This window comes from Capricornis sumatraensis, chromosome 2, assembly GCF_032405125.1.
Source record: "Capricornis sumatraensis isolate serow.1 chromosome 2, serow.2, whole genome shotgun sequence".
NCBI classification, from domain to species: Eukaryota; Metazoa; Chordata; class Mammalia; order Artiodactyla; family Bovidae; genus Capricornis; species Capricornis sumatraensis.
The window spans coordinates 186272090-186416268 of record NC_091070.1 but is presented as its reverse complement, the minus strand read 5'-3'; the positions used below and the strand labels follow the sequence as shown (position 1 = coordinate 186416268).

Sequence of the window (144179 nt, the reverse complement as noted above, 5' to 3'; positions counted from 1 at the left end):
TTTTGATTTATTTGTCCCATTTTTTTTCAAGACTTGGGAGAAGCTGCTTATCTCTGACAACCTTTCCAGTTCATGAGAGGAGTTAAAAAAGTGTTTGTGGAGTGATGTGTATAGACTTAAAGAAATATCCAAAACCTAAAGTTTGAAAGTTAGGTGTTATTCAGTGGGAATTTTTAGGACTTAAAGCCCAGGAGACAGCATCTAAAATAGCTCTGTGAGAACTGTTCCCAGGAGGCAAGGGGCGGAGCCAGGTTATGTAGAATTTTTGCAACAAGGGACAGGTAGTCTGAACATCAAAAAGATTATTGTTAAAGACAGTTAGATCCCAAGTTAAGGAATTTAGCACTTTTCTGTATGTGCAGAAATGCAAGAGTCCTGGCTCTCTGAAATCATTCCTTTGATATGCACCTTAGCTATTTGGTGGCTCAGATGGTAAAGAATCTGCCTGCAGTGCAGGAAACCTGTCCCTGGGTTGGGAAGATTCCATGGAGAAGGGAATGGCTATCCACTCCAGTATTTTTGCCTGGAGAATCCCATAGACAGAGGAGCCTGGTGGACTACAGTCCATAGGTGGCAAAGAGTCAGACATAACTGTGGGACTAACAGTTTCACTTCCGTTATCTGAGGCAGTATCCTCTGTTTCCTTAGTGTTTACCATAGGGAGTGGCTGCAGTCTGATGTCTACTTGACGGCAGGTATTCTTTCCTTCCTGAGTTCCCTCAGGACTCACCACCAGCTCACCATCTGTGGTGGCTGCAATTGCTGATGACTGTCAGATCCTTTACTTACTGATATGGCAGGAAATATTTCATTTCTCAAGTGAATGCCAATAACTACCAATAAGTCCGTACATGTCTCCCAGACGAGTCAGTCATGAATAAACTCCAGTCACCTCCAGTTACTAGATGGCAGGTCCTAATCTCTGCAGTGAGACACCTTGATCTCCTGTGGCTAGAAGCCTTTGTTACTTCTCCTTAGTAGGAGACTTCTTCTCATAATGGCCCCAGTCATTCTCCAGATTATTTGAGATTATTCTCCAGATTACCTTGAATTGTTGCTAGTATGTGTGCTACCACTCAGCAGAGAAAGAGGGGAATATTCCATGGATGTTCTTGGATATCTAGGTTTCTTAAAATGTTGTTCTTTATAATCTGACCTGACTAAATTTTGGGGGTAGGTACAGAGCAGGAGACATGATCTGATTCAAGAAACCAAATGGGAGAATCAAGATTTTCTAAAAAAGAATGAAATGCTCCTTGGGCTGCATTGTCAATTTGACAATGCAGTTCTGTTGTGAACTTGACTTCACTAGCACTCCGTCTAAGGACTGCAAGAATCCATGGGTTTCATTTACTAGAATTCCCTTCCTGTGGGGTTTCAACTGGCTGCTGAGCATCATCAGTAGGAGATTTGGAAGGTGAGAGGGAGGGAAAAGCAAGTGTCTAGCTGAAGTCATGAGTGAAGGCAGGTAAAGGGTTCTCAGGTTTTCCAAAAGCTCTTGAGACCCTTTGATTTTCTGCTATAGACTGACAAAATTGGTGGGGACTTTTCAGAGATCTTCATCAACTTTCTGACAAGTTCTATTGAACTACCCGTTTCAGTTCTTTCGGCTGAGTCTGACATTTGCTCCCTCAGCTATTCCAATGATGTGTAGGTCCTCAACTCCTATATCCAGCTCCTAGCCCTTGGAATTTGTGAAGCTGTTTCTCATTTGCTCTGTGAGGTATACACAGAATGAGTTAGATAGTTGGGCTGTTGACCAGTTGTGTGTGTGTGTGTGTGTGTGTGTGTGTGCATGCTCTCAGTCACTCTGTTGTGTCTGATTCTTTGTGAACCCATGGAGTGTTGCCCACCAGGCTTCTCTGTCCAGCTGTAGCAGGTATCTAAATCATCCTCCAACATAGGGGTTTAGAACAATAGCCTATTCATTGTTCTCAATGTTATGGGTCAGGACTTTGGACTTTCAGAGCTCAGCAAGAATGTTTGTCCTGGTTCTCTGTGGTGTTGCCTGCAGGGGGCTTAATTGAGACTAGGAGATCCGAGGTCGTTTCTCACAACCTCTGAAGCCTTATGGTGGCTGTCTACTGAGGAAGCTTGATCCTCCACTACATGGCCTCTTTCTCCACGTGGTCTGCAGCCTCTCAATAGTCTGGCTTGAGTTTCTTTCCATGGTGGCTGGCTTCCAAGAGGGTAAAAGCAAGCACTGCAAGGCTTCTTAAGGTGCAAGGCTTGAGTGGGAAAGCTTTGCCTTTGCGACATTCTGTTGGCCAAAACAGGTAACCAGCCCAAATTGAAGGAAGGCAGCAGAATCCTCCTTTTAAGGGAAGAGTGGCAAAGTCACTTTATAAAGAGTATGGGAGGGAATGCTACAGCCACTTTTGCAAATAATTTCCACTCCAGCTGAGGAAATAGAAGCATAGGGAGGTTAAATAACTTGCCCAACGTATACTCTTAGAAAACCATAATTTAAAAAGACACATGTATCTCACTGTTCATTACAGCACTATTTACAATAGCCAGGACATGGAAGCAACCTAGATGTCCACTGACAGATGAATCGATGAAGATGTGCTACATATATACAATGGAATATTACTCAGCCATAAAAAGGAACAAAATTGGGTCATTTCTTTGATGTGAATGAACCTAGAGTCTGTCATGCAGAGTGAAGTAAGTCAGAAAGAAAAACAAATATCATCTATCAGAAAAAAAAAATATAATCTAGAAAAATAGTACCCTGGAACCTATTTGCAGTGCAGAAATAGAGATAGAGACCTCGAATATGGACTTGTGGACGCAGAAGGGTAGGAACGGGTGAGACGAATTGAGAGAGTAGCACTGACATGTATACACTAGCATGTGTGAAACAGAGAGCTAATGGGAAGTTGCTGTATAGCGCAGGGAGCTCAGCTCAGTGCTCTGTGATGACCTAGAGGGGTGGGCAGGAGGGAGGCTCATGAGGGAGACACATGTGTGCTTATAGCTAATTTACATTTTTGTACTGCAGAAACTAACACAACATTGTAAAGCAACTTTATTCCAATTAAAAAAAAAAAATGACTTGCCCCAGGTCACTCAGCAGCTAAGTGTCAGGGCCAAGATTACACTGCCGTGTTCATGTTCTTTCCCACCATACTACACTGCTTTATGATTTCTTATTAATTTATCTCTAAAGGTTTTCCTGACTCATGTTTGGTATGTCCAATTTCCTCATGGCTTTAAGGCCCAGAAAACAATGCTACCTTTTTTATTTTCCTAAGCTTGAAATAAACAGTTCTCCAACTTATCCTATAGCATTTTTCTGAAGGTCTTTCACATCAAAAAATAAAACATTGTCTCTATTTCAGATAACTAAAGCAGAAGTTTCCCTTAGTGTCTTCCTATTTCAGTTAGTGTATAGTGCTTTTATCTTTCACATAACCCTGCTGGAATCCTGTACCAGGGCGTGGGTCTTATGTATCTCACAATTTACACAATTACCTCTTAGATCATGTGACATACAGTCTAGTGCATTGTAGTTAATGAGCAAATGCTGAATAAATGAACATGTGAATGAGCCCCAGCCTGTTCCTTGAGAACCATTCTGGCCTCTCTGTGTACCAGGAAATGCATAGCCATTAAAAGTAAACTGGAAGAGCCTCATCATTTGGGACCCTCCTGGAGAAGGAAATGGCAACCTACTCCAATATTCTTGCCTGGAAAATCCCATGGATGGAGTCTGGTGGGCTACAGTTTATGGGGTCGCAAAGAGTCAGACACAACTGAGCAACTTGACTTTCACTTTCACTGGCCTCTCTCCTGACTTTGATCTTTCCATGCCATGTCCAGCTAACATGTCTGGCCCTTGGCTTAGCATCACGGCTTTGGCTCAGCTTTTAAGTGTTGGTTTTGACATTCTTGGTTTCGATCCTTATAAACTTCTGAGAACAACATTGGACTGATCTTATACCTTGTGTCCCATCCTTGTCACACAGACCATGCCTTTAAATCTCCATTATAATCTTCACAACTGAGTGACTAACACACACACACACAATTTTCATGAGAACAGGTACAAGATTCTGCTCATTGACTGACTCTTTCAATACAAAGTTCAAAAAGTACTCTATAGATTGAACAAACTGGTGCCCTTAACGAGGCCCACCCTAGTCCCTAATGAGACTGTGGTTCAGACAGAATGAATGACAGATGTGTTATAATGAAGTGCTATGGGGCTGCTTTTGCATTAGGCAGGAGGATGAGGGCAGGCTGCATCAGAAGAGCTTCCCGTGAACCAATAAGCTGAGCCATCTTGAGTGAAGCATGCTTAACATAGCCATAACGAACCTGGTGTCAGAGGGGCCAACTGGTTGCCAATTCTCTATGCATATGTTGATCTATTTTTGTTGAACTTCCCTGGAGCTCCTTTGCTTATTTAACTTTCCTTAATAACCAGCAGATGGCTTCTGTCTGGGCAATCATCAGCTGGTGCTTAGCAGTGGCAGATTCAAGAGGAGGCATGGGACTTGTTAGGGGTGGGGGAATCCAGATGCCAACATGTAGGATGCCAGGTGAAGTTATCAGGCGTTGTTTAATTGGTGTTGGAGACAGTGAGGCCAGCTGAGAGGGGTATTAGGAAGAACCCTTTCTGGGAGGGGGGAGACTGCTGCTCAGAGAGCCAGGCACAACCAGAGAGAACAATGGCAATGGAAACCAGGAGCAACTCCAGAAGACGGACTAGTTCTTTTCTGAGTACTCTTTATGTAGCAGCCTGTATTATGCATACAGGTATGCAAGCAATGTATAGGGAATATACACTGGGACCCACCATTTATTCACATGTTTATTCATCCAACAAATAAATGTTGAGGTCCTAAGGGTCCATTAGGCCCCATCTAGTGCCCCCAGGCTCTAGAGTTAAAGCAGTGAACCAGATATGGTCCCTCTTGTATCTGTCCTTGGTTTGCGTGAAAATGATTATGTGCATTCAGGTGATACAGTAAGAAAACATATGGTTCACTTTGCTTTAAAGGAAGAGGTTCAGGTAGCAGAACCATGACAGGGAAAGTGGATTCAGCAACTGGAGAAGACTCAACTTGTGTGTAGTCAGAGAAGTGAGAGGAATAAGCAAGGTCATCCAGTTGGAGAAAAAACCTAGGGACGTCCAGGAAGAGCTCTCCACTGATTGGCCCTAGTTGCTCTTCCTGGATGTGAGAGTACAAATGATGAATAGGTCATACGTGAACAAACCAAACTATGTATTTACAACAGTGGGTGGCTGGCTGTCCTCTGTGTCAGAGTCCAGGCACCTTCGCTACCTGATGCTCACTAAGCATGCCCACTGATTGCTCTATGTATGTACTGTCTTTATTCTTCTGAAGGCTTGAAATTATTTCCAAATTAAAAGCATAAAAGAAAATAAAAATAGAAAAACTCCCAAATTCCTTCAGAGTCATTGTATGGGTCAGCACTGGACATGGTCATATGCAATTTTATATTGAATGTCCCACATGAATCTGAAGTTATTGTGTGTTCCTGAGCTCAATAATGCAGACATGTTTTTCACCTATGTTACATTTGAATTTACACAGATGAGTTTAGTATTTAAGAAAAAGAGTAGGGAACTATTAAAAAATTTTTTTTGCTTCAAAATTTTGGCTATGCTTTTGTCTTTTTATTTAAACTAATTTTAATAGGTGATAAAATTTTCAAGGAACAACATGCATTTCCTTTGCATTGGTGTGACACTCTGCACAGGTTTTCTAAATGCTAATTAATTCCAATTTCACATTACCTGCTGTTTCAAAAGCTGGCAGCTTGTTGTCACTGTCTGAATGACAGCTGTTTCTGATCTCCTCTATTTTGAAAAGAAATAAGAAAATAAAGACACTTTTCAAAGGAATGTAGCAGTTCTGTGAATTCTCTAATCTTTCTCCATTAAGGGGTTCAGTTCAGTCCAGTCACTCAGCTGTGTCCAACTCTTTGTGACCCCGTGGACTGCAGCATGCCAGGCTTCCCTGTCCATCACCAACCCACTACTTTCCCTTATTTTATTTTCTCCCAGCGTTTTTAAGGGCCAAGCATGCTGAAAGCACCCAGGTTAGGGTCTCTCTATTTCCCTTCTTGGATCTGGTAACTGGTGGAACCATAGAGGAAACTGAAGTAGCCCTTGGTGACTTCTGAAGCCGGGTTGTGAGAGGCAATGCAGCTTCTGCTTGGCTCTCAGGACATTTGTCCTTCAGCACTGAGCCACCAGGTAGGAAGTCCTATCACATTCAGGCCACCAAAGTGACCCATGTAGAGAGACCAGAGGGAAAAGTCCTAAGACTATTTGTGGAGAGATGCCTGGACTACCCACAGCTGCTCCAGACCCTCATCATTCTTATTCAAACACTGTTCGACTCATTGCATGAGCGAACCCAAGCCAGAAGACCCTAACTCAGGTGCTTTCAGCATGCTTGGCCCTTAAAAATTCTGGGAGAAAATAAAATAAGGGAAAATAGTGGGTTAAATCCAAAAGAATTATTTAAAATTCTTTCTTAGGGCCAAGCATGCTGAAAGCACGCAGGTTAGGGGCTCTGGCTTTCCAGGTGCTTCAGTGAGTAAAGAATCCTGCCTGCAGTGGAGGAGATGCAGAAGACACGTGTTCATTCCCTGGGTTGGGAAGATCCCCTGGTGGAGGGCGCAGCAACCCACTATAGTATTCTTGCCTGGAGAATCCCATGGACAGAGAAGCAAAGCAGGCTATAGTCCATAGCGTCACAAAGAGTCGAACTTGACTGAAATGCCTGAGCGCACAAACAACCCACTAAGGGAAAGAACATGGAGGTATTAGCAGAGGGAAGAGAGCAGAACACCAGGGAAATGACAGCAAAAAGCAAATTCAACTCACATCGCAGAATCTTGGAAAGCTCTAAAATGGAATGACCAGGAACCAAGAAAGGTGAGGGTGGTGCATGGAGTTAGAAGGAATTTTGTATTCTTTCTATTTGTATATTGTAATAAAATCCTATTATCCTTTGCATGTAGGCATTTATTTCAGTTCAATTCAGTTCAGTCACTTAGTCATGTCCAACTCTTTGCGACCCCATGAATTGCAGCACGCCAGGCCTCCCTGTCCATCACCAAATCCCAGAGTTCACTCAGACTCACGTCCATCGAGTCAGTGATGCCATCTAGCCATCTCATCCTCTGTCATCCCCTTCTCCTCCTGCCCCCAATCCCTCCCAGCATCAGAGTCTTTTCCAATGAGTCAACTCTTCGCATGAGGTGGCCAAAGTACTGGAGTTTCAGCTTTAGCATCATTCCTTCCAAAGAAATCCCAGGGCTGATCTCCTTCAGAATGGACTGGTTGGATCTCCTTGCAGTCCAAGGGACTCAAGAGTCTTCTCCAACACCACAGTTCAAAAGCATCAATTCTTCGGTGCTCAGCCTTCTTCACAGTCCAACTCTCACATCCATACATGACCACAGGAAAAACCATAGCCTTGACTAGACGGACCTTAGTCGGTAAAGTAATGTCTCTGCTTTTGAATATGCTATCTAGGTTGGTCATAACTTTTCTTCCAAGGAGTAAGCGTCTTTTAATTTCATGGCTGCAATCACCATCTGCAGTGATTTTGGAGCCCCCCAAAATAAAGTCTGACACTGTTTCCACTGTTTCCCCATCTAATTCCCATGAAGTGATGGGACCAGATGCCATGATCTTCGTTTTGTGAATGTTGAGCTTTAAGCCAACTTTTTCACTCTTCTTTCACTTTCATCAAGAGGCTTTTTAGTTCCTCTTCACTTTCTGCCATAAGGGTGGTGTCATCTGCATATCTGAGGTTATTGATATTTCTCCCAGCACTCTTGATTCCAGCTTGTGTTTCTTCCAGTCCAGTGTTTCTCATGATGTACTCTGCATATAAGTTAAATAAGCAGGGTGACAATATACAGCCTGGACGCACTACCCTGGAAGGTTTCAGGATGTTTGCTCTGTGGAGAAACTGAACCAGAAAACTCCCAAACTTGACAACATCAGGCATTAACAGACCATGAAAGAGAGGCTTGATACTGAAACTGGAGGATTTAATAGAAGTCTACAGAGAAATCTAGAGTTCTCTTCCATTCTTGCACACAGATCAGACTATAGGACATTAGTCTCCAGACCAAAGACTTACTGAGTATCCAACACAACACATGGAAAAAAGCCATATGATTCTATGCGATCTTAAAATTTCAGATTACCAAGTAAAGAAGTGACCCTAAAACATTTCACAGAATGAAAATTAAGTACCACTCAGAGAATCAACTTCCCTGGTGGCTCAGATGGTAAAGCGTCTGCCTGCAATGTGGGATACCCAGGTTTGATCCCTGGGTTGTGAAGATCTCCTGGAGAAGGAAACGGCAACCCACTCCAGTACTCTTGCCTGGAGAATCCCACGGGTGGAGGAGCCTGGTAGGCTACAGTCCATGGGGTCACAAAGAGTTGGACACGACTGAGCAACTTCACTTTCACTTTCAGAGAATCAAACAGAATAATGGCAATTGGACTTCAACCAAATTAAAAATTTTTTGTTTCAAATGATGCAGTCAAGAAAGTGATATGACAATCTACAGGATAGGAGGAAATATTTATCCCTATACCTGATAAAGGATTCCAATTCATAAAGGATTCATTGTTCAATCATAAAAAGGCAAATAATCCAATTAGAAATACATACCTAGGAGTGGAATTGCTGGGTTATGTGACCACTTTGTGTTTAAGACTTTGAGGAACTTCCAGATTGTTTACCAAAATTGCTGCAGCATTATTCATTCCCACCAGCAATGTATGAGGACTTCATTTTGTCCACGTTTTCAGCAATACTTCAATTGTGTGTCTTTTTAAAATTACAGCTATTCTAGTAGATGTATAGTAATCTCACTGTGGTTTTGATCTCTATTTCCCTAATGACGTTGAAGAGACCCTGATGCTGGGAAAGATTGAAGGCAGGAGGAGAAGGGACGACTGAGGATGAGATGGTTGGATGGCATCACCGACTCAAAGGACATGAGTTTGGGTGGGCTCCGGGAGTTGGTGTTGGACAGGGAGGCCTGGTGTGCTGCAGCTCTTGGGGTCACAGAGAGTCAGACAGGGCTGAGCAACTGAACTGAACTGAATGACATTGAATGGGCTTTCATGTGCTTATCAGCCATTCATGTATCTTCTTTGGAGAAATAACTATTTAAACCATTACATATGGGCTTCCCTGGTGGTCAGATGGTAAAGAATCTGCCTGCATGCAGGAGACCTGGGTTTGATCCCTGGGCTGGAAAAGATCCTCTGGAGAAGGGAATGGCTACCCACTCCAGTATTCTTGCCTGGAGAATTCCATGAACAGAGGAGCCTGGCGGGCTAAAGTTCATGGGGCCACACAGAGTCGGACATGACTGAGTGAATAACACGTTTTACACTTTCATATATATATATATATATATCTCCCTGAGAAATGAAAACATAGGTCTGCACAAAACCCAGTACATGAATGTTTCTAGGGGCATTATTCATAATGATCAAAAAGTGGAAATGAAGTACTGATACAGGCTACAAAATGGATAAATCTCAAAAATGCTATGCTTTCTGAAGGAACCTAGAGAAAAGATCACATAGCATATGACCATTTTACATGAAATGTCCAATATACTAAAATTCTTAGAAACTGGGCAGGATGAGGTGGAGAATAGGAAGTGATGCTAATGGGTATGAGGTTTCTTTTTGCAGCACTGTATTTCACAAGTTAAAGAGTGAATTTGGTTTTACTTTGGGGTGTTTAAACAGACCAATTATCCCATCAATCTCTGAGAAAAGCCCATTTCAGCTCTTTGCAACTATTCAGCTTTTGAAGACTTTGTTTTTCCCAATGAACTCAAAAGTGGCTCTAATAAGGGAGATCTTATGAGACACTATCTTTTTATTAAAATGTTTCAATAATTTAAAAATTGTTCTATTTTATCCAGGACATTTTAAAACAGCTTTGTTGAGATATAATTAACTTACCTATGTATGTATGGGCTTCCCTGGTGGCTTAGATGGTAAACAATTTGCCTGCAATGCAGGAGACCCAAGTTTAATCCCTGAGTCAGAAAGATCCCCTGAGAAGGGAATGGCTACCCACTCTAGTATTCTTGCCTGAGAAATCCTATGGACAGATGAAGCTGGTGGGCTACAGTCCACGGGATCGTAAAGAGTTGGACACGACTGCACAACTAATGCACACACACACATATGTATAATCTCACACTGAGATATAAATCCCCTATTTAAAGCATACAATTCAATGGTTTTTGTTATTATGTTATCATACTTTTAAAGTTGTAGGTTATATATAAAACATAAAACTTGCCATTTAACTATTAAGTATACAATTCAGTGGCATTAGCAAACAGAAACTCTGTTGACAGTGATTTGGCCTACATTTTAAAAGAATCACTCTTTATGGTATATGAAAAAAAGATTTATACCTGGAGGGGGCTCAGTTGAAATATGGGACCTGTTAAGAGTCTATTGCAACAATCTAGGTGAGAGATGGTGGGAGTTTTGGCCAGAATAATATCTGAAAGCTCAGAGGAATAGGTCAGATTGAGGATATATTTTGAAATCAGAGATTGTAGGATTTGCTGATAGTATGAGTATGGAGTACCTTAAAAATGGAGGCATTAAGAATGTTTCTAAGGTTTTGGCTTGATCAGTTGAGTTGCCATTTTCTGAAAGAGGACAGAGCAGGTTTGGAGTTGTGATGGTGGTGAGGAGGTAGGAGTTCATCTTTGGAACTGTTCAATTTGAGATAACTTAGATATCCAAATAAAGATATGTATAGTAAGTTAGATGTCTGTAGTCCAGAGGAGAGGGTCAGGCTGGAAATATACGTTAGAAATATTGAATGTGGGTGGTATACTAAGCTGTGGGTTGGATGAAATCATCTAGAGTGTGTATATAGATAGAGAAGAGCAGAGTTCAGAGGACTGAGAGGGGCTACTCCAATTCTGTGCCTCCAACACAAGAAGTGATTTATTTCATTTCCAAGAAAGGACAGAATGTAAGAGAAACTATGAGTGGTGACCCACTGTCAGAACGGTCCAGTTCCTGTGTGCCCTGTGGTTGTCGTGACAGCACCTCAGTGGGATGATGGCAGTGAGCTCTGGTGAACGGGTATTACAGCGTTACTCTGATGGTCACAAGGTATTAAGATTTTGTGTTGGTTGGGATAAGCTGTAAAATCATGGGTAATCACCCATGCCTTGGGGGTGTGGTAGGGTTGTTTTGGAAGAGTTGTAATGTTCTGATGCTACTCTCTGACACGTATTGTGGATCCTTAGTTGTCCTGTCATTAGTGGCCCAGAAGCAAGATGGTAGCAGATAGAAATAATATTGATTAAGCTTGACTCTCAAGCATGCAGTCAGGTAAGCTCAGTCCAGTCTTCTTATTATGACGCCTCAACCTTTCACAACAGCACGTCTTCTTCCTCATCTTTACCTGCGTCTAGAGCCTTCCCGCGTAGTCTTTATTTACAGTCCTTCATGCATACACTTATGAAAGGCGTGCTACATCCAGAACACCTTAAAGATATTTATTGTTTCATTTAATTGAGTCAGTACAGCAGCCCTATGATATGGATTTTTTTTTTATCCCTACCATCCCATTACAGATGAGGAAACTGAGGCTCAGGTAGGTCACGTAGATGGTGAATCGCAAGACTGAGAACCAGACACAGGCCTGTTGGACTCCCAAGGCCATGTTCTTCTTGCTTTACGCACTAATGACGTATCTCATGCATGATGCACAAACACAGAACTCATGGTTGCTGGTGAGGACTAAGCAGATTTTCCTGGGAAAACATGCAGGTGAGGCTGATAAAAAAATAACATAAAACAACAGCTGGATTTCTTCAGTAGAAGCATCTTTGCCAAAGGGTGCGTGGCAATGACAGCAGACCAAGGCTTCAGCTGTGACTGTCTCCACATACCATTAAGTTGGCTGAATTTACTTTGGAGTAAATTTGGAAGGAAGTAGATATTAGTGTACATTTTCATCCATATCAGCAAAGCTAACACTTTTGATTGAATGTTTTACTTTCTGGGTGGTTGTTTACTTGTTGTAAAGTCATGGTATTTATGTCTCAGATAGTGTTGGTGGTGGGTGGTGGAAAGGGACAAGGTATTTAAATCAGAGAAATCTAAGTGCTTCAGGCAACACTACTGAAGGTTTGTTGAGACAAACCATCATTTTGCATTTACAATGTATATCTGAGCTTCCCCTTTTGTTCCTCCCGTTGAAATGTGACCTTGGCCTCAGTCTCTGAACCAACCAGCCTTTGAGAGGATGTAGTTTTATGGTTTAGGTTGAAAACTCCAGATACAAAAGCTTACATGAATGAGCTGATATAACTGAGAGAGAAAGCTTTTGCTGGAGGAGCTAACAGAGCCAGGAACAAATCTCCAGGCCATGTAATCACAAGGGGTTTATGCAAACCTCTTAAAGGAGGTTTATACAAATATACATCCAATTTCCTCTTTAGAAAGGGCCGTTCCTTTCCAATGAGTCAGTGTTTAACAGAGCTTGGCAAAGCATGAGCCTGTCGGCTGGAAGAAGACGCAGCTTTAAAACTCGACCTATTCTTTAAAGAAGAAAATAACCCTTAAGCTGCATTAACGTGGCCTACCATGAGCAGCAGGCATGGGGATTCTGTTATCAAGGCGTCCTCTGGGCTGGCGTTTCCTTTCCAGGCTTCAGCAGCTCCTACTTGCCTGCCACCTGCCTTGTTATCTGCCTCCTGCAGACGAGACTTGCCTTTGTGTGTGCCATCTCTGAGCGTGTATCTGTGAGCAAGCCTCAGCTTTCTGAGCCTTTAATTTTGAATGAGATGGAAAACACACTCGGCATAGCCTCTGCTTCCTGTGTCTAAGTCTTGGGGCAAAGTTCATTTCTTCTTCCTATTGCATGGGAAGAACTGGACTGCGTTGGGTGCAGACATGGTGGGATTATGCTGTAACATGCTGTTTCTAAGGACTGACCTACTGGCCCCATTTTGGGTAGTATAATAACTGTTTTCCTAGTATTTTTATGAATCTGAAATCAGAATCATTGTGTCTGGATCTCAAGGTCAAAGACCCAACTTTTTAATGCATGCCGAAAGACAAACTTCTGGGTAGTCCTCCAGCCTGGCCAGGGCTATGGGTCTCACGTTCTCAGTTAAGTCCTCATTTCATGTGTATGCTTAGTTGCTTAGTCGTGTCTGACTCTATGTGACCCCAAGGACTATATTGCACCAGGCTCCTCTGTCCATGGGAGTCTCCAGGCAAAAATACTGGAGTGGGTTGCCATTCCCTTCTCCAGGGGATCTTCCCAACCTAGGGATCGAACCCGAGTCTCCTGCATTGCAGGCAGATTCTTTACCATCTGAACCACCAGGGAAACCCAAGTACCCAGTTCACAGGACTTCTATTACTAGAATAATTCTTCTCTGCTCTCTTTAAGGTGGAGAAGGAAATGGCAACCCACTCCGGTACTCTTTCCTGGAGAATCCCATGGACCGAGGAGCCTGGTAGGCTGCAGTCCATGGGGTCGCGAAGGGTCGGGCATGACTAAGTGACTTCACTTTCACGTTTCACTTTCATGCATTGGAGGAGGAAATGGCAACCCACCCCATTGTTCTTGCCTGGAGAATCCCAGGGACAGAGGAGACTTTGGGCTGCTATCTATGGGGTTGCACAGAGTCAGACACGACTGAAGTGACTTAGCAGCAGCAGCAGCTCTCTTTAAGGAGTGGAATGTGACCTGAAAGTGATGCAGATAACTCCTTCCTTGCTGGGATCTCTATCTGTAGAAGATAATGTTAAAGGAAACAGATGAGTCAGAAGTGGTGTATTTGAAATCAATATTATAGCTCTCTATTAAAACCTTGCAGTACCTGCTTCTCCTTCCTCCCACCCCTTGCCCCCTGCAAATGTATATTTGGAAAAGATCTCCATTACTAAGCAAGACATGGGATTATTTAAGGTGGGGGGGTCAGATGAAAATATTTGGAATTTGTTTTATAACACTGTTTCATTATTCTTCCTTTTCCATGTTACTTCTCTCTCTCCCTTGTCTTTTTTTTTTTTTTTTTGGTCTTGCCACCCATACTTTACTCGTTTCCCTTGTTGGTTCCAATTGGCACCTCCCCCACCCCCCCCAACACACACACAAATAAGTGATAGGACCCTCCTAGCAGAGGATAGCTGCTGGGGTTCTAGGAGAGACCAGAATCCCAGGGAGGAGAGATGCAGGGAGGGGACCCAGCTACAACAGGCAGCTGGTGGCTGGCTCTCACTCCAGAGGTCTTCTCAGGCAGACGTCATGACCTCCAGCAGAGCCAGAGGGTGCCCTGGTTTTGTTCATCGCCTCTGGCTTCATGGCCAAGGACAGTGTGTGTGATTCCAGGAACAGTGATAACACCAAAGGATGAAGCTGTGGGGCCGGTGCACTGGGGGGACCAGAGCATGCAGATGGCTAAAGCAGCAGGTCTGAGTCATCTTTCTGATGGGCTTGCGCCTCTCCCAGCTGCTCTGTTCAAAGTTGTCACTCAGTGGTTCACACTATGTTCATAAAGGTTTGAAATCACTGAAGAGTTTTAATCAGAAAGAGTTGATGTTCTTTAACATTCAGTTCAGTTCAGTTCAGTCACTCAGTCGTGTCCGACTCTTCGTGACCCCATGAATCGCAGCATGCCATGCCTCCCTGTCCATCTCCCGGAGTTCACTCAAACTCACATTGTATGACAGATAAGACAACTGTAATCGCTGTTTGATTTCTGCACATAAGCAATAAAAAAAAACCTTAATTTTTAAAAAAAAATTCTCAGCTTTTTGGAGACTGACCTGTTACTGTGAAGGAAGAAAAAAAATCATGGCTTCAACACTTTATCTATTGAGTACTTTTGATGCTCTACAAAGATTTGATGATAGTTCTTGTTCCATGGAAATGTGTTCTGTATAAGCCCAGCAATCTTGGGGCCCAATTCTTTCGTAGTCTGCTAGTTGGCTGAAATGGATTGGATCTAGGGATGACCCTATGTTCCAGCTCATTGATTATGACAGTGAAAGGAACCTCTGACACCACCCTGCCCAGAGGATGAGAGGCGACTTGCCCAACAACCCCCAAGTGAATTTTTGGTAGAGAAAAGAATGGTTGCTTGCTTTACTGGACAAACCCTCCCCGATAATATTTTCACAAAGCTGGAAAGTGGGACCAGCAGTGAATATTTCAGCAGCCCTGAGAGCCAACCCAAGAGGCCCTCTGACCTCAGGTTGATCTCGGCGCGGCAGCAGTGAGAGAGGTGGTGTGAAGTGAGATCTTAATTCCCTGCCCAGGAATGGAACCTGGATAGCCTGGATGAAAACCAGGAATCCGAGTCACTAGATCAGCAAGGGTTAGGGGCTAGCAGCTATTTTTCCCTGGATCTTTGCCCCCAGAGAAATATGCATTTATCACGTGGCAGAAACTGCAAATTCAGGTACAAAATTTATTATTAGAGAGAGAGCACAGCAACGAATGGAAGAACACACAGAGAAACAGTTTGTTTAGATGAGATAGAAGCAAGGCAGAGGTGCACGCCTGGAGAGAGGGTGGGGGGAGTGGGCATCCTTCCTGGTGAGGAGGAGTGCAGTAAAGAAGTGGTTAAGTCTTTTCTATAGCTCAGTTCTTCTGGGTCTTTGTCTACCTTTAGCCAATGATCTGGTTTCTTTTTCCACACCTGACCTACCCTGGGACACTCCCCTGGGTATGTACACATCCTTTAGCCAAAATGGATATCGAAATGAAGGCTTCTGGGAGGAACAAACTCATTATGGCCTGGCATTATCCCTTGACTTTTGACCCACAGGAGCCTTTCTGCACATATATAGTGTCTCCCTTGTCCCAAAAGAGGAAGGAGTGGAGATCCCTTAATCCTTTACTCAAATAGAGCTTTGCCCCTCTTTGTCCTTGCCCTGACTCTTATCTTGACTATTGTCCTGACTATTACCTTGATGTATTTCAAGAGATAGACACTGGATATTTACCCTGTTTCTATTGTTACTTCCATTTCAGAGGGCAAACAGGAGGCTGATTGTAAATGCCTGAACTAGAGCCCATCTGTCTCTTGTCTCAAGAAATGCTAACAGTTTTAAGTATCCAGCCGGAAGCCCACTTCTTCGTGTTGCATGAAATGTAATCGGAGGCTAGTTGTAAATGTCTAATCTGGAGCTCACCTATATCCTACATCAAGATATGTCTTAGTTATCCTCCAGTTACTGCTTTGGATCTATCCTTCTTTGTTCCCAGACCCCTTACTCTGTCACCTTCCTGGCCCTCTAGGGCAAAGGTGGGAGGTTCTCTCCACTTCAGATGCTTGTGCCCAGGTGTGGCTTCATGCCCTTCTCCTTGTGTCTTTAGCAAAGCCGAAAAAACACTGGGAGTGGGGGCTCGAATGAGATATTACTAAAGGTGAAGGTGTGGGGACACCCTTGCCTCTTTCCTGATAAACTGACATCATCAGAGGAGCCAGGCTTGCCTGCAGGGTCACCCCCCCCAACCAAGCCAGTGTGCACGCTCAGCCATGTCTGACTGTGACCCTATGAAACGTGGTGTGCCAGGCTCCTCTATCCACGGGGTTTTCCATGGGATGTTTTCCTCTATCCATGGAATGAGTTGCTGTTTCCTTCTCCAGGGGATCTTCCCCACGTAGGGATTGATCTCCTGCATCTGCTGCGTAGTACGCAGATTCTTTACCTGCTGAACCATCAGGGAATACCCAGGGTTATCTCACAACACGTGGTGGAACAATCAAGCCAGAGATGCAGACTTACAGCAGCTTCAGGTGAGGGCTGGATGGGCTTCATTTTCTTAAAAAAAAAAAAAAAAAAAAAGGAGAGAGATGATCACCTTTCTCCTCAGGTGGATCTTCCACTCCGCTCCTGCGTTTGTGTCCTGCAAACGTCTCTTCCTTAACACAAGAGGGCGCTGGAGCCCACGATTCCGTACTCTAGGTTGGAGAAGATCCAGGGAAAGGCAGAAAAGCCTTCTTGAGAGTGTTCCAGGGGGTGACACTACGCACTGTCGGCTGGAGGTTCAGGTACTGTGCATGTACCGCGAGATGCAGTGACTCTCAGCGCTGGGAGGGACAGCGAAAACCTCACCCAGGCATCCAAGAGCAAGGGCTCTGGGCACTCCTCTGAGAGAGGCTTTGGCTGTCTTGGAGGGTATCCTGCAGAAAGTGACTGTATGTAAATCAGGCTTAGGACCTTTTAGTTCAGAGAAAGGAAGATTGGTGGCGGGGGTGGGGAATGGGAGCTGGCTCTGCATTCCTAAAAAGCTTATGTTTGGAAGCGAGACCAGGCTTATTTTCTGTGGCTCTAGCCACAGAACTGGGACTTACGAATAATCTTTATCAAGCAACAGATTTCAGCTCAACATCTGAAGAATTTTGTTCATGTGGAAGGCAGCATGGTTTAAGCAGGGAGAGAGTGGCTGGAGAGGAAGTCTGAGTTCACCTTCTGACCTGCCATGACCAGTTCTCTGACTTGTCACCTAACCTCCCTTAGCCTGAGTTTCCTGTCTGTAAACTGGGTTTCATGTTGTCTACCTTACAGGCTGGTTGTGGGGAGTCAATAATTTGAATAAAAGTGCACAGCATTTTTTTAAAGAGAGGCTTCCCTGGTGAAGAGAGGCTTTTGGGGGAGCAGGGAGGAAAGGCTCAGCGGTAAAGATTCTGCCTGCAATGCAGGAGATGCTGGAGACACTCGTTCGACCCCTGGGTTGGGAACCCCTGGAGCAGGGCATGGCAACTCACTCCAGTGTTCTTGCTGGAGAATCCCATGGACAGAGGAGCTTGGCAGGCTCTGGGGTAGGACATGACTGAAGCTTCTGAGCACACAGCACAGTTGAAAAAAAAGATCATAGTAGCTAAGCTTGAATTCTTATTCTGTGAAAGTCACTGTACCATCTCCCAAGCATTGTCTTTTAGCCCACAAACAACCCTATGCTGTAAGCAGTCCTACTTGGATTTTACAAAAGAGGCAGGTGGGTTCAGAGAGGGTAAGAGATTTGCCCAAGGTCTCAAGCCTGTGAACTTGCATGTTGAAATCCTAAGCTGGGTCTTTCTGTAGCACAGCGCTCCTGCCAGGACACCATGCTGCCTGCCTGTGTCAGTGTGGGGTCTTCACCCAGAGGGCCCCTGGGTCTGGGAGCTCTTGGCGGATTTATCTATCACACACAATGATGCAGGGGCACATATGTTGTTCTGGCAAAGGCAAAGCACATTTTCCAGTGTCAGTTGAAGCAGTGGATGAATAATACAGGGAGAGGGATCAACAGAAGGGGCGAGAGCAGGCCAGAGCCGCATCAGTTCCCCTGCCTCCAACAGGGGCAGCAGAAGGTGCAGCTGGCGGGGCCTCAGAGCGGAGCCGCCAGCCCAACCATCCCACCGCTGGGTTTTGCACAGCTTTCCTTCTCCATTCTTTCTCGTTTTTGACACTTGTGATTATTACCAATCCTGGTGGTGCTGACGCACGGGAGTGCAATGGTTACCATGGCATGCTTAATAGCGAGAGCAGATGTTTGGCAGGCTAGCTCCTTGCATTCTAAATACACGAGGCGAAAGTCGGTGGAGGGCGTAATTGATTTGCTGACTGCGATGGGAAGCCAGCCCGTGCTCGCGCTGGGCCCGGGTGCCTTCCCACCTCCTCTCTTACACAGCACGCGGCCTCATCCTGAGCTGACCTCTCGTGGGCCCCTCTGGCCTCACGTGTTACCAATTCCCACCTGCTCTCCTCGCTTCTGCTCAACACCTGTAGCCTCCCAAACAGGCTAGGATCTGTCTCCTGCCTGGGTCTCAGCAGCTGGTGCCTCCATCTAGACTCCCAAGTCATCGTGTGGGCAACGCCCACCCCTGCCTCAGCGCTAGGCTTGGCCCTCACTCTCCAGCACACCCTCCTGAAGGCTGAGTTGGCAGGGTCACCCTGTGCCTACCCTATCCTAGGACCACTGCTGTGCCTTAATTGCTTGTTTAATTGTTTATCTTCCCAATAGAAGGCAAGGTTTTTGACTGCAGGCACCGTGATGTTGACAGGAGTAATTTTGACTATATATAAAAATCTCATGAAATAAAATTTCTATCCTTTACCACTAGTATCCCATTTCTTGCAAGACCAGCTCACAATTGGTCATGACAGCAAGTGCCCATGTCTTTTTTCTAAGCAGGATTATTAGTATTATCTGCATATGAGATATACTTTCCTGCCTCTGAACCTGTTTGCAGCATTGTTTCCATCTAGGAATCTGATTTTTTACTTAGTCATCTTGCCCCTCAATCAAGACTGCTTTCAACTGCCATGTAATCTTCTCTGATTTACCACTTTCCTAAGAAAATATGATCACTTCTCAACCACAGACCACCTTCCCCATCACCCTGCTTCCACTGCATTCTTCACCCCACAGCATTCTGTTTGTGTTTCTTTTGGTACCCTTGACTTTCCAAAATGGACTCAACCGCAGTGGAGAGCCCAGACTTTGGTCTCAGGCCCAAGTTCACGTCCTGAGTCTGTCATTTTCTTGTAATGCATAACTTTGGACATATTAAATGACCTCCCAGTGGCATGCCACCCCCTTTATTGGAATGGGGATAATCATACCCACTCCACTGGGGAGCCATGAGGATTGAATGAAATACTGAAGAGGAAATATGTAGCTCAGTGCATGAAGACAGTAAGAGGTCACTGAATGGTTGCTTTTATTAAGCTACTGTTTACATATTTGGCTGATGCCCCCGAGGAGACTATGCTCTTATTATGGTCAAGTGCCATGACAGCTGCCATCTAAAATGGTTTGATGTAGACTGTTGGCAAAAGTGAACATTAGTGAAGGGTGGGTGAGTGGAGGTACACTTGCCCACCCTGCTGAGCTCCACTTTCTGGGTCTGTAAGTTGTGGTTACAAGACAGTCAAGGGCATTATATGCATGAGTTGCTTTTAAACTGTGAGCTCCAAAACATCCTAGGTCAACTTAAAAGGGCCAGGATGTGAGGAAATGCAGGGAGCAAAGGCACATAATTTCTGCTTCGCTTGAAGACACTGAGGCTGGGGCTGGTTTGCTCTGGTGACACACATGATTTCTCTTCACCTCACCCACAAATTCTGAACCAGGTAAAGGAAGAGGCAGAGAAGAGAGTGCGTGTGTGTGTGTGTGTGTGTGTGTGTGTGTGTGTGTGTGCAGGGAAGAGAGTGCTGTGTGTGTGTGCAGGGAAGAGAGTGCTGTGTGTGTGTGTGTGCGCGCGTGCAGGGAAGAGAGTGGTGTATGTGTGTGTTGGGGAGGGAAATGGAGGACAGAGGATTTCCCTGTGTGTGCGTGCACATGTGTGTGTTGGTGAGGTAGAGAGTGCTCTGTGTGTGTGTGTGTTGGGGAGGGACATGAAGGATGGAGAGAGGGTTTTCCAGAGACAGAACCTCAGAGAATTTGCCTGGGGAAGAAAGAGATACTTTGGTTTGATTTTATTTTCTAATCATCACAACTAAGAGTAAAGAAACATGAGGTGATTGTGACCAAGATCTTAAATTTGTGAAGAAGAAAAAGAAAGCTTTTACCAAAATGGTTTGATGTAGACTGTTGGCGAAAGTGGACATTAGTGAAGGTCACTGAGCTGAGCTCCAGCTGCGTGGTAGCATTGAGGCGTCTTGTCATTTCAGTTACACCAATGAGTTCATAGCCTTTCCCCCCATCTTCATGAACATTCTGTGATTTTTTTAAAAGACCTTATTTCAAAAGAGCTATAGCTGTGGCTCATATTTCTCAAATTGTGAAGTGGATTTATATATATATATATATATATATATATATATATATATATCATGTTTTCAACAGTTGCAAATTCCACTTCACTGGGAAAGTTACCGGAAGTGCATAATCTTTCCCCACCAATTCAATGCTCCCTTGATTCTAATGCTTATGAACTAGAACTCAGGTATTTTCTAGCATGGAATGGGCTGGAGTTAGCTTGTTCTCACTCTCTTGCTTCAGCTGTGTGTGAGAGCTGAGTCTCTGGGTTATTGCCTCTCTATACTTCAAAGACTTCTCTGGCCCCCAGCATCGGATGACAAATTCACACAGTTCTCAGGTCTGAAGAGCTAGATTTTAAATCTGGATTTGTCAGTAATTTGTGACACTGAGAATACATTTCCTCCATTCTGGGACTCAAGCTTCTCACCTGGGAAACACCAGGATTAGACACCATCATTTTCTGTGTCTATTCAGGTGATCATATGGTTTTTCTTTGGTCTGTTGATAAGGTGAACTGCATTGATTGGTTTTTGATTATTCAACCTTGCATCTTTAAGGAACATCCTGGTGGCTCAGATGGTAAAGAATCTGCCTGCAGTGCAGGAGACCTGGCTTTGATCCCTGGGTCAGGAAGATTCCTGGGAGAAGGAAATGGCTACCCACTCCAATATTCTTGCCTGGAGAATTTCACAGACAAAGGAACCTGGTGAGCTACGGTCCTTGGGGTTACAAAGAGTCTGACACAACTGAGTGATTACCACTTAACACACTTTCACTTGGTACGTAACTTTTCATGTATTGTTGGATTTGACTGGCCAGTATTTTGTTAAGTATTTTTGAGTCCATGCTCAAGAGAGAGATGGATCCACAGATTTCTTTGCTTGCAACGTCTTTGGTTTTGATATCTGAGTATCCCAAATGAACTGGATGATGTTCCCTCCTCTTCTATATTTCAGAAGAGTTTGTGTAGAATTCATATTATTTATTTCTTAAATGTTTGGTAGAATTTTCCAGTAGAATCCATCATTTGAAAGGATTTTCATATTCTGGGCAGCTCCAGGGTAACTAAGGGTCCTCCCTGAAGAAGGTTTAGAGGGGTGTCCCAACTCAGGCCCATGAGAGGAATAGGGGAATCCCTTTCTCCAAATTGCACATGGACGGTTCCTTTCCCTGGTCACTTCTGGTGTTATCTCACCAATTTGCAGGCCAGTTTCCCCAAAATTACTTGGAGCCTTTGGGAGACAGTACGAATAGCAGTAGATAAAGCTCAGACCCTTGGCTCTGGTACTGACTGGTCATGCAGTCTTGCAACCACATTCCTGAACCTCTCAGAGCCTTGGGTCCTGCGTTTAAAATTAGGCAAGGTAAAATTTAGCTTCCAAGACTGTTATGAAGATTGAAGGAAATAATACTAAACCTTTCTGGCATAGTAGGCTTTTGTGAGCACTAGCCTTCTTCCCGGGAAATGGGAATACTCTGTCCTATTTCACTCAGGCCGTGGGACCTATCTGGGTATAAAGCCTGTTTGCTCACCTCTGAATCTGGGATAGAGTCTTTCTGAAGGGAGTCAGAAATGCAAAGACAGAGCACATATTTTTTTTTTTTTCCATCTGTTCAACAAGACAAATGAGTTTATGTTGAAAACAGTCACATTACAAAGTGATTGCTGGATGGGAACAATTTGTTATAATGCTCCAATTCTGCTGCTGCTTTCCCACTGGGGAGAGTGCCCTCTTCAGTTACCAAGGCTCCTGAGCATCGCTTCCTAATGGAAACTGGAGAACAGGCAGCTATTCACATTCTAACTAGAGCCTAGAAAGATGGTTCCTTTTGATGGAAAAAAAAAATCATGAGTCAGCTGTTTAGGAAAGTGCCTCACTGATGATATTAGTATATAGAAGCAATTTCATCAGTCTGGGAAGCGCGTTTTCAAGATTGGCAGGGCAGAGAGGACAGAATATTAATGAAGCTGTCAGAGAGGATAGTGCTGTTTCAGTTCTGGGCAGCAGAGGGAGCTCTTGTCTCCTAGTCCTGAAAGATTTGGCAGCGATGGCACGCCACTCCAGTACTCTTGCCTGGAAAATCCATGGACGGAGGAGCCTGGTTGGCTGCAGTCCATGGGGTCGCTAAGAGTCGGACACGACTGAGCGACTTCACTTTCACTTTTCACTTGCATGTATTGGAGAAGGCAATGGCAACCCACTCCAGTGTTCTTGCCTGGAGAATCCCAGGGACGGGGAAGCCTGGTGGGCTGCCGTCTATGGGGTCGCACAGAGTCGGCCACGACTGACGTGACTTAGCAGCAGCAGCAATAGCAGGACCCCCTTGATGGGCTTCTCTGGTAGCTCAGACGATCAATGATCTGCCTGCAATGCAGGAACCTCAGTTCCATCTGTGGGTTGGGAGTTTGGGGAAAGTCTGGCCTCTTCTCGGTGGCCGTTGCAGAGTTCCCTGAGTTACTTAGTCTATTGCTCTTAGACTTCACTAGGAGCAATCAGACGGGCAAAGGATGGTCATTTACAATATTATCTAACACTCTGCATGAAACTTGTTATGAGCCAAACACTGTTCTAAGTACTTGATGTGTATTAACTCAGTAAGTCCTCACAACAGCAGTATGGGGTAGGCAACAATATTAATATGCCCATTTTGGAGATGAGGAAGCTGAGGCAGTGTGAAGTTAAGTGACTTTTCTAAAGTCGCACAGTTGATCTGTCCTCTTAACCATTAATAACAACTTGCATTTGCACTGTTGATGCCACTGAATCTGACAAACAGCTCTTTGTGGTAAGTACATTCTATTATAATACATCATTTTACTAGTGGAGAATGGGGGGGAGAGAAAGAAAGAGGGAGAAGAGAGAGAATGAATGAGGGAAGATGGATTTTGAAAATTTTAGACCTAAAGTGTTCAAAAGATACTTTTAGTGCTAATGGCTAGGCTTTATATGGTTGACCAATTACAGAGAAAATGTTGGAGCAGAAGTCAGTCTCAAGTCCAAGTCCAGTGCTTTGTACTACTATTCTATTTCCTGCCCATCTCTACTTTCTGGACCAGGCTTTCTCGGGGTGATGGTCAAGAGATACAGGAACCTAGTCTCTGAGCTGGAGAAGGAAATGGCAGCCCACTCCAGTGTTCTTGCCTGGAGAATCCCAGGGACGGGGGAGCCTGGTGGGCTGCCATCTATGGGGTCGCACAGAGTCGGACATGACTGAAGCGACTTAGCAGCAGCAGAAGCAGCAGCAGTCTCTGAGCTACAGGTGCCCTGGGCTGCACTAACCTCTCCCCTACTTGAGCTTCTCAGTCACTGGATCTGGAAACACGGGGTGCAATTTTAACTCTCTTGCTTGGTAGCCTGACGACATTGACCTTGGGTCTCTCTCATCAGTCTGGGGACGTACACTTTTAGGAGGCAAGACTGAAGGACAGGGTAAACAGAAATATCATTTTCACCACTAGATGAGAGAGGAAGATGGCAAGTCCTTGCCCCTCTGAGGTTTGCTTTCAATAAAACAGATAGTTGGACCACACAGTGGTGCATTTTAGGGTCAAAGATCTCTTTCAAGGCTGGCATTCCATGAAAGCACATGCTTAGATAAAGCTTCAGCTTTATTATTAGATCTTTATTGGATAACAGGAGACCTCAACTCAGAGGAGTGTCTCCACTGCAAGAATCTCAACTTCAGCACTACTGACTGTGTGTGTTGAATGATTTCTTGTTGTGGGCGGCTGCCCTGTGCATTGTAGGATGTTTAGTAGAATCCCTGGCCTCTGCTCACTAGATGCTCACTGGTAGCATCACAAACTCCCTGAGTTGTAACAACCAAGCTACAACCCCTAATGCTGGGAACAGTCACACTGTGGTAGACCAGGAGGACAGATGCTTTGGGTTGTTGATGATGATGGTAATAAATATAACATTTATTTATTTTTTTTTTACTATGTCCAAGGTCCTGTTCTACCCAGTCATGTGTATTCTCATCCCATCTTCACGACTATGCTGAGTTTGGTAGTAACCCCGCTTTACAGAAGAGTAAACTGAAGTACAGAGAGATTAAACAAACTGATCAAGGTGAGCTTGTAAGCAGGGAGCTGAGACTGTATACTTCAGTGTTTATACTATCTGCTTCCCTCAAGGTAGTTCAGAGAGCAAGATTCAACGTGCAGGCCACAGTCTGATGTCTCTCCATAGTCTGTGATGAAGGAAATCGACTGTCACCAAGCACACCATTTTATTCCCAATATTTTTTTGTAGACAGAGTTTTTCAATGAAGAAAGCATTGCATAGATTTATACACTGGCACAAACTCCTCATCTTGTTGCAGGCAAGCATTTTGTTGCAAGCAGACATAGAAATGGAAATGGCATCTAATATTTGCTCAGAACTTTTCAGTATTCTTACCTGGAGAATTCCAAGGACAGAGGAGTCTGGTGAGCTATAGTCCATGGGATTGTAAAGAGCCAGGCACGACTGAGTGACCAATACTTTCACTTTTCTTTCACTTTCCCATTGACAAATTGTGCTCCCATCTACATTCTTACATGCTCCCTATAGACATGCTGTCCAGATGCTGTGAGGTTACTGAAGAGGCAGTATAAGATAGACCGTCACTGTCCAGTTGAAGAGATCAAGGCTCAGGCAATTAAGTGATTTGTCCTTAAGAAAATAAGCGGGGGATCCAAAATAAGTCCAAGTTTTCTAACTTACAGCCTACTGTTCTTTCTAAGACAGGACTATATTCTGATCATATCAAAAAGTGGCTCTCTCCTTCTGTACAGTTGCATGTCATTTTAAGGACTCAAAAATGAATTACCTTTACTTTATAGGATGCTCTTCTATTAGAACATGACCTGGTTATTGAAAGAAAAGTGAAAGTGAAGTCGCTCAGTCGTGTCCGACTCTTTGCGACCCCATGGACTGTAGCCTACCAGGCTCCTCAGTTGGTGGAATTTTTCAGGCAAGAATACTGGAATGGGTTGCCATTTCCTTCTCCAGGGGATCTTCCCAACCCAGGGATTAAACCCAGGTCTCCCACACTGCAGGCAGACGCTTTACTGTCTGAGCCACCAGGAGGCCTGGTATTGAAAGAAACAGAAGCACAATTCTTTGATCAACATATACATTCTTTGGTCCATTCAAAAAGCACAGTGCTCTTTTGAACCTCTGGTGTTATAGAGAAAGCCTGAGTTTTGGAATCAGTTCTAGCTCCCTTAATTACAAATTATGTGATTTTAGGCAAGCTTTTAAGGCCATTTGATCCTCCATTCCCTCATCTATCAGATGGTCATAATCACATCTATGTGATTTAATCACATAAACCCATTGGGTTGTTATAATGGTCAGATTACCTGTATATGGTGTGTGTAGTACCTAGAAGAATGTCAAGTATATGATGGGAGCTAAGTCAGTGTGACTTTTCTCTCCTTCCTCCTGCCTAGCATATACTTTTTGATCCACTTCCAGATCTCTAAAGCTGTCTTTTAACATAGTAACTAATAACAGTGGAAACTAATCTTTATCACTAATGTACAATCCATCTGGGAGAAAGACATTTCTTCTTAAATCAGGACTAATCAAACGGGCCTGAAGACCCAGATCCATCCTACTATGAGCTTGTAGGAACAGATGGAAAATGAGCTGTGCAGATGGGAAAACTCCATTTTCCAACAGGAATTATTTATTTGTGAAGTTGGAACCACTTGGAATGAATATTTTGAATCAGGATGATGAAATATTGTAAGATTCAAAACAGGGCCATGAAATTAACTAATGCACTGCGACGACGTACAGCATCACTGTGAGGCAGGGAGTAGGAATAATAATGGGGCTTTTAAAAAATGGTCCAAACACATAAATTATTTACTTGTGTGTGCATCAGTGTCAATGACTCCCTGAAGCTGTTCTGCTGATAGCATTATCCCTCATGCCCTTCCCAAGAAAGGCTGTTCTCATTGCAAGGTCCTTTGTTTTTGCGATCAGGTCATTATAGAACATGAACGTTATAAATACATAGCTGCCATTTGATGAGACCTGTGTAGTGTTAGGCACTGTATGTCATGTGCTTTTCATACCAAATGTCTAGCCCTTTTGATGGTCCTGCAAGCTAGGGACTTAAAAACTTTGCAGATGAAGAAACTGAAATTTAATGATGTTAAGTGACATGACATGACCCAAGTCACTCAATAATATGGAAGAGGTTTTTCCTGCTTCTGTTCTTATGTGTTAGAGCTTTCCTCCAAATGACCCCCTGAGGAAGCAAAACACTCACCTGGTCTCATCATACCCCGTACCCTCTGTCTGGAGTCTTAGCTGGGCACCAAGGGTCTTCAGGATCTGATCCTACCGTCTCCAGCTTTGCCTCCTTCACTTTCACTGGGGCATGATGCTTCAAGTGTATGTAACCAGTTTCCAGTTCCAAGAACAGAGGGTACATATCTCAAGTGTGTATGTGTGTGTGCATGTGTGTGTGTGTGTGTGCTTGTGCGTGCTCAGTCACTCAGTTGTGTCTGACTCTTTTGCAACATTATGGACTATAGCTTGCCCAGCTCCTCTGTCCATGGGATTATCTCGGCAACAATGCTGGAGTGGGTTGCCATTTTAGGGTCTTTGCTCATTTTATTTGGCCTACCTGGGAAAACTTCTCCTTGCCACCCAAGTGTCCCACTTCTGTCCATATTTTGGCAATTGCTTCTCCTCTGCCAGGACCTGGCTCACTTAGAAATGTTCTCAGAGGCCTTTCCTGATGACAGTGACACTCCTATCACTGGGCTGAGCTGAATGGCCCTCTTTTGTGGTGGGGGACTCCTGGCTTTCCTTTCACCCAGCACTTCAACACTCCACTGTACTTACAGTTCTAATGTCTGCACTGACACATAATGAATCCTGCCTTACTCATCACTGTATGCCTGGTACCCAGCACCGCTCAAGTATGGTGGGGTGTTTGTTGAACTGATGAGTAAATAAATGAATGGATGGATGGATAAGAATGGGAAAACTGAAAGTGAAAGTCGCTCAGTCATGTCCGACTCTTTGCGACCCCATGGACTATACGGTCCATAGAATTCTCTAGGCCAGAATACTGGAGTGGGTAGCCTTTCCCTTCTCCAGGGAATCTTCCCAACCCAGGGATCAAACCCAGGTCTTCCGCATTGCAGGTGGATTCTTTACCAGCTGAGCCACCAGGGAAGCCCAAGAATAGTGGTGTGGGTAGCCTATCCCTTCTCCAGTGGATCTTCCCGATCCAGGAATTGAACTGGGGTCTCCTGCATTGCAGGCGGATTCTTTACCAACTGAGATATGGGGGAGAAAGAAATATCCCTGCTAATTCATCCATATAGTATGTCTGTGGTATTCATAATGGCCTTGGATCAACAAATAATTAAGTTATCCATAAAGGAATAAGTCACCAGTGCCTCATTTTCCTTCAGAGGGGGCTGAAGAAAATCACAGTATCACCTAAGTGCTATTCTCTGAGTGGGAAGGATTGAGCTGGGAGACAGGTAGATGAGGGTAGACGTGCATTTCCTGACCTGCTAAGCGCCAGGAAGAGATGCTCCCAATAGACCAATTTCAGACAAAAGTGAGTATCGGAAGGAAGGAGACCCAAGTTAGTCAGTGGTATCTGGGCATCTCTCAGGTGCTTCATCACCCAACTATTCTGTCATTCATAGAATAGGGAGGAACCATTCATCTTTCCCTTTACTGACAGGTTTCTATCCTTCTTGAAAGCTTCTGGAGGACAGGAAAAATACCTACGTTATAGAGCAGTCTGCTTCGCTTTCCACCAGTTCTGATTGTTAGTATGTCTCTTCTCTCAGGTTGAACCAAAATCTCTTTAATAACTTTCTTAATTTCTCATCCCACTCTTGGAACTGAAAGGAAACAATACTTCTCCAACCTGCCTTTCTGTTTCTTTGCTCTCTCTCCCACAAGCTGACTGTGCGGGTAGGTGGTGCCATGGTTAAGTAGGGAGTAGGAAGTATCCTTAACCAAGGTCAGCCCTGGTGGAAGTATTCTCAGCTTGAGATGGCTTATTTGGGATGGACTGTATACTCACACGTGTATACATATGGAGGTTAAAAGTGGAGGATGTAAGTCGGGGTTTGAGTTTTGGCAAGTTTTACACAGTGAAGGACATACGATTTTGATCTTACAGGATAAAAAGGCACTCAGCAATTTAAAGTAGGGACTTCCCTGGTGGTCTAGTAGTTAAGACTCTGCCTTCCAATGCAGGTGGTGAGGGTTCAATCCTTGGACAGGGAACTAAGATCCCGCATGTCTGGCAGCTAAAGAAAACCGAAACATAAAACAGACAATTTTGTAAGAAATTCAATGAAGACCTAAAAAAGAATTAAAAGAAAGTTTGAAAAGGATATTGCAGGAGTAGAAAATTGTATATGCAGAGGCAAGAAATCACTAATATGCATAATGGTTTTGGGAATGAATGGTTTAGCAGTGAATGATTCATGTTGCTGAAACAAAAACGGGGAACGAGTGGTAAATGAGACAGGAGAGATAGGCAGTGGTGAGACAGGAATGCAGTGAAATATTTCTTTCTAGCAATATTCTAGCCAAGCTATAGTTGGTCTTATTTGGTAGATAATCAACAGGTTTATGGTTAATATGCGGTTTTGTGACCATTTTTGTTTATTATTTATTTGATAGCCTTTATCAGCCAGACCATGTTCAGGGCCCTGAAACATTGGCAGTGCAATGTCTCGGATATAATATGTGGTTTATATGTATTTTCTGAATAAATGTAGCAGCTAGAACTTCACTTAGAACAGAATTTCTTGGTGTCTTGCATAGAACACTAGTTCTAAGGAATCTTAAAATATTAATTGAAAATAAAAAGTTCTTTGGTCAAATGAGTTTAGATTAAATAAAGGTGAGATAATTTGTCTTGTTTTGTTTTGCTTCAACTGCCTGCGCAGTAGGCATTTAGATTCACCAAGGGGGAAGAGAGATAGTCTAGAGTACTTCTTGAACTTGAACACAGAATTCCTGTTTGGAGGGGCACTGCTTGGTCTTAGTGTTCCAGGAAACATATAGTCTGATAAACTAAACACAGACTGATAGGTATCAGAAAGTAAGTACAGAAGAAGAATATTAATTTTTTTTTATTCCTGAAGTATAGTGGATTACATTATCTTGTTAGTTTCAGGTGTACAGCAAAGTGATTCACACACACACACACACACACACATATATTTCAGATTATTTTCCATTATAGGTTTTTATGAAATATTGAATATAGTTCCCTGTGCAATATAGTAAATCCTTGTTGCTTATCTATTATATGGATAGTAGTTTGTGTCTGTTTAATCTCGGACTCCTAATTTATCCCTCCCCCCAATCCTTTCCCTTTTGGTAACCATTAGTTTGTTTTGTGTACGTCCGTTTCTGTTTCGGACATAGATTTATTTGTATTTTTTTTTAAGATTTCACGTATGAATGACATCATATAACGTTGTCTTTTTTCTGTCTGCCTTACTTCATTTAGTATGATATCTTTAGGTCCACCCTTTTTCCTGCAAATGGAAAGATTTCATACTTTTTTATGACTGCGTAGTATTCCATCTTTTTTTTCCCCACAAAAAAGCCCTCTTGTTTATTTGATTAAGCAAAAAAGAAAATAAGCTGCAGAGGAACTATTTTAAAGTCATAAAGAGACCAACTTTATTTCAGGCTGCAGTAGCTGATACCGTGTCCCCTTACTACCTTGCCTAGCCTCCTCTGCGAACCACAGTGATATGTTCAGAAGTCTGTTAGCTAATACAGGGGTGCTTAGATACTTTTCCATTGGTTCTTTACCCGTTCATTGACTGTCACACCTGAGGCCTGGAATATCATTTAAAATTTACAAGTCAAAATCCAGAAGTGGGGAGGTCATCTTAAATCAATAGCCTGTTGATGGACGCTTGGGTGGTTTCCATATCTTGACTATTGTAGATAGTACTGCTATGAACATTGGAGGGCATGTATCTTTTTGAATTAGAATTTTCACCTTTTGGGGGATATGAGCCCAGGAGTGGAATTGCTGGATCCTGTAGTAACTCTAGTTTTATTTTTTTAAGGACCCCCCAGTACTATTTTTCTGTAGTGGCTGGATCAATTTACATCCCTACCAACCGTATAGAAGGCGACCCTTTTCTCTATACCCTCGCCAGCATTTATTATTTGTAGACATTTTGATGATGACCATTCTGACCAGTGTGAGGTGATGCCTCACTGTGATTTTGATTAAGAAGTAGAATGGTTTTAATCATTAAGAGCATATGGTGGAAGGACAAACTGGAGAAGGCCAGCTGTTTCTTAAAATACTTTGCTGAGAAGGATCACATATGACATCAGTTCACATTCCATGAGGTCATGCCTCAATGCCAGGCATGCTGGGAAATGTAATCTCTGCTGGACGGCTACTTTTTTTTTTTTTTTTTTTAAACCTTCAAATCCCCATTACAGAAGAGGGAGTAAAATTTTGGGTGGACAGCTAGCTGTCTCCACCATAGTGTCTGAGAAAGACTCCATGACTGATTTAGAGAAACCTGAGTCTGAATGTACAGCTTTACATGCAGAGTTCCAGGACTACTGATGGGATCATGTCCCCTTTTCTTTGACTGTCAAAGGCGTTGTTGTTGTTCAGTCACTCAGTTGTGTCCGACTCTTTGGGAGCCCATGGACTGCAGCATGCCAGGTTTCTCTGTCCTTCACCATCTCCCAGAGTTTGCTCAAATAAAGGCGTATCAGCAAGCTTGACCAAGTTTTGCCTTGATAACAGACAGCCCTCAGTTTGTAGTGGCTGAATTCCTTTCCCTCTCCCCCTCTTCTCCTCCCTGCTTCCTTTCCCCTCCTGCTCCACTCCCTCTTCTTCCCCTTCTTTTCCTTCCTCTTTCGGCTCCTCTTCCTCCTCCTCTTCCTTTGGCCCCAAGGGAGGGTAGAAAAGGGATTGCAAGGGTAACCAATTTTAGAAGAACAAATTGGAGTTGTCTGGAGAGAAAAATATGACAAGTAGTGAGATCCACATCTCTGAAGGTATTCAGACACAGGGAGGCTGAAGGAAATCCATCTCGCTTTATCAGCATGCTGAGAAATAGCTCTGCTGCTTGGAGGCTCTCAGGGATTCGTCTATTGATCAATATTTTGGAATTCTTGTGAGACAGAACCTCACGGAACTGTCAAAGATTGTATAGGAGAGCGGGATTGGTATAAGGCGCCAATTGCTCTCCACCAGATAAGTCTTTGTCGGAGCTCAGTCTGCTTGTGAATTTGTCTGGAATCCATTCCCAGCAGCACCATCTGTTCGTGATTGTCCTACCATCTGACCATGTACCCTCTGTCAAGCCCCCTCCCCTGGGCACTCCCACCACCAGTTAGAGCCCACCCATTGTTCGACCTGGATAGACTGAGTCTGAGGGGAGACCTGTCAGCACAGAGCGGGAGGAGGAAGGAGACCTTCCAACGCGCTGGTGCTCAGGGCCAGAATGTGTCTGGGGAGGACCCACCATGTCTGCACACAGAACTTGGGGGAGAGCGTGTGGCTGAGCCAGAGCCATATTGTGCCCCAGGCAGGCTGATGGCTCCACAAATAATATTGATGCCTTTTGTTTGGAAACTCTTTGTAGAGGCTTCCCATGTCCCAATGAGCTATGCTAAATGCTGGGCCTCCCCCAAGCTGCTCTGCCTTTTACACAGCCCCCTGGCCAACTGTGCAGGCAGATGAGGGGCCCTGAATGCTAATGAGGGGAACGGCTGGCATTCCAGAGGCACTGGCTCGGGAACCCTCCCCCCTCCCCCCAACCTTTGTTGCTAAAGAGCCTTGGAAATGGAGTTGAAAGGCTCTTAGGAGAGGGAGGTGGGGAGGAAATGGGGAGCAGAAAGGCAGACGGTTTTTTTTCGAGTGACACAGTTCTCCAATCAGCTCCAACGCTGTCCAGTTTGTGGTCTCAATTAGAATATCAAACCCTGTTATTGTTTCTCTTAATGATCTTGGGAAATTCCTCTGAAGAGTCAGTGGGCACTTAGCAAACTCTGTGGATGGCATGATCTGCCCAGTCATACTTCTGCTTGTGTGAACCTGTCACACCTGGAGTCCTGAAAACACCCTTTATTCCTGTCCCCAGAAGGTGGTGATGAGCTGGGGGAACTAGAAAAGGGCAAAAGGCTGCTGGGTTTGCCAGATGCTCATGTGGAGGTGCCATTCCATCCCGAGTAGCTCAGTGGTAAAGAATCTGCCAATGCAGGAGATGTGGGTTTGATCCCTGGGTCAAGAAGATCCCCTGGAGAAGTATATGGCAACCCACTCCAGTATTCTTGCCTGGAGAATCTCATGGAGAGAGGAGCCTGGTGGGCTACAGTCCATGAGGTTGTAAAAAGCTCAACATGAATGAGTGACTGAGCGTGCATCCATGCCATTCTACAGACGTGTTCCAGGTGCCTGCTCTGTGCTGGAGACGAAGACCAGGAAGACCTTGGCTCTGGCTTGGCATGTCTGCTGGACTTTCTGGGGAGCCAGGCCACTCACACTAGAGTTCTGTGGGTTATTTGCTCTGTGACCTGTAGGGGCACTGTTGGCCTTGAAGTTATGTTTTGCATTCTGGTCCTGACTCAGTCACTCCCTAGCTTTTAGTCTTTAGGTAGGTCCTCAGTGTCTCATCTGTACAATAGGCATAGGGATGTCAACCTGGTTGGGTTACAATGAGGAGTAAGGATAGGCGAGAGAACGAAGAATAGAAAGTTGGAGGATATGGTCTGTCTTCTCTGGGACCACACTATCAGTGAGCCAAATGTTCACTTATCAGGTGTCGGTATTTGGAAAGGGCACATTGTGGCATGGCCCATTGAATGGGGTAAAAGGGAACACTGTTTAAGAATAAAATAGAAAGCTGGTCCCCTCTTATCAAGCACATCTGTGTGCCAAGTAGGCAATGTGCACACACTATCCGATTCAATATGAATGGGGGCCTAGTGGATTGCTGAAGGTCACACATCTGGGAAAGAGTCTGCCCAGACCATGAGATCCAGCCTCAGCTATGTCTTCAGTCCATGTGTAGAGGCTGTGGTTTTTGGACAGTCAGGGCAGGTGCAGTTGACACCAAGTCTCTCTGGGGTATCCTGGAGGTGCACCTGTTCACTGCACACAGACACCCAGAAAGATCCTGCTAGAGAAAGTGGTCAGGATCACAGACACCAGACTCCCTCTGCACGTGTGCCGTTTCTTCAGTCGTGTCCAACTCTTTGCGACCCCACAGACTATATAGTCTGCCAGGCTCCTCTGTCCATGGGACTTCCTGGGCAAGAATACTGGAGCGGGTTGCGATGCCCTCCTCCAGGGATCAGACTGGTGTCTCTTATTTCTCCTGTATTGGCAGGTGGGTTCTTTACCACTAGTGCCACTTGGGAAGCCCAGATTCCCTCTCAATGTTTATTAGAAGTTCACAATGACACAGTCATTGTGTGTATGAAATACCTCTGATCTGAAAAAGAAAAGAAGAGAGAAGGGTAACAGATTTTCTGTAAGCAAACTATGGAGAAGTCCTAGCATAGAGGTCATTAAAAATATTTCAAAGCATAATGACCTCGTGACATTTTGCTATTTGTGTCCAGTGTGGTTTGCTCCACAGCCTGGCCTCATTTAACCTCTGCTGTCACTGTGTCACCTGGATATCTAAGCTGTTTCTGTGACTTAGGTTGAATTTCTGTTTTCTAATGCTTACTCAGAGAAAATCTAATGAGTATTCACTTTTGCAAGTGCCAGTCTTGTAAATATCACCCCCTGACACACACATATCACACATACCCAGGGGTAGAGCAGTGGAGAGTTCCAGTCAGGAAATGACCCAAGAGCAACTGGCACTGGGCTCTAGAGGGCAGATGTATCTTCAAATTTGTTTGCGATGCAACAGTAGCCTTACTGCTCTGTGTCATTTCACACAGACTGTTGTTCAAACTTCCTGAGGGTCAGCAGCTAAGGGGAGAGACTTAAGAAAGTTCCATCTCCACTACATGTCTAAATGGTATGGCTTTCAGCATTTAAAAAACTTCCCCCTAAAGTACAATTATTGCCATTTTACACATGAAGGAACTGAAGTTCAGGGATATTTTAGCATTTGCCAAGACCGCCACCTACTAAGTGCTAGAGTGGGATTTGGCTGTTTTGTTTTTTTTTTCAAGGTAGCCTTTTACTTTATTTATTTGGCTGCACCGGGTTTTAGTTGTAGCACGTAGCATCTTCCATCTTTGCTGTGGCACGCAGGATCTTTAGTTGTGGCATGAGAATTCTTAGTTGCAGTGTGTGAGATCTAGTTCCCTGACTAGGGATTGAACCTGGCCCCCTGTGTTAAGAGTGCAGAGTCTTAGCCAATGGAACATTAGGGAAATCTTCTTGGCTGGTTTTAAAGTTTATTCTTTTTTTTTTCTCTCCTGAAGGGTGGGTAGTGGTGGTTAGGAGGTGCCTGTGGATCCAGATCTGGCTGTGGCTACCCGGCTTCTAGAAGCACTCACCCGGCCACTGCTGCAGGGGATGCATGACCTGTGTCACACGGCTGTGGGGGCGCTCTCAGGCTTCATTCTGTGTCCGTGGAGTCCCCTCCAGCTGTGTAAGCTGGGTGCTGAGGCTGTTTGTCAGGTGTTGGACAACATGTTGGATGCAGAGAATTGGGCAAGGTGAAATCATTGCCCTTCAGGACCTTATGACTAAGTCTAACAACTCCAGCTTCATGTATAGGGCCTCCCTTCACCCTAAAGACCTCTCCAGGCCCCTTTCCCACAGAGATGTAGGATATACCAGGGCATTCTTATAAGCACAAGAGTTTTCATCAAAAATTTGTTCAGTTCAGTTCATTCTGGACTTTTGAGAATCTACATTAAAGCAAGTGGCAAGGCCTAGTGGTATATCTGGTATAGGCAGAAATTCCTTTTATCTTTACTTTTAAAACTCATCTATTTTTAATTGGAGAATAATTGATTTACAATATTGTGTTGGTTTCTGTCATACATCAACATGAATTAGCCATAGGTATACATAGTCTCCCTCCCTTCTGAACTTCCCTCCCACCTTCCTTTTATCTTTATATATATTTTACTTACAGGCATTACCAGGGCATTCTAAAGTATCATGTGCCCAGTGCTTTCCAGAAGATCCCATCCCTCCAGTCAGTTATCCATGGGTACAACTCAATAGCTTTCTTCTGCTTCACTTCTCTGAGCCTGTTTCCTAATCTGTAAAATGGAGCCATGAAACTTTCCACATCTATTTGTCACAGTTGGATGCAACAAAATATGTCAAGTTCTTGGCAAACAGTAGTTGCCCAATGCATAATGAATGTCTGATCTAATATTCTAATTTTCCTCATTTGGCACTTTGGTAACATGTGAAAGCCATGCTTGTCTGCTTTCTTCTTTGCCCTTAAAGGAGAAAAGGAAAGATATACCCATCTGAATGCAGAGTTCCAAAGAGTAGCAAGGAGAGATAAGAAAGCCTTCCTCAGTGATCAGTGCAAAGAAAGAGAGGAAAACAACAGAATGGGAAAGACTAGAGATCTCTTCAAGAAAATTAGAGATACCAAGGGAACATTTCATACAGAGATGAGAAAAATAAAGGACAGAAATGCTATGGACCTAACAGAAGCAGAAGATATTAAAAAGAGATGGCAAGAATACACAGAAGAACTATATAAAAAAGATCTTCATGACCCAGATAACCATGATGGTGTGATCACTCACTTAGAGCCAGACATCCTGGAATGTGAAGACAAGTGGCCTTTAGGAAGCATCACTATGAACAAAGCTAGTGGAAATGCTGGAATTCCAGTTGTGCTATTTCAAATCCTCAAAGATGATGCTGTGAAAGTGCTGAACTCAATATGCCAGGAAATCTGGAAAACTCAGCAGTGGCCACAGGGCTGGAAAAGGTCAGTTTTCATTCCAATCCCTAAGAAAGGCAATGCCAAAGAATGTTCAAACTATTGTACAATTGCACTCATCTCACATGCTAGCAAACTAATGCTCAAAATCCTCCAAGCCAGGCTTCAACAGTATGTGAACTGTGAACTTCCAGATGTTCAAGCTGGATTTAAAAAGGTAGAGGAACCAGAGATCAAATTGCCAGCATCTGTTGGATAATTGAAAAAACAAGAGAGTTCCAGAAAAAACATCTACTTCTGCTTTATTGACTATGCCAAAGCCTTTGACTGTGTGGATCACAACAAATTGTGGAAAATTCTTAAAGATATGGGAATACCAGGTCACCTGACTTGCCTCCTGAGAAATCTGTATGCAGGTCAGGAAGCAACAGTTAGAACTGGACATGGAACAACAGACTGGTTCCAAATAGGAAAAGGAGTACATCAAGGCTGTATATTGTCACCCTGCTTATTTAACTTATGTGCAGAGTACATCATGAGAAACGCTGGGCTGGAAGAAGCACAAGCTGGAATAAAGATTGCCAGGAGAAATATCAATAATCTTAGATACACAGATGACATTACCCTTATGGCAGAAAGCGAAGAAGAACTAAAGAGTCTCTTGATGAAAGTGAAAGAGGAGAGTGAAAATGTTGGCTTAATGCTCAACATTCACAAAACTAAGACCATGGGATCTGGTCCCATCACTTCATGGCAAATAGATGGGGAAACAATGGAAACAGTGAGAGACTTTATTTTTGGGGGCTCCAAAATCACTACAGATGGTAACTGCAGCTGTGAAATTAAAAGATACTTGCTCCTTGGGAGAAAAGCTATGACCAGCCTAGACAGCATGTTAAAAAGCAGAGACATTACTTTACCAACAAAGGTCTTTCTAGTCAAAGCTATGGTTTTTCCAGTAGTCTTGTATGGATATGAGAGTTGGATTATAAAGAAAGCTGAGCACAGAAGAATCGATGCTTTTGAACTGTGGTGTTGGAGAAGACTCTTGATAGTCCTTGGACTGCAAGGAGATCCAACCAATCCATCCTACAGGAAATCAGTCCTGAATGAATATTCATTGGAAGAACTGATGCTGAAGCTGAAACTCCAATACTCTGGCCAACTGATGCGAAGAAGCAACTCATTGGTAAAGACCATGATGCTGGGAAAGATTGAAGGCGGGAGGAGAAAGGGACGAGAGAGAATGAGATGTTTGGATGGCATCACCAGTGTGATGGACATTGGTAGGCTCCAGGAGTTGGTGATGGACAGGGAAGCCTGGCGTGCTGCAGTCCATGGAGTCACAAAGAGTTGAATGTGACTGAGTGACTGAACTGAACTGAACTTGCCCTAAAAGGCAGCCTGCAAGCCTGAGGGTTCTCAAATGTTAGAGGAGTAGTTGGTCTGCATCAAGAGGCATTTCTCTGGGCAACACAAGGATTATAAAAACTAGAGCATGTCAGAATAGAAGGCCCTCAGATATCATTTATGTTAGTGGATCCAAATTATTTGGTTCTTAAGGTTTAATTCATAAGACTTTACGAGATACCCCATAATATACAGTGTATTAAAGGGGATACTCAGAGACTTTCAGGGGCTTCCCTGGTGGCTAAGTGGTAAAGAATCTGCCTGCAGATGCATGAGACATGGGTTTGATCCCTTGGTTGGGGAGATCCCTTGGAGAAGGAAGTGGCAACCTACTCTAGTCTTCTTTCCTGGAAAATGCCATGGACAGAGGGGCCTGGTGGGCTACAGTCCATGGGGTCACAGAGTCAGACAGGACTTAGTGACGAAACAACAACAAAGGTCTTCGATTTATTTTTTCCCTTGACCTAACTCCTTCATCCTGTCTCCCACACACAGAGATTTGAAAATCAGGATCCAGGTCCCTCAGCATTAATTACAGTACTAGGAATACTTCTTTCTCCGAAGTCCTAGATTTCCTTCAATGAACTCAGGCCACCTGTGTGTGCGATGTGACTGTAAATGTGTATTATGCAGGGGGTGCAAATTGGGGGAGGGGGAGAACTATGGGAACGGATGGAAAGTTTTGCTTGATTTTGCTGCCAGCTGCCAGAGGAAACAAAGAAGAAGTTACCTGTTTACAGAATCCTTTGTCCCAGAAGTCCCTCCTAAAAACTTGTATCCACTACTCTATGGAAACATCCCTGGGGACAGTGTAATCCTGTCTAGTTTTGTATTAGAGAAAATATTAGACTTGTTCAGAAAATCTCACTTGAAATTCTGCTTCTGCTGCTTAGTATTAAGACAATTCATTGTTAATACTTTTATTTTTCTTATAGTGTGGAAATCCTAGAATAGTGACTAGAGGAAAGATTGACTTATTATTGACAAGCATTTTTGGAAGTTGACAACATCTAGCATTTTTTTTTTTTTTCAGAGAAGGCAATGGCAACCTGCTTCAGTACTCTTGCCTGGAAATTCACACGGATGGAGGACCCTGGTGGGCTGCAGTCCATGGGGTTGCTAGGAGTCGGACAGGGCTTCACTTTCACTTTTCACTTTCATGCACTGGAGAAGGAAATGGCAACCCACTCCAGTGTTCTTGCCTGCAGAATCACAGGGATGGGGGAGCCTGTTGGGCTGCCGTCTATGGGGTCGTACAGAGTTGGACACGACTGAAGCAACTTAGCAGCAGCAGCGTGTTTTTTTACTATATGGAACTGCAGAGTTTGCAAAAATACTGTTTGATCAGCAATATAGCAAAAAAATCTTTGAATATTCATCATCAGCTTTATAAGATTAGAAGAGGATTTTAAGAAATTGGGCTTTTGCCACCTCAGAAGAGAAAAACCTGGTTTTCTCAGATCACTTGGAGCTGCTTATGAGCAAGCATCCTAGCCAGAAACCAAGTCCAAGTTCAAAGTGTCTACAATAGCTGCGCCGGCCTCAATTCTGACAGTGCCTCCACCACTGCACTCGGGCCGGGGAGAAACACGTGTCTGGGTAAAAATGGAGATAAAGGGAACATCTGTTCTCACAATATGGGCTTGTTATCATAGCTCCTTTAAGTACCGAAGCGCTGGCTCCAAGAGCATATTTTCTCCAGCACAGAAACTCCGCAAGGCTTGGTCAATTTTCCGAGGGCTCAGGGACAGGTTGTAAATGAGATTGTAGTTGTGAATGAGGCATCTGGCTCGTTCCTTCTCTAGGACTCCTATCATTAGGTCGGGTGAGTGAGAGGTTTTTAAAAAAGAATGGAGAAAACACAAAAGAGGAAAATGCATTAGTTTGAATGACTTCTGAGCAAAAATTAAATGCTTATATTTTGAAACTTTAAGCTTTAAAAAAAAAATATGACATCCTAAAAAGATACTTACAGTCCTGACCACGTGTCATAGATGCTTAGAGGAATTTGACAGTGATCTGGGGGAGAGGGGATGGGGTCCAATAAAATCCATAGGTAGACTCTAAAACAATTTTAGCTTGTTCTTTGTAGCCATAAAACTTTAAGAGACCAATTTTTGAAAATGGTGGGGTGCCTGCTAAAAACAATTCATAATTGCTCTGGTTTTATGTCTATCTTATTGAAATATCCAAACACATTCCTAAACATGCAGGATTTAAATAGCTCACTTTTATGCATTTCTGGAGATGTGTTTACTGTGACTCCCTCCAGCTTGCCGTGTGATTACAGGTAAATCATCTAACTTCTTGTGGCTTAGAGTCTAAATCTGTGGAATAGAGACGGTACTTATCATCACAGGATACACTCTAGTACCCACATGTTATGTGTAGCAATGTTGATGCGCTTTTCATGCTAAGGGTAAGCAGATTTTGATAGTTGCAGAGAGGAGTGTAAGTGTAGAACACAATAACAGCAAAAATCAACAACTCACTGATAAGCCTCAATTTGTGAGTTTATAAATGCCAGATACTGTGCCTGGGAATAGAGAGGATATTGAGAAGGTGTTTGTTACCTTAGGAAGATCTCCAACCAGTCAGGATGATAACAGATGCAGAAAATTATCTAGAGTGCAACAGCAACAATATTGATTGATACTCATATACAGCATTCACCATGTTGCAGGCATCCCTCCAAACAACTTAACCAATATTGACTCACTTAATCCTCACAACAACTCATTTTGCAAAGAGAGGGAAACTGAGGCATGGAGATGAGAATTCTCTTGCCCAAGGCTGTGCTTAGTCCTTGCATTTAATCATCACATTGTATTATAGAATGAAGGGAAAGAGATTATTTCAAGCAGGGCTCAGATCATTTTCTAAATATTTTCCATGAGTTGTGAACATCTACGCTACAGGTATCAAGCTTTTTAAATACGTGTTATGGGGTAAAGGATATATCCCTTGCATGTTGTTCTTCTGGTCTCCTGTATTTGCATAAGTTATCATAATGATTGTGAAATTTTTTCTCAAAGAATCCAGAGGGAGTGGTCCCCTGGTCATTCTGTAGAAAGCCATGGCCAGTCAATTAGTGTTGGGCTCTCGTGACACCTGTCATCTCTGTGTAAGCTCTGTTTTTGTTCAAACATGCAACGATAGTTGAGTGTCATGTTCTCCTCTGAACTACTCTCTAATGAGTGTTTCTAACAGTGGACTACAGACAGCTGGGCTCCTAGTGTGATTTATTCCATCCAGTTTTATTCGGTCCTGTCTTGTCCCTTCCCATCCCATCCTATCCTATTCCATATCATCCTATGCCATCTCACTCCATCCCATTCTGTCCAGTTTCCTGTTTCTTTTCAGGTTTATTTGTGGTCTCTTTCTCCTATTATAATGTTGGTCCTTTCCTCTGCAGAAATATCTTTCATTGAGTTGGTCAGTTGCATCTTTGCAATTTTCTGGATGGGGTGGCTGCTCTTGACCTAATCTAGGTTGGACCCCTCAAGACTTTTCCTCATACTCCACCTCTGGAAATATAAGTCCTGAGCTTTGGAGTATGCCTGACTGAGAAAGATACTTTAAATTTTTGAGCCTCAGTTTCCTTGACTCTAAAATAGGAATAATTAAATTGGATGAAAATGAATAAAATAATAAGTGCTTACCACAGTGTTAGGACTATAAAGCACTCATTAATGTAGATACTATGATAGGATGGTTATAATAGTTATATCATCAACATTATTTAAAACACATGGGAATATATTTTAACTAGAAAAAATTATTTGTGTATAATTTATATTTTAATTAAAAATTAGAATTAATGTTAAGAAATACGTATAAGAATCACCAATGGTGGTGTTCAGCTCAGTTCAGTTCCATCACTCAGTTGTGTCCGACTCTTTGCGACCCCATGAATCCGAGCACGCCAGGCCTCCCTGTCCATTACCACACTCAGACTCACGTCCATCCAGTCAGTGATGCCATCCAGCCATCTCATCCTCTGCCGTCCCCTTCTCCTCCTGCCACCAATCCCTCCCAGCATCAGAGTCTTTTCCAATGAGTCAGCTCTTCACATGAGGTGGCCAAAGTACTGGAGTTTCAGCTTTAGCATCATTCCTTCCAAAGAAATCCCAGGACTGATCTCCTTCAGAATGGACTGGTTGGATCTCCTTGCAGTCCAAGGGACTCTCAAGAGTCTTCTCCAACACCACAGTTCAAAAGCATCAATTCTTCGGTGCTCAGCCTTCTTCACAGTCCAACTCTCACATCCATACATGACCACTGGAAAAACCATAGCCTTAACTAGACTGACCTTAGTCAGCAAAGTAATGTCTCTGCTTTTGAATATACTATCTAGGTTGGTCATAACTTTTCTTCCAAGGAGTAAGTGTCTTTTAATTTCATGGCTGCAACCACCATCTGCAGTGATTTTGGAGCCACCAAAATAAAGTCTGACACTGTTTCCCACTGTTTCCCCATCTATTTCCCATGAAGTGGTGGGACCAGATGCCATGATCTTCGTTTTCTGAATGTTGAGCTTTAAGCCAACTTTTTCACTCTCCTCTTTCACTTTCATCAAAAGGATTTTTAGCTCCTCTTCACTTTCTGCCATAAGGGTGGTGTCATCTGCATATCTGAGGTTATTGATATTACTCCTGGCAATCTTGATTCCAGCTTGTGTTTCTTCTAGTCCAGCGTTTCTCATGATGTACTCTGCATATAAAGTTAAATTGGGGGGCCTTTTCTTCTATCTTCTAAGCTTTACTATTAGTAGAGGATTTGTAGTATTAGACAAAAGTCCATTGGCTGAAATTTATTTCTATCTGATTTTCTGTCATTAGGAAATGCCCAAAATAACTGCATAAAATAAACTTTATAATCCATCTTAGTGTTGTTAAAGCCTGTCCCTATCCTACCAGAACCAAAATGAAAGCAGTAAGAACCTCTTTACTATCCACTTTATTTTACACTTTGTAAAGAACTTTAAAATCTCCCTGGATCCTTTCTCAAATCTGGGAGGTATGTTTTATTTTTATTAGTTTTACTATTTTACAGATGAGGAAACAGACTTGGTGAATAAAAGTGACAGCTGTTCGTGACGTCTGAACTTGAATCTGGTTAAAAACACACAAAGAAACAAACAAACAAAGCAAGCCAAATCTCATGCTCTTTCCAGTATGTCATGGGAGTCTGGTATAGTGGGAAGTTCAGTAGAACTGGGGTTAGAATTTTGCCTCAACTTCTCACTGGTTGATATTTTATCACTTTGAGTTTGGCTTTCTTCTCTCTAAATAAGAACATTAATCCTTTCAGCAAGTGGTTGATGTGAGGAGTTAGTGATGCCATGTATACCAAGTCCAGACCCATGCAGAGAATATCCTTGAGGGCTCTCTTTGCACTCTGCCTCGTTGAACTCTAAAATATTTTCTATTTAGCCTTTAGTTCACTGGGGAAATTCCAAATCCGCCAGTCAATTTATCCCAACCACTCATCTTTCTTTAGAAAGCACGACCAGCTATTCATAGTCATTCCTTAGTCTTTCCCCTCAAGAATATTTTCTTGACAACCCCCATTAAAGAATAAGCACAGAGTAGGTTCCCAGAAATGCTAATTTAATGATGGATGTTCTGCCTTCACCCTGGATAAAGAACACCCTGCCCTACATATTTCCTTGCACATAATAAAGATCACTGATTCATCACTGGGCAGAGTAGGGATCATCTACTCAGTGTCCAGAGGAAGGCTGTGGTGGTCTGCTAAATACTGTGGCTAATAAACCAAGAAGATGACCTCAGTTAATCCTCTTTCCTCATTACAGATAGTTATAGATGTTTCCAGTTTTGGCTGACACATTCCTTGGCTATTGAAGAACTAATGAATTTCATAGAAACAGAGAAAACAGGCATAAATAGTGAAAAGGCCATGAGAAAGTCATTTTAAATCTGCCAGAATCTGCCCCAAAGTCAACAAAACTGTGTTTTTCCCCAGAACAGTTCAGAAGTATGAGAAAGGTCCCAGTCTTTGGGGAGTCTCTTAGCAACTAAGTTTATGATCTGTCATCCATCATCAAAACTCAGCATTTGTTTCTTTAGAAACATCTTTTCTCTCTGCTTGAGTTTTGGTTTTGTTTGTAACCTCATTACCACTCTTGCAGTTTTGATATGTATGCCTAGACTGATGAATATTTCAGTAACTGTTTGATCTCCTTGTCTCCAGTATCTTCCCTAAATGATCCATTTCAGCTTTTGCAGTGTTCTCTAGTTGAAACTTGGTGAACACTGGGTAGAGAATTAAGCTCATCCCAGCCCACAGGATTCACAACATGGTATCAGCTTCACCATCTGGTTCAACATGACCATCAGTCCTATCTTTCTTACTCTCTTCCCCCATCATACTCATTCTCACCTTCTAACCTTTGCAGAGGATGGTTTCAAAGTCTTTTGTACCTCTCCTTCCAAGTGCAGCTCAAGTTCTAGTGAGCCCTCTCTGAGTACCTGCCCACATTACACAGTGTGCTAAAAGAAAAAAAAAAAAAAACTTCTGTTTTTTCTTTGAATTCTTTAACTCTAGTTTGTGTCTTCAATTATAATGCTTTACTATAATCTGTCTTTAAAGTTTTTGTTTTACTGGCATTGAACTATTGCCAGCTTTTAGGTAAGCCTTTACCTAGAAGTTCCTTGATGAGACCATGTCTCATCCTTTCTGGTTTTCCTCTTGGTCTAGCCTCTAGCACAATGCCAGGCTTATAACAGAAGTTTAATAAATGAGTTTCTAATTCAGCTAGATAAATTTTTCATCTAAACTTTTCATTTCCCCCTCTCTTTGGTATAGTTATTAGAAGTCCTTGCATATTGTATGATATTTATGTTTTATGTGGTCTAGAATTCAAAGCAAGATGAAACAAAAACATTACAGAGAATGAAAAAGTATTAGTATTGTTATATGATCACTTCTAGAAAGTACTAATGTGCACATTAACTCTTTTTTGAGAGGTAATTGACATTAATATATAACATTGTATAAGTTTAAGGTGTACAATGTGATGATTGATACACATATATATTATAAAATGTTTATTAAAATAAGGTTGGTTAACAAATCCTTTACCTCTCATAATTACCATTCTGTTGTTGTTGTTATGGTGAGTCCATTAAAGCTCTACTCTAACAGTAGCTTTCAAGTACACAACACAATATTGTTAATGAGAGTCACCATGATGTGTGTTAAATCCTTGAAATTTGCCTTCTAGCTGAAAGTGTGCACCCTTTGACCAACATTTCTCTGTTTTTCCTGGCAACCACCATTGGTGGTATGGAACTACATGTTCCGTATTTTTAGACTCCATGTATAATGCTAACTCTTCATGAACACAGTATGTAATTAAGTACAATTGCAGTGCATATGTTTTTGTATCTGCTCCCTCTTTTCCATTCCATGGGTCTCTGACCTAGTTCTGAATTTCATTCTCTCTCACTTAGACATTGCAATAACATCCTTTACTCTTTTTATGCTTTAAATTTCTCCTTCATTCTGCACATAGCCATTGAGGACCTTTATGAAATACAACTTCACCATATCAATCCCTGTTTAGAAACTCAACATGCTACTCACTATCTTTGAATTAAATCCAAATTCCTTGGTCTGTTATCTAACACCTTCCTAGATCTGATCCTATCCTATAGTTTCACCTTTTTCATTTAATAGGCTTCTTAATGGCACTTATATTCTATTCAAACCAAATTCCTTGCATTGAGCTTCATACATAATGTTTTGCTTGGCTAACTTGCACCTTTGCCAGAAAGGGCCCTCTATTTCATTCTTTTGTATATAAACAGTACTTTATCTTTAATGAGCAATTTCAAACTAATATAACCTTTTCTGATCACCTCACTATGAAGGAATTCTCCTTTCTCCAAATGCCCACATAGCACCACCCTCTAATGGCATTTATTACCTTCTATTTTGGGTTTAGTTATTTATGAACATTCACTCATTTATTTGTTCATGCTAAAAAAGGTCGAACAGAGCTGTGCAATGTACCAGGATAAAAAAGGAATGTAGTCTACTGGGTGGATAGTAGGAAGTTCCAAATAGAAAGATACAATATAGAAATATGATAATGGGTGTTAAAGAACTCTGAGAGGCTGATAAAGGTTGGCCTAGATCTGTCTGGGGAAATCCTGAAAGTCTCAGAGGAGTAGAGCTTGAGTTCCAACCTAAAAGATATTTAGACACTAATTAGCCAGGTGGACAAGGTAAGGAGCTGGCAGGGTGTGGGGTAGTTAGAGAGGCAGATAGCTCATGGGGAGGACATAGGTTTAGAAAAGGCATAGCCACAGGAGAAAGCAAGGCACGTTTGAGGAAGGCAAATTAATCATTATAATGGGGAATACAAACTCCTGTTAAAGAGTTTAGGGGTCCATCTGTTAGCAGGCATGCTGAAGATTTCAATCAGGGGAGTTACATGATTGGATTGTGGGTTAGACTCAGAGAAACTGTCAGCAACCTGGTAGGGGATTCATGTCTGATTTATCTTTTTTTCCTGATTGTGCTCAGCACAGTGCTAGGCACATGGTTTATGTACGAATTATATTTATTAAGAAGTGAAAGAAAGGGAGGAGTCCACTTACAGACTGCAACACAAATAGAAAGGTATATGATTGTGTCCTGGCTATTGTAAATAGTGCTGCAATGAATACTGGGGTGTATGCATCCTTTCAAATTATGGTTTTATTTGGTATACGACAGGAGTGGGATTGTAGGAACATATGGTAGCTCTATTTTTAGTTTTTTAAGGAACCTCCATACTGTTCTCCACAGTGGCCAGTTTACATTTCCATCAGCTGTGTTGGAAGGTCCCTTTTATCCATACCCTATCCAGCATTTATTATTTGTAGATTTTTTTGACAACGAAGGCCATCCATTGTAGTTTTGGCTTACATATCTCTAAGTGATGTTGAGAATCTTTCCATGTGTTTTTTTGTCAACATGTATGTCTTCTTTGGAGAAATGTCTATTTAGATCTTCCAGTCATTTTTTGATTGGGTTGTTTTATTTCATATTGAGTTGCATTTGCTATTTGTATATTCTGGAGATTAATCCCTCGTTAGTTGCTTTGTTTGCAAATATTTTCTCCCATTCTGAGGGCTATCTTGAATGGATAAAGAAGAGGTGGTACATATATACAATGGAATATTATTCAACCATAAAAAGAAATGAAATAATGCCATTTGCAGTGATATAGATCAACCTAGAGATTGCTATACAGCCAGAAGTAAGTCAGAAAGTGAAAGACAAATACTGTGTAATATTGCTTATATGTGGAATCTAGAAAAATAATACAGATGAACTTATTTACAAAGCAAAAGTACAGTTGCAGATATAGAAAACAAATTTATGACTACCAAGGGGAGAAGAGGGGGTGGGATAAATTGGAAGATTGGGATTAACATATATGAAAGTGTGGAAGTGTTAGTTGCTCAGTTGTATCCAACTCTTTGTGACCCCATGAACTGTAGGCTTTCTTTCAGTGGAATCCTCCAGGGAAGAATACTGGAGTGGGGCAGCCATTCCCTTCTCCAGGATATCTTCCTGACCCAGGGATCAAACCCAGGTTTTCTACATTGCAGGCAGATTCTTTACAGTCTGAGCCACCAGGGAAACCCTTAACATAAATATACAAGTATATATAAAATAGGTAACTAATGAAAATCTGCTGTATAACACAGGAAACTGTATTCAGTGTTCTGTAGTGATCTAAATGGGAAAGGAAATCTAAAAAAGAATGGATATATGTATAACTGATTTACTTTGCTGTACAGCAAAAACTAATACAATGTTGTAAAGCAACTATACTCCAACAAAAATTAATAAAAAATAAAATTTGTGGATCCCAGTGTAAAATGAAAAAAAAAAAAAAGGTGTATGGGCTGTAAGCTGCACACTTTACCTGTATTACTCAGATCACACAGATAGAGGGCATTTTCTAGCTTCCTGAACCTGTTGATCCATGTCTCACATTCTTCAGCTGTGTTTTTCATCACAGGACTGACGGAAGGCTGTGAGACTGGCCTGATCTTCAAGGCATTCAGGATATCTTTGGGGGCTGAAGTCTCAGGAGGTGGGTTTTCTGGTTTCAAATCTTTTTCTGGAGTTTTCTAGCAAAACAACACAAACATCTCACTGGTAATGCATTCACCACCCAGAGCTCCCCCAGTTTCTTGCCCAATGACAAGGCTACACAACTAGCAATATTTATTGTAGGTCTGTCTTGTAAATCTGGAGGATTGAGTTCAAGTCCTCAGTGCTATAGGACCATATCTGCCAAGTCTTACTGGACACAGACAACTATGCTGAGTATTTTCTTTTTTCTTTAAAGGAAGGGTGAAATTGTGACTTTTATTCAGCTTGCATTTCTAGTTTACATAGAGGTTTTGTAACTAGCTAAGATTTTTCATGATGTTCTACTCTGTTTTATACTATTGGGATGCAGAGAGAATGCTTATAATTTCTTGGTGGGAAAACTTCTGAATCCTTGAGTGCAAGATTCTTGAAAAAAAAAATGATTTAAGCAATAATGTGATGTTACCTTGGATGTGTGGGCTCACTGTAATGAATTAAGGTGCCTCTAGTTTTGCCTGTCCTGTTCATTTAACAAAGGAAGCTGAGGCCCAGTGTGGGGAATAGACTTACTGAGATTGTACGGTTAATGGTTGACAGAAAACTAGATCAAGGGTATAGAGATTATGTCAGGCTCATCTTTGTATCCTAAACTCATGTCCAGTACAGAGTAGAGATGTTTTTTGAATAAATAGACAAATGAGTTCCAGTAGATCCATGAAAGATATTCTGTCACCTGCCATGTAAAGAGAGTGGGCATTTATTATTTGACCTGCCCAACCCCACTTTTCCAGGAATTACCCCTTCTGTTGATCCATATGGTTATAGAGAGAAACATCATTTGTCTAAGCACATAGTTCAGGACTGGACATCTAATGGAAAATGGCCAATAAATACAATATCCAGTGATTTTGGAACCACTTGTGAGAGTTAAAGGCAGAGATAGGAAAAACAGATTATTTTGGGTGAGAGGTGAGAAGAAAGAGAGAGAGAAGGGATATGAAACTGACATCAGAGAAGAGAGAGGATATGAGAAGTCGTGATGATGTTCAAAGTTCAAGTCTCTGATTTTAATTTGTTTCTATTGTTGAAAATAGTTATATATATTATTATATATGATTATATATTAAATAATTATAAATTATTTTATATATACAATTTGTTTTGTAAATAATTATAGATGTAAAATATGCTCCTCTATCCATCTAATAAATTAAGGTGGTTGAGTCGGTTATGTTAGTTGCAATCCAAATGTTCTTAACTAATTTGTCACAGAGTTAGGCCTCCCACTTTGTATACCATCTTTGCTTCTCCCAACTTTCAAATACCTGAATTTCTCCATCCTTGTCTCAAACTTCTCACATATAAGCTGTGGAGATCCCACTGCTCTAAAGAATAGTAATTTCAATAAGAGGCCAAGTTAACAATAAACATGAATTCAGTACATCAATGTAGATCCATGCTGGCATATATGAAGAATCATCTTGTTTGAAATAATATAATACTATACAAAATTGTATCCATACGGTTGACCAGTGACCAGGACACCTTAAGAGATTAATGTATAAGAGTTCTACTTTTATAAAATCAATTTTGAGAGAAGCTGAAAGTTTCTATAAAGTAAATACCATAGGGATTCTTATACATTTTAGAGCTTTGGACTACTTTAGAAATCCAATGAAAGCTTCAGATAATCTACTCAGATAAATGCACATTTGCATAGGATTTGTATGATTTTAGAAAGTTCAAAGAGGTCCTTGGAGTTGAGGAACTGACTTTAAATACTTACATATTTCTTCAGATATTTCCACACTCTCTTTGACTACTAAAGACAGGGAATGGGGGGGATTTGTATGGGCCTGAAATTACAGGATCAACTGTAATTGTAATTGTAAGTAAGTAACTGACTAACATGCCCTATACTGTTTTGGTCCCACTGTGTCAGGATGAAGTCCAAATTCCTTTCTTGGTCCTTGAAATCATTTAAGTTCTTATTCTTGCTTCTCTTTTGATGTATGCATCTTTTTCTCCAGCCACAAAAAACTGGGAAAAAATAAAGCTGCCTGATGCTCTTATGCCTTTTACATGCTGTTTCCTCTGCTGTAAAAGTCCCTCTTGCCTTTCTACGCCTCGATGCACTGGGCTCCTACTCCTCCTTCAAGGCCCAACTCATATTTCCCTCCCTGTGGGAGGCCTTCCTTGACAGCCTCAGGCTAGGAGAGGGGAAATTCTTTGTAGCTCTTTTATCCATTATAGCACTTATTATGGGATAGTGTCTGTTAGAGTATCTCTTCCCTCCCCCAGAGATCTGGAGGCTGTGCCTGTGAGATAGTCATTTATTTATCTACAAGTTTTGGTTAGTGACTGTCACACAGTAGGTTCACAGGATATGTTTACTGAATGAATACATGAATGCATAAATAAAAACTTTCTCTGGGATAATCAGAAAGCTGCTTTACCAAACCTCTGCTTCCGTTTCCCTTTCTAAAAAGTGAGACAATGAATGCTGCTTATATAGGAATGTGAGAAGAACTGATTATTGTAGAGATGCAGTAAAATCTTCAAACGAGGCAAGAAAAAGAGCAAACTATGTATTTTTGATAATCTTACACACAACAGACTTAACACGCAAGGAGAAAAGCATTTGCTGTTGTTTCTTGCATGGCAGAGGCATGCCAAAATGGATACTATTTTCTAAAATATTTCAAAGTGTGAAGTGTATGAAGAGGCCTCCCGTCATTTGAAGATGAATTATGTTCTAATCCAGGCATTTAAAAAAACAACAACAGAAAAACTCAGGCTGTTTTTCAATTTTGTCTGCATCTTCTGGCTAAGTGCTGAGAATATTAAAAAGAATTTTAACTGCTTGCCAGATTTTCTTTTTTTAAATCAAAGAGCCCATTACATTTTAAAATGTGATGTCTGGGGAAAAGGTCACCCTGCTTCTGGAAGCTCGATTTAAGATGTTAAAATAGGCCTCACAACCACCCTTCATTTTGATGGCAGTTGGTGACTGATCACAGGCTTTGGAAGGACACCCATTCACATGCTACAGGTTCAATGTTTGGGGGCCAACGACAAATTGGTCACTGAGGGGTGATGTGAAGTTTCTGCAAGTGTACAAGCTCAGGTAGAAATCAATCACATTCTTGGAGTTCTTCTGTTTCCCTTCTCTGCTTGAGTAGAGTCTCAAAGTCAGAGATAGTCTGATATTGAGGTACTGGGTGGAAATCAAAAATTCAGAAGGGAAGGCCTAACCCAGCATCAGAGAACAGAAGGGAAAGGATTGGTGAACCCTATCCCCAAGTTCTATACTAGGCTGCATACCATTTGTTCAGTTTTTCCTTGAGATATCTCAGGAGCTTCAGGATGCCCTGGAGTAGCAGAAATTTCCTTTCCTTTCTTTCCTGGACAAGAAAGAAAAAATGGTTTTAACTTGGTCTCTTCATTTTAACATATACACATATAAAGCCAGGCAAAGAAAATGTTGAGACTCTGCTATGTGGTTGGCCTTGTATGGGGTGATATGGATACACTGGTGGATAAGAAAGATCTAATTCCTGCCCTGATGAAGCTCACAAAGGGGAGGAAAGTGCTAAATAATCACTCAAGATTATTATTTAATTACAAACTACCATAAACACAACAAAGGAAAATGTGAAAATAAATTTCTTTTGGGCTAGGAGTAGGAGTGGTGGAGGACCAGAGAAGGCTTCTTAGAGGAAGTGACACTTAAACTGGGGACCTGAGGGTGAACAGGAGTTTCCAGGCAAAAGTGATGGTGGCCTTGTAACAAAAAGAATAAAGTGCTTAGGAATAAGTTTACCTAAAGAAACAAAAGACCTATATATAGAAAACTATAAAACACTGATGAAAGAAATCAAAGATGACACAAATAGATGGAGAAATATACCATGTTCATGGATTGGAAGAATCAATATAGTGAAAATGAGTATACTACCCCCAAACAATCTATAGATTCAATGCAATCCCTATTAAGCTGTCAATGGTATTTTTCACAGTACTAGAACAAATAATTTCACAATTTTTATGGAGACACAAAAACCTTCAAACAGCCAAAGCAATCTTGGGAAATAAGAATGGAACTGGAGGAATCAACCTGCCTGATTTCAGACTATACTACAAAGCTACAGTCATCCAGACAGTATGGTACTGGCACAAAGACAGAAATACAGATCAGTGGGACAAAATGGAAAGCCCAGAGATAAATCCACAGACCTATGGACACCTTATCTTTGACAAAGGAGGCAAAAATATACAATGGAAAAAAGACAATCTCTTTAACAAGTGATGCTGGGAAAACTGGTCAACCACCTGTAAAAGAATGAAACTAGAACACTTTCTAACACCATACACAAAAATAAACTCAAAATGGATTAAAGATCTAAATGTAAGACCAGAAACTATAAAAATCCTAGAGGAAAACATAGGCAGAACACTCTCTGATATAAATCACAGCAAGATCCTCTATGACCCACCTCCCAGAGTAATGGAAATAAAAGCAAAATAAACAAATGGAACCTAATTAAACTTAAAACCTTTTGCACAATGAAGGAAATTATAAGCAAGGTGAAAATGCAGCCTTCAGAATAGGAGAAAATAATAGCAAACAAAACAACTGATGAAGAATTAATCTCCAAAATTTACAAGCAGCTCATGCAGCTCAATACCAGAAAAATAAAAGACCCAATCAAAAAACGGGCCAAAGAACTAAACAGACATTTCTCCAAAGAAGACATACAGATGGCTAACAAACACATGAAAAGATGCTCAACATTACTCATTATCAGAGAAATGCAATTTCAGAAATGCAAATGCATTTGCAAATGCGTTATTTGAGAAATGCAAATCAAAACCACAATGAGGTACCATCTCACGCTGGTCAGAATGGCTGCCATCAAAATGTCTACAAACAATAAATGCTGGGGAGGGTGTGGAGAAAAGGGAACCCTCTTACACTGTTGGTGGGAATGCAAACTAGTACAGCCACTATGGAGAACAGTGTGGAGATTCCTTAAAAAGCTGGAAATAGAACTGCCATATGACCCAGCAATCCCACTGATGGGCATACACACCGAGGAAACCAGAATTGAAAGAGACACGTGTACCCCAGTGTTCTTTGCAGCCCTGTTTACAATAGCTCGGACGTAGAAGCAACCTAGATGTCCGTCGGCAGACAAATGGATAAGAAAGCTGTGGTACATATACACAATGGAATATTAAAAGGAACACGTTTGAGTCAGATCTAGTGAGGTAGATGAAACTGAAGCCTAATATACAGAGTGAAGTAAGTCAGAAAGAAAAACACCAATACAGTGTATTAACGCATTTATATGGAATTTAGAAAGATGGTAACAATGACCCTACATGCAAGACAGCAAAAGAAACACAGATGTAAAGAACAGACTTTTGGACTCTGGGAAAAGGCGAGCGTGGGATGATTTGAGAGAATAGCACTGAAACATGTATATTACCATATGTGAAATAGATGACCAGCCCAAGTTCAATGCATGAAACAAGGCACTCAAAGCTGGTGGACTGGGACAACCCAGACGGATGGGGTGGGGAGGGAGGAGGGAGAGGGGTTTGGGATGGGGGACACATATACACCCATGGCTGATTCATGTCAATGTATGGCAAAACCCACCACAATATTGTAAAGCAGTTAGCCTCCAATTAAAATATATTAATTAAAAAAAAAAAGAACAAACACATGGTGGGTATGTGCATAGAGCAGAGTTCCAGATAAACAGAGATATCAACTTGTTGAACTCCCCTGAATGAAGAGGGCTTTTCTAGTTTGGGGAGTGGCAAGGAGACTTTTTGGGTGGTCTTGCCTCTTAGAGAATGAAGCATTTCCACCTCCCTTTCCATTCAAGTTTGCACTTGATGGATCCGGTAAAACCTTTGTCTTCCCCTTTCTTGTTTATTTCTATGGTCAGAGGTCCTACATGGGAAGAGTATGGCATCCCTACCCCAAGGGATTAAGGCCCACATACTACTTGCTGTGGCTGCTGCCTTCATGAATGGAAGAAACTTCCTTAGGAAGCAGGAAAAAGACATAAAGACCTTCAGTTTATGTCCATTAAGGCTTATTGTGGACATCATTCATTCATCACTCAACATCTGTCATCAGACTTGGCAACTTCTTTACTGTACAAATTCCTATGACAGCTACACAGCACAGATTTCTGGGAGCTTCAGCTTCAATATTTAATGCATAATTCAAATATGCCATTGTGTGCATAGTCACTTCAGTTTTACCTGACTCTTTACAACCCTATGGACTATAGTTCACCAGGCTTCTCTCTCCATGGGGTTCTCCAGGCACGAATACTGGAGTTGGTTGCCTCAATCTTCCCAGTCCCAAGGGATCAAATCCACATCTCCTGTGGCTCCTGCATTGCAGGTGGATTCTTTACTGCTGAGCCACCAGGGAAGCCCCAAATATGCCGTTAACAAATACATATTGTTTCTGAGTTGGCTGTTGCTATTTTCAATAAAACGATTCAATCAATGAATATTTTTAAAAAGGTAGAAGTCGACAGTATAACATAATGGTGGGGGAATAGAGGCTCTGAAGCCAGATCCTTTGGGTTCGAGTCCTGGCTTGACTCTTTTCTTTATTAGCTGCATGATCTAGGGCAAGGAATTTGTCCTCTTTGTGTCTGTTTCCACTTCTGTAAAATGTGGATAATGCCATCTATAGGTTACTGTGAAGATTAAATGGACTAGAAAATGTAAAGCAAATACTTGGAGCTTAGCAAGTACTCAGTAAACGTTAACTAGGAGCTATCTATGTAAGGATGCTTATAAAATAAACATATTGGATTTAAAAGCCTTTTGTTAGACTCTTAGCATTGCACTTACAAATCATTATGAATCTTCTCCCATAGTTTCTTGACGGAGAGGGCAATGTGATTTCATAATCTCTGAAGGCCCAGAACCCAGCATTAGAATAAGTACTCAATGCATGTAAAATGGATGACCATGTGCCCTTAATTTGAAGTTTGGAAAATAAAGCCACTGATTGTATATTTCTATGTCTCCCATTCCTTTTCAGGCCCTACAGGAGGAAGGATTTTTCTCTATTCTTCTATATCTAACCCAGATGCTACAGATGAACTTTGGTGTCAGGTATGAATGCTATTAATATAATCCAGATGTTTCCCTTTACCAGCTGCAAGCTTTCAGATCCTAGTCTTGTTAGTTGTGAAAAGGGAATGATACTTGCATTTTGAAATTATAATTTGTGTAGGTAATTAAAAATTACCTACATAAAAATGCTTAACACAGGGAAGATGCCCAATGCAATGTAGTATTGTTTATCATTGCGTTACTATTATGTGATCTTAAGCAATCCAGTTTCTCCAGAAAAGAGAACTTTACATTATGTGCCAGGAATTTTTCACATGCATTATTCTTTTTAATATAAGATCTAGAACCTAGAGTTTATCCCAGTCCAGTTTCTCTATTGTTGGCATTTCTAAAAGTCCCTTAAGGAGAAAATGCAGGCTCGCCTTCTTGGTTTCTTTTAAGCTTTCCTTTCTCCTTCCTAATGCCTATAAGCATATTTTAAAAGGTAATGGTTTTCACATGTGGAAATTGAGAAATCCGAGGTAGGGATGATTTTTTTTTTTTCTTTCTAACACAGCAGGAAGGACAAATAATAACCATCTGTCTAGTCTGCCTTGAAGATTTGCATTAGAGGAAATAGGCCAAGCTGGCTTCTAGAGATCTCCAGGTGTTGCAAGGGCCAGGTTTTACAGGGCTTCCAGTGGATTCTGAGAGTTACACAGCCAGCCCTACCATCTCTCACCACACCCCCCCGCCCCCCCCACTAATAACTTGAAATCAGTGGTCTTCAGCACTGGTGCTAAAATGCTCCCACTTGGAGAGCTTTAAAAATTACCAGTGCCTAGGTGTCATACCAGACCAATTATATCAGAATTTCTAGGGGGTGAGAACCCAGTTTGGGACTTCTAGAAAATTCCCAGGTAAACCTAAAATAAAGTCATAGATAAACACTGATTTAAAAAAATAGATAATATCACTTACAGCAATGTGAATGGACCTGGAGATTATTATACTAAGTGAAGTAAGTAAAAGAGAGAAAGACAAATATATGTGGAATCTAAAAAAAGTGATACAAATGCATTTATAAAACAGAAAGTGATACAAATGAACTTTTATAAAACAGAACTTATAAAACTTATAAAAACTCACAGACATAGAAAATAAATTTAAGGTTATCAAAGGGGAGAGGGTGGGGAGGAATAAATTGGTAATTTGAGATTGGTAGATAAACAGTAGGACCTGCTGTGTAGCGCAGGGAACTATATTGAACACTTTGTAACAACTTAGAGTGTAAAGGCATTTGAAAAGCTGTAGTGGTGGTTTAGTTGCTAAGATGTGTCTGACTCTTTGTGACTAAATGGACTGTAGCCCGCCAGGCTCCTCTCTCCATGGGATTTCCCAGGCAAGAATACTGGAGTGGGTTGCCATTTCTTTCTCGAGGGGATCTTCCCAACCTAGGGATCAAACCCATGTCTCCTGCATTGCAGGTGGATTCTTTACCACTGAGCTACTATGGAAGCCCCATGTGTGTGTGTGTGTGTGTGTGTATGTGTGTGTGTGTGTGTGTGTGTGTGTATGAAACTAAAAGATGCTTGCTCCTTGTAAGGACAGCTATGGCAAACCTAGACAGTGTATTCAAAAGCAAAGGCATCACTTTGCTGACAAAGATCTGTCTAGTCAAAGCTATGGTTTTTCCACTAGTCATGTATGGATATGAGAGTTGGCCATAAAGAAGGCTGAGTGTCAAAGAATTGATGCTTTTAAATTGTGGTGCTGGAGATGACTCTTGAGAGTCCCCTGGACTGCAAGAAGATCAAACTAGTGAATCCTAAAGGAAATCAACCCTGAATATTCATTAGAAGGACTGATGCTGAAGCTCCAATACTTCGGCCATCTGATGTGAAGAGCTGACTCAATGGATCCTGGGAAAGACTGAAGGTAAAAGGAGAAGAGGGCGACAGAAGATGAGCTGGTTGGATAGCATCACCAACTCAATGGACATGAATTTGAACAAACTCAGGGAGATCGTGAAGGGCAGAGAAGCCTTGTGTTCTGCAGTCCGTGGGGGTCACAAAGAGTCAGACACAGCTAAGCAACTGAACAACAATCTGCCATAGTTTCTTAGGTAGTAAAGTTCTCTCCTTTTTGGCAGGACCGCCCAAAAGAGAGTGCTGTAGAGGGATGATAAGCCTAGCTCCCAGAGCTATTCTGCTATTACAGGAGTGCCCAGTGCAGTTGGACACCAACATTTAGAGCCTGAAGATGATGCCAACCCCAGATTAAGGAAGCAGAGAGCCAGAGAGCAGATTCTTGACCTGACACATGAAGTGAAAGTCACTCAGTAGTGTCTGACTCTTGGCAACACCATGGACTTAGGCTATGGAATTCTGCAGGCCAGAATACTGGAGTGGGTAGCTTTTCCCTTTCCCAGCCCAGGGATTGAACCCAGGTCTCCCACATTGCAGGCAGATTCCTTACCAGCTGAACCACAAGGGAAGCCCAATGGCTAGATAAAACCATTTTAGCTCTTGCTGCTGCCAGAGTTTTCAGTTACATAAACCAAAAATCTGGCTTTTCTGTTCCTTCAATATAAGTAGTTCTAACTAGGAATTACTATGGATTATTTTTTTACCCTTAATAAAAGGGAGGTTAAACTCAGCCATTTTTCTATGTTATCTTGAGTGATGGACCATCAATAAATGTTTGGGGGGATCAATGAGCCTCCGAGTCAACCATCATTCCCTTCCAATTTTCCCCCATCTGCAGTCATGCGATAGCCCTGTTCCTTGCTTCCTGGTTCCCCTCTTCTCCCTCACTTCACCGGCTCCACTGCGAAGAGATTCAAAGTTGGGTTGTACCTCATTTTTGTAAAATACTACTTTAGATCTTAGAACATCTGTATCTGGAGGGGCCTAAGCTCTTTTGTATTTGTCTTTATGGGAGTTTGCAGCATTTCTTGGATCTATGGCTTGAGATATTTTACCACTGTTGGCAATTTTCAGTCATAATTTTCTTCAATATTGCTTCAGCTCGACTCTCTTCCTCCTCATTACATGTATGTTGGATATGTCACCATTTCTACTTATCTTTTGTATAGTCTTTTTGTGTATTTCATCATCTTTTCTCATTCATACTTCAATATGAATATTTCCTACTGAATCATATTCTAGTTCACTAATTCTCTCTTCAGATATGCCCACTCTTTTGTTAAACCCATCTATTGAGTTTTAAAATTTAGTTATTTAAAAAATTTGGTTTTGTTCTCCATATTTTTTACAGATTCAAAATATTTGCTGAAAATTCTCCATCTTATTAATTTTCTCAAACATATTAATTACAGTTATTTGAAAATCCATATCCTCTCTTATATAATTGTTGATGGTTTCTAATTGAATGCTGGAAACATTTTGTATGGATAATTTTAGAGATGTTATGAGATGTTAACTTCTTATACAGAGGGAATTTTCCTCTTTTCTATCTGGTTGTTCAATTTGAATTCCAAATAATAGCCTTCAAAGAAATATTTTTTGTATTTTATCTTGTCTTCTGGTTGATCTTGCCAAGATTCTAGTCCTTAGTCTTAAGTTACAGACATTAAGTATTTATGTGATATGCAAATATCATATGCACATTAAAAGCAAGTTCATAGAATTTTTGTGATTCCAAATGTGATCAAGTTTATAATATGAGGCAGTATATATGAAAATGAATCATTTTAATCAGGTTATCATAGGATCTTCTAATGAAAATGGGAATGAGAAAATTCACAGTTCTACACACTCCAAATGCAAAGCTATCTTTAGTTTCTTATAATATCCCTTCTTTCCTTTTATGACACTTACCTGTTGGGCTAAAGAACCAGCAAACAAAATGGCCCACTCAGTGCCTAACAGCATTTAATAATCATAGCTCCAGCGATACAGGAATGGGAAGAGATCAAGACTTTAAGTTTCTCAGTAAGCCACAGGCTGTCACAGCAATGCAACCACAGCACCACTACACTCCTGTTGCTCTGTAGAGTGTAACACTGCCTAACATTTTTTGTTTGTTAGACTTACAATCACCCTATGAGATTCTAGGTTCTGCTAATAGTACACCTTTCTCTATGTTCCTTCAGCCCTAAGGCTGATAGCTGCTTTCTATAGTTACTAATATCTGAGTTATCTCATGGTCATTGGTTGAAATATATCCTTTAACAGGTACCATTGAAACCTGTTAATAAGGCCTGTTTGAAAACAACTGAAGATGTAATCAAGTTAAGATGACATCATTATGGATTTGGGTGGGCCCGCACTTGAATGAACAGTGGTGTCTTTGTACAAAGAAAGAGAGGGAGGATTTAGACACAGGTACAAAAGAGAGGCAGAGAGGGAAGAAGGCCACAGGAAGACAGAGGCAGAGATTGTAGTTATGTAACCATAAGCCAAGAACAGCCTGGGGCCACCAGAAGCTGGGAGAGGCAAGAAGACACTCTGTCCTAGAGGCTTGAGAGGGAGCATGGCCCTCCTGACCCCTTGATTTCTGACTTATAGTGTCTGGAACCATGAGAGAAGAAATTTCTGTTATTTCAGGCTGCTCAGTTTCCGACTTCGTTATGACAAATGTCCTAGGGAAATGAGTGCACTCACTATTCTCATTTTGTGCTTTCAGTCTTCTAATTATGGATAATAACCAATCCCTCAACCACGGGCTATAAATTCCCTTTGTTTGAAATACCTAGTGAGGTTTCTGTTTTTCACTGGAATGCAAACTGATATACTACACTGCCCACCAAACTCTCAGTACCTTGTATTTTGATCCAAAGGGTAACCAGTAAATGGTTGATGGATGTACTAAATAGAGAATTGCAACAACAGATTAGTATCAATGCATATTTTTTCACCTGTCATATTTAACACTTGTTAATTGCTAAATATTTTGCCCAATTCATCTTCATCATTTCACTTAATAATATATCTTGGAAATCTTCCTGTATTAGATCAGCCATGTGATTTTTCAGCTGCATAGTTATATTAATTGGATATACTGTAATTTAATAAAATGGTCCTTGAAGGATCTTGGCTTCCCTGGTGGCTCAGATGGTAAAGAATCCTCCTTCAATGTGGGAGACCTGGGTTTGATCTCTGGATTGGGAAGATTTCCTGGAGAAGGGAATGGCTCCCCGCTCCAGTATTCTGGCCTGGAGAATCCCCATGGACAGAGGAGCCTGGCAGGTTATAGTCCATGGGGTTGCAAAGAGTCGGACATGACTGAGTGACTAAGCACACAGCACACACAAAAATTATACTGCTGTATGTAAATCTTGGAGAGCTTTTTGGTGAGATATTAGTAAGGAAAGTACCTAGCTATAGGATTCCCAGACCTGAGGGACTATGCAACTGAAATTCTAATAAGTAATATCAACTTATTTTATAAATGAACTACATCCATATTAAAGGGCTATTTCTAGATAATGCTTCATGATATACTACATGAATGAATGGATAGAGAAGCTGTGGTACATGTATGTGATGGAATATTACTCAGCCATAAAAGGAACACATTTTCGGCTTCCCTGGTGGTACAGAGGTTAAAGCGTCTGCCTGCAATGTGGGAGACCTCGGTTCGATCCCTGGGTCAGGAAGATCCCCTGGAGAAGGAAATGGCACCCAACTCCAGTATTCTTGCCTGGAGAATCCCATGGATGGAGGAGCTTGGTGGGCTACAGTCCATGGGTCGCACAGAGTTGGACACGACTGAGCGACTTCACTTTCACTTTCACTTTCACTATGTTCCTCAGTCCTAATGAGGCGGATGAACCTAGAGCCTATCATACAGAGTGAAGTAAGTCAGAAAGAGAAAGGCAAGTATCGTATACTAATACATATATATGGAATTTAGAAAGATGGTACTGGTGAACCTATTTGCAGAGCGGCAGTGGAGACACAGGCATTGAAAACAGACATATGGACACAGCTGGGGTTGGGGAGGAAGGAGAGAGTGGGACGTATGGAGAGAGTAACATGGAAACATAAAAACAGCTATTTTACCATGTGTGAAATAGAGAGCCAATGGGAATTTGCTGTATGACTCAGGGAACCAAACCAGGGCCCAGTAACAACCTAGAGAGGTGGGATGGGGAGGGATGTGGGAGGGATGTTCAAGTGGGAGGGGACATGGGTAAACCTATGGCTGATTCATGTTGATGTTTGGTAGAAACCAACACAATATTGTAAAGCAATTTAATTTTATCAATTAAAAAAAATAAATAAACTCTTTAATTAAAAAAAAACCTGGGAATTATGCCTTTTATGATCTAACTGACCTTAAAAAATTGCCATTAATGCAAACTTCACTCTTAATTTTTCTTCACTGGTAAGCCATTTACATTTCTGGGAGCAATGAGGTGAAATGCAATGAACAGGCCATTGGAGCTAAGTCACAGCATCAGCAAGAGCTCTGGGAATTGGAGGTCTCTTAAGGAACAAAATAACCAGACTCACCTGGAGGAAAATCAGATGACAAATCAGAGGAAGCTCTGCCCAACCACTCAACAAAATTCTCCCATCTATGCAAGAAAAGGAAACATAGTATCTGTGATCAAAGTAGGAAGCTCTGAAAGAATGTACAAAAAAGCTTAAAAGTTATATAGACTGTGATATCATAGGAATTTTTTGATGCCTCTATCATTAGGGGTGCAGTGAAGGAAATGGAAGCTACTTTATGTGTTTCAGGGATTCCCTGGTGGCTCAGATGGTAAAGAGTCTGCCTGCAATGCAGGAGACCCGAGTTTGATCCCTGGGTCAGGAGGATCCACTGGAGAAAGAAATGGCAACCCACTCCAGTATTCTTGCTTGGAAAATTCTATGGACAGAGGAGCCTGGGAAGGCTACAATCCGTGGGGTCAAAAAGACCTGGACAACTGGGAGACTTCATTTTCTTTCTTTTCTTCTTAGGTATTTCTACTAGAAATGGAAATTAAGTGCCCATGAAATGATTGCAGGGGCTAGTAGGATGGAGGTTGGTGTCTGCTGATGGGCTAAGGGTTAGGTCTCAGTAGATGTGGTCCAGAGTCCAGGAAACTGCAGGAAATTCTGGCTGATGTCTCAGTTTCCCTTGACCATGTGTTTGGTGACTAGACAGTATAGATGGCATTCTGGCCACTGCAAAAACTGAGGGTCTGGAGTTGCTACTACTGCAGGAAAGTAATATATACTTAAAATGTCCCTGCCCCTCTTGCCACTCTTTCTGCCTTTCAAATCTCATGCAGTGGCATCCCCATGATGGAACTTAAATCAATTCCAGAACCTCAGTGTCAAGGGGCTTCCCTTGTAGCTCAGTCGGTAAAGAATCTGCCGCAGCAGGAGACCCGGGTTTGATCCCTGAATTGGGAAGATCCCCTGGAGAAGGAAATGGCAACCCACTTCAGTATCCTTGCCTGGAAAATCTCATGGACCAGGAACCTGGTAGGCTGCAGTCCAAGGGGTCGCAAAGAGTTGGGCATGACTGAGCAACTAACACTAACACTAATGTCAAGGGAGCTTTGTAAATGTTCTTTACAGGCTTCTCAAGTATGGGAAGTATTACAACACAGGAAAGAACAAAGAAGGGGACAGAAATGGGTGCTAAGTGCAAATAGACAATATTTAGTGAAATCCCCAAGCAGAAATTGCATTGAGTAATGTGTGGGCATGTGATAATCAGGGAGTCATTTAAAACTTACAAGTAATTTAGGAACACTATGGTAGGAAAAATAACTTACATTTGCTTGCCCAGCATCCATTCTCCATTTGTATAAAAATATGCTTCTCTAGGATATTGGGCTACAATCAAGGTCCTATACCCTTCTCTAGCCAAAGTTGGGATCTACCCTGTCTAATTAATCTCAATCTATCACTTTTCCCATCCTTCTCTCCCTTCTTTCCTCTCTCCCACTCTCTGTCTCTGTGTTTCTAATTATTTTTTGGTTTCAATGCTTCCCAAAGTTTCATTCTTCCCTAATTTTGTGTGTAACTTTGTATCTTTTTGAAGTATTTCTTTTTGTTTATGCTAGTAAGACAGTTCTGTTGGTAGCAACTGAACTTTTAATAAAAAGAATTTTTTAGCACCTCTTTGCCCATCAGAAGCCAAGCAAATATAAACAGCCAGTTGTGAGAATGTGTCCTAGACTGTCTACTGCTGCTAAGTCGCTTCAGTTGTGTCTGACTCTGTGCGACCCCATAGACGGCAGCCTACCAGGCTCCCCAGTCCCTGGGATTCTCCAGGCAAGAAAACTGGAGTGGGTAGCCATTTCCTTCTCCAATGCATGAAAGTGAAAAGTGAAAGGGAAGTTGCTCAGTCATGTCTGACTCTTAGCGACCCCATGGACTGCAGCCTACCAGGCTCCTCCATCCATGGGATTTTCCAGGCAAGAGAACTGGAGTGGGGTGCCATTGCCTTCTCCTCCTAGGCTGTCTAGAAGACTTTTAATGTCATGTGACTTTATTCTCTTTATTTTTAATTGAAGTATAGTTGATTTATAAATGCACACACACACATACACATATGTATATATATTTAGGCCTCCCAGGTGGTGGTAGTGGTAAGGAACTCACATACCAGTGCAGGAGACAGAGGAGACGTGGGCTTGATCCCCCAGTCGAGGAGACCTCTGGAGGAGGACATGGCAACCCACTCTAGTATTCTTGTTTGGGGAATCCCCATGGGCAGAGGAGCCTGGTGGGCTACCGTCTACAGCGTCACACAGAACTGGACACAACTGAAGCAACTTAGCATGCATGCATGGATGTACATGTACAAACACACTTTTTCAGAATTTTTTCCCTTATAGGTTATTACTATATAATTCCTGTATAGTATAGTATAGTTCCCTGTGCTATATAGTAGTCCTTGTTGGTTATCTATGTCATATACTGTTGTTCAGTTGCTCAGTCATGTCTGACTCTTTGCCACCCTGTAGACGTCAGCACACCAGGTTTCCCTGTCCTTCACCATCTCCCGGAACTTGCTCAAGCTCATGCTCATCTACTCAGTGATGCCATTCAAGCATCCCATCCTCTGTTGTCCCCTTCTCTTCCTGCTTTCAATCTTTCCCAGCATCAGGGTCTTTTCTTATGAGTCGGCTCTTCGCATCAGGTGGCCAAAGTATTGGCGCTTCAGCTTCAGCCTCAATCCTTCCAATGAATATTCAGGACTGATTTCCTATAGGATTGACTGGTTTGATCTCCTTGCATTCCAAGGGAATCTCAAGAGTCTTCTCCAACATCACGTTCAAAAGTATCCATTCTTCAGTGCTCAGCTTTCTTTATGATCCAACTCTCAAATCCACACATGACTACTGGAAAAACCATAGCTTCGACTATATGGACCTTTGTTGGCAAAGTAACGTCTCTGCTTTCTAATATGCTTTCTAGGTTGGTCATAACTTTTCTTCCAAGGAGCAAGTGTCTTTTAATTTCATGGCTGCAGTCACCATCTGCAGTGATTTTGGAGCTTAAGAATTTAAAGTCTGTTACTGTTTCCATTGTTTCCCCATCTATTTGCCATGATGTGATGGGACCAGATGCCATAATCTTAGTTTTTTGAATGTTGAGTTGTAAGCCAGTTTTTTCAGCCTTCTTTTTCACCTTCATCAAGAGGCTTTTTAGTTCTTCTTTGCTTCATATATAGCAGTGTGTATATATTAATCCCAAATTCCTAATTTATTCCTCCATTCCTTTTCCCTTTGGTAATCATAAATTTATCTTCTGTGTCTATGGATCAACTTCTATTTTGTATAAGTTCACTTGTATCTTTTTTTCCCCCTCAGATTCCACACATAAGCAATATCATATTCTATTTCTTTTTCTCTTTTTGGCATAGTTCATTTAGTATGATGATCTCTGGGTTCATCCATGTTGTTACAAATGACATTATTTCATTCTTTTTATAGCAGAATAACATTACTTTGTAACATCTTCCTTATCTATTCATCTATTGATGGACATTTAGGTTGCTTCCATTTTGTGGCTATTGTAAATAGTGCTGCAATGAACATTGGGGTGCATGGATCTTTTCAAACTCTGATTTTCTCCAGATACATGCCCAGGAGGAGGATTGCTGGGTTGTATGGTAGCTTTTTAATATTTTTTAAGGAACCTCCATAAATTTATTAGATATGTAACTAGTTTGTTTTGCTTATACTTAATAGAACTTTTCTATACCTGGCATCACAAATTAGAAAAGTTCTTTGTCAGTGTAGAAAATATAACCTCCAGAGCTTCATGTCACTTTGGGCACAAGAATAGACAAGGCATAGGTAAGCAGAACCACCAGCTAGATAAGCTGATGATTATATCAGCTGCTACAAGGGCTAGGCATGGAAAAGATGGCTGGAAAAGTAGCACTCTCTAGAAATTTTAATTAACATACAAAGATCTGATATTAGCACAGATCTGGAAATAAACCTAAGGAGAAGTGTCTCCTGTCTGCTACACTTCTTGAAATTCCTTCCTCTTAGGAGGACCAGGCTTAAGGCTACAACATCTTCTGACCTGCTGAACAACAACACAACAAAAACCCAGATCCATTGATATTTCCACATTGTATAACATTTATTTTTTAGAGCTGTTAGAAGTTAGCAAATATTTGGCAAGGTTTCTGGACAAAATGGCACCAGACACTCTCATGCCCCTTCTTGAATATTTGCTGATAGAAGAGGAAGGAAATTGCAGGACATTTTTTCTAAGTACTGAACTTGGACATTGCCTGATTTAGGTGGTATGTGACCAGTGAAATCCTTAAGGTCCTTTAATAAAATATCTTCTTTATTCCATACTCTTTAAATTACTCTAGGACCTCCAAAGAGCCCTTGACATCTTAAACATAGCAATGGGTTTTTGCTGCCACAAAAGGCAATATAATTCTAATCACAGTAGCAGGTGCCAGATTCCCCATGTTGAGTCAGAGAGGTCAGGATTGAAGGACAAGGTCTGTGAACCTGATTCTAGATTCAGGCAGATCGAGTTCAAATTCTAATGTCATCCAAATTTTTAAAATGGCCTTTCATGAGCATTCTAAGTCTCTTTTGTGCATTCTCTCATTTAATTGAGACAGCCATCTCATGAGACATGTAAATGACTTGCCCGTGGACATGCTGATTAAGGGGCAGCCAGGATTTAAACTCTGACTGCAAATCCTGCACCCTTAACCACTGTACTCTATGGCCTTACACATGAAATATAATATAACTTGGTTTCAGTTATATTTCTGCCCCACCTTTAGAATTGCATGAACATGGTTCCAGTGTCTTCTGATGTTTATTATTGTAGGTTTTTTTTTTAACTTTAAACTTTATTATGGTGTTTAAATGCCAGATTGAAAGAAGCAAACTACAGTTGACCCTTGAACAGTGTGATGAGGGGTGGGGTGTGTTAGGGGTGCTAACTCTCTGCCCAGTCAAAAATTCATGTATAATTTATAGTTAGTCCTCCAGATTAGAGGTTCCTCCTTTCCACTTGTCCACTTTGCAGAAGTATGAGGTCAGTCTTATTTGGATATATTTATGATTATTTTTAAATTTATTTGCTTTGATTTCGTTTAATTTTGTTTTGGCTACATCCTTAAATAATTCACATTGTCTCAGTAGCACAAAAGTTTTGTCAGGAGAAACATGGATGCTTTTTTTTTTCTTAATTTAGTTTAGAGCTTAATGAATTCATTGTCTGTACACAGGGTTTTTCTTTTCCTTACTTCTGCAAAGTTTCTTTAGCTGTGACCTTCTGTTTCATGTCTTGTCCAGTTCTTCTAGTTTCTTATTCCACAATATCAAAGCATCTTAGGTTCAATCTCTTATCTACTTTTATCTCTACTGTTCTTTTTCATTTTTTTCTCCAGATTTTGTGTAAACTTCTCAATTCTGATGTTCTGAATTAGATTTATTCTAGTGTTAATTTTGCTAATCATTAATTTCTGGTTATCACACTTTCTTTTGTAAGTAATATTTTATTAAAACACAGTCCTGGCTATTTGTTATGTATTGTTTTTGGCAGCTTTCAGGCTACAACGACATAGTCGAATAGTTACAACAGACTATACACCCACAAAGCCTATAAACTTTACTATGTGACCCTTTATAAAAAAGGTTTGTTGACCTAAACATTTAAATAAGTGTCTTAATATCATAGAATATCTAGCAATATTCAGCTTTCCTTGATTGTGTTATACTTTTAAAATTGAGATATAATTGACATATAAAATATTAGCTTCGAGTGTACAACATAAAGATTTGATATATGTGTGGATTGCAAAATGATCACAATAAGTCTAGTTAACATCCATCACCAAACATAGTTATAATCCCAGTTACCTCTTCCTTATGCTGTAGAAGTTTCAGTTTCCTGGAAACTAGCCACATTTCACCAAGTTCATTTTAATTTCTTCTTTTCACTTTAGTGCTTTTTGCATTTCATTTTAATGGCCTTTTAATCTCATTATGCTTATGGCTTTCCAATTCATTTCAACAGAGACATGGCTCTTTATATCCTATAGAGAATGCCAGTGGCTTTCTAAATGTTTTCTAGTTTCTAGAGTAAATCATTTTCAGAAGTTTGCTGTTATTTGGAGTCTGCAGGAGCATGGTTACTTTCCTTGTTCTACAGTATTTTTAAAAATTAGGCCTCATACGTTGGGGTTTTCTCTTTATTTAGTGTCAAATGAGAAACTGTTCACATTCAATACAACACAGTAGATGAATTTAATAGGTTTCCTCTGGCCCTACTCACTGCTCACTCAGCCCTCAGTCAAGGGGCGAGTGACTGCTCCTACCAACTGGTGCTCCTTAGACGTTTTCCTGGTGCCTCTCAGGTGGGACCACTTCAGAGGTGGGATCTTCCCATCACAACTGTTGGATATCAGACACTATGTTGGTGTAGTCATAATGGGTACACTTGTTGACCTGAAACAGACTGCCAGATATTTCTCCAGCAAAGACAGGTTTATTCAGGATCAGTAGAGATTTGTAATTTGTGGTCTCCAATCATGGTGAGCCATGCTCAAGTGCCCCAGACAGCAAGGGAAGAGAACACACTTTTTATAGAAAGGAAAGTGGGGTTGGGAGCGCTATAGAAAACAGTGTCCATGGCTTCTCACTGGCTGAGTTCTGACCAAAAGGAATCTTCCTTGCTGCCGAGTTCTAGGATCGTGGGGCATGAGAGCGCCCCCTTCTGGTGTTTCAACTCTGACATTTCTGTATGTTCATTTTATACACACTTCCCAACATACGGAGAAGACAATGGCACCCCACTCCAGTATTCTTGCCTGGCAAATCCCATGGACGGAGGAGCCAGGTAGATTGCAGTCCATGGGGTCGCTAAGAGTCAGACACGACTGAGCGACTTCCCTTTCAATTTTCGCTTTCATGCATTGGAGAAGGAAATGGCAACCCACTCCAGTGTCCTTGCCTGGAGAATCCCAGGGACGGGGGAGCCTGGTGGGCTGCCGTCTTTGGGGTCGCAAAGAGTAGGACACGACTGAAGCAGCAGCAGCAGCAGCAACATACACAACTACCAGGGAGCGCCTCTTTCTGCTCCAACCTACGTGACGTTACATTTCCAGGATTACATTTCACCGGATGCAAATACCACAGCCGAGTTTAGCCATTCCTGCCTTCCTCCCACCAACTTTATGCTCGGTCCTTCCTAGGAGTTGTGATCTCTGCACAGACACAGAAAAGCAGTATGAGCGTAAGTGCACTGGTAGGTAATCTTGGATGAGAGAAGGAGAGGAAGGAACTGTACTCAAGCAGATACAGAAAGTAATACCTATGTAATTTTCTTGTTTCCTAAGACTTGGGGCCTCCAAATCAAGGAGAAAACTGTGGTGAAGGGACAAAAATATCTTCTGTTTTTGGCACTTTCCATAAATAGGCAGGAGAGCTTGGGGCACCAAGATTTTCCCAGATTCCACTGTTCGTAGCCAGTGGAGATTCTTTCTAGATTCTGACATTAGAGTGCCTATTACTTTTTGCTTCTGGTATTTTTGTTTTCTTGCCACTTCATTTGTTCATTGGGATTTTAATAAAATTAAAATGTCATCTCTGAAGGAGATGACATTTTACACAAAAGTCCTATATATTAACACAAAACCCAAAAGTCTAACCACAGCAAAAACTCAAAATGGGGGCTATTTTATAGAAACACCCTCATAATCTTGATGATGTTATTTACAGGTGACCTGTTTTTCTGTGAGTTTCATTCAGGATTCACTCAAACGTATATGGCACTTCCTTCTGAAACTCATCACCTTTCTTTACCTTGTGAAATGTATACTCTGGCCAAAATGGACAGTCTGTGGTTCTCCAAACTTGTTATGTTCTTGCTTGCTTTTTTATCTTGGCGCATACTGCTCCTTCTATCTCTGAGATACTCCTTTCCATCTCTCCTCTGATTGGCTTCTACAAGTCCCACCAAGCTCCGCTGAGTGTTTAGTAGTACTGAAGAGCCAGCTCTGTTCAGACTGCTAGAATTATAGGTTAGTCCCATGATTTGAAAAGTTAAATCATTGAAGCCATTCCCTTGAGAACCCTGCAATCTACTATTCCAACTGAGGGGCACAAAATATTCTAGGAAAAGGAGGTGAGTAGAAAGAAGACCGTGGAGGTGACTCTTAGCCTGCAGGGGGCTGTACAGTCTGCTTGGGTTGCCATTAAAAAAAAAAAAAGTGCGGGGCTTCCCTGGTGGCTTATTTGGTAAAGAATCTGCCTGCAATGTAGGAGACCTGGGTTCGATCCCTGAGTTGGGAAGATCCCCTGGAGGAGGGTATGGCAACCCACTCCAGTATTCTTGCCTAGAGAATCTCCATGGACAGAGGAGCTTGGTGGGTTGCAGTCCATGGAGTCGCAAAGAGTCAGACCCGACTGAGCAGCTGAACTGAACTGAACTGAATGCAGGGTCTTTTCTTTGTAAGAGCGCATCCTTGGAGTCTCTCTATGTGTCTAAATTTCCTCCTTATAAAGACACCAGTCAGATTGGATGGAGGCTTACTCTAATGACCTTATCTTAGTCATCTCTTTAAAGATCTTATCTTTAAATACATGGTCTAAAGGCTGGGAGTTAGGGATTCAACATATGAATATAGGGGGATACAATTCAACCCACAATAGGAAGAAAGGTTTAAAGAGTCCCAACTTTGGGGACAACTTACTTAAGGACTCTGAAAGTGAAAGTTGCTCAATCGTGTCTGACTCTTTGCGACCCCATGGACTATACAGTCCATGGAATTCTCCAGGCCAGAATACTGGAGTGGGTAGCCTTTCCCTAGACTTTGAACCTCATTTTATTCATCTGTGAGGTGGGTATAAAAACATTAATTCGTAGGACTGTTGGAAATATAAAATGAGATAAGCCATGTAGAGCATGTAGCCCTATTTGTGAACATAGTAGGTGGAGATACATCAATCCTTCTGAGTCAGGGGGTTATCTTGGTTCTTATTTAACTCAGCTGCTGGAAACGCTCATCCAACTGCAGCATCTTTCTCAGCTTTCATCTCCCTAAGCTTTCATCTCATGTAGCCTAAATTGTATTCTTCTTACTTTCCATTTACCCGTGAAAAGTCTTTACTTGGTAGACAAGCAATAAACTCTCAAATCTAGGCAAAAAGATTTGTCTTTTTTCATTTAACAGGTGGAAATGTAATGTTCAGAGAAATCAATGACTTGTCCATGTTCTCAAAGCCAGGGCATATGACTGTTGGGATTTCCATCTAGGCCTGCTCATGTTGCCTTTCTGCATAGGTGGGGGCTGAAGGGGCAGTGGAGGTGCTCTACCAGTGAGGAGAGGCTACCTGCAAGCCCTGGGGTTCCTTGGATCATACCTGATGCTGGAACCAAAGCCTCTTCACTTTTGTATTCATAACCTACACCTCCCCTGGGTCCTAGGGCAGGAAGATACTGAGTTCCTCAAAATCCAAACCCATGTTCAGCACCAAGCCCAAGGTTAGAGCTGACTGTGAAATGCAGGCAGATTGCCTAAAGCCCCTGTGGCTGGGCACTATCCTATAGGCCTTTAAATTTCATAGGAGTTGTAGGAGAGTTGTTATAGTGTATTAAAAGCTGAGAACCTGAAGCTAGAGAGCCTGTATTGACTTAGTCTTATTGATGAATTCATTTATCAGTTACATACTAGTTTTAGCTTCTCAGTGCCCCAGCTTCCTCATTTGAAAACTAATAGTACCTATCTCATGAGGTAGGTGCAAGGATTAAAAGAATTAATATTTATAAAGCATTCAGAACATTGCCTGAGAATATAGTAAGCACTATATAAATGTTGGCTACTACTACTAACTTAATTAGCAATATTACTATTAGAATTCTTACCCCATAGGAACAGGCTCTGGAAGAGAAGATTGTAATTAATGAACTCTTAAAAGCCAGATCTGGTTTCCAAGACCAACCAATGGGTGGATTCATACCATACCTCTAATAGCTCACAATTTTCCTATTCCCTTACAATCTTCCTATTCCCATTAAAAAGTAATTGCTGAATTGGACACCTCATGTTTCCTTTATCTCTTAAAATCCTCTAGTTGTTCCTGGGATTATCAGACCAGTCCTCAACCTAATTGCACTCCCAATAATGGGCCAGATGTGTACGATAAGGTCTACTTGGGGCTGTGTCAATTGTGCCACTCTATTTATGAAGCCACCCATAGCAGCTTCATTACTTATCCCCTCCCCCGACACAATTTGGCATGAGTGCCTATGTTTTAAACTGGGTTTGAAGCATTTAATTTTGCCAATACAATTTTAGAGTATTAGTTTGCCTCCTGTTCTCTCTCTGCTCTCCTTAATTACCATTTATTGCAAAGTCACACAGAAACATTAAATGCTAATTCTGACTTACACATTCCTGGCCAAGAACTGGGATAATAATTTTCATCCAACACAACCTGAATTCATTTTACATAAGGGTGATTCAGAGTAGAGATTTGAAATCGTAATCAAGTCTTACTCAAAATCGCCTTACTCTGGCAGTCATTCACTAACGTCTTTGCTAATTGGTAGGCAAATGGCAAAAAACAAAATCTCAATGTTAAAACACACACACTCAAACAGAGATACACAACAACAACTTTGCTGCAGCATGCTCGAAACTGTTCCTCTCATCAGCTCTTGCAATGTGACAGTTTAAGAAAAGAACACAACTCATTTTATTTGGTTAGATGGGGCTAATCCCACATCACCATAATCCCTCCTGATGTTTTATTGATTTTAAAGGACATTTAATCAGGAAGCAGCTCGGCACTAGAATCCTGCTAATTAGTAAGCAGCCACATTCCAAATGGGTTCCCAATAGAACGACAGATTAATGGACAATATGTACTAAAATAATGATTCATGCATTCAGCTTCTAAAATGTATGTCTAAATTGCATCTGTAATCTCTTAAGGATATAGGTTTGCATACAAAGCCCTTAACGGAATGGATTTAATTTAACAGAAGAGCTTTAGCCAATGACTGTTTAAGGATGAAACAGGTTTATCACTTATAAATGCAATTCTCCATTGGCCTTATAGTTTTGATGTCCTTGAACATTCAAAGGTCAAAGATAGGTGAATAAAAAATCAATGTGCTTCTCTGATAATACACATAAAATGGTAGGAAGTTGAGAATTTTCATATAATTATAAGTAGCCTAACCTCATTGGTCTCTTTCACTCTTATTCTCATACTTCTATTTCCTGGAATCTTGGTTCTGGACCCGAACTTCTATCAAGTATACCAAGTATAACATGAACTTTGAAACTTGCATTTTCGCCTTTTATACCAGTGCCTGTGGGAGTCTCAGTTTTAGCTTATTGATTTTCTATTCAGCTCTTAGTCCACTTTTTTGCTTTTCCTGCTTAACCACCTCCCTTACCTTCACCCAACTACCTCCAACATTTTACAGAAGGAAAACGCTCATGTCCAAAACCAGTCTAGTGGAAATTCATTGGCCAAGCTCAACATGCTATTTACCACTTGATGTTCTCATAACCTTTATCACCGTGTGGTATGTCACACAGACTACTTTACTTATAGTTTTTCTTCCCCCTTAGAATAGAAGCTTCATAAGGGAAGGGACTTTGTTTTATTCATATCTATATTCCCAGTGATTAGAATAGTAATTGGTATACAGTAGGCACTCCATACGGAGAAGGCAATAGCAACCCACTCCAGTACTCTTGCCTGGAAAATCCCATGGGCGGAGGAACCTCGTAGGCTGCAGTCCATGGGGTCACGAAGAGTCGGACAGTTACTGAGTGACTTCACTTTCACGCATTGGAGAAGAAAATGGCAACCCACTCCAGTGTTCTTGCCTGGAGAATCCCGGGGATGGGGGAGCCTGGTGGGCTGCCGTCAATGGGGTTGCACAGACTCGGACATGACTGAAGCAACTTAGCAGCAGCAGCAGGCACTCCATAACTCCAGTACTTTGGCCACCTTATGCGAAGAGTTGACTCATTGGAAAAGACTCTGATGCTGGGAGGGATTGGGGGCAGGAGGAGAAGGGGACGACAGAGGATGAGATGGCTGGATGGCATCACTGACTTGATGGACATGCGTCTGAGTGAACTCCAGGAGTTGGTGATGGACAGGGAGGCCTGGCGTGCTGCAATTCATGGGGTCGCAAAGAGTCGGACACGACTGAGTGACTGAACTGAACTGAACTGAACTGAGGCACTCCATAAATATTTGTTAAATGAATGAATAAATGGATTAATCAAATATTAATTTGGTACTGTGTCTATCATGTACCAAATACTGGCCTGCAAGATGATGGAATATAATGTGTCATGATCCTTGCCAAGAAGGAGATCACTAACTAGTCATTAAATTAACAAGTCACACAAATAAATACATAGTTACAAATAGTACTAAGTGATAGGAAAGAATATTACTGAATGCTAAGAGAGAGTATAGCACAAAGAACATTATTTTGATGAGATAGTTAGGGAAAGCTGCTTCAATCTGACCATGAGCTAAGGATTAGGGAAAATTTATGTATCTGCATTCCTCAGCATTTTGAAACTTTATTCTTTCCCTAGTTCAGTTCAATTCCATAAATATTTGTCAAATACCTACTAGGTGCCAGGCACTGCTCTATATACTTGGGATACATCAATAAATAAAGTTTCTGCCTGCCCTATGGCACTACAGTCTATAGTCTATCAGAGATTAATTTATAACAACAATAAACATCATACATCAATAAGTTATGTAATACATTAATCGTTTGTAAGTGTATGCTGCTGCTAAGTCACTTCAGTTGTGTCCGACTCTGTGTGACCCCATAGACGGCAGCCCACCAGGCTCCCCTGTCCCTGGGATTCTCCAGGCAAGAACATGAGTGGGTTGCCATTTCCTTCTCCAATGCAAGAAAGTGAAAACTGAAAGTGAAGTCACTCATTCATGTCTGACTCCTAGCGACCCCATGGACTGCAGCCTATCAGGCGCCTCCATCCATGGAATTTTCCAGGCACGAGTACTGGAGTGGGGTGCCATTGCCTTCTCCGTTGTAAGTGTATAGAAGAAAGCAAAAGGAATGCAGGCTAAGGGGAAGAAAGGATGTGGGGACTATAACTTTAAATAGTGTTTCAGTTCAGTTCAGTGGCTCAGTCGTGTCCGACTCCTTGCGACCCCATGAATCGCAGCATGCCAGGCCTCCCTGTTCATCAACATCTCCCGGAGTTCACTCAGACTCACGTCCATCGAGTCCGTGGTGCCATCCAGCCATCTCATCCTCGGTTGTCCCCTTCTCCTCCTGCCCCCAATACCTCCCAGTAAGCCTATAAACAAGGTAACACTGGGCAAAAACTTATAGAAGGTGAAGGAGTTAGCATGAAGATATTTGGGGAAAGAATATTCTAGGTTGAGGAATCATTCAAAAGATAGGTACTAAGGTGGATGTGTGCCTGGTGTGTTTGAGGAAGAAGAGGAGAACAGTGTGACTGCAACAGAATGAGCAAATGAAACTATAGATGGAGCCAGAGAAGTTGAAGAGGGCAGATTATGTAGAGCCCTTTATGAAGACTTCAATTTCCTTTGAGTGAAATAACATCCTCTTGCAGTATAATAAGCTGAGCAGTGACATTAACTGTTTTAGGCTTCAATAGACCACTGTAGCTTCTGTACTGAGGATAAACTAGGAACAAGGGAAAAGCAGAATTCAGTTAGGAGGCCATTATAGTAATCTAGGAGAAACATAATGGTAGCTTGGATGGGGTGTAGTTAAGTAATAACAGAGGTGGTGAGAAAGGAGCAGGATCTTGACATACTCTCAAGATAGGGTTGATTTATTCATGAATTATTGATGGATTGGATATAAAATGCAAGGAAAAGAAAAAAGAGACAAAGGTTCCTGGCATGTTGTGTTTTCATTTGAATGCAGTTTAAAATGTTGTTAATTTCCCTTGTGATTTCTTCTCTGACCTTTGGTTGTTTGTAAAGTGTATTGTTTAGTTTCATAATGTTGGGAGAATCCTGGGATTTTATTTTGCTTTATTTTTGGTTTTGTTTTATTTTTGCTTTTTGTTTCTAATTTATTTCTTTTGCGGTCAGGAAGCATATTTTATATAATTTATTCCTTTTAAATTTACTGAGTTGTTTTGTGGCTCAGGATAAGGTTTATCTTTTAAATATTTCATGAACACTTAAAAAGAATCTGCATTCTGCTGTTGTGTGGGGTGTAATTGCCACTTACATCAAGTTAGTTGATAATATAGTCCAAGTTTTCTATCAGTTCAGTTCAGTCGCTCAGTCGTGTCCGACTCTTTGTGACCCCATGAACTGCAGCATGCCAGGCCTCCTTGTCCATCACCAACTCCTGGAGTCTACCCAAACTCATGTCCATTGAGTCGGTGACGCCATCCAGATATCTCATCTGTTGTCCCCCTATCCTCCTGCCCTCAATCCCTTCCAGCATCAGAGTCTTTTCAAATGAATCAGCTCTTTGCATCAGGTGGCCAAAATACTGGAGTTTCAGCTTTAACATCAGTCCTTCCCATGAACACCCAGGACTGATCTCCTTTAGGATGTACTTGTTGGATCTCCTTGCAGTCCAAGGGACTCCCAGAGTCTTCTCCAACACCACAGTTCAAAAGCATCAATTTTTCTGCACTCAGCCCTCTTTATAGTCCAACTCTCACATCCATACATGAGCACTGAAAAACCAAGTTTTCTATAGTCTTACTGATATTCTGTCTATTTGTTTTTGCCAGTTACTGACAGAAATATGTTCAGTTCTCTAAATAAAATTGTGAATTTGTCTATTCCACCTTCCAGCTTCATGTTTTTAATTTATTCACTTGAAACTATGTTATTGAGGGCATGAACATTTAGGTCTGTATGTCCTTTTGATGAAGTGAATTTCAGGCAATATGCATTGATTTAGAATCTACTTTGTCTGACTTTTGGAGAAGGAAATGGCAACCCACTCCAGTATTCTTGCCTGGAGAATCCCATGGACAGAGGAGCCTGGTGGGCTACAGTCCACAGGGTCGCAAAGAGGCAGACACGACTGAGCGACTTCACTTTCACTTTGTCTGACTTTAGAGTAAGCATCCCAGCTTATTTTTCATTCATACCAATTAGTATGGTACATCACTTTCCATCCTTTTACTTTTACTAGGTCTGCCTTTATATTATAAAAGAGTTCATTTCAGACAGCATTTAGTTGGGTTTAGCTTTTTAAATGAAATCTGGAAATTGCTACCTGTTAATTGGTACATTTGAACCATTAATACTTACTGTAATTATTGATATGATTGGATTTAAATCTATCATCATTGTTTGCATTTATTTTCTACTTGTCTTATTTGTTTCTTGTTTTCTTTTCCTTCTTTTTTTGGTTTATTCTTAGTATTTATATGTGATTATTCAATCTCTATTAGTATTTTTGGGCCTGCCAGGTGGCTAAGTGGTAAAGAACTCACTTCCCAATGCAGGAGACTGCCTGCAATGCAGGAGACCTGGGTTCGATCCCTGGGTCAGGAAGAGCCCCTGCAGAAGGAAGCGGCAACCCCCTTCAGTATTCTTGCCTGGAAAATCCCTTGGACAGAGGAGCCTGGTGGGCTGCAATCCACAGGGTCACAAAAGAGTTGAACGTGACTTAGTGACTAAACAGCAACAATTCATATTTTTAACTGAATACTCTTCCTTCAACCAAAATTATACTACTTAGCTGACAGTATACAGGTATTTTTACAGTACACTTTTATTTCCCCTCCCAGTTATTTTATGCTGTTGTCAAATGCTGCCCTCTATTATGTTACAAACTCCACAGTACATTGTTATTATTGTTATCTTAAACAATTGATTATTATTTTAACAGATTTTTTTAAAAATAAGGAAATTGTATTTTTATTCATTGACATATTATGTCCAATACTTTTCATTTCTTTGTGCAGATTAAAAATGATTATTTTCCTTCTGCCCAAGGCCTTTTTTTTTTTTTTTTTTACTATTTCTTGCAGTACTGCTCTGATGGTTATGAATGCTCTCATTTTTGTATGTGTAGTCTCCTGCATTGGAGGTGGATTCTTTACCATTAGCACCACCTGGGAAGTCCTTGTGTGTGTAGAAAATATCTTACTTCCCATTAGTTTCTGAAAGATAGTTTTGCTGGATGTAGGGTTTCAGGATGATCATTTTTCCTTCAGTACTTTAAGGATGTTATTCTAGTCTTACTGTTTATGTTTCTAATGATAAATCTGTCATAATTCTTATCTTTGATAAATATGTCATAATTCTTATCTTTGTTGCTCTTTATATAATTTGTCATTTTCCCTTGTACATTTAAGGTTTTTAATTTACTGCTAGTTTAAGCAATCTGATTGTAAGGAGCCTTGGTATGGTTTACTTCAAATTCCTTATATTTGAAGTTCATTAAACTTCTTAGGTCCATGTCTTTATAGTTTTTTTTTTCAATTTTGGAAAATTACAGCCATTATTTTTTCAATATTCTTTTCTTTCTATTTGTCTTATCTCCTTCTGAGACTCCAGATTCTCATGCATTAGGCTTCACTATCTACCATTTTGAGGACTCTAATCCATCCCACATGTGTTCCTCTCTAGCTGGTGGAAATTTGAAGTATTCCCAACTCTGTGTGAGTTCTAAAAATTTCTCCACTTTTTCCTCTTGTTTCTTTTGCTGGCCTTGGGTAGTTTCCTCAAATGCATACATTAGCCAAGTTTTCACGTGAAGACTTCAGGGTAACTCTTTGGAAGTCTCCAGAAAGGACTCTTAGGGTATCTCTCCTCATTGCTACATTGTACCAAGTATTCTAGACTTTTGGCCTTCGTGAACTTCATACTCTATTCCTTTAGCTCAAGGAGAATGCTGGGCTGAGTTTGGAGTCCCCTTTTCTTGTTCAGTAAACTGAGCTTACCTCATTTCCTTCTCTCAGGAATCACTGTTCTGTGCTTCCTGATGTCTAAAGTCATCCAGAAAGTATCACTTCATATATTTTGTCCTACATTTTACTTGTTTAGAATGAAATGGTAAATCTGACTTGCCATTTACCAGCAAACTGGAAGTGGACATTTACTGCTTTAATTTTTCTATGGCCCAAAAGATCCTGTGATCTTAAGATAAACACACATCTACTAACTCTGTCTTTAGGTAATAAACCGATTGTTTCACATATAAAACTTTAGCCTCAGTTCAGTTCAGTTCAGTCGCTCAGTCGTGTCCGACTCATTGCGACCCCATGAATCACAGCACGCCAGGCCTCCCTGTCCATCACCAACTCCCAGAGTTCACTCAGACTCACGTCCATTGAGTCAGTGATGCCAACCAGCCATCTCATCCTCTGTCGTCCCCTTCTCCTCCTGCCCCTAATCCCTCCCAGCATCAGAGTCTTTTCCAATGAGTCAACTCTTTGCATGAGGTGGCCAAAGTACTGGAGTTTCAGCTTTAGCATCATTCCTTCCAAAGAAATCCCAGGGCTGATCTCCTTTAGGATGGACTGGTTGGATCTCCTTGCAGTCCAAGGGACTCTCAAGAGTCTTCTCCAATACCACAGTTCAAAAGAATCAATTCTTCGGTACTCAGCCTTCTTCACTTTAGCCTAGAGACAGACTTATCTATTTGGTATTCTAATAAAGGACTATGTAAATAAAAAAATCAACTTACTTTATTTCATCTTGGTAACCCAAATCTTGATGGTTAAGCAATGTTTCCAAAAGACTCAAAGTCAGATATAATCCATGTTTCCCACATATAGCTCTGACCTGCAAATAAGAAAAAGATTTGAAATTTCAGTATAATTAAATTGATTTGAATTTCCTTCCCATTATTAGAACTTACATAATTTGGACAAAGAATGAATAACTAGGAGTGGAGTATAGCACTAGAATAATATTTGGGACAAGAATGTTCAATGCACTGCTCATCAACAGCAAACTTTTTTATGCTTGACACAGAGGCATAGTTCATTACTCAGAAGCCACTGTACTTTGAAATGATGATCTTACATTTTTGACAGCTATGGAATGAGTGGTCAAGGCCCAGAAATTATACATACTTATTATATAGGTGAATTACAAAGTGTTTTTTAATATTGACTTTGATTTACAAAAGAATCTTGTTTTATTTTATATATGAGGAAACCAAGACTTAGATTGACTTTCTCTGTGTCACATGGTTAATAAATGATGGAACTTAGTCTAGAAACCAGATATTCAATTAAAATTTGTTGGATGAATGAATGAAGGGTCACTGCAACTTCCTGAGTACTTAATATTTTCTGAATCTAGCCAATAAACCAGTTCAGTTCTCAAGTTGTAGGTGTGCGATACTTAGATTCAAACACATCAAACTTTTAGGTTCTGATAGTCTTTCTTGTGTGTTCAGCATACTGTTTAAACACAGAGTCTTGATTTATGTTGAACACTGGAAATGCTGTCTGTGATTTGTGTGACCTCAGGAAGTTCCTAAATCTTTTTATGCCCAATTACTTCACTCACTAAATAAGATTAGTATTTTCTACTTCTCAGAAGAAAGTAAGCAGTTAGAATAATGCCTGGATTTTAGGAGGCATTTGACTAATGTGTGTTGAAATGAAGAAAAGAAGGAAAGAAGGGAAAGGGAAGAAAAAGGGAGATAGAGGAGACAGAGAAGAGGGGAGAGGGAAGAAAAGAGGAGAAGGGGGTGCAAAAGTACAAGAAAGAGAGTGGAAGAGAGAGAAATGAGAGAAGGAAGGAAGAGGCAAAGAAAGAAGAAAAGAAAGGAAATGTTTCATTTAGTGTTTAGACTAATTGTAGCTACTGTTGTTATTTTGAGAGGAAGTTCCACATAGTGAGTGTATTACGCATGTCTTTTAAATCTGATGCTTGGCCATCATGGGGCCCTGCTGACCCTGGAGAAACTGCTTCTTCCAGGCCTAGCCAATTACTAGAGATAGTAAAGGACTTACCTGAAAGTATGTCTTTCATCTGCAAACCAACTACCTCTTTTACTGAGGTTTTCACACTTGGGCCACTATTTCCAGGTCCTGATTACTCCAGCACCAAGTACTAGGCAACTAGGAATGGCTCCTGTGCCCCAGAGCCCACTGAAATTATTCAAACTAGCCAGTCCTAAGCCTTCTTATCCTGCTTCTTCTACCCACAATAAATGCTCTTGCCCACACTTTCCCCTCATCCCCTCTGCCTCCTGACCAACTCTGGTGTTACACCATGTGGTCCATGTGGTGTCTGTGCCCCTCCTCTTGGGAACTGTGAGTAACAAACTGTCTTTCCAATGGCAATTACCTCCTGATCTGTTGGTCTGACCATACTTGGATAATATAACCTATATTTTGATACAGAGACAAAAGCCTAATCTTCATTTGTCTTTTTGGAAGGAAACAACCAATCTGGGTTAGAAACATGTTACTTACTAGCTGTAGAGGAGTATTTCAGGGAAGGAAAATGACAGATAAAAAGCACGAAAAAAAGGAATAGTAGTGTGCCAGAAAAATAAGGAGTTGAGGATAATTCCAGGCAGAAGAAATGCATGTGTAAATAATGGGTGAGAAAGAGCATTGTGCTTTTTAGAAACTACACGTATTTTGTCATAATTCACTCTACTATAGTTTTATACCCCTTTTCACTGGGCAGTAAATATCTGTTCATTACAGCATCTCTAAAAGACTGGCTTATTGAGGGTTGGATTTTGTTTCCTTCATTTTCCTATCACCATTGCCAAGCACAGTATTGAAAATTACTTATTGAATAAATGACTATATAGATGAATTAGGAATGAATGAATTAGTTAAAAGTACTGAAGGTAAAGGCATAGGTTGGCAAAAATAGAGTGGTAGAAATTAGTTATGTTATGCCATTTTACTCAATAAATAAAAATCAACTTATCCTCATGATTAGAGCATATTAATGTATTTTTAAACATCAGTATTAACAGGTTATTCTAAAAACAGTTTATTTACTTCTGGCAACGTTGAGTTTTGCTCTAGGCTAAATGAACAGCAGATTAGAAATAGTACATCAGGGTTCCTGGAAGTAGATTGATTGATAGCTGCTACAAACTGACTGCTGACAGTTGTGGAAGAGCAGTAGCAACATCTACCAGAAAATCCTGGCAATTTAGTGTTATCTAGGATTATTTTAAAAATCCATGAATATTCATTATGATGTCCTTATTCAATAAGAAAATGTTCGGTTGTATATAGTTTCTTCAGTTCAATAAAGACATTTAAAAAATCACATGTAAATAAAATATCTATGTTATTTAGAAAATGACAAGTAAAATAAATATTCATTTCCTCAAAATGCTCCTGGAGAGACTGATGCACAGATGCTCTCTCTACTTCCTTCCCATTTATGGCTTCATTTGCATGTTATCCCATCACTCTACTTAAATTGTGTTTACCAAGTCGTTAGTAACCTCTGAAGTTTTACATTTAATGACTACTTTTCAATCCCGATTGCAGATGGTCTCTTTGCAGCCTGTGACATGGCTGAGCTTGCCATCCTTGCGTAAGCCTCTTCTCTTGGCTTTTCTTGATCACTCCCACATCTCTCTGGATTATTTTTGGTCTCCTTTCTTGGCTTGTCTTCATCTACCTGCTCCTTAACAACAGGTGTCCTCCTCAACCTTCCCTTCTTACCTTCTATTGTGTCCTTGAGTAATCCTAATTACTCCCAAAGCTTCAACTTCATGTTGAAGACTCTTATGCCATTATTTAGCTTTACTCTCTCAAGCTACATCAACATGCTCAAAAGTGAACTCATCATTCTTTCCTTTGCCTCCCCAAACCCTTTTTCTGTTTCCTGTCTTAGAGAATGGTACCACCATCTAGTCAAAGTCAGAACCTTGGGAGTCATTTTTCATTCCTCCTAATTCAGGATCTATGTTCAGTTAAGTCACCAAGACCTACTTTTCTACCTGTTTAATATCTCCATCCCTCCTGCTACTTTGCTGGTTTAAATTCTCATAATTTCTTGCTCGAATTACTGGAACAGCCTTTTAAAGTTTCTGTCTGTCTCTAATTCTCCGTATCTATTAGAGTGCTCTTTTCAAATTTAAAATTTGATCATATCATTCACTTGTTTATTATTCTTCAATGATTCCACTGGAGCCTCAGGATAAAGTCACATTCCTTAGAAAGACCCTTCAAAAACTGGTTCCTCCAACCATTCTAACATCAACTTGAGCAGCATCTCCCACCATCCCCAGTCACCATGCACTCACTGCATTCTGCCTATATGAGTAGTTTAGCATTCCCTGAACTAGCCATGCTCTCTTCCATCTCAGTAACATTTCACATTGTACCTTTTACCTAGAAAACCTTTCCTGTCCTTTCTTCTGCCCTACCAAAATTCTTTGCTAAATTCACATGTCCTCTAAGATTCAGTATTTGCTTTATTTCCTCTGGAGTTTTTGGGTGAGGCTAGGTTGTTATTCCTTCTCTGTGTTCAAAGTTACTGCCACCAATGTGTTTGTCATACAAAATTGTAACATGTTTAAAATACTACCTTTTCCCTGAACTTCTGGAGAACTCTTGAACTGAAATCATAATCGTGTGTTGTCCTCAGTGCCTAATCACACTGCCCAGAGCACACTGTGTGATTAGTATGTTGAATGCAAGGATAAACATGTCATATTGATCAGAAAGATGGCGACTGGTTTGGAAGTAGGGAGTGATTTGAAACTAGTATAAAGCATTTATATTTTAGGGCAGAGTGTACTGATGGAGAAACAACTAAACACAAAAAATGAGCCTGGCCAACTGCAGAAGAATGTCTTACAGTTTTGGTCACTTGGTAAACTAGTGTCGTAGCTGTAGTCTTGCCAAGGGAACAAATTTCACATTCATAAGCCCCTGTTCACTCAGGAATGGGATTGCCTCCTGATGATAGTGAGGAGGTTGCACGAACATCAGGCAAAGAGTAATTAGAGGTAGAGTAACCTGTGTTCTAGCAGTTCCTCCTGGCAGGAAGGTCTGGGAGTAGTTTGGAAGGGCTTTGCATTATAGAGCAGAAAGGAGTTCAGAAGGTAAAGAATATGGATTCTGTATGAAAGTGTTAAACTGAACCTCTATGCTTGGAAACTTGTTAGGTTCCACAGCCTATTGAATCCATGGACAAGAAAGTGCAAATGTTGATCATCCAACTCTTTCATGACCCCATGGACTGTATGTGCCAGGCTCCTCTGTCCATGGAATTCTCCAGGCAAGAATACTGGAGAGGGTAGCCATTCCCTGCTCCAGGGAATCTTCCTGACCCAAGGATCAAACCCGGGTCTCCTGCATTGTGGGTGGATTCTTTACCATCATACCTGATAAGAACAATGGTCAGGGAAGTTAATAAATAAATCTATGTGGATCCACATTGCCCTCAGGAGTCCTTCCTGAGCCACCATTGAATGAAGGATGTGACAGAGGGACAGAATGAGCGAGTCCACAGAACGAGGATGACAGATATCAGGTATGTTTTTATATTCTTCTTTGAGGTTGGTGACAGTGCCATTGATTTGAGTGATAGGACCCATCAATCATCCTTCAGAACATCTTTAAGTTATCTGAGGAGGTACAGGTGATCTGTGAACCCTCTGAAATACTGGCTGTGAGGATGGGCTCTTCTCCCTCTCTGAATACAGCATGCATAGGTTTCATGAGAAACTTAAGGAGGTCTGAGGTCCTCTCCCTTGTGCCCTTTAGAACTATTGATCAGAAAGAGAATTCAGATGACCTTTCCCAGTCACCTCTGAAGTCCTGCGTCCAGCAACAAAGATGTTGGAGTGCAACTGCTGCTGCGTGTCATACCCAGTGTCCACTGGGCCTCAATTTATCTCACATTCTGGGGAAACACATTTCTATTTGCCATGCCTCCCAGAACTGTAATATACTTTGAGTGAGTTCCAGATGTCTTTAAGAGATGCCAGATGGCTCATGAGAGGCAGACCAGCTTCAAGGAAAATGTGCCCCATTTTCTTCAATATGAACCACAAATTTAAGCTTTCAGGGCCAGCTGTGGGGGGAAGACATTCAGAGCCTGCTCTGACGGCCAGCACTCCATGTGGCCATCAGTTGACCCTGGGAAACAGCCTCCTTCCTTAGACTATTTTGCAGTGATAATTTCACCAAACACTGATTAAAATATATATATATATATATATATATATATATATATGGAAAGGAAACCTATTTCCTGAGTGCCTCACATATCAGACAGTATACTAAGTGCTTTCACATACTTATTTTACTTAATCCTCACAATAGACACAGGAGGTAGATATTTGGAGCCCACTTTTTTCCAGATGGAAAATCAGAGACTCAAAGAGCTTATGCAAATTTATTTCGATTTTCAAGTCATTCATATTCCATTCTCTGAGTGTCATCTGAGAACATTCAAGCTTCACTGATACTGTTCTGTATTTTCTAATCTGACAAAAAGTGGTTCCTGCTTAGTCAGTTTCTGCTGATCTTCTCAGAAACATAATAAAGGCCATTTATGATGTGTGGAATCTCCTGTAATGTTCTCTCTTCCAGTGACACATGCTTGCATGATTAATATTCATGTATACAGCACACATGCACAGTATCATGTGACTTTGCCTTTGCATGGTTAGCTGACTGTATAAATGAAAAAGTGCACAGAAAGCTACTTCCGTCATAGAATAAGAATCCACTTTCAACATATTGTGTCCTTGGCTTCTTAGTAAACATCACTTGCTCTTTTGAATTCTCTGACTCTCAGTTCTTAACCCCTGTTTACCTGGATGAAAGGCATTTTCCAATCTTTGCTTCAGGACCTTTTTTTTCCTCCATAAATTACAATCCTTTTTGCTCCTCTGGATTTTTAATTCCTGTATCCTAGACTCAGTAAAATCTTCCAGCCATCATTTGCCTATTGGAGTTCCAATTCTATTTCTCAGTGTCCAGTATTCTTGTGTATTTGAATCCTGGCTCTGCCTCTTGCTAGCTGTGGTCCTTGAGAGATTCAGTTGTCTTCCCTGAGAATCAATTATTTCATTTATTAAATGGGTATTATAACATCTACCTAGATCTTCCACTTACCTGTAAATGTTAAATGAGTAAATATAAGTAAAGCATTTAATGCAGTGCTTGGCAGTTTAGGAAGAACTCAGCAAAGCCTGGTGGTGCAAGTTGTTGTGAATGGAACTGCAGTCAATGTGGTCACTATTATCTTACCTGTATCCAAGGTAATCTCATGACTGGAGTTTGTTTGGCTGAATACAACACATGAGTTGATATGGTTCTGGATCCTCTTTTATGAAACATATCTATCCAGTTAATTAATGCTCCAAAACAGCATTGCTAATCTCTGTCAGCAATAAACCACATCAGTTCCTACAATTTGGTGTGCTTAAAGAACAGAGTACCACCTGCTGACCTCACCGGAAGCTGGTAGAGGGTGTGATACATGAACACTTAGCTTTGGAAAAAATATTTGTTTTCCACTGTGAAATATTATTTGGATATTGTCACATTGTCTATTGTTAGCATAAAACATAGCCCAGTGTAAGTAATTCCTGGGCCAATTCAGCATATTTCACGATTCTTACTCCTGTTTTTTTTTCCTCTTGGGTGCAGAAAACAAGTTAATTGTGAGATGTAATCCACAGGCAGAACACAGATCAAAACTGGGCTTTTTTTTTATTTGAATTTTTATTTCAGTGTCTTTAATCACTTTAAAATGTATTTTAAAATATAATTTTATTTATCTACTTTTGGCTGTGCTTGGTCTCCATCGCTTCTGTGTGGGCTTCCTCTAGCTGTGCTGAGGCCGGGCCACCCTTCACTGTGCTGGCTTCCCATTGCAGTGGCTCCTCCTGTTGCAGGGCACGGGCTCCAGGGCCTGAGGCTTCAGCAGTTGCTGGGCCTTGGCTCAGCAGTTGCAGCCCTTGGGCTCTAAAGCACAGGCTCAGTAGTTGTGGTCCGCGGGCTTGGGGATGTGGGGTCCTCCCGGACCAGGGATCAAACTCACGTCTTCTGCATTGGCGGAAGGTGGATTCTTTACCACTGAGTTACCAGGGAAGCCCTCATTTTAAAGTTTCTATTAAACAAGAAATGGCTTGATTTCCAAAGAGATGGCCAATTTATTACATAAGAAATTAGAGGTAAAAACAGGATAAGAAAATCTTTACTGTAAACATTCTGTTTTCTTTAGCTCCTTATTTTCCTCTTAGTTTATTAAAATTTGGGAAATGATTATTAGACTTATATAATAAACCCTGAACTTAGTTAAAATTTTCCTAGGACCTACATAATTAGTATATATGCACTCTTACTTTCAAAGCTAGCCAGTTATGGATCTCAGTATGTTTATTCTTAGTGAACTGTGCCTTCTTACTATAGACCCAGTGCCCCACGATAGCCTTCTGGACATGAATGAATCTGAAATCTAACTTGGGTTACCTTGGGTGGGGGCAGGCAGCCAGAGAATGAGCGATCTTCTTTTCGAAAACTCAGGTTGAGTTTCTCTATGTTGAGTTCGGCCTTGGTTGCCCTCAGTGCCATCTTCAGGACTTGCAACAGGCTCTCGTTCACTTCTGACCTTGAGTTGTAGTCTTGAGGGGCGATACTGCTTGGAGAAGCAGGAGAAAGGCTGTGAAAAGACGATTTACTCAAAGCTGCTGTGGGTTTTCATACCACATTTCTTACCCCTGCTATACACTGTGGAACCCGAGAACCCGCCCAGCAAGGCCTTCTAAATCTGGGTAACCTCATCACGGGACTGCAAGTGGAGATTGCACAGGTCAACTAAAGTTTGTTCTATTCTACTGAGTCCCACAGTCTCTTCTCTCAGAGGTACAAATCCATTCAACTAGATCATAGATTAAAATTTGTAACCCACTAATTTTTTTCCAGATGAGGAAAGCTTAGAATTGACCTTAGCAGTTTACTTACCTATTTGATTTTATTAATACTTTTCTTAAGTCCTGATAACTATTGACAGCAAATATCAATAGCAATTTGATAGCAAATTCCCAAACTGTCCATTGCCACAAGCAAAGCAGAACCTACCAGATCCCTGTAGCCAGGGAAGCTATCTAGAAGGAAATCTTGAACCAGGTAAACTTCCTTCGTTATCCTTGACTCTGCTCTTTGAATCTGGAAAACCCAGAAAATTTTTGGGAACAATTATTTTCTTACTCTCTGGCATCCAAATGTATGTAGTTACTAAGACAGTGTATCTGTTTGTTGTTTCTTTAAATGATTGGTGAAAAACAACAAGGTGATAAAGGGTTATAGTCATTTATTTTATGAAACTACTTTGAGGTGTTTACTCACTTAACATTCCAGTGTGTGTGTTCTTCCAGATCCAAGCTGTGCTATCTCCTGCAGAGTGAAGCTTTTCCTGTTTCCTCTGTTTCAACTTAAGTTCCACTTCTCTAGACAGACATTCTATGACATCCCCCAAACTCCATTCATGTAAATCAGTTTCCTTTCAGTGGTATGCTGGTAAATCATTAATGACCAGCTCTCTAAGATAAAGCTGTAATCTGTAGCCTTACTACTTTTCATGGTGCAAAACTCCCTCCGTAGTCAGTTTCCAGTTGCCAATATGATGTCCCTGAGTGGGGCACTGGGAACTGAGGTTCATAGTCAGCCCCCCTAGTGCTCCTGAACTTGAGAAACTCTTTCAAATTTCTTTGTTCTTTTCCTGTAAAAAGTTTCCCTCAAGTTGCGATTGCTTCCTGATTCTTTTAGCTCTTGTTTTCTGTCTGACCTCCCTGGCACACAGTACCATAAGATGTGAGCTGAGTCTGTTTTGCACCTATATCTGTGGATCTTGTACAGATTGGCTTTGCCAGTCTGGTGTATCTGTTCCAGATTTGAATCAGAAGGTTTCCTTCCTCTTTCCTTTTCTTGTAACACCAGTTTCTGTAGGAAGGAATTCATAAGAAAGACTTTGGCCCTCGGCTCAGTACACAGAGTACTGAATGGGAGGTTTTATATGGAGCCCATTTACTGCAGCTGGTGGATTTCATAGAAAAACCTTCTGCAGGAGTTTACTTCATCTGGTCCAACTTAGGTGATGAAAGCTGTTACCACTGGTGATGCTGGGGGCATTTTAAACATCATAGAGCTGTCCCACATAAAGCTCTACCTGACAGAACATGGGAGGGACTTTTTCTGAGCTGTACATTAATTAATAAAGAGCCTGGATTCATTACAGGCCATCGGTCTTGCACTTCCGCAAACACACTGTCTGGTTTATATAGAGCAGCACCTTCTGTGATGAATTCAAAATGATATCTTTATGGACCTTTTTTATATAGTAGATATCCAAATGTTCCTGCAAGTGAAATGATGCAAGCTCTTTGGATAATTGGAGGTGCCAATGACATTCCACAGATATTTATTGAGCATCTCCCATGTGCCAGGAACTATGCTAGAACTATGCTGGACACTGAGTTGGCCAGGAAAGACACTATTCCTCACCTCAAATGTCAAAGAAGTAATTATAAGCACAATGACTACTATAAAAAGAAAGGGCTATGAGGTTATACAGCAAAGAGATATAACCTAGTCTAGGGCTCAGGAAAGGCTTCCTGTCTAGGATTCATGAGACCCATATCTGCCAGTAAGTGGCCATTTATTCTGATGCATCATCTCCTACTTCTCAGGTTGCAAATCTCACTATCTGTACTATATGAAGTATGGCTGCTGATTATTAAATATTGCTAGGGATTTATGGTTCTCAGCAGGGAGGTTGCTCCAAGTGATAGTTGACTGGTGTACCCATATGGCAGCATCACTTTCTTTGGACTGTGAGCCCTTGAGGGAGACATTGAGCCTTGCCAATCTCTGAATTCACTGTGCTCAGCAAAGTGTGCCTGGCAAACAGCTGGCATTCAATGGATGCATGTAGAATGAAGTAATACAATCAAAAAGGGCACACTGCACATTGTAGAAAGGAATCAAGTCTATCACTTGGTCCGAGAACAATTTTATGGGAAACCCTGCCTTTTTCCTAGAGTGAAGTGACATACTTCAATGCCATGGCTCTTAACCACTATGTCACATTATTTGGAACTAGAAAGGATGTCTTCTGGTAATAGTAATAGTAGTATTAGTTGCTCAGTTGTATTTGACTCTTTGCAACCCCATGGGCTGTAGCCTGCCAGGCTCCTCTGTCCATGGAATTCTCACGGCAAGAATACTGGAGTGAGTAGCCCTTCCCTTCTCCAGGGGATCTTCCTGACCCACAGATCTAACCTAGGTCTCCAGCATTGTAGGCAGGTTCTTTACCATCTGAACCTCCAGGGATAGTTTCAAAATAGTAACAAACCCTATCATGTACCATTTTTAAGAACTGTGCATTGACTAACTCAGTTCCTCTTACAAATCTATAAAGTGAAGCGAAATCTATCATTGTTTCCATTTAACAGCTGGAGGATGGAAGCACAGAGAGGGTAAGTGACCAGCCCAAGTTTACAGAGTCACTAACGGGCTGCTGCTGCTGCTGCTGCTAAGTCACTTCAGTTGTGTCCGACCCCACAGATGGCAGCCCACCAGGCTCCCCCGTTCCTGGGATTCTCCAGGCAAGAACACTGGAGTGGGTTGCCATTTCCTTCTCCAGTGCATGAAAGTGAAAAGTGAAAGGGAAGTCGCTCAGTCGTGTCCGACTCTAGCGACCCCATGGACTGCAGCCTACCAGGCTCCTCTGTCCATGGGATTTTCCAGGCAAAAGTACTGGAGTGGGGTGCCATTGCCTTCTCCACACTAATGGGCAGAAACAGGAACTGAGTCTAGGTTTCTGTCAATAGAAGTTATGCTCCTAACCACTGCATTTTGTCATTTTTCGTGGAGAATACAGACTATCATGCTTTACTGTGTCTCATCTCTAATGCTATTCCTCACATCCTATATTTATGTTGGGTTATTTCTTTCCTTTGAGATCATATGAAGGAATGAGTGATTTCTGTACCTCAAACCTTTTTCTGCTAGTGCCTGTAACCCAGGAGTTCACTGTCTGAACATATTTCTGGAATCACACCATGTGGACAGGAACTCTGCCTGGTACACACTCATTTATTATTTCATAACGAGGTTTTTCATTTTCACATGGCAATCTCATAAAAAAAAAGATGCACTGTTGCAAATAACTATGTATGCATGCTTGCACAGGAGGGAAAAAAGAAAACTATAAGCAAAAGGCAAAGCATTGGTAAAGCATAAAGTGATTTTGCACTGGGTGAAGTTTTCAAATGTATTACTTCCAAGATCCCTGCCAGCTCTTGAAGTCTATACACACTATGCCCATAAATAGGGAGAAAAGTACCTTTGATGGCTACTGCTCTGAGTTTCCTTTACGTTGCTGTGTTCAACTCCTTTGTTTTGCTCTGTATCTTCTGAAGCTGCAACTTTTAAAAACCAGAGTAGTTTTTCATAATTCACCTGAAAATTAAATATCAAAGAGAACATCCTCATTTAATTTACACTTAGGGGAAAGAAGATACCTGCTGAGATAAAATGTCAGTTCAGTTCAGTTCAGTCGCTCAGTCAGTCGTGTCCGACTCTTTGCAACCCCATGAATTGCAGCACACCAGGCCTCCCTGTCCATCACCAACCCCGGAGTTCACCCAAACTCATGTGCATCGAGTCGGTGATGCCATCCAGCCATCTCATCCTCTGTCGTCCCCTTCTCCTCCTGCCCACAATCCCTCCCAGCGTCAGGGTCTTTTCCAATGAGTCAACTCTTCACATGAGGTGGCCAAAGTACTGGAGTTTCAGCTTTAGCATCATTCCTTCCAATGAACACCCAGGACTGATCTCCTTTAGGATGGACTGGTTGGATCTCCTTGCAGCCCAAGGGACTCTCAAGAGTCTTCTCCAACACCATACTTCAAAAGCATCAATTCTTCGGCACTCAGCTTTCTTCACAGTCCAACTCTCACATCCATATATGACCTCTGGAAAAACCATAGCCTTGACTAGATGGACCTTTGTTGTTATAAAATATATTTGGAAAAATTTTTAGCATTCAAAAATTTAGGAACAGATTTTAAAATACAGTAATTACTAGTGCTTTTTTTTTTGACCAACAATTCCTTTTATTTTCCCTTCTGGACATATGGTAAAATGATACTTCCTGGTTGTTTTGTGGTTGAGTAGGGTGATGATCAGTTCTGGCCAGTGAGTTGAGAGCAGAAGTGACTTGCACTACTTCTGGGCTCAGGATTAAACTGCTAACATGAATGTCCCCCCGCCCCCCGGCCCAGATATCTCTTTATCCCCTCTGCCATCACATCCACTAATACTCCAGAGTGGTTGCTTCATCAGCCTGGATTTGGAGCTAAGATGATGATGTTACTGAGAAAAGCCTAGGCAGGACTCATTATGAAAAATAAGCTTTCGTTTTTTTAAGCCACTGAGACTTTGGGGCTCTTTGTTACAACAGCATGACCTAGCCTCTACCTTCTCTCTCTGTCTCACAAGTCTCATATATTTATTATATATACTATATACTTGTATTTAGATATATTCAAAAGATAAAGTCAGATTACTTGGGGGCAAGGCTTTATTTACCTAAGTGAAAAACTTAAGACTTTCTTTTTTTTACATAGGAAAAGAATAAAAGAATGCCATCCATTTCCATTGTTTGACTGGATGATTATTCTAGGGACTCTGATGGGCAGACAACTCCAGGGTAGTGGAGGTGGGTAGCAGTGGGGAAGGGAAGCCAGATAAGGTCCTGATAGAAATTGGGACTCAGGCTGGAGAATTGACTTGAACTGAAGATTCATAAAGGTTGCACTAATAGGTTGACATTGTATTGCTAAATACTTTTCATAAATATACAGCTAATTCTATTTTTGCAGGTTAGGAGTGGGCAGGAGATAGAACCTACTAAATAGTAAACATGAGGCCAGGTAATTTGCATTTATTATATTACTAAATCGTCACATTAGCCCTATGAGATTGGTTTTGGCCTGATTTTCCATCAACACATGCTCATTTATGATTTTTCCATCGCTATTGTTTCTTCCTATTTTAGGATATTGTCTTCTCACTCCCAGAATTCTGTTACACTTGGACTATGCTGTGTATTCACTTACAGTGTGAACTTAGGAAGTGTAATGCTCAGAAAAGGAACCCTGGCCTTATCTTTTATCTCTGCCCTGGGTCTGCCATTAATTCTCTCAGTTTCCTGAGCAAGTTCTTGATCTTCTGTGTTTCAGTTTCCTAATTTGTAAAATGATGGTAATAAGCCATATTTCAAAGATGCCTCCCATCTCTAAATCTCTAGGAACTGTCATGATACATCTTTATCAATTTCTCCATTCTAACCTCAGAGCTTATAGACTGAGCAGCTTGCAAACAGACCTGTTGTCTTGAATCTGTAACTATTCCAATGGTGTTAAGAGCAGACAATGAAAGTTGGGACAGGAAACCTTTTAAAGAGAAATTAAACAGGGCTAACCCCCCTGGTGGTACATGGTAGTATGGTCTTACATGCTAGGCTTCAGCATTATGTGAAGCAAGAACTTCCAGATGTCCAAGCTGGGTTTAGAAAAGGAAGAGGAAGTAGAGATCAAATTGCCAAAATTCACTGGATTATAGAGAAAGCAAGGAAATTTCAGAAAAAACATCTATCTCTGTTTCATCGACTACGCTAAAGCCTTTGACTCTGTGGATCATGACAAACTGTGGAGAGAGAGCTCTTAGAGAGATGGGAATACCAGACTATCTTATCTGTCTCCTGAGAAACCTGTATGCGGGTCAAGAAGTTAGAACCCTGTATGGAACAACTGTTTCAAGACCAAGAAAGGAGTATGACAGGGCTGTCTGCTGTCACCCTGTTTGTTTAACCTATATGCTGAGCACATCATGAGAAATGCCAGACTGGATGAGTTACAAGATGGAATCAAGATAGGCAGGAGAAACATCAACAATCTCAGATATGCAGATAATACCACTCTTATGGCAGAAAGCACAGAGGAACTAAAGAGCCTCTGGATGAGGGTGAAGGAGAAGGGTGAAAGAACTGGCTTAAGACTAAATATTAGGGGGAAAAAAAACCCACTAAGATCATGGCATCCAGCCCCATTATTGCATGGCAAATAGAAGGGGAAAAAGTGGAAGTTGTGACAGATTTTCTCTTCTTGGGCTCCAAAATCACTGCAGACAGTGACTGAAGCCATGAAATCAGAATACGATTGCTTTCTGACAGGAAAGTGATGACACACCTAGACAGTGTGCTGAAAAGCAGAGACGCTACTCTGCCGACAAAGGTCCATATACTCCAGGCTATGGGCTTCCCAGTGGTTGTGTGCGGTTGTGAGAGCTGGACCATAAAGAAGGCAGAATGCCAAAGAATTGATGCCTTTGAACTGTGGTGTTGAGTTCCTAAAAGTCCCTTGGACAGCAAGGTGATCAAACCAATCAATCTTAAGGGAGTTCAACCCTGAATTTTCACTGGAAGGACTGATGTTGAAGCTGAAGCTCCAGTATCATGATCATCTGATGTGAACAGATGACTCATTGGAAAAGTCCCTGACGCTGGGCATGATTGAGGGCAGAAGGAGAAGCGGATGAGATGGCTGGACTGCATTACTGATGCAATGAACATGAACTTGGGCCAACTCCGGGAGATGGTGGGGGAGAGGGAGGCCTGGTGTGCTGCAGTCCACGGGGTCACAAAGAGTCGGACATGACTGGGCAACTGAGCAACAACAACAACAAAGCAGCTAAATCTATCTCCTATTTGGGTCTTATCTGACTAGAGATTTCTACATGTGACTATAAATAGGCTTTGTATCTTAGGGGTCAATGGCAAAGGTTATTTTCAAGAAAGAAACTTACCTTTTGATTCTATCACTCTGGTGTGTACAGGTCAAATAAACAAAGGGAACTCATACTGAAAGTAGCAAGATGGTCCTACCATTTCAGGAGAGGTCCCCCTAGAAAATCTCTGGCAAAGGATCTTGACTGTTGGCAACTGCAGAGGGACTTCAAGCCTTAAGAAGAGGTGGCTCAGCTGAGAGTGGAGAAGAAATCCTGAAGAGACAGGATCCAGTATCTTCAGCTCTTCCTGAAGTTTGTCTAATAAGCCAGAACTCAAAGGAAGAGACTTGAGTTCTCTTCTGACCAGGGCAAGAAGGAAAGTGTCTTCTCTTGTTGTTCCACTTGGTCTCCGGTCAATATCCTGAAACGACAACAAACAATGGCAACAACGGCAACAAATTAACAGGGCTCTAAACCAAAGTGACTGAAGACCAGTGCAAGGAAGCAGAAGAGTACTTGAGTTGGTATTAGAGCCTCCACACTCAGGCCTTGTCCCGAATAGGAAGAATACTTATACTTGAAAGTAAGCATTCAATCTGGATGTATTCATTAGCTTATAATGTCTCAAGATCTTTTCCTTCAGGTGAAGAAAAGAAGCAAATCATTTCAGAGTACATACTCTGATAGAAGGTTCCTTAAGGTATATCATTTGTCTTTTACAAAATACTTTTTTATTATATGAGAATTTAGAATGATAAATCTTAAAGACTGGGATCTGGGAGGAGGAAGAGGGAAGGAAGATGCAATGGTCAGGTGGAACATTTGAGGTTTGCCTGTGGGCTCCCAGGGAAGCTGATGAGACATATCAGGTGTGGTACCCACCAGTCTATCTTAGACCATCAGGTGTAGTACCCACCAGTCTATCTTAGACCATCTTATTATTGTTCCACATCTAAATACACAGTCGACAAATAATACCCCTTCATCTACAATAGAAAACAGCTCAACAACTCCTACGATACACACCTTGGGTTGGTCAGAGCTGCTCCTTGCCGTCTGTTCTAAGGACCAGTCTCTAAAGTTTCTCCTGGGGAGGCCATGGATATAGGACAGGGACTGGTCTCCAGTTGGTTGAGAGATACAGCAGACATTTGCCTGGTCGGAAACCTTAAAGAAGCAAAGATAAATGGTAGTAAGGATCAGAAGGGATGGGGAAGAGAAAGAGAAAAAAAAAAAGGAAAATATGAGTGAGCCAACTAATTCTTAAAACCTATTCCCATTCAAAAGACTTCAAGCCCCGTGGTCACTGAGTCATTTAATCCTCCAAGAAGAAAGCTTATCTCAACATTAATTTCAGCCTTATGCAGTTGACACAAGTTTGATAAATAAATGGGTAGTTAGACACATTTTCATTTGTGTATGATAAAAGGTGTCTGTGACAAAGAAAAAGTAAGCCTGCAAACACGTCTTTCATATGCAAACCAATCAACCCTAAATGCATGTCTCTAACCACCTCCCTTATCTAACTCACATACCAACTCAATATTTCCCCTGTCCCAAATGAACCTAGGTCCACATATCAGACTGGGGATAGCCCCTCGACCTAAAGCCCACTCACTGGAGTTGCTCAAACCAGCCAGTTCTAATCTGTTTACCCTGCCCTCATTACCCTTCCCATGGAAACCCCAGTAAAGGCTGTGGCCTGTGCTTTTCCCTTACTCTTCTGCCTCCTGATTGACCTTGGTGCTTCCACATGTGGCCCTGCACAGTGTGGCATACCCGCTTTCCCTGGGAAATGTAAGTCACAAGTTCTTTCAAAGGCAGTTGTCTCTTTATCTGTCACCTCACCATACCTGATTAAAAGGAAATCCTGGGTACAAATTTAACCACATGGCGATATTTAATATCAGGTCATTGAAAGGAGACATTATGAGAGGGATTCACTGAAAACTGAGTGTCCATACCCATTTGATAGTTTATATTGAATAACCTATCAGTATAAATAGCAACCTGAAGGGTTTATAGTGATTAAACATTTTAAAGAAAAATCAAAAGGCTCTCTAGAGTGGGCTGAGTGAGCAGGAGTGGCAGAGTTCTAGAACAGGCAGTTGTGGAGGAAAAGCAAGGCAAAACAAGCAAAGTGGCTTTGAAAGGAAAGTACTACCAATCAACTGTGATAATTATTAAAATTAAAGCACTAACACTTTCACTCTCATGCTGCCAGATGCAAAAAGCACACTTTAATTTTATTTTTGAAACTCTGCTACTGAGTTTGCCGCTAGTCACAGATTCTGTTTTATTTTCTGAGAGAAAGCAGAGCTGATACTTCTGAGAAACGGTGTAAACAGCATATATGTATTTTTTAAAATGTATAAGGAGAGAATTTAAGAGACAAAAGATCCTAGGGCTGGCAGTGAGAAGAGCCAGGCTCTGTCTGTGAGATCTTGAAACATCATTTAAGGTCTCTGGGCCTCTTATTATTCATTTGTGAAATGAGAGTTTGTATTTGCTGATTTATAAGATATCTTACTATTGCTTCTCTTAACATTTTCAGCTTTACTTACCTCCTCCTAATGTTATCTTTGAGTTTACCTGTAATTTAGAACAGAGTTTCACACTTGCCTGTCCTTAACCCACGTTTACTTTTGTTTTAGAGCAAATTCAGCCAGTGCAGACTGCCTGCTACATCCCAGACAGGAAAGCTTATTTTTTTGTCTATATGTAAAGAATAAGAATCTAGGAGCTCTGATTGGCTTACTTCTTTCACTTCTTTCGCTTAGTCAAGGCGGTAATGAGCGTCTCTGTACCAGGCAGCCGTGGCTGCCACCTGGTCAGCCAGAATCCTACACTCGGCACACAGAACCAATTAGTCAGGCCCCACACTTCCCATGAGGTCTTGCTGTGTTTGCTTGGTGGGTGTTAGCCCTGCTGAGCCTCCCTTAAGAAACCTCTTGAATCCTGGGAGGGGAGGGACAAATTGTCTCCTGGCACTGCAGAGCTAGTAAAGAACCCAGACCATGGAGGTCCAAGAACACCTTACCCAGTGAACACTCTGCCTGTTACAATGGCTAACGCAGACATTGTATCCCAAATGGGTAGAAAGAGGGTCAAACAAACTTTCATTTATAAGAGAAAAACTAGAAATGACTTAAATGCCCATCAATAGGGATTACACGAGACATGTTATATCCATATAAATGAATGAATATAGTTTGGGGATTAAGGCCCTAGAATCTGGACCTCAGCTGTGGCTCTGCCACTTCTCAGCTTTATGACCTGGGCAAAGACTTGATTTCTTTGTTTTTCAGTTCCTTCATCTATGATCTGAAGATAATAAAAGTTCCTACCTCACTGAGTGCTTGGGAGTAGTAAGTTAGTTAATATATGTAAAGAGCTTAGAATAGTGCCTCTGGGTATCTGTTAGTCACTCAGTCGTGTCTGACTCTTTGTGACCCTATGGACTGCAGCCCACTCCTCTGTCCATGGAATTCTCCAAGCAAGAATACTGGAGTGGGTTGCCATTCCCTTCTCCAGGGGATCTTCTTGACCCAGGAATTGAACTTGGATCTTCTGCACTGAGGGCAGACTCCTTACTGTCTCAGTCACCAGGGAAGCTAGAATAGTGCCTGGCACATAGCAAATTCTATCTAAGTGTTACTTCTGAGTATGACTCTCACAGGGACATTAAACATAATGCTTAGGATGAATTTTTTGAAGCTGGGGGAGAATTCTTGATATGAAGTGAATAGACCAGGATGACAAAGAACATATATGTGATGATTCATATTTGGTATCTATGCATGAAAAAAGATGAGAAAGAAATAAACTATTATTTTTATTTGCATTTTATTTTTCTTATTTATATTCTCCTTCCATTTTCCAAAATTTCTACATGACTATATAATACGTTATAGTTAGAAGGATCAATAAAAATTTTAGGAGAAAAATGCGAAGTCCCCAGTGTTTGAGACCTTGCAGATCATGGTCTGAGGTCCATTGGTGAACTGGTAGCCACTCCATATTGTAATTTTTGCGGAGTTCTAATGAATAAAAGATCACAAATCCACAGGCTTTTATATTCTCATGACTGAAAACTAGTGAGCATCTGAGTGATTTAGAAAGGGCTATTAAAATCATAAACTAATGATAGTTATGTTAGAGTTTACTGCAGACTTTAATTCAGTATTCTACTAAAATATCCGACTGTCACTTCATTCTTGGCGGTGCTGCAAAACTCCTCCTCTATATATTTGTTTAATTGCAATTTCAGCAATTTTTTGAAATGGTACTTTGTTACCAATGAATCATTAGTTGGTCTTAACTGAGTCCAGTTTTCTATTGCTGCTGCTCTTGCTTTTTAATTACAAATTAATAATCATTTAGAGTCATCATTTTCAAGTTAATCTGTTGTGGATTGTTTGGTTGATTCTTAGCAGAGGACAGTGATAATGTATCAACACTTCCATCAATATAGTTTAGGGCTGATAATTTTTTGATATCTAGACATTGTTTCATTGGATTTTGAAAATAAATTATCTTTTCCTATAACGTTAAAGCAGACATACCCTCCTCCTCTAACACACCCCAAATTTGCACAAGTGATGATGTATCACTGTATAACTATCGTTTAGTGACAGAGTAGGTTGACCAATTCAGTTAGCGGTCAGTGAAGATGCAATATACAGAATGACCTCAAAATTCATTTTCAGTTTTAAAAAATGATTTTGATTCTATTTGATTAATTACCATTAGGACAAGCATTTGTTGATGTGAGTCTGTTTCCAACCCAACTGAATTTCCTAGCCAATTACCAAGAAAAGTTGAGGAATTTGTTACTCACTTTGCCATCCAGAAATCTACAACGGAATGTTCCTGTTAGGAGTTTTCCATTGTCCTCTCGTTTCTGGTTGTTCTCTTGGTGCTTGCTCTCTTTCACATCATCTGGGTCATGATTGATTTGATGATCTGTGGGATCAATTGGAGCTGGTGGGTCTCCACTGATCTGCTTTGCATCACCGGTCACTGATTTCTGGAGTACTGTTTGAGTTTCTGCCTTCAAGTTCTGGTTCTCCTTGCTGCAAAGAAACAAGTTTTGTGCTTTGTTACTCAGGGCACACTCCACCTGCACTAAGCTGGCATAAGAAAAGGCAGGTGTTAGTCTGGTGGTGGGAATATTGGTAACTTAGCATGACTGAATGAAGAAGTAAACGTTAGTTATTTGTCTAGGGATCATTTGCCACAGAGAAACCATGTTATTTTCTCAGGCTTTACAGCTTCCTTACAATCTATCCATCTGCTCTAACAGCCTTAGTGTAAGAAATGGCAGTTTCAAAGATGAACCCAGAAGGTTATTACTTATCTTTCTTCCTTAAACGTCTAACAGGTATTTTCAGTGTTTACAACTAGAAAAAGAAGAAAGTCAAGGCATTTTGCCAGCTCCAGTTCTGCTCTGTGTCTCTCCTTAATTGTCTCACCGTAAGGCTTCTTTTTCTCTCAGTAGTCCTCCATTTAATTTTAATATTAAATAGAGGGGAAAAATTGTAGGAATGACTCAAAGAAATTTATATAAAAACAAAAAATCTACAAATTATGCAACTTTGCTTAATAACTAAAAGATATGCTGCTGCTGCTGCTGCAAAGTCGCTTCAGTGATGTCTGACTCTGTGCAACCCCATAGACAGCAGCCCACCAGGCTCCCCCGTCCCTGGGATTCTCCAGGCAAGAACACTGGAATGGGTTGCTGTTTCCTTCTCCAATGCATGAAAGTGAAAAGTCAAAGTGAAATCGCTCAGTCATGTCCGACTCTTGGCGACCCCATGGACTGCAGCCCACCAGGCTCCTCCGTTCATGGAATTTTCCAGGCAAGAGTACTGGAGTGGGGTGCCATTGCCTTCTCCGACTAAAAGACATAAGTCACAACAATTACATGGTATTGTTTTAAATATAGAAAACTTCTTTGGAAATAAAGAATACAAATGCTCATGGTCACATAAATAAATAGAATTCTTATAGTGGGTGACCAGACTAAACATATTAAAGAGTCAAGAAGCTAAAATTTTTGACCTAGTAAATAAATTTTTAATAATTTATTTTAGTAAAAAATGTAGAAAAAGAGAAATTTTAAACTATTTATTAATAGATGGATGTGTTGAGTGTTTCACTTTATGTTCCTATGAGATAATGTATGGTGCTATTAAAATAGTTACAAATAATTTTAATGAAAAAATGTCTTATTATACAAATAAATGAAAAATATAATTATCTCAACTATATAAACTCAGGTATAAACACATGTGTCTCTGTGTGAGAGTGCATAATATATGTAGAAGGAAATATGTCAGAAGTAAACAGTAAGTGCCTCCTAACAGCAGTCAGGATATCACATGATACTACGTGTAGTGTGCTGTCGTCAGTCATTCAGTCATGTTCAACTCTTTGTGACCCCGGACCGTAGTCCACCAGGCTCCTCTGTCCATGGAGGTCTCCAGGCAAGAACACTGGAATAGGTAGCCATTCCCTTCTCCAGGGAATTTTTTTGACCCAGGGATGGAACCAGCATCTCCTGCATTGGCAGGTGGACTCTTTACCACTGAACTTCTTGGGAAGCCCACATTATACTATATTATATACTATACTATACACCATATTATACTATGGAATAAAACTATGAGGAAATGTTTTTTATTATCAAGAAAAATAAAAATTTAAAAATAGCTATGCATTATGCCTAGAAGGTTGTATAAATTTTAGCTGTTATTATTGATGCAGTGGAAAGGACCCATTTTAAAGCATGTCATGTAATCTGAGCGTAAAACAACTGCTACAACACTTGTTGATTTGACGAAGGCCAAGATTGGCATATGTACATTTTCTACATTACCTCTCTCAGTCATGGCAGCATGAGACGCAAAGGAGGCTTAGGAAAGAGCTGAGCGGAACACCTATGTTTACAGAGTGAAGAGCCCTGAAAGGAGACTTGGAAGAAATTCTAAGTAAGGCAGAAGAAAAACTAGAAGAGTGCGGTCTTAGCAACAAAGTGAAGAGAATGTTTCCAGAGAGCTGGCAGAATCAGCACCTCACATGCTGTTGAGAACAGTGAGTTCTAAAAAGTGTCCACTGAGTTAAGCCCTAAGGACGTCATCAGGAAACCTGACAGGAGGAATTCCCTGAGGCAATAGAGGCGGATGCTAGACTGAAGTGGGCTGACAAAAGAGGAGGGATCAGAAACTAAACGCAGGAAGTGAAGAACTGTGGCTTCAGGAGAGGAGAGAAATGGGGTGACTGGAGTACAATGCTGGTTTCAGATAGGGCTTGTTATTGTCATGTTTGTCTCCAAAATATACAAATAGCTCATACAACTCGACAACAACAAAAATAAATAAGCCAATCAAGAAATGGGTAGAGGACCTTAATAGATATTCCTCCAAAGAAGACATATGGTAGTCAAATAGGCACATGAAAAGATGCTCAACCTTGCTCTTTATTAGAGAAATGCAAATCAAAACTACAATGAGATACCACCTCACACCTATGAGAATGGTCATCATTAAGAAATAATCTCAAATAACAAATGCTGGAGAGGGTGTGTAGAAAAGGGAAACCTCTTACACTGCTTGTGGGGATGCAAACTGGTACAGTCCCTGTGGAAAACATTGTGGAGGCTTCTTAAAAAAACTAAAAATAGAGTTACCATATGACCAAGCAATTCTACTCCCAGGCATGTACCTGGAGAGAACTGTAATTTAAGAATATACATGCACCCCTAGTTTATAGCAGCAGTATTCATAATAGCCAAAACATGGAAACAAACCAGATGTCCATTGACAGAGGAATGGATAAAGACGTGGTATATATACATATACTATGGAATACTACTCAGACTTAAGAAAGAGTAAAATAATGCCATTTGTGACACATGGATACAAGTAGAAATTATCGTAAGTGGAGTAAGTCAGGCAGAGAGAAACAAATACCATATGATATCACTTATATGAGGAATCTAAACTATGGTATAAATGAGCTTATCTACAAAACAGAAATAGACATAGAGGTCAGACTTATGGCTACTAGTGGGGAGGGGGGTAAAGGAGGGAAGGACTGGGAGTTTGGGATTAGCAGATGTAAACTATTATATGTAGAAAGAATAAGCAACAAGATCCTACAATATAGCACAGAGAACTGTATTTAACATCCTGTGATAAACCATTATGGAAAAGAACAGAAAAGCACGGAAAAGACATTAAAAACATGTCTATATTATATAGCTAAGTCATTTCTCTAGACAGCAGAGATTGGTGCAACATTACAAATCAATTATACTCCAATAAAAAATAAAATTAAATAAACAAAACTAAAGACAGTATGGACTTTAACACATTTAAATGAAGAGCCAACTGACCAAAGAAAAGGAGAGGATATCATTGATGACATAAGATGAACCCTGGGAAAATGAGATGGAATGTCACTGAGAAGACAGAGATAGAAATGAAACCTCAGGGTCAGGTGGCAGGAAGATGGGTGAGGATGTAGGCAAATTTTAACATTTGGTGACAGGAGGCTGACCAAATTGCTGACTGCTTAAATTTTCTCTCTGACAAACAAGGTATGACTACCTGTTGGGTCTCAAGAAAGGAAACGTTGGGGTAGGAGGTCTGAATTTAAGGGCATATGGCTTGAAATAGGTGCTATAAAGATAGCTGATCAGACAAGGAAGGAGGGTTGGCTGGACACAATCGAGTGGTCACTCGAAGGCTGGAGGCCATGGATTTTGCAGCACCAGCTGGAGAGGATGCATGCTCTGCAGTCCTCGTGGAGATGCAAGGAAGGCAGACAGTGAGCTTCATCCAGAGCTGGAGATTTGTCAGATGGGTGTAGTTGGACGACAATAGAGCAAAATGGGAATGTTGGGGGAGTGTATATTTAATACATAGTTCTTCAATGAGAGAAGACATATAATATACAGTGTCTGATCTTAAGAAATTTAATTTCATTTGGCTATCCAAAAATATAGGAATAATAAAGTTAACAACTGATATTAATGTGTTTCTAGAAGTCAGGATAGTGGTTATCTTTGCAGGGAGGTATAAAGTTCAGAAGGGAACATCAGGGGTGTTTCTAGAAACGTGGTACCAATTCGTTTCTTGATCTGGATGTCTGTTTCAAGGCTATTTCATGTTTGTGAAAATTCAGTGAGTGAGTGGTATACTTATGATGTGTACTTTATGTATTATATAGGTATGTTTCTACAAAGTGTTAAAGGAAATTGGCATAAGATTTACATAAATAATATGAAATATACCTAAGTGAACTAAAGTGAAAGTTACTCAGTTGTGCCCACCTCTTTGCGACTCCATGGACCATACAGTCCATGGAATTCTCTAGGCTAGAATCCTGGAGTGGGTAGCCTTTCCCTTCTCCAGGGGATCTTCCCAACCCAGGGATCGAACCCAGGTCTCCCACATTGCAGGCGGATTCTTTACCAGCTGAGCCATAAGGGAAGCCCACAAGAAATATACCTAATTGGTATATAAATAAATGTCAATAGAATGTTACAAATAATCAGTGCTATTTGAAGTTCTTAAGAAAAATAAGTAATTATGCTTTTCAGGGGTTTCAAAAATAATAGTATTACTGTGTAAGTATATGACAGCCACATTATAGCCATTTACAAACATTCATTTATTTAATCTTTAGATCAGCCCTATAGGTAGGTGCTCATATTATTCTCATTTTAGGATGAACAATTTAGGTTCAGAGGGTTTATATCATTGTCTGATTCTACCTGGCTTTGCAAAGTTACAGCCAGGATTTACATCTAAATCTTCCTGGTTGCACCTTGATTGTTCCAGGTGCCAGTAGAGTCAGGAGAAAAGTCTGTGGAAGTTAGGGAGTATATGAGAAACAGAAATTAGAGAAGGCACCAAGCAGGAAGTGCAGGATTTAAAAGCAAAAATGGTAATGGGGCAAACAGTTAACTCTTCTGGATGAAGGCAAGGAGGGTTGAATCATTTTTGCTTTCATGACCTTTAAAATCCTTTTGTGGGCAGTCTTAGGATAAAATTGCCTGAGAACTATGAAATGTAACTGCCTGTCTGTTAAAACAGCCATAGTGTATGTAAAATTAAAAATAATCTGTTAAATCTGTTTAAAGTAAAAGCTGCTTAAAAAAAAACAACAACAGGCATAACACTTTCAATTTATCATGAAAAAGACTCCCCAGCTGAGAAATGGCATGTGTCTGCTGTTAGCACAATTTGTCAACACGCATTGGTTGTTATGTTGTTCACAAACTCACGGTTCTTTCTTCTAGGCTTGTGTGCTATCTACCTGCACTGTTGAAAATAGAAATTTGCCATTTCAGAAAAAGGAAAAAAAAATGCTATCAATACTATCTTGGAAACAAGACACTGCTAACTTCCTCATATGTACTTCTAACCTCAGCTGGTGCTCTCAGGGGCGCTGTGAAAAGTTTAGTGTCATCTGGGAACTACAGCAATTAGGGAGAATGACAGTATGGCTGGATGATAAATAAATGAGGAGAAAACTGTCCAATTGTTCCCTTTCACGTTGGGCTTTTCCTGCAAACCAGTCTTTTATTAGAGCTCCGAGTCTCAGAATTAGACTTTAGTGCTACCCTCCATTAGAGCTCAGACTCTCAGGATTAGAAAGAAACATGGCAAGGGTATCTAGCAGCATCCTCTGCCCAAAGCAATGTACAGATCCTACACTGGCCCCACCGCCCCTGCAACTCCATCTCACCAGATCTCACATTTGATTTGGATTACACCCCTGCTGAGAACATCAAATCGCAAATGGAGGACCCAGGGGGCTCAGCAAAAAGGTCACCAGATGCCACGTTAAAGGTCTGCCAGCCTTGGCAGAGACTCAGTGCTGCCAGTTTCCAACTGAGTACCATCTAACAGGCCTCCAGCCCTCTGGAGGAGACAGCCCAGAGTGTGCCAACACAGTGAATGGGGATCTAATTTCAGTAAATGAAAGCATGTTCTTGTTTGGAAGTAATAACAGATAATCGTCACAACCAGACTTTTCTCTTTTAAAAAGACAACAACAAAATAAAAAATAAAATGCAACTGGGGAGGGGAGTGCAGCTGAAAATCTCACGAAACTTCATGGGGAAGCTGAAATGTAAAGCTAGTGCTGACTTAGAAGATGATGTTGTAATGGAGTGTGAGGGTTTTTTTGACTCTTTAACGCAATGGAGCCATCCATATGTAATCATCATTGATGTTTAGTCTTCAGAAAGATTTTTAAAGTACATTAATTCCTGACCAATGCCCAAATCCTTTCTTCATCATTTAATTATGCTAGCTAACAAGCCCTAAATTCTTATTTCTATGTGTCAGCCACTGTGTATAAATTCACATACATTTTTCATGTTTTACTAATAATCCTGAAAGGTAGGTGTTATGATCATCATTGTACAGATGTGAAAACAAATCACCAGAGAAGTTAAGTAAATTGCTCATTGATAAACTGACAATAGGTAGAGATCTAGAACTCAGACCCAGGTCTGCATGCCTCCAAAGTGTGTACTACTTTCTTCACATCTCTCCTCAATTTCACACCCATAATAAGTAAACTGGCTACTGCTAAACAACAGAATGTTGATTCTCTTTTAAAATGTTAATAAATTTTTGTCCATTTCTTCCACGTTGTCCATTTTATTGGCATACAACTGCTGATAATAGTCTCTTATGATCCTTTGTATTTCTGTGTTGTCTGTTGTGATCTCTCCATTTTCATTTCTAATTTTATTGATTTGATTTTTCTCTCTTTGTTTCCTGATGAGTCTGGCTAATGGTTTGTCAATTTTATTTATCCTTTCAAAGAACCAGCTTTTGGCCTTGTTGATTTTTGCTATGGTCTCTTTTGTTTCTTTTGCATTTATTTCTGCCCTAATTTTTAAGATTTCTTTCCTTCTACTAACTCTGGGGTTCTCCAATTCTTCCTTTTCTAGTTGCTTTAGGTGTAGAGTTAGGTTATTTATTTGACTTTTTACTTGTTTCTTGAGGTATGCCTGTATTGCTATGAACTTTCCTCTTAGCATTGCTTTTATTGTGTCCCACAGGTTTTGGGTTGTTGTGTTTTCATTTTCATTTGTTCCTATGCATATTTTGATTTCTTTTTTGATTTCTTCTGTGATTTGTTGGTTATTCAGAAGTGTGTTGTTCAGCCTCCATATGTTGGAATTTTTAATAGTTTTTCTCCTGTAATTGAGATCTAATCTTAATGCATTATGGTCAGAAAAGATGCTTGGAATGATTTTGATTTTTTTTAATTTATCAAGGCTAGATTTATGGCCCAGGATGTGATCTATCCTGGAGAAGGTTCCATGCGCACTTGAGAAAAAGGTGAAATTCATTGTTTTGGGGTGAAATGTCCTATAGATATCAATTAGGTCTGACTGGCCTATTGTATCATTTAAAGTTTGTGTTTCTTTGTTAATTTTCTGTTTAGTTGATCTGTCCATCGGTGTGAGTGGGGTATTAAGGTCTCCCACTATTATTGTGTTATTGTTAATTTCCCCTTTCATACTTGTTAGCATTTGTCTTACATATTGCGGTGCTCCAATGTTCATCGCAGCACTGTTTATAATAGCCAGGACATGGAAACAACCCAGATGTCCATCTGCAGATGAATGGATAAGAAAGCTGTGGTACATTTACACAATGGGGTATTACTCAGCCATTAAAAAGAATACATTTGAATCAGTTCTAATGAGGTGGATGAAACTGGAGCCGATTATACAGAGTGAAGTAAGCCAGAAAGAAAAACACCAATACAGTATACTAACACATATATATGGAATTTAGAAAGATGGTAATGATAACCCTGTATGAGAGACAGCAAAAGAGACACAGATGTATAGAATGGACTTTTGGACTCTGAGGGAGAGGGAGAGGGTGGGTTGATTTGGGAGAATGGCACTGAAACATGTATACTATCATGTAAGAAACAAATCGCCAGTCTATGTTCGATACAGGATACAGGATGCTTGGGGTTGGTGCACGGGGATGATCCAGAGAGATGATATGGGGTGGGAGGTGGGAGGGGGGTTCAGGATTGGGAACTCATGTACACCCGTGGCGGATTCATGTCAATGTATGGCAAAACCAATACAGTATTGTAAAGTAAAGTAAAAATAAAAATTAAAAAAAATGTTAATAAAAAACAACACATGTAAAAGTACCTAGTCCATCTTCCAACCTAAGCATCGAGTCCCTTTCAGAACACCTAAGTAGCCATCTTTCAGCTTTGATTTGTACCTTTCCAGGGAGAAGGCAATGGCATTCCACTCCAGTACTCTTGCCTGGAAAATCCCATGGATGGAGGAGCCTGGTGGGCTACAGTCCATGGGGTCGCTATGAGTCGGACACGACTGAGCGACTTCACTTTCATGCATTGAAGAAGGCAATGGCAACCCAATCCAGTGTTCTTGCCTGGAGAATCCCAGGGACAGGGGAGCCTGGTGGGCTGCTGTCTATGGGGTTGCACAGAGTTAGACACGACTGAAGTGACTTAGCAGCAGCAGCAGGGACAAGGGGTTCATCACTCCCAAAGTTATTTCTAAAGTATCCCATTTCTCATCATAGCACTGAGCCACATTCTGACATCAGTGAAAATAATTGAACTGTATTTTTCATGGCATTTACTCTATACTGCTTTACGGAATAAAAACAGTGTCTGAAATTCGGGTCATTTTGGCTGCAAAATTAGTAACCAGTTCAATCACCAATTATTCTTTGGTATGATTTATTTATTTTTTTTTTTACCTCTTTTTATTTTCTTTTTAAAATTTAAGTATAATTGACTTACAGTGTGATATTAGTTTCTGACATTGTGCATGCTCAGTTGATCAGTTGTGTTTGACTCTTTGTGACTCCATGGATGATAGCCACCAGGCTCCTCTGTCCATGGAATTTTCCAGGCAAGAATACTGGAGTGGTTGCCATTTCCTCCTCCAGGGCATCTTCCTGACCCAGGGATCAAGCCAATGTCTCTTGCATCTCCTGCATTGGCAGACGGACTTTTTACCACTGTAGTAATTTATTATCATTATAAAACTTACTCCATTTAAAACTATTATAAAATGTTGTCTATATTTCCTGTGCTGTACATTTTATACATATTTTATACCTAGCAGTTTGTACCTCTTAGTGCCCTTTACCTATTGGCTCCTCCTCCAACCCTTCTGCCCTCTGGCAACCACTAGTGTGTTCTCTGTACCTTTGAGTTCCTTCTGTCTTGCTATATTTGTTCATTTGTTTTATTCTTTAGATTCCACATATAAGTGAAAACATACAGTATTTGTTTTTCCCCGTCTGACTTATTTCACTAAGCATAATATCCTCCAGTTCTATCCATGCTGTCAAAAGTGGTAACATTTCATTCTTTTCTACAGCTGAGTAATATTCCATTGCCTGTGTACCACATCTTCTTTATCCATTCATCTGTTGATGGACACTTAAGTTGTTTTCATTTCTCAGTTAATGTAAACAGTGCTACTACAAACATTGGAATACACATATCTTTTCAAATGGTGTTTTCATTTTCTTTGGATAAATTAACTCATAGAGATAATATCCCAATATACATACTCTTCTGGAACCTTCTTTTTACACTTAATCCAATTCTACAGCATTAGACATACTTATGCCATGGAGGTTTTCTTCTGTTTTGATTTTTAGCTCTACGTTACTACATTCTTTGGGTTGCAGTGAGAATCTAACCCACTCACTGTCTGTAGACTGTGTTGTCTTCAAAGATCTCATAGTTAGGTGGAGAAAGCAGACATTTAAACAGAAAATTATGATATAAAATGATAATTGAAAATATAGAGTATGTAAAAGAGATAATCACAGAGGGCTGTCAAACCGAATCTGCTTAAGAGGAATAGAAATGAATTCATGAAGGAAGTTATTTCTATGACAGAAGCTGAAAGAAGGGCTTGTTCTTAGAGAAAAAGACAGTGATTGAACTTCAGACCACCTGCAGGGTGCTGGATAATAAGACAGAAACTTGGGTCACTCTGAACTTACTAAATCACAATTTCTGAAAGCTGGACAGGAAAATTCTTATCAAACATCACTGATGATTCTTATGTACACTAAAATTTGATAAACGATGGCATAGAAAATAAAAAAGGATAGTCTTTCCCACAGTTGTGCAAAATATACACATAATTTCAGGCAATGGTTAAGGATGTGACCTATATGTCCAAGAGACCTGGTTTTGAGTCCTAGCCCCAAACATAACTTGTGTGACTTCTGGTAAGTTATTTCACGTCTCTGATTTTCAGTTTCTCATCTGTGAGATTAGGAAAATAATACTTATTAAGATAAGATGTATTGAATATTTAGCACCGAGCCTGGTTCTCAGTTAGCCCAAGACAAATGGTAAGTTTTAGTCCTAAATCAAAGTGCTATCTCCTTTATCAACACCTTTCTCATTCCAGGTACAGAAGGGATGAACTTTCCTTTGGATCCCCAAACTTTCTTTGTTGATAGGTAAAACTAAAGTTCAAAGGATCAACATTTCATAGTTCACAGGAACTGAGGAATACTACTTAAATGGATAAAAAGAGAGAGTTAATGTAATCTCTCCAGCTGCCTTGTTTATTTACTAATAATTGTAAATACAAGTTATAGGAGTCACCTACCTTTAAAAAAAGCAGATTAATTTGTATTTAAAATCTCTGATAAAGCACAATTCTTTGGAATCATTTTCCTTAATTTTACAAAATAAACTAACAAAAAACCCCCAACACCTACAACATTGTGGGTGACTTATTCCTAGGAGCTGTGCAAACTGTGTTGTTTTAAAATCTTTGTGTTGACAGTTTCAATTGTTTGTTGTTCAGTTGCTAAGTCATGCCTGACTCTTTGTGAAGCCATGGACTGCAGCATGTCAGGCTTCCCTGTCCTTTACTATCTCCCAGAGTTTCTCAGATTCATGTCCACTGAGTTGGAGGTGCTATTTAACCATCTCATCCTCTGCCACCCTCTTCTCCTTTTGTCTTCAATCTTTTCCAGAATCAGGGTTTTCTCCAATGAGTTGGTTCTTTGCATCAGGTGGCCAAAGTGTTGGAGCTTCAGTATTAGCCCTTCCAATGAACATTCAGGGTTGATTTCCTTTAGGATTGACTGGTTTGATTTCCTTGCTATCCAAGGGACTCTCAAGCGTCCTCACCACAATTTGAAGGCATCAATTCTTCAGTGCTCAGCTTTCTCTATGGTCCTGTTCTTATATCCATACATGATTACTGGAAAAACCATAGCTTTAATTATACAGATCTTTGTTGGCAAAGTGATGTCTTTGCTTTTTAACATGCTGTCTATAGGCTTGAAATTTAAAGCCTTTTGCACTTGTATTCTTACATTTCTAATCAAGATGACTGTGAAACTGCCTGGCCTCTATATCAGTTATTTCCGTGCTTTAAGGCATAGTTCTGAGGCAAGGCTTCTATCCACACTCAGAGGATGTAGCGCAAACCATTCTCCTATCTCTGCAAATACCTTCTGGAGACATCTACAGGGTCTATGGGAACGAGGAGCAATAATGATTAATATGTGATTTTGTTTAATTATGTTGAACTAAATCAGGGGTATGTAAAAAGACCATGTATTTGAAAACTGCACTTTAGGAAAGGAGGGGAAGATGAATAGGCAGAGCATCAGATTTTTAGGGCAACAGTACTCTGTATGACACTCTAATGATGAACACATGTCATTATACATTTGCGCAAACCCACAGAATATAAAACACCAAAAGTGAAATTTAAGGTAAGCCATGGAATTTTGTGATTAAGATGTGGTTGTGTGGTACTGCTAAGTCACTTCAGTCGTGTCCGACTCTGTGCGAACCCATAGACGGCAGCCCACCAGGCTCCCCTGTCCCTGGGATTTTCCAGGCAAGAACGCTGGAGTAGGTTGCCATTTCCTTATCCAATGCATGAAAGTGAAAAGTGAAAGTGAAGTTGCTCAGTGGTGTCCGACTCCTAGCAACCCCATGGACCGCAGCCCACCAGGCTCCTCCGTCCATGGGGTTTGCCAGGCAAGAGTACTGGAGTGGGTTGCCATTGCCTTCTGTAGGTTCATGAATTGTAACAAATGCACCACTCTGGTAAGGGATGTTGATAATGGGGAAAGCTACGTGTGTGAGGGCAGGAGGCATATGGGATATCGCCGCATCTTCCTTTCAATTTTGTCATGAATTTTAAACTGCTCTGGAAAATAAAGTTCAAAAAGATGTACTACATTAACATAAATTTGTGCTTTCTCAAAATTATAAGTGGTTACCCTATATGTGGTAAGATACACACACACACACAAGAGCTTAAGTTTTGTTTTACTCTTAAACCAAACTGTGGTTATACAATGTTGTGATCTTTTAAAATCTGCTCCAGTTGACAGTATCATATGGATACCTTATCCATCAATGTTTACATTTCCACAAGAACATTTAAAGTATCTAGTTTTTCACTGTATGGATATACACGACTTTAATTAACTCGTCCTATATTATTTGAGATGTTTACTTTTCCCGGGTTTTACTAGTTTAAATATTGCTTCTCTGCTGGATGTTTCCCTCTGCTCCTACTTCCTTGCCTCCTCTTCCACTCTGAGAAGCTGACCGCTGTGGACTGATTAGCCGGTCAGCTCTCATGTCCTCTGATTCTGGTTGGTTTGGCCCTGGCTCTCCAGGAAGATGGCTCTCCCCGTAAGAGTGCTTCAAACTACTTGTGTCTTTTGCCGGAAGGTCACTGTTTTTCTCTAGCTCAAAAATGTTTTTCCCTCTTCATTAACATCCCCCTCTTTCCATCTTGGCTTCCTGGTGGCTCAGTGGCAAAGAATCTACCTGCCAATGCAGGAGATGTGGGTTCCATCCTTGGGTCAGGAAGATCCCCTGAGGAGGAAATGGCAGCCTACCCCAGTATTGTTGCCTGGAAAATTCCATGGTCAGAGGAGCCTGGTGAGCTACAGTCCATAGGGCTGCAGAAGTCTGACATAACTGAGCACACTTGCTTCCCATCTCTGCAGACCCATGGTTGTAACAACCTTGCAGCTGCTAGCCCATGATTCCTGTACTGTGTCTTGCAACTCTTACTCTTGTAACCAAATCCTCCTTGAATTATCTTAATTTATATAATCTGTTTCCTACTGGACCCAGACTAGTATAGTCTTGTATAAACTTTTGAAATCAAACCATTACATCCACCAATAATTGTTTCCACAGAATTGATTCTTAGAGGAAGATTTTATGCCAAAGAAATACACTTTTAAAGCTTTTGATAAGTATACTTAAAAACGGAGTAGCATACGAGTATTCTTTTTCCTAAGCCCTTGTCAACCATGGATATTTCTGTTAGAAAAAGATTTTCAGTTTGATTGGTAGAAAATAATATTTCATTGTTATTTAAATTTCTTTTATTACCACTCAGGTTAATTCCCCACCCCAGTCCCTCAGCCATATATATATCTAATGTTCTTTTTTTTTTTCTTCTTTTGTGACTTGCCTGTCTAGACCTTTAGCCAGTTTTTTAAACTGGGCAGCTTATATTTTTCCCATTGATTTGTAAGAGCTCTTTATACATAAGAGGAATAATTTTTTCCTGTCATATACATTTTAAATAATATTTTGTTTTTGCCTTTTACTACTTATCATATTTTTGGAAATGTAGAATTTCAAATGGTAAAGTGACAACCTTTACTGCACAGTTTCAAGATTTAAGACCAATGGCCACCTATTTTTTATAACATTGATATGACATTCACTCACACAAAGCCATATACTCTTATTTAAAGATTTATGCCTATGTTTTGGGCTGGAGGCATATCTCCAAAACAATATCTCATGCTTCTTTATACTTCTTACAGTGCTAGAATAATAACTTAAAACCTATTGTAGGAGATTAATTTAAAAAAAAACTGTGGAAAGCTCATAGGAGAAGTATGATTTTAGCATATTATTTTATTTCTTTGAACTTGTGAAAATAAAGACAATAGTTTGTTCTCTGATATTGTTCTGTTTTGGGGAGAGACTGAGTTCCTGGAGAGTAAGGTAATATGTAGATTATATAGCATGAAATGCAATAAACAAAGATAAGATATTACAATTAGTTATTACTTTTTAAGAAAAGGATGAGTAGGTATCTGAATTTTTAAATTGCAAAGTTTACCCAGGTTTTACATAGGGAACATAATTGATTATTGCTACTGTTAGGTAGTTAGAATAGGAAACAGGAGTCCAAAATGGTGCTGGCTAAAAGAAAAGGAAGGGAAAAGCCCGCGAAAATAGAACAAAGGCAAGGCCAAGGATGGAGTGAGGACCTCAGGTGGAACAAACAGCACTCCTGGCTAGCCCAATTTACACAGGGCAGGCCTGGGGGGAGGAAAAAACATATAAAAAGAGGAGCCAAAGGGCCAGGTTTCTCTCTCCCACGTGCTCGCACGCTCCCCCACTCTCTTCTCTTTGCATCTTTGGGTTGGCATGCCCTCACACCTCGAGGATGGATTTTCCTGCTATTTTCTAAATAAAATAGAGCTGTAACATGGAGCTGTAACACTGATCTGTCTAAGAGCTATAACACAGTCTGTCCAAGACCCAAGAGCTGTGATGTGCCGAGGGCTTTAATGTCCATCACTTTAAATTTTTGTTGTGATGAGAATAGACTTGCCTGACACTACCATTTCCTGCCTGGATTACCATAATGACTCCCTAAGTGGCCTCTCTCATTTTAATATTCCTGTCTCTTCTAGTTTATCCTCCACATAGCAGCCAGAACCGTTATTTAGAAAGTGTAAATTTGATTGTGTCCTCCACTGCTCTCAATTTTCCATGTCTTCCCATTGTACATAGAACAAATCCAACATTTCTAACACGGACCACATGGCCCATGATCTGAGTCTTGTAGGCCTCCCTGACCTCATTTCCTCCCCTTGTTCACTAACTCCACCCACACTGACTTCCTTGCTCCTCCTTAAGCATGCCAAAAAGCTTTCTATTGCCTGTCCCTGCTGTCCAGAATGATTTCTTCAGCTATTTGCATAGTTCACTCTCTGTGTAGAACTGTGGAGGCTAGCAGGTAATGATGAACACCTGTGGTGTTGCTGGGTACAGACTGGATCTCATGGGTGAAAAATCAGCAGCTATATGATTGGCCTGATCTCTCAGATCTGTGTTCCTGGAAAGTGATGTGGTACTTTTTTAGGAGGCAGGCAAAAGGCGGCCATGTACCAAAAAAGATCTACTTGGGCTCCAGGTGCTCATCTTAGGTGCTATTTGTAGCAGTTGTTGGGAAAGCGAAATATCTGGAGAACCTGGGGCCCATGGGAAGCTGCAGCCTCTTCTTCTAGGGCAGGAGAAGGAGGAAGAAACTATGAGTTTTATGGAAGATTGAAATATGGAAAGCCTCATGCACTGAGACAAAGCTGTGCTAGTCTTAGCCAGCTCACTGCTAGCTAACCATGGATAAAGCTCATTGGATAATTCCGACTCATCTTTACATAGTCTCAGCTAAGTGTCACTTGCTTAGAGAGGCCTTCTGAGAGCACCCTTTGTGACTTCATATACCCTCTGGGCCTACTGTATTTTTCCTCATTGCACTATCTTCATTTGAATGCTTACTGTTATATGTTTGTTGTGTGTCTTCTGTCACTAGAACTTTAGGTATTCTGCTGGGTCCCCAAGGCTTGGCACGTAGCAGGCAGTCAATTAATATTTGTTAATTGAAAAGGTGCTGATTCCATGCATGCATTAGTTTCTAAAACTATTAACACTTTAAAAAATTTCAAGAAATTAAAAAATATTGGCCTTCCCTGGTGATCCAGTGGTTAGGAATCTATCTGCCAATTTAGGGGTCACAGGTTAGATTCCTGGTCCTGGAAGATTCCATATGACCTGGGGCAACTGAACCCATGTGCCACAACTACCAAAGGCCACACACCCTAGATCATGTGCTCTTCAACAGAAGAAGTCACTGCAGTGAGAAAGCCATGCATCACAGCTAGGGAATAGCTCCTGCTCACCTCAACTAGAAAGCTCATGCATGCAGCAAAGAGCAGCCCCCAAATAAATAAATAATTAAAATAAGAAACTCAAAATATTGTATTAATATGAAGGATTTTGAGGGATTAAAAAAATGACAGAATATGGGCTCCAGGAAAGTCATGTGGAAAAACATCAGAATTTTGTATTTATTGACTCTAAATATCAATATATGTGATACACAGTTACAAGTATTTGTTGCTTCCCTCAGAGCTCAGTCAGTAAAGAATCTGTCTGCAATGCAGGAGACCCAGGTTCAATTCCTGGGTCAGGAAGATCCCATGGAGAAGGAAATGGCAACCCACTCTAGTATTCTTGCCTGGAGAATCCCATGACAGAGGAGCCTGGCGGGCTACAGTCTATGGGGTCTCAAGAGTCAAATATGACTTAGTGACTAAACCACCCATAAAGAGTCAGCTTCCCCTGTGCTTAACAATTCTATACCAACAGCAGTGTAACTATGGAATAAAATACTCTGGGTCACTGATTCTTGGCAGTGGAAGGAACTATAGAGGCCAACTGTATTAATTGGAAGCATCTCTACTCACAGGAGTTTCTTGAAAGGAACCCAATTCCTCTTTTATTTAACAGCTCAATTCCCAAATTCTATAAATGTTCCCCTAGGCCAAACCTCACACCCTGGAGATTCCATAATGCCACGCTTTTAATGCCTGCACCTTTCGTGTGCCAGGACGAAGCACAGTACTCCCTGGTGACAGGTCTAGTTATGAGTATGATGCCCACCCACCCCGCCCCCTTGTTCGTCTATCTGGACAGCTTTGGTTCATGGTGTACTGGGGGAACCTTCCATTTTATCTTCCATTCTACTTCTGGTCATCAAATATATGTGGGTTTTCCCCAAACAAAGCAATTCTTTGACATTACTTGAGTGTCCTACATTCCAATTCCATTCTAACACTATCTACCTGGAGTTGAAAAGACCCCACAGGTTAAGGTCTCAGTCACACAAGACTGCCCTACTTCCTTCAGGTGTCAGGCGCAAGTCCAGGCTGTTACCTGTATCTCTGACAGGCTAGCTATAAATCAGAGTTCCTAAAATTGCCTTCTCAGGCTTGATTAATTTATAAGAGTGTCTCACAGAACTTAGGCAAACCATTTACTCATTAGATGATGTTGTTGTTCAGCTGCTAAGTTGTGTCCAGCTCTTTGCAATTTCATGGACTGCAACAGCCAGGCTCCCTGTCTGTCACTATTTCCTGGATAGTTTGCTCAAACTCATGTCCATTGAGTCAGTGATGCCATCCTCTGTTGTCCCCTTCTCCTCCTGTTCTCAATCTTTCCCAGCATTGCTTTCCCCCCCCCCCCCCCCAGTGAGTTTGCTGTTTGCATCAGGTGGCCAAAGTATTAGAGCTTCAGCTTCAGCATCAGTTCCTCCAATGAATAGTTAGGGTTGATTTCCTTTAGGACTGTTTGGTTTGATCTCCTTGCTATCCAAGGGATTCTCAAGAGTCTTCTACAGTTCCACAATTTGAAACTATCAATTCTTCAGCTCTCAGTCTTCTTTATGGTCCAATTCTCACATTCACATATGACTACTGGATAAACCATACGTTTGACTATATGGACCTCTGTTGGCAAAGTTCTGTCTCTGCTTTTGAATACACTGTCTAGGTTTGTTACAGCTTTTCTTCCAAGGAGTACGCATCTTTTAATTATGTGGCTGGAGTCACTAGCTTACTGTTAAAGAATACAACTAAGTGACAGCCAGATGGAAGAGATGGAGAGAGCCAAGTATGTGGGGAAGAGAATGGAACTCCTGTGGCTTCTGCAGACATAACACCCCCCGGCCCAGCACATAGGTGTGTTTAGCAGCCCAGAAGCTCTCTGAACCCCATACATTTGGGATTTTTAGGAAGTTTCAACATGTAGTTAGGATAAATCTTTCACTCAGTATCCAGCTTCTCTTCCCTCTGGGAGGATATGGAGTACGTTTGGGCTGAAAGTTTCCAAGCTTTTAGTCAGTGTGTGGTCTTTCTGGTCACAACCTACACCCTGAAGCCATTCAGGAGCCCACTGAGAGTATCCTCATTAGAACAAAAGACAACTCATCACTCAGGAAATTCTAAGGACTTTACAAGTTTTGTGTCAGGAACCAGAATCAAAGACGAAATAGTAAAACAAATGATACTCCTAGTGTTCTTATCTCTTAGAAAATTGAGAGAGTTTTAGGAGCTTCCATGCCAGGAACTGGGAGGGATCAGAGATCAGTATGTATTCTTTCTTTAAGAAAATTATCATTATTATTTTTGGCCATACCACAAGGCTTGCAGCATCTTAGTTCCCCAACCACAGGTTGAACCCAGGCCCTTGGCATTGAAAGAATGGAGTCCTGACCACTGGACCACCAGGGAATTCCCAGAGACCAGCATATATTCTATTACTTCATAGCAAGTAAATCCCAAGCATTTATTGTATATAATCATGTATGTGTGCCCTCATCTAAAGAGACTTTGCGTATATTTCTGTAGATTTCATCTTGTTGGTTTTAGCTCATTTTCCTGCCATATCTTCCAAGCATTCTACTATTCACCTGCTTACTGAAGTGATTTGTCTGTCTTCCTTTAGTTGAGGATTAAAAAATGTTGACTAAGAACTGAGTCACACACAAATCCTCCCAACCTGTCCACCTCCAGCACATTGTGCTTAAATCCATTGTTCAGTCACTACCAGGTTGGTTTGTCATCCATCTTAATACTATTCAATCTAGAAGTCTCTACCTATTTCAAAACTTTGTGAGAAAAGTGTTCCTAGTAACTCACTGAAATCAACAAAGACTATGCTTTATGACTCCCTTCATTTGCACCACAGTAACTTCATCAATGAAGAGAATGGGGCCAGTTTGGCTTGCTCTGTTCTTGGTCAAAATGGACTAACCCTCAGTGGTGAAGGCCTTTGTGTTTTGTACTCACATCTAATATATTTAATTCTTTGGCCTGTGTTTTCGCCAGAGATTCTCTATAAGCTTCAAGTTCCATGATTTCACTACCAATGTTTATCTCTTTTAATAAAATGAGAATATTTGTCTCCTATCATCTGGCATATTTTCTCCTGGATCAGTTATCCCATTAATCATCAGGGTTCCATAGTAATGACTTCATGCTATTTTAGCAACATGCGCCTTTAGACATGGATTTAAAGCACTTAGTATTGTCTTTCTGGGCTCCCCAGTTGGTGCTAGTGGTAAAGAATCCTCCTGCATTGCAGGAGCTACAAAAGAGTCAGGTTAGATCCCTGGGTTGGGAAGATACCCTGTAGTAGGAAATAGCAACCCACTCAAGTATTCTTGCCTGGAGAATCCCATGGACAGAGGAGCCTGGCAGGCTACAGTACATGAGGTCGCAAGAGTAGGACACTACTTAGCGACTAAACTGCCATTGTATTCTAACTCATTTATTAGGCTTTCAATATGTACAAGACTTTACACTCAGTACTGAGGGCAAGGTTGTGCAGACAGAATTTACAGTTAAATGGGGGACACAGAAATGCATAGAAAATTGCCATTGAGCACGACAATCCCTAAGGATGTTATGGGGGTCACGGGAAAGGGAAGCAGGCAAATCCAGGGCTGGTGATGGTGACACCTGATTAGATTTGCATTTTAAAAAGATGGTTGTTCAGTTGCTAAATCATGTCCAACTCTTTGGAACTCCATGGACTACAGCATGCCAGACTTCCTGGTCCTTCACTATCTCCCAGAATTTGCTCAAACTCATGTCCACTGAGTCGGTGATGCTATCCAACCATCTCATCCTCTGTCACCCCCTTCTCCTTCTGCCCTCAGTCTTTTGCAGCATCAGGATCTTTTCCAGTGAGTTGGCTCTTCGTATCAGGTAGCTAAAGTTTTGGTGCTTCAGCCTCAGCATCAGTCCTTCTGATGAATATTCAGGATTCATTTCCTTTAGGACTGGTTGTTTTGATCTCCTTTCAATCCAAGGGACTCTATGTGGTTGCTAGCCATACTTAAGAACTGATCTTCTCAATCTGTAATTCAATCTGTAATGCTGCATAGGCCTCACTTGGGAATTGACAACAATGCAGATTCTGACTCAATATGTCTGGAAAGGGGCCTGAGAGTCTGCATTTCTAACAAGCTCTCAGGTGAGGTTGATGCTGATGGTCCATAGACTACACTTTGAAGAGCATGGATCCAGAGAATGAATCAGAGAATTAGATGAAAGGCAGGGGTCAGGATTGAAAGGCTAGTGTAGGGGTCTATGAGGAAAATAATGATGCCACAGACTGAGGGACACTTAAACCTGTATATTGATCTCCTTGATGAAAAATGTGTTCTAAGTAGGCATTGATCATTTTCTGTTCATCTCTTGTTAATCACTGTACAGGCTAAATTAAAAAATGAGAGAAGGAGTAAATTCCAGGCTTAGTTCTTCATAAGTAGCTTCACTTTAAGTTCACTGAGACCTCAGTTGTTTCACCTCATTTGTAAAATGGGAGACTGATTGTTATGGTTTAAGTTCTATCCCCTTATCCCAGTTCATATTTTTAAATCCTAATTTCCAATATCTCAGAATGTGATCTTATTTGGAAATAGGGTAACTGCAGAAGTAATTAGTTTAGATGAGGCCATGCTAGAATAGTAGAGTTGTCAGCCGATTGACTGGTGTCCTTATGAAAGGAGGAAACCTGTACACAGACACATTTTATTTCTCCAATAAGGAGAGAGACTTGGAACAGAAGGATTCTTCCTGGGCACGTCAGAATGAGCAAGGCTCTGCAGACACCTTGGCTTCAGCTGTCTAGCCTCCAGAACTGAGAGGCAATACATTTCTGTTGGCCTAAGCCACCCAGTTTTGGTATGGTCATAGAGCAGTCCTAGAAAACCAGCAGACTGATTTTGGTTTGTACTTTGAAGATCATATTTATGTCTGACCCACTAGCCATCTTTCCACCAACCTGTAAGACATCTGAACTAAATGTGGTTACACATTTGTAAAGCAACTATACTCCAATAAAATTAATTCAAATAAATAAATAAATGTCGTTACACAGGAAGATTTGTTTTTCCATCCAATATTAATTTGTAATTTTTCTTTTTAATCCAGACTTTTCTTTTAGAGACTTCTTTTTTGGCCTTTATTTATTTTTCTATGTAGATTTTTTTACTAATAGGGTCAGTTGATTCAACTCAAAGAAAACACCATCTTGAGACCCTGGCTGAAGGGTGTAGATGTAGCATGATTTAAATGTTTTTTTAGAGACAGACTCTGGAACATGCAACGCATGCTTGCGGTGGGTCTGTCCTTACCTCAGCAACGAGAAGCCTCTTGAGAGTTATTTACTTTTGAACCATACAAGAATATTTTAGGAAAGCTTGCTAACTGTCCTATGTCATTCCAGCAACAGTAACATCAAGTCCATAGAAACAAACAACAAAATTTATCTTAATATTAAAAAGTGACAATTATCTTATTGTCTGTCACAGAAAAAACAGAATTGTGTCTTTTATTTCCCAATTAATGTAACTAATGTAGTGTACTTTTATTTCCAGAATCTAAACTTTAAAGAATAAAGAGAAATAAAGGCACCTTCTTATAAGAAAGATGGAATTTTTCTCTAATTTAAGAGGAAAAGGACAGTTCCTCTATCCCCACCACCCTCCCCTTTCCTGTTAGGAACATATTAGACTCTGATACCATTGGAAAAAGGATGGAGTTGGGGATGTTGGGGTTAAACAAACAACCTCAAAGGGAAATGGAATTAATAGATTAGCAATGTCTTCCAGGTAGAAGGAGAACTGAGCAAAGCATTGCTAGTGATCTTATTTACTTTTCTGGATAATGACTGGAATTTTTCAAGATCTTGAAATAATCACTTACTCATCAGTGTCTCAGTTTCCTCATCTACAAAACAGAGACAAACTGGCATAGAATACAAAAGGGATGGCAAGTGTTTCATAGAAAATTTTTGATTTTTTACTTAATGTCATATCTATGGAAAGATTTACTTCAGTAATAATAGCAGATCCATTTATTAAGCATGTGGAATATGACTTCCCTGTAGCTCAAACAGTGAAAGATCTGCCTGTGATGCAGTCCTGGGTTCTATCCCTGGGTTGGGAAGTTCCTCTGGAGAAGGGAATGGCAATCCACTCCAGTATTCTTGCCTGGAGAATTCCATGGACAGAGGAGCCAGATGGGCAGTCCATGGGGTCACAAATAGTCGGACATGACTGAGCAACTGACACACACACTATATATACTTCTAGGCACTGGAAAGATGCTTTGCATACTTTTCTCATTTTTTTTTCTCATAACAACCCTACTAGGTAGATGGGCTTTATTTTCACTTGATAGCTGTAGAATCTGAGGCTTGAGATGTTAATTCACTTTTTCAATGTCAAAAGGCTGGAAAGGCTCTGAGGCAGGATTCAAACTCACATCTCTTAAGTCTGTAAGGATTCCAAATATATGACTCCTGCTGCAAAGGTCACTTCCTGTGCCATGGGAGACATTACTAGTTGACTGCAGTACTGACTTTGGAATCTCTTGGGGCACTCACTTTACAATCTCTTAGTACTGATGGTAGGGGGGTAAAACCCATTTCCCCTTTAAAGCTCATACTCCATAACAGTAGTGCTAATGGTCTCATCTTCAGGGACTCTGACTTAATATGTCTTGAACCCCACATCTTTATTTTTGAGGATTCTCCAGGTGATGATAAGGATTCTCCACCTGATGGTAGCCAGGTTTGGTGTCCACTGCTTTCTGAACCTAAGTTCAGTGAGGCTAGAACTTTTAGTTTGTCTATTTGATCTGTGGGTTTCTGAAAGAGAGGAAAGAGCTAAGGAAATGATTTTAGGAGGGAAAGGCACTTACTGACTGACTACTGTTTATGAAATGCCTACTAGAAGAAAGGTAGGTCTAGTATCGTCTTTTTCTTACGTGAACTATCAAAACTCTACAAGGAAGAATTCACTCTACAAGTGAATTTTAGAGATATGTGAGTTTCCCCCTTCAAATGTGACTGTGATGAGTTTGGAGGAAGAAAGCCCTCTTAGTTATGTTCTTAGAAGCCCCTGCTTAGAGGAGTATGGCATACAAGCAAAAGTAAGTGAAACTTTTATGATTCATTACTAATCGCACTCCTTAAATTCATAACAAATTGACTAACAACCTTCCTCCCTCTCTCTCCCCCCACCAAAAAATTACTACATGTGGTAGATTACAAACCTGATAAGGAGAAGCAGCAAAGCTCCATTAATATTTATTAATGGCTCAAAGCTTGTATTTCCCATCTATCTGAAAATCAGCTCAAGTAATTAAAGAGCATGGGGAAAGAGCATCTTTGTAAGATGAAAAATTCAGGAAAACACTGCATAGAAGTTATCAACACTATTTTACTTTTACGGTTGCATCTTAATGACTTAATTTTCCATGGAGAGCATTTTTAAAATGAAAATTTCTAGATTAAAAAAAGCCTAAACTTCATTAGCACCCAAGCAAAACATATTTTTCAAAGAGTAAACTTACATTTTTGGCTTCTCCACAAGGTATCGAAAGTGTTTACTTCCAATGATTTTCACCATCATCTCAGGCATCGCATTTGATCCACAGGGAGTCTTCCAAACTGAAGACATAATTCTCCAAGCCTCTTCAAGTCCTTGGGGGTGGAAAATAAATAAAACTATTCCTCTGGGTTTTCCACTAGGCAACTGTAACATCCTTGTCAATAATAACAACAAAAATAATAGCAAGGTCAACTGTATTACCTATATTATAATCTCACTTAATAGTTCCAAAAAAGCATGAGAAAGGTATTCCTAATTACTATTATCATTTTTGTCTCACAGTTGAGGGAACAGGCATAATGTAGCTAAGTAACTTTTCCAATATCACATAACAGTAATTAGCAGAATTGGAAATCCCGTCTAAGAGGTTTGCAAAACTGGTTGACTGAGCCATTCGTGATTGTCTTCCCATTCTACAAGTCACCAGATGGGATTATAATGAGGTCAGAGAGGAAAGTAGGGCTTTAGAAGGACATGTGAAGAACTCAAATTCAGTTCTGACACTCAGTATCTCCATTTATGAAACCAGAATAATTCCATTGCTGCCCTCTGGATTTAGTAACAGTCCAATGACATCATGCATCTGAAGGAGCAATGTGCATAGAAAAGAGGGATTTTTTGCTGATCTGATTTTTCTACAATGCAGTGAATCTAAAATTGAGACCCTCCATTAATATTCACTGGGTATTTAATCAGGTCTGCTGCCAGGGGAAACTGAGAAGTTCTATAAACCTGGTCCCAGACTAACCATTCCCTGTTAGAGCCTCTTAGAAATTGAAAGGTCTTAAGAAATCATTTCTTTTTTTTTAAATGAAGGTTTTTAAACATTGAATTTTGTATTGGGGTATAGATAATTAACAATGTGATAGTTTCAGGTGAACAGCTGAGGGACTCAACCATATATACACATGTATCCATTCTCCCCCCAATTCCCCTCCCATCCAGGCTGCCACATAACACTGAATAGTCTCCAAAGGCTCTCTTTACAGATTGGGAAACCAAGGCCCAGAGACGGTGTTAACTGACCAAGGTCACAGTGATGGACAGCAGGCCTGGTTCCAGTACTTCGGTCTGATAAATGGAGCAGGGTTCTTCCCAAGACCCCAGTTTCACTTAGTGTGTTGTCAGCAATTGGATCTGCTCTGCGAGGTTAGCCCCCCCAGATAGATTCTTTGAATCTATCTGGAAGCCTCAAGGACCAGAATTTGTGATTGTGGAGTCCCCTCTATCCAGGAGCTGCGTGTCACTCCTGAGTCCTTTCCCCGGGGCGCTCAGAGCCGGCTCTTACCGCTCCGGAGGCTCAGGAGTGCGTCTTCAGTGCTTCTCCCCAGGATTTAAGATCTGCGGAGGCCTGTGGGGACCAAGGTGGGGCGAGGGAGCAGGCTCAGGAGTCGGGCCAATCACAGGGCCCCGCTCCTGGGCGGAGGCGGCTCCCGCCCCAGGTAGTTAAGGACGCAGAGGGCTGTTGCTGGGCGGGGACCAGAGCTCCTACCCGCAGGAGGCTGTGTGTGCCCAGGGTGTGGCTGTTGACTGGTGAATAGTCTGGATATTCTTTTCAAATCTGAGCTTCCTTCTTGAAGTCCATCTCTCTCACCTGTGCGGTCGCGTCTATCCTGCTCTCTCCCTTAAGCTTCATTTCCCTTTATGAGGTGTGCATACAGCCAAAAATCCCCTTCATGTCTCTTTATTTTTAAATTTAAATTTATTTATTTTAATTGGAGGCTAATTACTTTACAATATTGTATTGGTTCTGCCACACATCAACATGAATCTGCCATGGGCGTACAGGTGTTCCCCATCCTGAACGCCGCACCCCCCCCCCCTCCCTCCCTGTACCATCTCTCTGGGTCATCCCAGTGCTCCAGCCCCAAGCATCCTGTATCAAACCTGGACTGGCGATTCGTTTCTTATATATTATACATGTTTCAATGCCATCCCTCCAAATAATCCCACCCTCTCCCTCTCCCACAGAGTCCAAAAGACTGTTCTATACATCTGTGTCTCTTTTGCTATCTCACATACAGGGTTATCGTTACCATCTTTCTAAATTCCATATATATATGTTAGTATACTGTATTGGTGTTTTTCTTTCTGGCTTACTTCACTCTGTATAGTAGGCTCCAGTTTCATCCACCTCATTAGCACTGATTCAAATATATTCTTTTTAATGGCTGAGTTTAATACTCCATTGTGTATATATACCACAGCTTTCTTATCCATTCATCTGCTGATGGACATCTAGGTTGCTTCCATGTCCTAGCTGTTGTAAACAGTGCTGCAATGAACATTGGGGTACATGTGTCTCTTTCAATTCTGGTTTCCTCAGTGTGTATGCCCAGCAATGGGATTGCTGACAAGCAACTCCTGCAGCTCAATTCCAGAAAAATAAACGACCCAATCAAAAAATGGACCAAAGAACTAAACAGACATTTCTCCAAAGAAGACATACAGATGGCTAACAAACACATGAAAAGATGCTCAACATCACTCATTATCAGAGAAATGCAAATCAAAACCACAATGAGGTACCATTTCACGCCAGTCAGAATGGCTGCTATCCAAAAGTCTACAAGCAATAAATGCTGGAGAGGGTGTGGAGAAAAGGGAACCCTCTTACACTGTTGGTGGGAATGCAAACTAGTACAGCCACTATGGAGAACCGTGTGGAGATTCCTCTTGTCTCTTTAAATCCAAGCTCTTTCATTGTCTGGCTAAATCCCTTCTTTTCCCTGAGGTTCAGTGTCAAACAACTGCAAAATGGGAAAGTACTAAAAGGGACATAAAGGTAAATTGCTGATTCAATTGAATAAGAATTTTTTTTTAGGTGATTCGATTTTTTTCTTTTTTTTTAATATAAATTTATTTATTTTAATTGGAGGTTAATTACTTTAAAATATTGTATTGGTTTTGCCATACATCAACATGAATCCACCACAGGTATATTTTTAAAAACTAATTTGTAGTCATAATTTGCCACATTCCTCGTTTGAGACAGATGACTATTACCTTATATGTTTTTCGTTCAGCTGCCTCGTCATGTCTGACTCTTCAAGACCCCATGGACTGCAGTACACCAGGGCTCTGCGTCCCTCACCATCTCCCAGATTCTGCCCAAGTTCATGTTCATTGTGTCGGTGATGCTGCCCTGCCATCTCATCTTCTGTTGCCCTCTTCTGCCTTGAATCAGGGTCTTTTCCAGTGAGTCAGCTGTTCACATCAAGTGCCCAAATTCTTGGAGCTTCAGCTTCAGCTTCAGCTTCAGCATCAATACTTTTAATGAGTAGTCAGGGTTGATTTCCTTTAAGACTGACTGGTTTGATCTCCTTGCTGTCCAACGGACTCTAAAGCATCTTCTCCAGCATCACAATTTAGAAGTGCCAATTCTTCTGGTGCTCTGTCTTCTTTGAGGTCCAGCTCTCACAACAGTACATGACCACTGGAAAGACCAAGTGCTATGCTTAGTTGCTCAGTCATGTCCGACTCTTTGCGACCCCATGGACTGCAGCCCACCAGGCTCCTCTGTCCATGGGATTCTCCAGGCAAGAATACTGGAGTGGGTTGCCATGCCCTCCCCCAGGGGATCTTCCCAACCCAAGGATAGAACCCAGGTCTCCGGCACTGCAGGTGGATTCTTTACCATCTGAGCCACCTGGGAAGCCCAATAGCCTTGACTATATGGATCTTTGTTGGCAAAGTGAAGTCTTTGTTTTTTAACACACTGTCTTGGTTTGTCATAGCTTTCCTGCCAAGAAACGGCTGTCTTCTAATTTCATGGCTGCAGTTATCATCCTCAGTGATTTTAAAGCCCAAGAAGAGGAAATCTCTTACTGCTTCTACCTTTTCCCCTTCTACATGCCATGAAGTGATGGGACCAGATGCTATGATATTAGATTTTCTTTTCTTTTGGTTATTAGTTTCAAGCCAGCTTTTTCACTCTCCTCCTTCACCCTCATCAAGAGGTTCTTTAGTTCCTTTTAGTAACATTATAAATTAGCAATTACCAATAAAGTTTTTTTTTTTCTGTTTTAAAGATTAAGACTACAAGGCTTGGGATATCTAGAAATTACCCAAGACCCCACAGAGGCAAATGATGGAGGCAAGATTTGAATATAAACCTACATATTCCAAGATTTCTAGGCATTTTAAATTACATTAAAAGCCTTCAACAAATGTGGATAAAGGGTCTTCAAATTGACTATAGAATGATGTTATTTTCATCAGAAGCAGCAGCAGCCCCAGCATGCACACCCCCTGCCCCCTCTCCTCTAGCTGTACTGTGTTTTGTGCTTGACTGTATCAGCTATTGGCACATGCTGCCAGAGATGGATGATACACTGGTTTCCCTTTTAGGGCTCACTCTCTATTGGGCAAGACATATAGGCATGTTCTATTATGTACAAAGTGCCAGGGAGTAGAGGAGAAGGGGAAGCTCCCTTCCCACTTCTCCAATCCAGCCTTCACATGGTCACCAGATCAGTCTTCCCAAGGCACAACTCTAATCCAGTGTCTCAAAGGGCTCCCATCAGCCGTGGAGATGGCCCATGGTTTCAAAGTCTTCTAAGCCCTGGAAGTCTTCTAGCTGTAGCTTGCTGTCCCACTATTTCTCTCAGATTCTCTAACCTCCATCCGACCTTGTGTACTCACTGGCCTGAATCTGCCTTTCATTTCTCTGCCTCTGCGTGTTTGTTCATTCTCTTCCCTCTGTCTCAGGGCAGTTCAGCTCAGTTCAGCTCAGTTCAGTTGCTCAGTTGTATCCAACTCTTTGCAATCCACAGACTGCAGGACACCAGGCCTCCCTATCCATCACCAACTCCTGGAGCTTGCTTAAACTTATGTCCATCAGGTTGATGATGCCATCCAACCATCTCATCCTCTGTCATCCCCTGCTCCTGTCTTCAATCTTTCCCAGCATCAGGGTCTTTTTCAATGAGTCGGTTCTTTGCACCAGGACCAAAGTGTTGGAGCTTCAGCTTCAGCATAGTCCTTCCAATGAATATTCAGGACTAATTTCCTTTAGGATTGACTGATTGGATCTCCTTGCAGTCCTAGGTACTCTCAAGAGTCTCCTCCAACATCACAGTTATGGTGAAGTCACTCAGTCGTGTCCAACTGTTTGAGACCCCATGGACTGTAGCCTGCCAGGCTCCTCAATCCATGGGATTTTCAAGACAAGAACACTGGAGTGGGTTGCCATTTCCTTCTCCAGGGGATCTTCCTGAGCCAGGGATCAAACCTGGGTCTTCAGCATTGTAGGCAGATGCTTTACCGTCTGAGCTAAGAGCATTATTTCTTAAAAGAAACCGCAGAATTAGAATCCCAATTCCCTGTCCAGGCTTAGATGTCCTTTCAAGCAACGTGAAGTTTCAGCACTTAAAAGGAATTGATTTCAGAGGATCAGTCCTCAAGGTTTTCACAGTCGGGGAAACCAGATGTCATCAAAATAAATAACATGACCAAAAGGCTAATTCATTTTAGGAAACTCACCTTTCTAAAGTCCTGCTAAGCATAGGAGCCTGGTGGGCTGCAGTCCATGGGGTGGCTGGGAATCGGACATGACTGAGCGACTTCATTTTCACTTTTCACTTTCATGCATTGGAGAAGGAAATGGCAACCCACTCCAGTGTCCTTGCCTGGAGAATCCCAGGGTCGGGGGAGCCTGTTGGGCTGCCATCTATGGGGTCACACAGAGTCGGACACGACTGAAGCGACTTAGCAGCAGCTAAGCTTAAGCAAATGCTGTCTTCACCTTCCGGATCTCCAGGTCTCCCTACACCACATCAGAACCCGCCTGAGCACGCTAGGAACCTAGCTACTGCCCTGGACACAGGCCACAGCCCGCCGGCAGGTTAAAAAGCATCAGTTCTTTGGTGCTTAGCTTTCTCTGTGGTCTAACTCTCACAGCCATACATGACTAATGGAAAAACCATAGCTCTGACTAGACAGACCTTTGTCAGCAAAGTAATGTCTCTGATTTTTTATTATGCTGTCTAGGTTGGTCGTAGATTTTCTTCCAAGGATCATCTTTTAATTTCTTGGCTTCAGTCACCATCTGCAGTGATTTTGGACCCCAAGAAAAGAATGTCTGTCACTGTTTCAATTGTTTCCCCATCTATTTGCCATGAAGTAATGGGAACTATGCTTTGGGAAAGGTGCTATGATCTTCGTTTTTTGAATGTTGAATTTTAGCCACCTTTTTTAGTCTCCTTTTTCACTTTCATCAAGAGGCTCCTTAGTTCCTCTTCCATTTCTGCCATTTAAGGGTGATATCATCTGCATATCTGAGGTTATTGATATTTCTCCTGGCAATCTTGATTCCAGATTGTGCTTCAGCTAATCCAGCATTTTGTATGATGTACTCTGCATATAAGTTAAATAAGCAGGGTGACAATATACAATCTTCAGGTACTCTTTCCCCAATTTGGAACCAGTCCAATTTTCCATGTCCAGTGCTAACTGTTACTACTTGACCTGCATACAGATTTCTCAAGAGGCAGGTAAGGTGGTCTGGTATTCCTGTCTCTTTAAGAATTTTGCACAGTTTTTTGTGACCCACATAGCCAAAGGCTTTGACGTAATCAGTAAAGCAGAAATAGATGTTTTTCTGGAACTCTCTTGCTTTTTCTGTGATCCAACAGATGTTGGACATTTGATATATGGTTCCTCTGCTTTTTCTAAATCCAGCTTGAACATCTGGAAGTTATCATTCCACATACTGTGAAAGCGCGGCTTGAAGACTTGACTTTACTAGTGTGCGAGATGAGTGCAATTGGGCGGTAGTTCATTCTTTGGCATTGCCTTTCTTTGGGATTGGAAAGAAAACTGACCTTTTCCAATCCTGTGGCCACTGCTGAGTTTTCCAAATGTGCTGGCATATTGAATGCAGCACTTTCACAGCATCATCTTTGAGGATTTGAAATAGCTCAACTGGAATTCCAGCACCTCCACTAGCTTTGTTCATAGTGATGCTTCCTAAGGCCCATTTGACTTTGCATTCCAGGGTGTCAGGTTCTAGGTGAGTGATCACACCATCGTGATTATCTGGGTCATGAAGATCTTTTTTGTACAGTTCTTCTGTGTATTCTTGCCACCTCTTCTTAATATCTTCTGCTTCTGTCAGGTCCATACCATTTTGGTCCTTTACCGAACCATCTTTGCATGAAATGTTCTCTTGGTATCTCTAATTTTCTTGAAGAGATCTCTGGCCTTTCCCATTCTATTGTTTTCCTCTTTTCTTTGCATTGGTCACTGAAGAAGGCTTTCTTATCTCTCCTTGCTATTCTTGGGAACTCTGCATCCAAATGGGTCCATCTTTCCTTTTCTCTTTTGCTTTAGCTTCTCCTCTTTTCTCAGCTATTTGTAAGGCCTCCTCAGACAACCATTTTGCCTTTTGAATTTTTTTCCCTTGGAGCTGGTCTTGTACTGCCTCTTGTACAATGTCATGAACCTCCAACCATAGTTCTTCAGACACTTGTCTATCTCATCTAATCCCTTGAATCTGTTTGTCTCTTCTACTGTATAAGGGATTTGATAGGTCATACTTGAATGGTCTAGTGGTTTTCCCTACTTTCTTCAATTTAAGTCTGAATTTTGCAATAATGAGTTCATGATCTGAGCTGTCTACAATACTGATGTTTTCTCATTGTGTCAGCCTGCTCTCCATTCTTCCATCTCAAATTGTCAAAAGTATGCACCTGGAATCAGATACCTTGGGTTCAAATTCTGGCTCTGATAGTTCAGTGTGATCTGGGGTGAGTCATTTAATGTCTTTGTACTTTGGTTTCATCTTCTATAAAATGAGTACAATGTTTTATAAAGATTAATTGAGTAGTATAAATAAGGCATTTAGAACAATGCCTGACACATAAGGAGCAATATAAATGTTGGCTTGCATCATTATTATAATTATCTGTCAAGAAGCCAAACCAAATCCCAGAAGCTGAAAAGGATTTCTCTGTTCTCTGAATAATTTGATTTCTCTTTTATAAAATGTGTCTTTCTTTGCCTGTTTGCATAGTTATCATACCTTCCTGGTCTATGCTGGTGGTAGGCTGAATAATGGCCCCCCAGATGTTCACATTCTAATCTCTGGAACCTATTAGTGTTGCCTTCTCTGGCAAAAGGGACTTTGCAGATGTGATTAAGTTAAGGATCTTGAGATGGAGAGATTATCCTGGATTAGCCAAGTGGGTTCAAATATAATCACAAATGTCCTTTAAAGAGGGAGGCAGTGGGAGATTTTTACTGTAGAAGAGGAATTATGAGATATGACCATGAAAGCAAGAGATTCGAATCATCTGAAGAAGATGTCCTGAGCCACAGAATGCAGGGGGCCTCCAGAAGCTAGGATAGGCAAGGAACTGGATTCTCCTTTAGGGGCTCCTGAAAGGACTGCCCTGGTGGCTCAGTCAGCAAATTGTCTGCCTGCAATGCAGGAGACCCAGGTTTAGTCTCCCTGGGTCAGGAAGATCCCCTGGAGAGGAAATGGCAACCCTCTCCAGTACTCTTGCCTGGAAAATCCCATGGATGGGGGAGCCTGGTAGGCTACAGTCCATGGGGTCTCAAAGAGTCGGACACGACTGAGTGACTTCACTCACTTAGGGACTCCAGAAGGAACCATACGCTGCTGATCCTTTGACTTTAGACTGGTAACAATGCTTTTGAGTATCTGGGCTACAATTTGTGCTGCTATAAACCATTAAGTTTGTGATAATGCATTATAACAGCCATAAGAAATTAATGCAACGCCAGATCAGTCCTCCCAAGGCACAACTCTGTGCCTTTATAGATCTGATCACACTCTGTGGCTTAAGTAGGCTGAACAGTTCTTATCAATGACTGGTACACAGATATCAGAGGATAAAAAAGTCTTCTATCTGCTCGCAGTTTAGTAACCATGAGGATAAGTTTCCTAGGGATGCTTCCTAAGGCCCACTTGACTTCACATTCCAAGATGTCTGGCTCTAGGTGAGTGATCACACCATCATGATTATCTGGGTTGTAATCTCTTTTGTACAGTTCTTCTGTGTATTCTTGCCACCTCTTTATAATATCTTCTGGTTCTGTTAGGTCTATACCATTTCTGTCCCTTATTGAGCCCATCTGTGCATGAAATGTTCCCTTGGTATCTCTAATTTTCTTGAAGAGAACTATAGTCTTTCCCATTCTATTGTTTTCCTCTATTTCTTTGCACTGATCACTGAGGAAGGCTTTCTTATCTCTCCTTGCTATTCTCTGGAACTCTGCATTCAAATGGGTATATCTTTCCTTTTCTCCTTTGCTTTGGCTTCTCTTCTTTTCACAGCTATTTATAAGGCCGCCTCTTTAGACAGCCATTTTGCTTTTTTGCATTTCTTTTTCTTGGGGATGGTCTTGATCCCTGTCTCCTGTGCAATGTCACGAACCCCTGTCCATAGTTCATCAGGCACTCTATCAGATCTAGTCCCTCAAATCCATTTGTCACTTCTACTGCATAATCATTAGGGATTTGATTTAGGTCATACCTGAATGGTCTAGTGGTTTTCCCTACTTCTTTCAATTTAAGTCTGAATTTGGCAATAAGGAGTTCATGATCTGAGGGCCTTAGGAAGTATCACTATGAACAAAGCTAGTGGAGGTGATGGAATACCAGTTGAGCTATTTCAAATCCTAAAAGATGATGCTGTGAAAGTACTGCACTCAATATGCCAGCAAATTTGGAAAACTCCACAGTGGCCACAGGACTGGAAAGGTCAGTTTTCTTTCCAATCCCAAAGAAAGGCAATGCCAAAGAATGTTCAAACTACCACACAGTTTCACTCATCTCACATACTAGCAAAGTAATGCTCAAAATTCAAGCCAGGCCTCAGCAATACATGAACCGTGAACTTCCAGATGTTCAAGCTGGTTTTAGAAAAGGCAGTGGAGCCAGAGATCAAATTACCAACATCCGCTGGATCATGGAAAAAGGAAGAGAGTTCCAGAAAAATATCTATTTCTGCTTTATTGACTATGCCAAAGTCTTTGACTGTGTGGATCACAATAAACTGTGGAAAATTCTGAAAGAGATGGGAATACCAGACCACCTGACCTGCCTCTTGAGAAACCTACATGCAGGTCAGGAAGCAACAGTTAGAACTGGACATGGAACAACAGACTGGTTCCAAATAGGAAAAGGAGTACACCGAGTCTGTATATTGTCACTCTACTTATTTGACTTATATGCAGAGCACATCATGAGAAATGCTGGACTGGATCAAGCAAAGCTGGAATCAACATTGCTGGGAGAAATATCAATAACCTCAGATATGCAGATGGCACCACCCTTATGGCAGAAAGTGAAGAGGAACTAAAAAGCCTCTTGATGAAAGTGAAAGAGGAGAGTGAAAAAGTTGGCTTAAAGCTCAACATTCAGAAAACAAAGATCACTGCATCTGGTCCCATCGCTTCATGGCAAATATATGGAGAAACAGTGGAAACAGTGTCAGACTTTATTTTTTTGGGCTCCAAAATCACTGCAGATGATGATTGCAACCATGAAGTTAAAAGACACTTACTCCTTGGAAGGAAAGTTATGACCAACCTAGATAGCATATTAAAAAAGCAGAGACATTACTTTGTCAACAAAGATCCATCTAGTCAAGGCTATGGCTTTTCCAGAGGTTATGTATGGATGTAAGAGTTGGACTGTGAAGAGAGCTGAGCACCGAAGAATTGATGCTTTTGAACTGTGGTGTTGAAGAAGACTCTTGAGAGTGCCTTGGACTGCAAGGAGATACAACCAGTCCATCCTAAAGGAGATCAGTCCTTGGTGTTCATTGGAAGGACTGATGTTGAAGCTGAAACTCCAATACTTTGGCCACCTGATGCGAAGAGCTGACTCATTTTAAAAGTCCCTGATTCTGGGAAAGATTGAGGGCAGGAGGAGAAGGGGATGACAGAGGATGAGATGGTTGGATGGCATCACCAACCCAATGGACATGAGTTTGAGTAAAATCCAGGGATTGGTGATGGACAGGGAGGCCTAGCACGCTGCAGTCCATGGGGTCACAAAGATTCGGACATGACTGAGCGACTGAACTTAGCTGAGGATAGGGTGTTGTGGCTGCTGGCAGAGATCTATATCATACATAGTATGTTTTTTCAGTAGAAGAGGAAGAAACTGGATCAGAACTTAAAATGGAGTCAGTGTCTGAAAGGTGACAAGACAAAGAGCCTAGATCCAGCTATACCTGAAGCTAGAGTCTAGACTTCCCAAACAGAGGAGTGATAAATTTCCCTTTTACTTAGGATTTTTTGAGATGGACCTCATTAATCTTTATCCAGAGAGTTCTGACTAATGTAAAGGCTTAAACTTTATATTGCTAAGATTTATATGTGGGGTGCAGTTAAAATATTGAATGGTATTTAAAGTTTCACTCTAAATTCTGTGATAAAGCTTGATGGAATAAATTGATATTGATCAAATTCAATATTCTACTAAAGAGTATCCTTTGGCCTTATCTTGGCTTAGAGGTTTTATATATGCTAACTAGAAACATATAACTCTGGATAGAGGCTTTCCATAATGCAGCTCTTTTATCATTTTGAAAGTATTAAGATAAAATTTGATGTTTTTTTTCAGGTCCCAGGAAACCTTTGATTTGACATTTCCTAGCCAAGTGACCTGGAACAAGCAACTTAACTCTTTTATCTTTAAAGTAGAGACAAACAATATTTAACCTGAAGATTGCTATCAGAATTAGAGATAACATCCTAAGAGACTGAATATGCAATTTGTTGCTGTTGTTTGGTTGTTCAGTCGTGTACAACCCCATGGACTATAGCCTGCCAGGCAGACATATCTTTTAATATGCAATAAGCTTCCAATAAATTGTATTTTTGTTTATAACAACAGTGGCTAACGTTTAATGAATATTTATTATATGCTAGTCATTGTGGTAAGAGCTTTTCATTCAATATCCATTCAATCTTCCCCCAAACTTTATGAAATAAAGACATTATCATCCCCATTTTAGAGATGAGGAACCTGAAGAAGAAAAAAGAAGATTAAAAAACTTAGGGAACATAGCTAGGAAGAGTCAGAGCTGCAGTGAAAATCTAGGTGTGTCTGACTCTAGAAGTAGCCTTTATAACCACAAGTCTGTATGTCCTCTGTGGATGTTAGTTAGCCATGTTATCGTTACCATTAATGCTAATATCCTTATTGGCATTGCTTTAAGGCTCTAAGTCCCTTAGAGAAGCAGATGCTATGACAGAATCCTTAAGAAGCAACGGCCTTTTCTTATCTGGGAAATTTTTACTTTACACCCTGCTTTATGAAATGCCATAACCAGGAAACATCTCTCCGGTGGTTTATATTAAACAAGACAAAACAAAAAACTGTGCAATAAATGTCTCCATAAGATTAAATACTTCAGTTGAAACTGCCTTTCTTGAATTCAACAGCTTTAGAGAAAGATTCCAGATAAACATCTCCATCCAAGAGAGTCAGCTCCCCACTCCAACCAAAAAAGATGAATAGCTGTAATAAGTGGACCAAAAAATGCCCTCCTAAAACTTTATGATTTTATGTTTACCATCAAACAGAGTAAGGATGAGGAAAAAATTGTCTCCAATGTTTTGTTTTTGCCCATAGAAGTCAAAATAGAATGAATTTATAAACAGGAAGCAAAAAAGCACTGTTCTTTTGAACAGTTTAACCAAAGATTTATAAAACTGAGGCATTTTGCATTGAAGTTTCTGTCCAAAAAGAGAAGGGACGAATACTGATGTAAACCGAGCTGTGTTGCAAAGAATATGGGCATTATATAATACTTTTTTTTGGCCAAAGAAACATACAGGACCCAAGCCAATGATCTTTTATGACTAATAGGGGATGTCAGGTAAAAAGATGAGTGAGGGCAGGCTGACTTTAGAACACAATGCAAATATGGCCAAGTTTCTTTTCTCTTTAAAATGCTCTCATGCTCCGGAAAAATAAGGTCATGTATCGTACTGCTTAGATGGGTTGACTTTGGGCCCTATATTGGTTTACTTAGGTTGCCATAACAAGTACTACACAGTGGGTGAATTAAAAACAGAAATTTATTGTTTCACAATTCTAGAGGCCAGAAGTCCAAGGTGTGTCAGCAGGGTTGGTGGCTTCTGAGGGTGACGAGGCAAAATCTCTTCCATGCCTGGGTCCTTACTTCTGCTGGTTTACGGACAATATTTGGTGTTCCCTTGGCTTGAAATGGCTGACTTCACGTTCACATGATATTTCACTGTGTGCACATTTGTGCCCAGTCTACTTCAGTATAACCTCAGCTTAACTAATTACCTCTGCAGTCATTCTATTTCCGTATAAGGTCATATTCTGAGATACTGGGGGTTAGGATTTCAGCATGTGAATTTGTGGGACTTAAAATTTGCTGTTGGCTGAATGTCTGTGTTCCTCTCCCATTCTATGTTGAATCTTTAACCCTCATAGGATGATATTTGAGTTGAGGCCTTTGGGAAGTAATTAGGCTTAGATGAGGTCATGGGATTGGCACTCTTATAAGGAAAGAAGGACTAGAGCTCTTTTTCTCCATCCTGTGAGGATACAGCAAGAGAGTGTACTTCTGCAAACCAGAATGAGGGTTCTTTCTGGAAACTGAGTTGGCTGATACCTTGATTTTGGATTTCTCTGTCTTCAAAACTTTGAGAAATAAATGGTTATTGTTTAAACTACTCAAACTATGGTATTTTTGTTATTGTTACTTCACCTAACTTAGCCATAATTCAATCCATAAGAAGTCCTAACTGCTTGGATCCAAACTTTGACTCTATATTCAGTATAGTGTTACTTTAGACAAGCTACTTTGTGCTTTTTAAAAAAACTTTAATTTCCTTGTGGATAGTACCAATGCCTACCATCATGTAAGGCTGAAAGGAATTAACAAATGCTTAGGATGGTGTTTGGTGTATGGTGAGGGTTTGTCATTAGCCTTCCTTCTCAGGATGATATACACATTCTTTATTATGCATTCTCAGATTTGGCTGTTACTCACTTCTCCAATCTCATCTCCCTCTTCTTCACCCCACCTAACTGAAGCTGCACCAAATTGTCCACAGTTCCTTAAAAACCTCCAATGGAGTTTTATTCCTCATGCCTTTGCAGAAGTTGTTTTTGCTTGAGATGTTTTCCTCATGACCCTGTTTCTAACTTTCAAGGTAAGATCAAATGTTACCAATTCTGTGAAGCTATCCATTCTCAATGTCTTTAGGCAGGCAGGTCTGCTATCTTCAGTAAACTAATAGTATCAATGAACCCATGGGGGTTAAATCCCATTCACTTGATTTCACTAATCAAGGTCGTTTTAAGACTTGCTTGTCCTTCAGGCAGCTAAATAAGAAGTTTGCCTGAGTTATTTTCTAGAAACTTGGAGTCAGCTGTGTCTAGTTTGAGCCGAGCCAGTCATGACTAGATTGGACCACTGGCCTTTCAAGTGGGCATACTTGAGCGTCCACTCCTGACCTTTTAAACTGGCAAAATGACCTAACACCTGTGCAGAATGACCAGAACTGCACCTTATTCCAATAACCTTTCCCTGCTCCCCATGCCTCAGACCTTCCACTTCATGATTCATATAAATATCCCCAAACCTTTGCCTTCTGGGAAAAATCATGCCTTCTGGAAAAAGTCACCCACCACAAAATTCATGAGCTTATATTATTTCCATTTAAGAGATAGGTATACCTAGAATTTCCTACTTCTATTTACTAATTTGGATTATGTCAATTCATCTGAACCAATGAATTATTTCTCTTGGGAAAAATAACAGCAGAAACATGAACAAAATTGTTGGAGGAGTCCTTAGCTGTGAGGAAGAAACAGTATCCAGAAAGTTACAAAGTTCAGGAACCTGGTAGACATTAGTCTGATAGGAGGTTGAATAATTTCCCCAAGGTCTTGCAACAAATTAGTGGAAGAACAGTGATTCAGGTTCACATCTATCTGTAGAATGACTTCTGACTAGGAATTCTAAATCACAGAAAGACCATTCTGGTCACCTCTGCCCTGGATTATTAGCAGCTTACCTGATTTTCAAGTTTTCACAATCGTAAATCACATAATCTCAAGGTTGAAAGGTGGTCTCAGATGTTGTCTCATGTAATTATCCCTCCACCCATGCATGGAGAGTCTTTGATACATTCTTGCCCAATTATTCTGAAGGCCTCAAAGAAGCTATATGGTAGAACTGAGAACATTGTCTCTGAGACCGGAAGATTGAGTTCAAATATCAACTCCAACATCATTGTTGCTTGTTCCTGGGCAATGGGCTTAGCATTTATGCCTTGGTTTCTTAATTGGTAAAAGAATTGTAATAACATTACTTTTTTTCAAAACAATATTTGTTTTGCATTTATGTGCAGGCCCTCTTCTAAGTTTTTTTCTATTTACCAACACATTTAGACTATTGACTTCCCTGGTGACTCAGATGGTAAAGCATCTGTCTACAATGTGGGAAACCTGGGTTCCATCCCTGGGTCAGGAAGATCTGCTGGAGAAGGAAATGGCAATCCACTCCAGTACTACTGCCTGGAAAACCCCATGGACAGAGGAGCCTGGTAGGCTACAGTCCATGGGGTCGCAAAGAGTCAGACACGACTGAGCGACTTCACTTTCACTTAGTCTATTAATAATTCTGTGAGGTAGGGAGCATTGTTTTCAATTAAGGAAACTGGGGCTGAGGAAAATTCAATACCTTGTCCTAGATTATATAATTACATACTGATAGGGCTGGGATTCAAACACTTGCAATCTGACTTTAGAGTTTATACACCATCCACCATGTTCTACGCCTCCTTGCTCTTGTGTATGTGAAAGTCGTTCAGTCATGTCCGACTCTTTGCGATCCTATAGACTGTCCATGGAATTCTCCAGGCCAGAATACTAGAGTGGGTAGCCTTTCCCTTCTCCAGGGGATCTTCCCAACCCAGGGATCGAACCCAGGTCTCCCACATTGCAGGCGGATTGTTTACCAGCTGCCTTGGGAAGAGCAAGTGATAAAGTATACATAAAGCAGTTATCACAGGTCCTGGCACACCCTAATTCTTAGGAAATATTAGTGCTGCTGCCATGAGTCTCCTCCCACTTCCAGTCTTCTTCCTAGTAGCCATGAAGCCCAATAGCCTTAAACTCCTCATTTATGAATGCTGTGAGAAAAGAGGGAAGCCTGTTTCACTTCCTAATCCTGCTTCATGGTCTAGAAGAGGGACCGTGTACCCACGCAGGACTTTTCAGTGCCCAACATCCCACCCTCCCCCGCCACTACTGAAGTGGCTTGAATGGGATAAGACTCCCTCTTTTTGGTGGGAAGGAAGAAAGTGATTGAGAGAAAGAACACTTCTTGATAGAGCAAGTTGAATTTATGATAAAACTTACTGTATTAGTATCACTGATATCTGTATCTTTTAAATATTGAGCATAAATAATGATAATACAAGACTAGAAAAATTAATGTTGTTAAGAGGTCCATACAGCATAAAGCAATATACAGATCCAATGAAATCCCTATCAAAACCCAATGGCATCTTTCACAAAAACAGAACAAATGATTCTAAAATCTGTATAGAACAACCAGAGCAAAAATCTGAGTAACCAAAGCAATCTTAAGAACAAAGCTGAAAGCTTCATGTTTCCTGATTTAAAACTGTGTTACAAAGCTGTAGTAATAAAACCAGTATGGTCTCAGCTGTTTTGAACAATCAATGTCTAGATCAATGAAATAGTAGATAGAACCCAGATACAAAACCATGCATAGATAATCAATTGATTTATAACAGAGGAGCCAAAATATACAATGAGGAAAAACAGATTCTTCAGTAAATGGTGTTGTGATAATTTTTTGAACTTGACGCTGAAAGTAAAGGCAACAAAAGCAAAGATAGACAATTGGAACTACATTGAACTAAAAAGCTCTGAAGAGCAAAGAAAACAAACAAAAATGAAAAGGACACCTATTAAGTGAGAGGAAATATTTGGAAATTATATATTGGTAAGGGGTTGGTGCAGTCACTAGGGGAAATAGTATGGAGATTCGTCCAAAACTTAAAACCAGAACTCATGTATGTTCCCAGCAATTCCACTTCTGGATATTTATCTGAAAAAAATGAAAACTCTAACTTGGAAAGTTATCTGAACCCCATGTTCATTGCAACAATATTGCAATAGCCAAGACATGGAAACAAAAGAAGGATCCATTGATGGATGGATAAAGAAAATGTAATTAATGTATCTCTCTATAGATATAGGAACATTATTCAGTCATATAAAAGGATATCTGGTCGTTTGTGACAAAATGGATGAGGCATTATGCTAAGTGGAACAAGTCAGATAGAGAAAAATAGTGTATTATATCATATGTAGAATCTAAACAAGAAATAAGCAAACAAACAAAAAACAAAAGCAAATTGAACTCATAAGTAGAGAGAACAGATTAGTGGCTGCCAGAGGTAGGGGGTGTGTAGCGGGTAAAATAAGTTAAGGGGGTCAAAAGTTACAAACTTACAGTTATAAACAAGTCATGGATATATATGGTATGGTGACTATAGTTTATAACACCATATTGCATATTTGAAAGTTACTCAGAAAGTATTTTAAAAGTTCTCATACCAAGGGAAAAAAAAATTGTACTATGTGTGGTGATAGATGTTAACTAGATTTGCGATGATCATTTATCAATGCATACAAACATCAAATCATTATATTGTACACTTGAAACTAATGTTATGTGTCAATTATACCCCAATTAAAAAATGATTGTACAAGTGTTCAAAGATGTAGATGCAGTATGGCGATTTTTTTCTTTTAAATAAATCCTGTATTTAAAGTATTAGATTTCAGATTATAGAAGATTCCTCTAACAAAGCACAAACCACAAACCACTTCTATACCATTAGAAGTGGTGTAATTAGATATACACATGGAAAGATAATCACAATATATTAAATTTAAAAAGCAAGTTACAAAATTGTATGTCATAGATCTCACTTAAAAACATACAGTAAAAATAACATACTCTAGTAATAGAAAAAACTTCTGGCAAGACACATTAAAACTTTATGGTATATAACTCAACAATAAAAATTAATTAATTCAATTAAAAAATAGGCAAAGGTTTTGACATATATATGAATTTTACTCAGCCATAAAAAGGAAGAAAATCTTATCATTCACTGTAGCATGGTTGGACCTTAAGGATGTTAAGTGCAAAGAAAGACAAGTACTGTATGATCTCACTTATTTGTGGAATCTAAAAATACAAATAAAAATTTTAAAAACCCACACCCTGAACTCATAGATATGGAAAACAGGTTGGTGGTTGCCAGAGGTTGGGGGTTAGGGGGTGGTAAAATTGGTGTAGAGGGTCAAAGGGTACACGCTTCCAGTCATAAATTAAGTCATGGGGATATGATATACAGATAGTGACTGTAGTTGATAATACTGTGTTTCAAAATTAAAAATAAAGAAAGAAAGAAAGAAAGAAAGAAAATTGCTAACAGAGTAGATCTTAAAAGTTCTCATCACAAGAGAAAAATTTCACTGTGTGTGGTGATGGATATTGAGTAAACAGGGGTAATCATTTTACTATACATACATATTTCAAATCTTTATGTTGTATACCTTAAACCAACATAGTTATATGTAAAATAATCATAATACAATATATGAAGTTAGAAGGAGCAACAAGAAATATGAAAATCTAAAGGAAAGAGATATTACTTCAGAATAGTAGGATTAGGGGAGATTTCATTGAAAGAGTTGGCATATGAGTTGGGCCCTTTTAAAGGTAGTTATTAATGTGAAAGAAAGAGAATATCCTATGCAAGGGAATAACAGATTTTTTAAAAGAGCAAGAAATTGTGTGCGTTTGTGTGCCAAGTCACTTCAGTGGTGTCTGACTCTTGTGACCCTATGGACTATAGCCCGCCAGGCTCCTCTGTTCATGAGATTGTCCAGGAAAGAATACTGGAGTGGGTTGCCATCCGCAAGGGGATCTTACCAACCCAGGAACTGAAGCTGCATATCTTAGGTCTCCTGCATTGCCAGGCAGGTTCTTTATCACTAGCATCACCTGGGAAGCTGTAAGAAATTGTGAGATGTGGTTAAAAAAAAAAAATGGTGTCTGGTTTCATTTGGAGGTGGTAGAAGATAATTTTGGAAGGTAGGTTTGGGCCAGTTTGTAGAAGACCTTGATTATAAGATTAAAATACATCTATTTTTCTGGTTTAGGCCAGAAGGATGTGTATGCTATTTTATGGTATGAAATTGACCTCACCCACAGGGTTAGTCAAGCAAGTCTAAGTCATGTCTCTTACGTTGTTAAGGGACAACACTTAAGTCTCAGAGGCTTAAGAAAACAAAAGTCAAAAGTTTATTTTTATTTATCTAAATTCTGCCGTGGACTTGGGCAACTCTCCAGGAAAATTATCCTGTGTGTTTGTTGGCTCAGTAATCTGGTCTCTGTGAACCCGATGGCACCTCCATTTCAGCACATGTTTCTATGATGGCTGTTGCAAGAAGAAAGTTCTGCAAGGTTACCCACCTGGAGCTCAGGTACTCTGTTCTGGAAACCACATGTTCACTGCTTCTGCTTACAACCCATTGGCCATGGCTCTTCCTAATGCAAACAAGGCCTGGGAAGTATGGTCACTGGGTGTCTGGAAATGAGGAGGACATGGATACTGAGGAGCCCAAGTAATGTCTACCACACCCACACTTGCAGAAGATCATGTGATTCAGAGCAAGATTGTATTTACAAACAAAACAGAGACATGTCAGGTTTCTAATATACTATTAACAGAAATCCCCCATCTGTTGCATTTATCACTTTCAAATGAAGGAAATGTTGTTTATGGTTTATGCACCCACCACACATAATGAAAGAAAGATACCTACTTACTTCCATAACCCTTATTATCTCTGCTGCTGCTGCTGCTGCTGCTGAATCGCTTCAGTCGTGTTTGACTCTGTGCGACCCCATGAATGGCAGCTCACCAGGCTCCCCCATCCCTGGGATTCTCCAGGCAAGAACCCTGGAGTGGGTTGCCATTGCCTTCTCTAGAGCAGCATAAATTGGTGTACAGTGTGTGGGACATAAGTTGGTTTCAGCTGCAAGTTTCCATGTAACCAGTATAGATCACAGCTTCCAAAGGATGTCTCCTCATCAGAATGTGATGAGAAAGAAAGACACATTTAAGGGAAGAAGAAGGCTAACATAATGTGTATATATGCAGTTGCCTGAATGTGATATTAACATGGTACATGCTTTTAAAATATCTTTCTCTTATGTAGAATGGAATGTAGAGCTAATATGGTTTTGTCAAAAGTGCCTGAGTCAGAGAGCAATAAGCCAGAATCCTGACTTTATGAACGAATTGTTCTTTGAGCCTCAGTTTCTCATCTTTAAAATGGCATAGCTGAATTGTGCAATAATGTTTTAAAGATAACAGCTACATTTAATTAAGAGCCTAGTCTGTGTCAAGCGTTTTACACGTGGTATTTTATCACATACTATCTATCCTCTATCCATCTCTCTCTTTCTCATCAACATAAGCACATTGATTCAGCTCTTATGTGATGGGAGCGGGTGTTCCAGATTGAGTCGAATCTGGGATTTAATGTATCTGATTAACTGACCTGGTGAATACGGCCTCAGGTGGGTTTGTGTGAGGGATTTTTTCCTTAGGTTGCTGAAGGAAAATAATAAAGTGTTTCCATGTGGATATCTAGGAATTAGCCTGAAATAGGATGGACATCATGCTGTTTGAAAATTAGGTGCCCCATCCACGTACTCAAGTCTATACGTAGCTAGAAGTAGATGGTAGAGGAGATGACATGGGGAGCCTCTGAGACACAGAGACAGAAGCAGCACTTGTTTGGTCAGCAAGTGACAAAGAGTAATGCAAGAGAGAAAAGAAGAGTATTCCCTTCCACTTTAGTATGAACTCAGTGGGAATCAGAATGCAGCACTGCTAGAGTCTCTTAAGGGTTGTGATATTTAGAGTGTGCTGGAAACATAATCAGCATCTTCCTGGTAAGCCTCCTCATCTGTGAGTGTGACAGGGCTGCACTATCTTCACG

The 144179-nt window shown here is 40.9% G+C and overlaps 1 protein-coding gene across 1 annotated transcript; it reads right to left on the bottom strand.

Moving 5' to 3' along the window:
* Positions 1-39716: 39716 nt before the first annotated feature.
* Positions 39717-123160, bottom strand: C2H1orf87 (chromosome 2 C1orf87 homolog). Its single transcript, XM_068966671.1, has 11 exons — positions 123054-123160; positions 99320-99554; positions 95506-95646; positions 94637-94900; positions 91034-91149; positions 87160-87328; positions 79413-79510; positions 61767-61831; positions 51514-51593; positions 48017-48224; positions 39717-39877 (listed from the first exon to the last, which is right to left on the bottom strand). The coding sequence occupies exons 1-11, from the start codon at positions 123158-123160 to the stop codon at positions 39717-39719; spliced, it is 1644 nt and encodes a 547-aa protein (XP_068822772.1).
* Between the last annotated feature and the right edge of the window lie 21019 nt (positions 123161-144179).

What these genes read in the sequence shown, in the direction of transcription:
- C2H1orf87 (XM_068966671.1), bottom strand. Translation starts at nt 123,160, where the DNA reads ATGTCTTCAGTTTGGAAGACTCCCTGTGGATCAAATGCGATGCCTGAG. An exon ending in CAGAGCAGTAGCCATCAAAG is followed by an intron (nt 87,329 to 91,033) that starts GTACTTTTCTCC and finishes TGCTTCTCCAAG; the next exon opens with CAGTATCGCCCCTCAAGACT. An exon ending in GTGTGATCTGAGTAATACAG is followed by an intron (nt 39,878 to 48,016) that starts GTAAAGTGTGCA and finishes ACCTAATGATAG; the next exon opens with GAGTCCTAGAGAAGGAACGA.